The sequence below is a fragment of the Medicago truncatula genome, chromosome 6 (genome assembly GCF_003473485.1).
Source record: "Medicago truncatula cultivar Jemalong A17 chromosome 6, MtrunA17r5.0-ANR, whole genome shotgun sequence".
NCBI lineage: Eukaryota > Viridiplantae > Streptophyta > Magnoliopsida > Fabales > Fabaceae > Medicago > Medicago truncatula.
The window spans coordinates 3,847,807-3,980,137 of NC_053047.1; the positions used below are offsets into that span (position 1 = coordinate 3,847,807).

General features: G+C 32.1%; 16 protein-coding genes and 1 non-coding gene across 20 annotated transcripts; 11 read left to right on the forward strand and 6 right to left on the reverse strand.

The window, feature by feature from the left end:
* The first annotated feature begins 1,710 nt into the window (after positions 1-1,710).
* On the forward strand, positions 1,711-4,373 carry LOC11412297 (transcription factor MYB16). The gene is made up of 3 exons (XM_003618482.4): positions 1,711-2,015; positions 2,249-2,378; positions 3,439-4,373. The coding sequence occupies exons 1-3, from the start codon at positions 1,883-1,885 to the stop codon at positions 4,247-4,249; spliced, it is 1,074 nt and encodes a 357-aa protein (XP_003618530.1). The 5' UTR covers positions 1,711-1,882; the 3' UTR covers positions 4,250-4,373.
* Positions 4,374-26,532: 22,159 nt separating this feature from the next.
* On the forward strand, positions 26,533-32,827 carry LOC11427680 (cystathionine gamma-synthase 1, chloroplastic). The gene is made up of 11 exons (XM_003618486.4): positions 26,533-26,875; positions 27,498-27,601; positions 28,356-28,429; positions 29,031-29,199; positions 30,036-30,095; positions 30,357-30,560; positions 31,286-31,372; positions 31,501-31,608; positions 31,714-31,809; positions 32,092-32,210; positions 32,308-32,827. Exons 1-11 carry the CDS (start codon positions 26,587-26,589, stop codon positions 32,429-32,431), a joined length of 1,434 nt encoding a protein of 477 aa, XP_003618534.1. The 5' UTR covers positions 26,533-26,586; the 3' UTR covers positions 32,432-32,827.
* Positions 32,828-34,472: 1,645 nt separating this feature from the next.
* On the forward strand, positions 34,473-35,039 carry LOC11427681 (uncharacterized). The gene has a single exon (XM_003618487.1). It carries the CDS (start codon positions 34,473-34,475, stop codon positions 35,037-35,039), a length of 567 nt encoding a protein of 188 aa, XP_003618535.1.
* A 12,948-nt stretch (positions 35,040-47,987) lies between these two features.
* Positions 47,988-52,143, reverse strand: LOC11412298 (uncharacterized). The gene is given in 6 exon segments (XM_003618489.4): positions 47,988-48,255; positions 48,257-48,277; positions 48,279-48,428; positions 48,708-48,923; positions 49,163-49,501; positions 52,001-52,143. Coding segments are annotated over 5 exon segments (714 nt in total). The 5' UTR covers positions 49,466-49,501; positions 52,001-52,143; the 3' UTR covers positions 47,988-48,231.
* On the forward strand, positions 49,648-50,480 carry LOC25495312 (RING-H2 finger protein ATL13). The gene is made up of 2 exons (XM_013595522.2): positions 49,648-49,658; positions 49,775-50,480. Exons 1-2 carry the CDS (start codon positions 49,648-49,650, stop codon positions 50,478-50,480), a joined length of 717 nt encoding a protein of 238 aa, XP_013450976.2.
* Positions 52,144-54,358: 2,215 nt separating the features above from the next.
* Positions 54,359-59,527, forward strand: LOC11415992 (transmembrane emp24 domain-containing protein p24delta9). Its single transcript, XM_003618490.4, has 4 exons — positions 54,359-54,725; positions 56,483-56,695; positions 57,887-57,963; positions 58,898-59,527. The coding sequence occupies exons 1-4, from the start codon at positions 54,522-54,524 to the stop codon at positions 59,040-59,042; spliced, it is 639 nt and encodes a 212-aa protein (XP_003618538.1). The 5' UTR covers positions 54,359-54,521; the 3' UTR covers positions 59,043-59,527.
* Positions 59,528-61,662: 2,135 nt separating this feature from the next.
* Positions 61,663-64,947, reverse strand: LOC11412299 (uncharacterized protein At5g39570). Of its 2 annotated transcripts, XM_039835119.1 has the most exons (3): positions 64,437-64,947; positions 63,744-64,295; positions 61,663-62,010 (listed from the first exon to the last, which is right to left on the reverse strand). In XM_039835119.1, the coding sequence occupies exons 1-3, from the start codon at positions 64,890-64,892 to the stop codon at positions 61,924-61,926; spliced, it is 1,095 nt and encodes a 364-aa protein (XP_039691053.1). In that variant the 5' UTR covers positions 64,893-64,947; the 3' UTR covers positions 61,663-61,923. The 2 variants fall into 2 exon arrangements, with proteins under 2 accessions (XP_039691053.1, XP_003618539.1); XM_003618491.4 differs by having other exon boundaries at positions 63,744-64,947.
* Positions 64,948-66,704: 1,757 nt separating this feature from the next.
* On the forward strand, positions 66,705-69,526 carry LOC11414917 (pectinesterase 31). Its single transcript, XM_003618492.4, has 6 exons — positions 66,705-67,002; positions 67,189-67,293; positions 67,606-67,683; positions 68,350-68,537; positions 68,881-69,054; positions 69,216-69,526. The coding sequence occupies exons 1-6, from the start codon at positions 66,760-66,762 to the stop codon at positions 69,376-69,378; spliced, it is 951 nt and encodes a 316-aa protein (XP_003618540.1). The 5' UTR covers positions 66,705-66,759; the 3' UTR covers positions 69,379-69,526.
* Positions 69,298-73,930, reverse strand: LOC11407683 (G-type lectin S-receptor-like serine/threonine-protein kinase At4g27290). 2 transcript variants are annotated; one of them, XM_039827172.1, is made up of 9 exons: positions 72,955-73,930; positions 71,691-72,479; positions 71,476-71,592; positions 71,219-71,376; positions 70,928-71,138; positions 70,580-70,817; positions 70,350-70,500; positions 69,840-70,147; positions 69,298-69,433 (listed from the first exon to the last, which is right to left on the reverse strand). In XM_039827172.1, exons 1-9 carry the CDS (start codon positions 73,433-73,435, stop codon positions 69,421-69,423), a joined length of 2,466 nt encoding a protein of 821 aa, XP_039683106.1. In that variant the 5' UTR covers positions 73,436-73,930; the 3' UTR covers positions 69,298-69,420. The 2 variants fall into 2 exon arrangements, with proteins under 2 accessions (XP_039683106.1, XP_024641405.1); XM_024785637.2 differs by having other exon boundaries at positions 69,404-69,537; positions 69,820-70,147; positions 72,955-73,928.
* Positions 73,931-77,320: 3,390 nt separating this feature from the next.
* On the forward strand, positions 77,321-79,756 carry LOC11414476 (uncharacterized). The gene is made up of 5 exons (XM_003618495.4): positions 77,321-77,556; positions 77,650-77,736; positions 78,246-78,395; positions 78,815-79,015; positions 79,476-79,756. Exons 1-5 carry the CDS (start codon positions 77,386-77,388, stop codon positions 79,578-79,580), a joined length of 714 nt encoding a protein of 237 aa, XP_003618543.1. The 5' UTR covers positions 77,321-77,385; the 3' UTR covers positions 79,581-79,756.
* Positions 79,757-84,401: 4,645 nt separating this feature from the next.
* On the reverse strand, positions 84,402-84,474 carry TRNAA-UGC (transfer RNA alanine (anticodon UGC)). The gene has a single exon. It is a non-coding gene; the product is annotated as a tRNA-Ala (tRNA).
* A 947-nt stretch (positions 84,475-85,421) lies between these two features.
* LOC11431711 (pentatricopeptide repeat-containing protein At5g15340, mitochondrial) lies at positions 85,422-87,807 on the reverse strand. Its single transcript, XM_003618498.4, has one exon. The coding sequence runs from the start codon at positions 87,471-87,473 to the stop codon at positions 85,560-85,562; it is 1,914 nt and encodes a 637-aa protein (XP_003618546.1). The 5' UTR covers positions 87,474-87,807; the 3' UTR covers positions 85,422-85,559.
* An 823-nt stretch (positions 87,808-88,630) lies between these two features.
* On the reverse strand, positions 88,631-93,100 carry LOC11412506 (vesicle transport v-SNARE 11). Its single transcript, XM_003618499.4, has 6 exons — positions 92,931-93,100; positions 92,632-92,748; positions 90,260-90,318; positions 89,984-90,172; positions 89,719-89,889; positions 88,631-89,140 (listed from the first exon to the last, which is right to left on the reverse strand). The coding sequence occupies exons 2-6, from the start codon at positions 92,723-92,725 to the stop codon at positions 88,988-88,990; spliced, it is 666 nt and encodes a 221-aa protein (XP_003618547.1). The 5' UTR covers positions 92,726-92,748; positions 92,931-93,100; the 3' UTR covers positions 88,631-88,987.
* A 1,782-nt stretch (positions 93,101-94,882) lies between these two features.
* On the forward strand, positions 94,883-101,741 carry LOC11414918 (CSC1-like protein HYP1). Its single transcript, XM_003618500.4, has 11 exons — positions 94,883-95,035; positions 95,927-96,306; positions 96,979-97,125; positions 97,358-97,421; positions 97,527-97,736; positions 97,917-98,105; positions 98,599-98,897; positions 98,982-99,258; positions 99,812-100,087; positions 100,564-100,797; positions 101,197-101,741. Exons 2-11 carry the CDS (start codon positions 96,026-96,028, stop codon positions 101,356-101,358), a joined length of 2,139 nt encoding a protein of 712 aa, XP_003618548.2. The 5' UTR covers positions 94,883-95,035; positions 95,927-96,025; the 3' UTR covers positions 101,359-101,741.
* A 1,326-nt stretch (positions 101,742-103,067) lies between these two features.
* On the forward strand, positions 103,068-106,952 carry LOC11422070 (ribosomal protein S1, mitochondrial). Of its 2 annotated transcripts, XM_024786661.2 has the most exons (3): positions 103,105-103,223; positions 105,001-105,115; positions 105,950-106,952. In XM_024786661.2, the coding sequence occupies exon 3, from the start codon at positions 106,019-106,021 to the stop codon at positions 106,631-106,633; it is 615 nt and encodes a 204-aa protein (XP_024642429.2). In that variant the 5' UTR covers positions 103,105-103,223; positions 105,001-105,115; positions 105,950-106,018; the 3' UTR covers positions 106,634-106,952. The 2 variants fall into 2 exon arrangements, with proteins under 2 accessions (XP_003618550.2, XP_024642429.2); XM_003618502.4 differs by lacking the exon at positions 105,001-105,115 and having other exon boundaries at positions 103,068-103,223.
* A 5,499-nt stretch (positions 106,953-112,451) lies between these two features.
* Positions 112,452-113,035, forward strand: LOC112422637 (uncharacterized). Its single transcript, XM_024785891.1, has one exon. It carries the CDS (start codon positions 112,452-112,454, stop codon positions 113,004-113,006), a length of 555 nt encoding a protein of 184 aa, XP_024641659.1. The 3' UTR covers positions 113,007-113,035.
* A 16,858-nt stretch (positions 113,036-129,893) lies between these two features.
* On the forward strand, positions 129,894-131,448 carry LOC11414919 (ethylene-responsive transcription factor ERN1). The gene has a single exon (XM_003618508.4). The coding sequence runs from the start codon at positions 130,157-130,159 to the stop codon at positions 131,390-131,392; it is 1,236 nt and encodes a 411-aa protein (XP_003618556.2). The 5' UTR covers positions 129,894-130,156; the 3' UTR covers positions 131,393-131,448.
* Positions 131,449-132,331: the final 883 nt, after the last annotated feature.

The window sequence follows — 132,331 nt, forward strand, 5'->3', positions numbered from 1 at the left end:
ACAGATTATTAAATATTTTTGTTTCAAAAAATATATTTATTATTACTATTATTATTATTATTATTATTATTTTTTTTTTTTTTTTTTTTGACAAAATTATTATTTTTTTTTGACAAAATTATTATTATTATTATTATTATTATTATACAGATTTTATGATTAAATATTGACATTAGTGAAATCCACTCATTTCATGATCCCTTAATAAACTATTTAAACTAAACAATGATTTTTCTTCAAAAAAAAAAAAAACTAAACAATGATTTCACTTTCTTATCAGGTTAATTAATTTTTGTCTAGTTTGAGTTAAATCCAACTCATTTGATTTAAATCACTTTTACCCGTCATTATTAAGTAATAATTTTTTTCCTTCCTTTCGACGATGGTGTATTAAAGAATAGCTATATTTTAGACCATATACTAATGATCATTTAAATGAACCCTAATTTGAAACCCTTTATTAAACTAGTTGTGTTCTTCTTCCGGGTCAAGAAAATAAATGGAAGGGTTAATATATACTTTTCCACATTATATATGATTATATTTTTCTTGATTGAGAAATTAAAGTTAAAGAGAGTGTGGAAAAATGTATTTTTCAATTAAAAGTAGTAGAAAAATAATTTAATATAAAATCATCAAAAAGTTAACACCAAAAAATTCATCAAAAAGTAAATAATATTCCTACTGTGATTGGTGGATAGACAAAAGAAAATATAAAGAAAAAAAAAACTTGGATTGATGGACCCATATGATGGAATAATTAAAAACCGGCTCTAACAATGCCATAAATACTTGGTGAGTGGTGACGTATCTCTTAAAACTATGGCTATCAACTTGGTAGCTCATTGCTGTAAATAGTTTTAAAATTCTACCCCATGTAATAATAATAATGATGACAATAACATAAAAAGACAATTATCACTTAATTTCCCCAATCTACCATTTTATCCTTCCATCAAAATTGTATTGCACATGTGATTAACAATTGGTAATATTGATATTGTTATATTTGACAACTTAACCTGAGTTCAAATTCAGAGTATCATAGTTGTTCGTGGGTTTTAGATGGTCTTTGTTACTCCATCTACATACCTAAAATGTTGTATTGCAAAATCAACAATGAGTTAGTCCAAATTAAAAATGATTTAGACCTCTTAATAAGTTGTTGGGGTTCAATCTCCGACTCTTATGGATGAAGAAAATTTGATCTCTAACTCATATTAGTCTCTATTAACAAAAGTGGAAAGTTCGTACATATAACATGATTTTGTGACTATTAAATCCGTCATAATTTTTAGCATTAGGAAAAAAAATGTGATTATACACTTATAGATATAAGAAAACTTATAGTCCTTAGATTATGGTCACATTTTTTTTCATTAAAAGATTTTTCATATTTACAGATCCGAACACATTAACAATCTCGATTATTAATTTGAGATCAAACCACTTATATAACATTTTTATCAAATCAATTTTAAACAATCTCTACTTATGATTTAAGATCAAACGATCAAGATCGGTGATAATTGCACAACAATGTTAGCGTAAAGTATTGATCTATTTCCCATATTATCCATGAAGCCTAAAAAAGTGGAATATACCATAGAAGATAATTTCACTTGAAAGTGAAGGGTACTTTTGTAACAATGATATGATCCCATAGACACGGTTAAATTAGTTTATTGTCCCATTTATGTCGCTGACCTTTCTTCTCTGCCCATCTCTTCATTTAAAATTCTTATGTCCTTCTCTCTTTTTTTTCTATCTTACCATAGGTTAAGTACTTCTTTAAATTTCTCTTTCTCTTCTCTTCTTCTTTGTGTTCTATATAAATAAGAGCAAAAACTACTATAGTCTTTAGTGTTAAACTCACTACAAAATGGGACGTTCACCATGTTGTGACAAAGTTGGTTTAAAGAAAGGTCCATGGACTCCAGAAGAAGATCAAAAACTCTTAGCTTATATTGATGAACATGGTCATGGAAGTTGGCGTGCTTTGCCCGCTAAAGCTGGTAATGATGCCTTTGCTTTTCTGTTGTTCGTAATATATCTCATTTTAACTTATTAAAAAAAAATGTTTAGTTTTTCTTGTTCACTTTGATATATTATATACATGTTATGAATATAAATAATACATATGATAGTATATATAACATGTTCATAGTGTTTAAGGTTTTTATTTTAATATGATAACATGTTTTTAATGTTGTTAATTAATGAAGGTTTTTGTGATATTGTAAATTAGGGCTTCAAAGATGTGGTAAGAGCTGCAGATTAAGATGGACTAACTATCTTAGGCCAGATATTAAGAGAGGAAAGTTTAGTTTGCAAGAAGAACAAACCATCATTCAACTTCATGCTCTCTTAGGGAACAGGTTTGGTATATTTCCTTATTGTGTTGTCATCTTAATTAATTTCTAGGTTTAAGTCTTTTAGTATTTTCCTTAACTCATTTTCTTCAATTGGTTTTATTCTCCCTATCATTTTCTTCAAACACATTGATTTGATTTTCTTTATTTCTTGACAACAATTGATTTGATTTCCCACCTCGAATTTTTTTTCCTTTTGTTGTTTTTCTTTTTTGAAAAAAAATATTGTAAAATAAAATTGAAATTAAAGATGCCTATATTTATATATGTGGCAACTCAACTTTTTATTTTTGTTCCCATTCTTACTCAGCACTTACTATAATCATTCATTTTCTGTTGGGGCTATAATTTCTTCTTTTTCTTCCAATTCCCTTGTTGTGAGGTATGTCTTAAATGCAATGTCCCCTCAAATTTTTCCATTCTACTATTCCTACCCATTCAATCAAATAAATAAAAAAAACAATTCCAACCCATCCCCAACAAATAATTCAAGTTATGCTCTCTGCCATTTTCTTAAATTTATTACTCTCTGACATCCAAGTTTGTTCAAGGTGTAAATCTTTAATTCCAAAATGATAAAATTATGTGGCTTCTGATGCTTCATATAAATTATCTTACATTTCTTTCCTAAAAAAATATATATGTTACATTTTGCATATTATTGAACTATTAACCAATGGGATATTAATGTTACTATAATAAAAAAAATATTTGTAACATTTCATTACTAGATAAACTAAAATTAGTGATCGAAAAAATAAATCTCTTTCTAATTATTTTGTCATAAAATTTAACGACAGAATAAGAGAGAGATTTTATATTTTTCCTCTCTAAATTTTTCTTGCAGATGCTAGTTTTTTTAGTAGTGTTTCTCCACTAAAATTGAGTATTAAAATTTGTTACATATATTAGTCTCATATCATATATACCATACAACACAACTTTAACTAAAAACAACAAAAAAAACAAAAAAATACTATGTTTAATTTAATATTGTGTGGATGTTAATTAATTAGCATTGACATTTTGTGTTATGTTTGTATTATGTTTTTCTTTGTAAAATTAGGTGGTCAGCTATAGCAACACATTTGGCAAAGAGAACAGATAATGAGATAAAGAATTATTGGAACACACATCTTAAGAAAAGGTTAACAAAAATGGGAATTGATCCAGTTACACACAAACCTAAAAATGATGCACTTCTTTCATCAAGTGATAATGCTCATTCCAAAACTGCTTCAAATCTTAGTCACATGGCTCAATGGGAAAGTGCTAGACTTGAAGCTGAAGCTAGACTTGTTAGAGAGTCCAAAATTCGTTCACATAATTCACTTCTTCATCATAATCACTTGAAAGCTTGGAATATTAATCTTGAGTCTCCTACTTCAACTTTATCTTTCAATGAGAATGTTGCACCAATTATGAATAGTGGAGAAATTGGAGGTGAAAATAGTAATACTATTAACAATGGTAATGAGAAAAATAATAATGATGATGACAACAATGTTGTGTCTATGATTGAATTTGTTGGGACTAATTCAAGTTCAATTGTGAAAGAAGAAGGTGGTGATGATCAAGATCAAGATCAATGGAAAGGTTATGAAAGTTCATTGACTTTTACATCAAATCTTCATCATGAGTTGACTATGTCAATGGATCAAAGTGTTGATGATGTCATTGCTGAAGAAGGGTTTACTAATCTTTTGCTTAAGACAAATTCTGAAGACTTGAGTTTGTCAGAGAGTGGAGGTGAATCTAACAATGGTGGTGATGGTGGAAGTGGAAGTGGAAGTGAATTCTATGAAGATAACAATAACTACTGGAATAATATTCTTAATTTAGTTAATTCTTCTCCCTCAGATTCTCCAATGTTTTGATATTAAGATGTGTAGACATTGTGCTTATAGTTATAATCAATTGAAAGTTTAAGATATATTAAAAGTACTAATTGAAAAATATTTTAACATTTGTCGATCTGGATTCTCTGCAGCCATGAAGTCAGTCTTGTCGTATTTTAGTTATTGGATACATCTAACGGCCGTGATTTTTTATTTTATCTTTTAAAGGTGTTAAATAATGAAGTATGACTTATTGCAGAAGTGTAGAGGTTCCAGATGGTATAAAAAAACTTAGTGTGAAGATTAATATAATATTCTCTTTTAAATGTTATTGGGTTAATTATGTTTAAGCTCCCTACAAATAAGCGGATTTTTAATATTGGTCCCTATTTAAATTTTATTAAATTTTTCATCCCAACGTTTTTATCCGTTTGTAAGTTTGGTCCTTGCGGTCAAACTGTGCTAACTAGGCTAACAGAATGCTGACCCAGACATGCCACATGGACATTTCAAGTGACATGGCTGTCATGTGGTAAATGACATCATATGTTTTTGGTCCCTATAAAATTGGGATCTTTTAAGTTTAGTCCTTACTTAATTTTAATAGTGTTTTTAGTCCATATAAAAAAATTATGCACTCAATTTTAGTCCATACTAAATCTAAATTTGTTTAATTATGCTTAAATTTTTAAGATTTTGAACAATTTTTTGCACAAATGTTAAGAAAATTCTAAATTTTAGTAAACAAACTTTTTTTTTTTGACAAAAATAAAACGATATTCATTCATTCAAATCGATAGAGTACATCAGATACAAACATCGCTAAAAACGTAAAGGGTGCATCTGCGAACAAACTCACAACACCCAAGTTAATAGCATACAATGGCAAAATGCCTACAAATAATATGATAAAACCTAAATCACCGAAATACCCATGCTTCTGGATCTGCAACGTTGACGTCTAAATCATTGCTTGAATTTGTAATTGATTGATGTAGATCTTTCAATAGGAACTGAACAAACACCGCGACAAGACGCGAAATCAAACGTTGCACAAGACGACGAACAACACAACGCCGCACTTAGACGACGAAATAACAAAAAACACAAAAGAAAAAACTTGATAGATGTGAAAACCACTTATTTAGATTGAAAGAGAATGGGAAAAAAGATGCGGAGGGGTGATTCTAGGTCAAAAAATGACCTAAAACCACCCTCCTCGATGAACAAAGGAGAAAGAAAGTTTAGAGAGAAGTTGGAGTTTCTCTCACTAGAAAACTAGGGCCGACTTTTTAGATTAATCATAGTAAACAAACTTTTTGTAATGTTCTAAACTTGTATAAAAAAAATCGTTGAAAAATTTAAGAGTTTAAGGATATTTACAAATTTTCCCATAATTTTTGTCAAAGCCTATCACTCTTCTTCACTCCTTTTTATTCTTCAAGATCCATAGAATATTTCACCCTACAAATATTTATGGTCATTCCCTAAATTTGTTGAAAAAACCCCCGGATCTGTGTTACTGTTTCTCTCTATTACTACTTCGCTCTCTTCAATATTCTTCGCTCCCACTTTTTGTTTCCCGATCCTAACCTTAAAAATCGGCTGGTTCTGCTTCTCTCTCGAAAAGGTTGTTGCTGGATTTTTTAATGGTGAAGATTGTTGAGTTTTCGTGTGTTGAAGTTGACATATGATTAAGTTGTTGAAATTGATGTCTTAGATGAATTTGCAAGCGAAGATTAGAAGAGCGTCGCCGACGTGAACGAGGTGGTGAAAAGAGTAGTAGGAGAGAGTTTGGATTTTTCACCACCTCGTTCACGCCGACGACGCTCTTCTAAAAACTCTTAAATTTTTCAATGATTTTTTTGACACAAGTTTAGAACATTACAAAAAGTTCGTTTACTAAAATTTAGAATTTTTTAACATGAAATAAATTAGATATGAAATTTTTTAAAAGACAAAAGTTCAAAATAAAACTAACAGAAATCTAGACGTAGAAATAAAATTTTGAGATAATTTTTTGCAGATGAACATTTTGTAATGTTCTTAACACTTGTGCAAAAATTATTCAAAATCTTAAAAGTTTAAACATAATTAAACAAATTTAGATTTAGTAGGGACTAAAACTGAGTGCATAATTTTTTATATGGACTAAAAGCACAATTAAAATTAAGTAAGGACTAAACTTAAAAAGTCCCAATTTTATAGGGACCAAAAACATATGGTGTCAATTACCATCTGACAGCCATGTCACTTGAAATGTCCATGTGGCATGTCTGGGTCAGCATTCCGTTAGCCTAGTCAGCACAGTTTGACAGTAAGGACCAATTTTTTTTTTTTTTTTTTGAGGGAGGCAATGACCAAACTTATAAACGGAAAAAATCGTTGGGGATGAAAAATTTAATAAAATTAAAATAGGGACTAATGATGGAAGCTTGTTTATTTGTAGGGACCTTAAACATAATTAACCCAATGTTATATAACTTATTGCAAAACTGTCGCGGATTCAAATGGTATAATTTTTTTTAAGTGTGGAGATTAATATAATATAATCTTGAACTTTTGATTGATTTTAACTAATAGATGATGTACTCATTTTTATAGAATTGTGATCATCTTCTTGGTTGAGAGTATTTTGTTGAAGATGTATGTATAATAAGCTTGCTCATAGAAACATGATAATTTCCACTTAGTGCATTGTTTATTGTTGGTGCTTTAATAGAGACTTTTCCTAGAAATGTGTATGTAATTGTAATTTGTGAAAGCAAATCAGGTACCCTTTAGAGGAAAAGAGCTCTATGGTAGCTTTTCACCATCAAATGTTAATATCATCAATTTGTTTGGATTTGTGAAATGGTTTCTATGTCTAAAGTGTAGTAGTTAATTATTATTTTTATATTCTTTTTTGAGCTGGGAATATATCTTCCTCTAATAATAGAAAGTGTGTGAAAGAGAATTGAATGAATTTTACTGTCTACACAAAAATCCAATATAGTAAGCATCTAGTATAGACTTTATTGTAGTTGGTTTTATGTCACATTGTTGTCACTATTCAAGTTTTGAATTCAAAGTTGATCTATCTATTTATTACTCACTTCCCACCATAAATAGATGAATTCTTATTTACCTATCAGCAAAAGTTGGATAGAAATGTCCATATTGAGTATACATCTATTAAAATCATTTATTTGTCTTTCAATAGTCATATTATATAGACAAGTATTACTCCCTAATAATAGATAAAGGAAATTGTTACCAAAAATAAAAATTATGTATTACAAATTGTGTTTTAACAATTTGTAGAAATCTTTAACAAGTGCCATTAGTATGAGTCATAAATAAATTGATCTTCAAAATAATAAACATAAATTAAAATAGTTTAAGACTTTTTTGAATCGCTTAAAACATCCTTGAAATTATAAAATGTCGGTCAAAATACTTCATATCGCGTCATTTCTCGGAGATCAAGACTATTTGATTAGCTTTTGACTCACTTTATTATTTCATGACCGAACATTTAATTTTTTTTAAGAAAAGGGGAAAAAAGTTCAAATTACCCCATTTTAAAAAGATTTAGGGTTCGGGGGTTAATTACATAAAAGGAAGGTATTAGCACCCTTTATGTCCGTAGTACTCTACGGGAACCTCTTGATTTTATTTAATTAATGTGCTATAACTTGCTTATTATTTTTGAAAAGAAGGAATTAAAGTGGAAAAATAAAGACCTAATTATCTACATTTTTATTGTTTGGAAGGACAAGTCCTTTGCCTACGTGCCCGTGAGGGATCAAAACCTCGTAGTTCGGGGTAGAAATTGACGTTCGATTGGTTTGGTGTTTTATTTGTTTTGAAAAAGGTTTTAAATTGAAAAGACAAGTGGCAAATGAGAATTTGTTTATATTTTTTAATATTGAAAAAAAGAGACTTGAAGTAAAGTTAAATTGATTGAAGTTTGATTAAGAAAATAAAATAAAAATGCGGTCACTTGATTTGGATCAAGGTTTATTATAAAAAATATTTTTGTGATTTTTGTTATTTGCATGTTTTTGTTGTTTTTAAATAATTGGACTAAAATTAAACTAACGGAGCATATAAAAATAAAAGCGCGTGCATTTTTGTAGTGACGTTGGATCACCACAAAATTGCTAATCTAATTTTTTTTTTGCATTTTTGGATATATATATATATATATATATATATATATAAGGCGGTAAAGAAATAAAAGGACACAGACACCCAAACACTTTTCTCATTTATATTTACATTGGACCTAAATACATTCTAATTGCTGGAAAATGAATAACAATAATTAAAATGCTAAATAGAAATAAAATAAAATGCAAAAATGCTAAAAAGAAATAAAATGCAAGAAAATAAAAGAAAGGGACAACCGAAGGGACAAAAATTACCGAAGGGACTTATTTCGAAGGGACAGAAAAAAGAGGGAGAAGAAAAGAAAAGCTCGTCAACACAAGCTAAATTGGGAGAAGAGAGAAAAGTTCTTTGACAACTCAAGAGAACTTTTGGTGTGTACGTGAAATTGTGTGGAATGAGGGCTCTATTTATAGATGAGGAGGTTGATGAAAAAAGGAAAAATGGTTTAATGGAAATGATGGACAATTATGATGAATTTTGAAAAAGGAATGTTAAAGTTGACACTTGACTTGAAATAAAAAAAAAAAATTTAGACCTTGGACATTTTATTTTTGGACCTATTGACACTTTTTTTTTTGGACACTAATTAATTAAAAAGATATAAAATAAAAATAAAATAAATCTAATACGAAATAAAATAAAAACAAATTAAACTAAATTATTAAAAGATGGAAAATAAAAGGTAAGATAAAAACTAAAAGACTAATAAAAAAATAAAAAAAAATAAAAAAGTGAGAAGAAGGGTCGGAATTGGTATAAAGATGAGGTATTTTAAAATACCTTTATGCCGAATTTTTCTCTGAAAAGCCAGAGAATATTATGGGTTAGAGGGTGTATGAATGTAGGTTCTTAGGTTAAAAATTGGGGTATGACACTTCATTTATAAACTTTTATTGTTACAGACTATGATGTGGCAAGTTAACTGTATACATACCCTCTGCATTGTTTAATCATCAACATTGTAATATAAAAACTAGTTTGTCAATGAGATTTAGTTCTATCACATACTAATATTTCAATAACGGGTTCATCAACAATTTTATTTCTAATATGATTTAAACTTTTTTGGCAAGTAAGTCTCTAATGAGTTGAAATTATTGCAATATCAATGTGTAATGTAACATGCGTAGTTAATGAGTCATGTCATAGATGGTAGAAGTTAGCAGAGAAACCATTTTGACTGGTATTTTATAATTTGAAAGATTTACTTGCTAATTGGCAAAAAGAAAAGACTCTTTGTAGTGTGACTTCTCGTATGAAGTGTGGTATAAGGTTTCCAACTGGTTCGGGTGGGAGCCGATTATGCCTCCTGACTAGTTCTATGCTTATGCATTGTTTAGCGTTGGTTTGTATTATGTGGTGTGGTTGATTTGAAAGTCGAAGAATGAAGCTATTTTGTATACGTATAAGGTTATGAATGTTGAACAATTAGTGGGTTGGCCCTTATATTTTTTCCTCCGCCTCTCTCTTCAACCTAGCTGCAAAACCCTAAATCACTTCTAGCCTCCTTATCCAACTGTGTCCTTTCCAATGTAGCTTCCACGCACGGTAGTGCGATAAGTGGTAGCTTCCCTCCGTGGTGCTCTCTCCCATATCTCGGAGTTTTCGACGCCGATGGTTTTGTTGGAGGTTGTTCTGTATCATGATGTCTCCCTCCCCCGTCGTTAACGGTGGTAGCAGTTGGATCTCGTGCTTTCCGATCTGCTCGACAGTGACAAGTCTTTGGTGGTTTAAAAAGTTGGGTCTCGTAGATTTGGATTGGTTCTTTGCTGGTAACGCTGTAGGACCCGACATGTGTTTCATGTTTTTCGCAATTCGACCACGGTGATGCTGGAGTTGCTGCAGATGGGTTTTCTGGTTCGTGGTTGTGGTGTCCGACTTTTGAGTCACTGATTATTCTCAGAGCTGTTAGCTCTGCAAATTTTTGTGCTCTCTCTCTCTCTCTCTCTCTCTCTCTCTCTCTCTCTCTCTGTTCTATCTTTTACTTAATTTATAACTGTCACTCACGTTGTTTTGGTTGCTTGATTAATTTGCTCCACAAATTAAGTATTTTATTGGTGTGATTTTTCAACGAATTCACAACTTTTTTTTAACCAAATGAAGTTATCTTGAAAGTGATTTTTGGATAAGTCTCATGCTTTCCGATCTGCTCGACTGTGACAAGTCTTTGGTGGTTTAAAAAGTTGGGTCTCATAGATTTGGATTGGTTCTGTGCTGGTAACACTCTAGGACCCGACATGTGTTTCATGTTTTTCGCAATTCGACCACGGTGATGTTGGAGTTGCTGCAGATGGGTTTTCTGGTTTGTGGTTGTGGTGTCTGACTTTTGATTCACTGATTATTCTCAGAGCTAACGTGCTCTCTCTCTCTGTTCTATCTTTTACTTAATTTATAACTGTCACTTACATTGTTTTGGTTGCTTGATTAATTTGCTCTACAAATTAAGTATTTTATTGGTGTGATTTTTCAAAGAATTTTGTTTTGACCAAATGAAGTTATCTTGAAAGTGATTTTTGGATAAGACTGTGTTTGAATCAACGTTGGAATGACCTCAACGTGCGTTTCATGCTTCAAACGTGAGTTTTTATTTTCTTAAAGTTGTTTGGATTGCACAATGTAAAGCAATTCTACTATCCAAAAAATTTAAAAATGAATATATAGTTTTTTTTTTTTAAGAAAATATATAGTTTTATAACCATGTCAATCAATTTATATGGTTAATTTATAGTCTGTATGAATTAATTTTCTAGCTAAATTTTCCTTTTTGCTAATAATTTTCTATCTAATTTTATACTAAACTTGATCATGTATATATTAAGAACATTTGTGCTACTAACTAGTATAGTTATATCACATAGAAAAATATGTGAATGAAACATCATGTACGTATCTCCCATGTGCCCTGTGTCCCCTTACTTTGATGACAATCTTATTGTTAAATCTGAACTCAATAGATAAAATACTGACAGAATAATTTACTATGGACGACCAATTAATGAAAGCGGCAATTTGCAGCAGAACTTCTGGAGATGTTTTCTATATTTTATTTCCATGGACAGAAATTTTGTCCATGTCAATAACAAGATAAGAACTCTTATTTTTATTTTATACATATATAGAGACACAAACCCACTCAACACATATACTTGAGCACATGACCGCATTGAGGCTGGGTAAAGAGGACGATCGTTCTAGACTCCAAAAAATAAATATGAAAGAGGACGACCGCATTGATTCAAATATTAAACCCTAAAAAAATTGATTAGTTTTTAAAAAGAGATGTGCTTGTTAGTAATGAGCTTTGTTTCCATTTATTGTTTATTATGATTGTAGGTTCGTTCTAAGCTATCAAAATTTCAAAAACGGTCTTGTTTGAGCACGAGCGGAAGAAACAACTATCCATAACACCGAAATTATTATTTTTACTTAGTACTTCGTCCGATTACTATTATCATTTTTTTTTTTTTAAGTTTATTGAAAAACTGATGTATTTGATCCATAATATAAACTAGATAATAAGTTTTGCAATAGACTTGAAAAGTTGTTTTATGTTTATAATAGTGATGAAATGAAAAAAGAGTAGTTAGTTTAAATAGATATATTTCTTTTTTAAGTCATTTTGATTGATTCTAATTTCTTTTTACGACTGAAAGAAGTAACTTAAAAGACGTGATGATGTATTTAACCTAGTAATTAATGACTTCAACTACAAAAACCATTACATGCTTAGTCTGATAAGTTTTTAAACAATCATCCGGGGATTTATGCAAATAAAAAACTTTACTTTGAAGTCAATGATCCACAAACCTAATTTGTAGGTATCTTTCCACCACAAAGAATATTGATAAAAGTGACTATATCAAACAAGATCTAAATTATAATTAGCATACACACATCACCTTCATTCTTTCAAAAAAAAAAAAAAAACACATCACCTTCACTACTTGAAAGTTATTGATGGTGCAAAATAATATGACCCACATACGTTTTGAACATTTCATGAGATTAACTCTCATGAACATCAATCTATATCTCTCACAACACTCAATCTAAAATCTTCAATCAAGAGACTTGGACAAACATCTATTCCATGTCCACATTAACTTGGTCCCGGAAACATAATTGATTACATCATATATTTGTGCTTGATACACAACCAATAAGATATGTTGTAAATTATCAAAAGAGATTAAACAATGACTATCACTTGTTACAAATACATATTCACTCCATTGGTAGAAAATTCAATCCTAAGGTTTCTTGCCTCATTGGAAAAATCTAGAAACAAAGAATTAACTTCCTTGAATCGCTCTTAGGGCATTTATTAGCAAGACTTGATAGCCGCTATAAACTTCTTATTCGAAAAATAGTACTTAAGAAACTAGCTTTTCCCAAGCAATTCAACAATATATGTGCAAACTTGAAGCAAAATAAGGAATACAAAGTACAAATATTAAAAATAACAAGGGAACCAATAAAAAACCAACGAAAGAATCAAAGCTCAAACTTGGTGTTGTTAGAGTAGTCCAGACACAATGTTGCCATAGTGGCTTTCGAGGGGGATGCTCATATGACTTTTCTGTTTCAACGGTTGAGATGGCAGCCATAGCAGTAAGATATGGAGGCGGTGGATGCGGTGGCGGACAAACCCTTCATATAAAACCTTGCATGAGACACCAAGAAATCCGAACCAAAGCAGGGGTTGAAAGATAAATCACTCACATAATGAGAGCACAGTCAAGGAAAACTCAATCAGCGGTCATAAAACATGTCAGGCGAAGCCAACTTGCACTTAACACACTGTTAAAGAGTCACACATCTGACAAAATATGGCCTCACAATGTGTTTTGTAGGGTCGTGTTAGGTTTAACCATGATTTCTAATATGGTATCAGAGCCTCTTCAAGATCCATTGGATCACCTGCTATCAAGTTTCCGCTATGGGCCGCCCATCATTTATGTCCACACAAAACAAGCTCAATAGTGCTGGTCGTGAGGGTGTGTGTTAAAAAGCCCCACATTAGAAAAAATATGGTCTAACAATGTGTTTATAAGTGGGGAAAATCCTCACGTCATAAGCTGATTCTGTAAGGATGAGTTAGACCCTAATTTGAACACAAAATTTAGGGGTGAAGGGAGTGATGGTGTTTGTGGCTGGAAGCGGTTTGGCGACGGAGATTTAAGGGTGATACGATTTTGGGCTGAAGGTACTTAGGGGTGAAATCAATATGAGGTTCAAAACACTGATGCATGGTGAAGTTGATGGCGTTGCTATGGGTACCACTGTGGAGAAACAAAGCTAGATTGAAAGAAGGAACAAAATTAGTATTAAAAGGACATGAAATTAGCGGAAGTGGAAGACGATAACAACAACCCGACGACAGAAAAGGGCACAAAATTTGGATTTGAGACTCTATACGCATGTTGTTGCTCGACTGCATGGTGATGATATGATATTTTAATATTGAAAAAGATTATTCTTAAAATTTCATCGATATATATTTATCTTTTCCCATCATCAAATATATACTATGTCATTTATAACATATTATATCACTAATTTTTGTATTAAAAAATATAATGAGAGAACAAAACTATCGAATTTTACGATATGAGGATTGAATTCATAAAATATTTGATAAATTGTCAAATGCAGTAGTTATGGTGGAACTGGCGAGTGTCCGAATGGTCAATATTTTAGGGGTGTTTAGCACTTGTGTATGAATAGATGACACGTAGAGATGATATTTATACAAATATTTATTCCCCTAAAAAAAAAAAGGCAAAATTACACAATTAGTCCCTTAACTTTATTTTAGGTAACACTTTCGTCCTTTATCTTTTTTTTGTCACGATTTAGTCCTTTATGTTATAAAATAACAACATAGTTATCCTTTTTTATGAAAAAATAATCAAAAACTCCAAAAAAAAATCATCAAACTCATAGGCAAACGTAAATCTTCATCATACACGCATATAAAATCAAATTTCTTTGAAAAACATCTCATAAAAAATGATAAGATATTGTCATTTTATAACATAAAGGACTAAATCGTGACAAAAAAAAGATAAAGGACGAAAGTGTTACCTAAAATAAAGTTAAGGGACTAATTGTGTAATTTTGCCAAAAAAAAATTATAATAATTTTTTTACTACTTTATGTCTCATACTTACATTATGTTCTTACTTTATATCTTCTTTTCTCTTTCTCTCTAATATTTTTTATCAATAAAAATAGAGAAAAAAAATTTTACAAAATGGTTCTATAAATATTATTATTGATAATAAAAAGGAAAATGTTTGGTGTACACTATACATCTTAAAATAAAGAGTAACAAAAAAGAGAAATAAAGTAGTGTGATAGATGTAATATTTTTTTTAGTGGTGGCCGGATTCGAACCCGAGATCATGCATATATAATGCATTGTTCATACCAACTGAATTAAGCTCACAAGAACGTGATAGATGTAATATGTTGATGATACGATAATGATGAGTCAATAACTAATGTTTTTAATATATTATTTGAGTCTATTTTATTTAGATTTTATATGTTTTTATTTCCTTTTTAGAACTATTTTACTTCAATTGCAAGTTATTTAATTTCAGGAACAAATATTCTAAAGATTGAGTCTTGGAGCAAAAGAAATGAGATTTGGAGCTGATTCGAACTAAAAATACGAAGATTTGGTGCAAAAATACGAATCCCCCAAGTCAGAAGCTTGGCACGGCCGTGCCACCCGCCCAGAGCCCCTTTTGCTACTTTTTGTTTCTTGGACAAGCTGCCTATTAGTTTATTTTTGACCTAAAGCCCGTGGTTTCTTGTGCAACACTTTAGTGATTTATTTCTTAGGCTTAAGTCAGACTATAAATAGAGCAGCCATATCAAGCTTGTATAATCATCTTTTGTTCTCTGAAATTAATAGTGACAATTGTTACTTTGAATAAAAGTTCTTCTTTTTATTATTTTATGTTCTTCTTCTTCTCTTCTATGTCTAAATGAACATGAGTGAGTAGACTCTTCTTGTCTTAGAATTGTTGGATGAGTCTAATGGCCTAATTCCTATCAAACCAAGCCTCGAACCCTAATTTTATATAAATCTATTTTCTAATCTAAATTCACCATTTTTATAATGAATTAACAAGTATCAAATTCATAAAGCAGCAGCGGAGGGTGAATACTTGTTAATTCATAATCACAAATATCAAAGTGAAGCATCGAAAGAAGAAGCTTTAATATTGGAACAAGTGAATTTAGACAAGGATTGCGAAACATGAGAATAGTCTAGCAAACCTTGAGACAATAAAGTTTCGTTCTTCAAGGATTCTAATAGCAATCAACCATGAGAATAGACGTGGTTGCTAGAGGAACACACTCACTGAAACCAAAAGGAGATGTGATAGGCTAAAGAGAAACTTGTCTTTAAAAGGTCCAACATAAAATTCTAAGTTTAGGGTTTGGTTTGTGAAGGATTTGTCACCATGAAAAACCAATAATTTCAAGGCGCTTTTTATTATTATTTTCAAAACCGTTAAAAATCTCAATTTACAATTTAATATCATTCATAATAATTAATTAAATTAACAACTCTCTGTCGAAACGATACTCTTTATTATTATATCAATAAACCGTACACTTGCAGATTTATTACCTCAGATTAAATATCATTGTTGAAATAAAATTTTCATAAGATTAAAACAAGGGTCAAGAATATCGCAAGAGGGAGGATATGCTATTTATTTTACCTGAAACAGAAGTGCGGTTCAATCTTTGGCTGTCCAACAAAATAAATGGCATTATATGGCCCCTCATTTATTGATTGATCCCTTTGTCTTCTTCTGGGTGTTGAGTGAGAATCAACATCCTCTCCATTTTCTAATCTTTTCACTTCTTCAATTTAAAGAGATAAAGACGTAAATTTTTTTAAAATAATTAATAATATTGTAACTCATTTAGTGATAGGATCAACTACATATTTTTTGTATCTATTTTTCATCAAATGACATTATCAATTTTTTTTTAACAAATAAAAAGATCTTAACTCGTTGAGTAACAATTTTACTTTTGAAAAAATATATATACTTCCTCTTTCTTTTTTATAGGATTATTTTACAAAAATCTTGAATATTATGAAAAGTTGTCCAAGTAATAAATTTACGACGAATATATAGGACTATTATTAAGTTGATCTTAGTGTATAGATATATTCAATGTGAACTTATTAAATATTAAGATAAATTGACAATATTAATTAGGGATATATTTAGAAAAAGAGTAATAAATACATTTAAAAATTTGTAGATGATGTTACATCAAGAGTGATATTTTTTTTTAAATGGTCTTATAAATAACGATGAAGTAAAAAAATTATTTAACTCTTTATTAGGGAAATAAATAAAATAATTTAAGTTTTACACATGCATTCAATCAAATTAATATCATATAGATATACGTATAGATATTTTAGAAACTAATATAAAAGTGACACTATGATTTGATTGGATATATGTATCAAACATTTTATATTGTCGACGTTAAAAGTTAATCTCATAAAATACAAGTCAAATGATAAAAGGTTTGAGAGAGATAATTGATACGTTGGAACGCTAGTTTGGATCACAATTATCAAATTTTCAAACATTTAGTGTATGTAAATTTTATAGAAAAAAAATCTCTTAAATAAATATATGTCATATCATCAAAAGAACCGAAAGACATGTGGTCAAGTAAAAAAGAGAGATGACATAAATATTCTATTTGCAGCATGTCAAAGTATTTTAACTTTGTACCATACTATAATTTTTTTTTGGTAAACTAAGTAGTAAGTAAGTATGCTTCATACGTAGCGGCATAGACTAGTTACTCGATAAGATTGAGGTTCATTTTAAAATATAAACTTCTTTAATATATGTTTGTTCATATGCACTATTTATGGATTAAACTTTTGACTTGATAATAAAGTAACTCAAATATTTTATTACTTGAACCCATTTAGGTTGAACTAGTGGTATTGGTTTGGAATCTGAGAGTGTGTTCCTTCTCAAAGTCTCAGATTCAATTCTCTCTGGTATCAATTTGAGGGGGTTAGTTTAGCTTCTTAAAAAAAAAAAAAAAATTACCACTTGCAAAGCATCACATTCCTAACCATACTATCATTTTGAGTAAAAATAAATTGCATCCCGAGGTAATGCTTTTAGATCGTCTCTACTCTTTACGAGTCAAAATAAATTTCATCCTAAGATAATGCTTTTAAATTGCATCTAAATTTTTAATTTTTGCTTTGTGTCTTTCTTGTATATGAAACTTTGTTCTAAATTTTTGGTAGACACAGCTTGTGCTTAGTTTGATTGGATTATTTTACAAAAATATTATAAGACAGATGAAGTAATTTAAATAAGTTTCATATTACAAACATTAATATGTTCGAACAAATTAATCATATACTTATAATTATAAAATCATGGCCTGCTTCCTCAAAAGTCTATATTTCACACTAATGGACACATTAGTGTCTCACTATAAATGTGATGGCAACAATGTGTGATTTGGCAGGAAAAATTTATAATATATCTTTATTAAAAAAAGAAAAAAAAAAAAAAAAAAAAAAAAAAAAGAGCTTGCATTACACGTTCCATCTCAAATCGGACATTATTTTCAAACCTAACTAAAGATTTCATTGCTTCACTCAATCAATGATTCAAAGCAATAACATGAATAACATGGCTGACATTTTAAACCAAAAATATATATTTTCATTTAAAATTATAAGGGCATATTCTCATTCATCAAATCTTTTAGTGGTCGATATTGAGAATAATTGTCCCTCTAGAGAATTGGTGACAAAACTCTCCTCTAGAAAAATAATATGACATGTTAGAAAAACCCTTAATAACCGTTAATAAAATAATTCATTTAAAAACTTAAACGTGTATATGGTGGTGCAAGTGGGTCTCGAGGTAGAAAAGTGGGGTTATTTTGAGTAATATCAAAAGTTGGGTTATTTTGCTGATGAGTTCTATATATAGCAAATTAAGTGAAGATGAAGTCAAACTTGCACAAGAAGAAGACAACAAACTAATAATTAATGGTTGCTCCATTCACATGACCGGTAACAATTAATTTGCTCCAATATCCACATGGACTTGGTTTGATTTATAGCGCAATAAAGTTAATTGTATACTTGGATGTAAAAATGTGATAAAATTTATATAAGGTCACACTTTAAGATTGTTCTTACGTCACATATTAACATGTGCTCTTATGACACGTATTATTAAAATTAAAAGTAGAACTTTTGCATTGAAGAAAATAACTTTTAAATATTTAAGAAATTAGATGCATAATTTTTAAGATTTTTTTCCCTATTACTCTAGACACACGTTAAAATTCCCCATTAATTAATCAGAGAACCAACACTATATTGCAATGACGAATGTCTTCATGAACATAAGTCAACTAATTTAAACAATATATTGTAATATATAAAGATCGAGGTTCAAACCCTAGATTCCCCACATATTTCCTTAACAATAAAATTCTAAAAAAATTGCAACGACGAATTAATGATTATAACGTGTAGTCTCTTTTTGTAGGATAAAAATCTCTCCAATTCTAGAGAAGACGTGTCACAAATTGTAGCAAAATTCAATTCCTTCCAAATGATATTTGAAGAAATTGATCATTTCATTACCACATGATCTTTGTTAGCATTTTTCCTTTTTGTGTGATGAATTTATTTCTCATATTTTCTTTTAGTAAAAGTGGTAAACATCACTGAAACGCACACATAACTTCGAGCATGGATAAAGATATCTAATCTTACAATTTCGACTTTACTAGTTGAGCTACGCTTTACAAATTCATCGTCATTTTGGCTGTGCTGTTTGGTTGAAGGTTTACTCACGTATATAAAAATCTTTTGTTATAACTGTTGATTCTTCATCAAATGACAATACCATGCATGATGGGGTCAAAAACTGTAGATGTGGTGAAATTTTGGCCACATGACATGAGAAACAGCTCATCTACTTTGCCACTTTTAATTTCTTTCAATCCATGAGGATTTGTCAATGTTCATTTATTTTAGGTTATTATGGAAGCACATGGGTATGGAATCACCATGACTACGACAAACCATGTATGCTTATTTATTGAATGGAACCATTAGATGAAATTTATTGTTTACACAACAAAAGGAAAAATGGTTTTCTCCTCTGAAAAAAAAAAAAATGTTTATGTGGTTCTTGATTATTTTTGTTGTAGGATTATCATGAAACAATGTGGTGCGGTGGTAACAAAATTCTTAGTAAAGAAAGATAATTGTTTTGGTCCCATGCAAAACAAAAACCATTTGAGGAATCAATATGAGGACCTATCGTTAGCACATAGATTGTTTAGTGATTGTGCATGCCACTTAAATTACTTCTTCTACCCAGTTATTAAAGTTTCATAATAATCCACTGTTTAGTTATTAAAGTTTGATTAAGAATTGTTTCATCTAAAAATCGAACTCAGTTTTTCCCGAACAATTAATTTTTTGGTGGATTTCATTAACAACTCGAGTCTAATCACTTGATTAATAAAATAATTTTTAATATTTCTTAATTTTTGTAAATTGATTAAATGAATTAATTTAGAACGGAAGGAAAATATTGTATCATGTGTATCAAGCATTGGTGGACAAAGCGACTTATTAATTTAATTTGACATGGTTCCCCTACATAGATATCTTTCCCAATGAATACAAGTCATAATCAACATTGGTTTGGAGTTGTTATAAACTAAAGCTAATGGTTAAGACTCTACGTACCTAGCTAATCTGACTTTACCAACTCTTTTAAGATAGTTTTCAGTTTTCATCTATTACTCAACTAGTTAAAAAACAAGTATTCCATTGCAAATTTTTGTTGTGTAAAACAATCTTTCTCCACAATTAGAAGAAGAGAGTCACAAGACATAGTAAATGCTTATGTGTGAATTTAACTTATGGTGTGATGGTCGACATAAATATTTTCGGTTTTAAAAGTGTAGCATTTAATTTATTTTTAGACTAATGAAAGTATTTTAATGAATGATCAGGACGCTAGGGTCATGTTGCATATGGTCAATGCCAAGGATGACCCATAAAACTTCAATATGGAGTGTAATAGATAACACTTTCTCTAACACATATTTTCTGATTGAGTTAAATTCATGTGAGTACCATATATTGAAAATTGATCTCACATAAAAGAATGAGACTCACATTAGTTTCATTAAATAGAAGAGCGAGTGTTAGAGAAAATGCTAAAAAAATAGTGTTTCTTGCATTTCTTAACTTCAATACTCCATCCTTTTACGATGACCGAATCGTTTAACTATTATATATATATATATATATATATATATATATATATATATATATATATATATATATATATATATTAAGAATAATGTAGAAATAAAAAAAAATGTAGAAATATAGAATAGTATCTGATCGTACCTGATCAGAAGATACTACCGGTGCAGTTGAATGTGGTGGTGGTAAGCCTATGCTGGTTGACTGGAACGACGGGGGCGTGTATCTGCAGACACTTATACGCTCAAGTCAGTATTGACATACAAAGGGGGTTGAGAGAGTTTAGAGATTCTAACCTTGATGATTGCTGGAAGTCCCATTTATTTAAAGGGGTGGAGGTTGCTGGACCGTTGTCTGGCACACGTAAGACTTGACGGTGACAGATTCGAAGGACTCGTAACCGCCAAGCGAGTTTCGCAAGAGACCTAAAGAGAGACGTACCGTTGTTTGAACGGGTCTCTGTTTACTTTGAGCATCCCCTTCACGAGGAGGAGGTGTGTTGCGAGTAATTTTTGTGATAATGTGACTCAGTTTGTGATAATTGTTTTTTACAAATATGTGTAGCAGTAGGAAGAAAAGGTATTTTCCAAAACTTATTGAACAACAATACTGAAGTCAGTTACTGAAGTCCGTACCATAAGTAATTATGAGACCTTCACATATGAATGCCATTTAAAGGAATTCAGCATCCTTCTTTAAACTTTTATGAAAATTTTTCTGTGTCCTATCCAATTAAATGTTTTCCGAGAAGAAAAATGTATTGTACAGCACTTGCATTCTGACAAGATGTAAATGATGAATCAAATAGTACAAGACTTTTTAAAATGATTTTTTTTTTTTTAGTTTCTTTTAGGTTCTCCTACTAAAAGTAATTTTTATTTATGTGTGTTGTTTATTAAATGTGGGTATTTCTCTCGAATCAAACTTTAATTTTGATTCAGTGTATTGTTAGAGTCTGGCCTCTTCTGCTAGAACTAATTGTTATGGATAAATATGATCTTCTTTATGGAAGACGTAGGTATTTTTTGAAATAATTTGGCATTCATGTTCGTAACGGTAAAAATTAACGTGTGCATGGAATTTAAATGCGCAACAAACTATTTATAATTTTTTAGGGTTTTTCATACAACAAAAGATTTGTCATAAGACTTTGTAGTTGATGCTTAAGGACTTGATCTTTTGTTGGGTTCAACTAAGACGACCATTGTTATCGAGAGGATTAACTTTGATTTATGTATGTTATTAGACAAATTGTTATGTTGCTATGTTGTCATTAGAACATTAGATGATGATGTTCATTTGTTTTGTTATTGTGACAAAACCAAATTTGTTCTTAGAATATTTAGTTGAAAGAACTAATATCATGTCGTCTTAAAAAAGACCCTTTAGGCACAATAAAATTTAAAAATAATTAATAGTGGCGGAACCTATTTAATGGTAGGATCCATTATTTACTTTTTTGTATCTATCTATCACTAAATGATTTTTTTTTTTTTAACAAGCCAAAATGAAATATATATAGATTACCTATGGTGATTCATCCCGTACAAGGTGTGCAAAAGAGAATCACCAGCCAAAGAAATACAAAGTCAGGTTACATATGTGTCACAGCAAGCACCAAAACAATAATGAAAAAACAAGAAAAGTAATCCTAAACAAATGTAGAGGATCCTTACTCAAAGTTATCTACCAAAATATTTGGGGGGCTAGAAAAGTAATCCTCATTATTACTACGCTTTTTGAGTCTGGCCCAATAAAGCTCGAATTCGTATTGGACTATCCCGGCCTGATTTTGCACTACCCACATTTAGGAGGTTATACCCTACACCCCTACTATTATACCTTGACCCCAACATTTTACACAAACTATGACGTTTTCGACCAAAAAAATTAATAAAAATACTACAATTTCTTGATATTTTAATAAATAAGATAATAATAAGTAATGATACATTAAATAGAAATAAAAAATTATTTAAAATAAAATGCATGGAAGATAAATTAATCATATTATTTTTGTTACCTCAAGGACATATATTATGGAAGAATTCATGGCGTGGAAATTTGTTTCCAAGGGATGGAAAAGAAGTGCTCATGAAGTAAGTGGTCCAAGAACTTTTAGTCTATGCAATGAGATTCTATCTTCTTCCCCCCAAGTTCTTTTGAAGATTTTACAAAGGATGCTATTAAAGCATAACATATCAAAGACTTATAAGAATCAAGAAGAAGAACACAAATAAAGAAGAAGAACACAATGTACCACAATTACTTGCAACACAATCTATCTCAAGTCTTAATGAAGGAAAACGGTTGTAACTAACTTCTGAGTTTGTTATGCAGCGAGATGCAATCCTATAGTCTAGTCTATTAATAGAAAGTCCATAAATACTTGTAATGACTTCATTCTCGAGTAACTAAATAAGAAAGCTATTTTATAGCTTCTGCATTTTCTCTCGTTTTCTCTAATTTTCTATCACTTTCCACGAGTTTCCTTGTTACTCAACGATGCTAAATTCATATTGTTGGGGACAAAATTGTAGTGTATTATAGAAGTGAAAGGAAGGAATTAGGGCATAATCCAAGTTATACATGAAGAAGCATATGAAGGTGTCAAGTTAGGGCATAATCCAAGTTGTACATGGAGAAGCATATGAATGTGTCAACCATAAATATGTGGAGTGACACATTGTTTAGAAGCCTTAACTCATAGAAGGTTACAAAATCATGAATGTTGCACTCTTGAGTTAAGGGAACTTCTACGATACACTCGTAAATTGAGGTGTACCGGTATTCTAATCGTATTTGTATTCCTTCTTGTATTGTGGGTAAAAAAAACTATATACTCTGTAGTTTACATATATTATTCAATCAAATACAGTGTTTGTGTGAACATCGAACAACATCACAGAATATTCTTTCTCATAACTAAACGATGAAAAAGTTCCCCAATCATTCCAATGTAGTGGCAGACATTTACAATGGTTGTTAACTGCGCAAAAGGAAAAAAAAATTGAAGAGAAGAAAAATAGTTCTCGAAAAATATCTAATAATATTTATTTTCCCCCATGAAAATAATAATTGTAGTCTCAATAAATTTTTTTTTAAAAAAAGTAGAAGTATATAGAAATATATTAAAGATAAAACAGAATAAATTGGCATGAATTTTATCATCTATCCTTCTAATTAATTAGTGTCAGTCATTCTCTCAAAAAAAATGGAATCACCTTTCAAAAACACTAAACACACATAATGATTAAAAAACACATTATATTTTCAAAATGATAACACTGTTTTACATATTATACACTATTTTGAGTGGGATGCTTGCTCATAAGATTGTGTATTTATAAAATGTTAACATACTTTTCTTTTGCGAATATTATAGATTATTTTCTTATGCCAATTCAATAAGTTTCTAATCAAATGGTGAAGACATGAAATAATTTCTATTTGTTTTGTTTTGTTGTGACAAAAGATTACATACAATTATTGTGTTTGAAAGACTTGTTAATATTTAAAGTCACTTCTTACTTTTGCAAAAGTGTTTATCCCAGTATTATTATACCCCATGCAAACGGCGAGGAAAGTAAGAGATTGAGGGGGAAAATATAATCGATAATATATGATGCGTTTGATTTGCTAAAAAATGAAGGACAGGACAGAACAATTCTAGTTGTTCAGTGTTTGATTTGTAAAACTGTTTCAGGTACAGGACAAACTGGAGGCAAGGGGCAGGACAAAAACTCATATTTTTGTCTCTCACCAAACCACATCACAACTTTTTGTCCCACGTACAAGTTGTCTAAAATACCAAAATAACATTTTGTCCCTCAAAAATCGTATAAAACAAAAAATTATTCAATGCCATAAAAAATTTGTCCTGTGCTGTTTTGTCTTGTGTTGTACTGTTCTATCTTATACTGTTTTATCCAATACTTGTTATTTTGCAAACCAAACACACCTATAATGAAGAGACAAACCAATAAAATTGTACATAGCTTTAGATATGATAGCTCTATGTCATACTAGTTTTCATATTTTTATTCGAATTTTGTCATGTTTCTCTATTTTATTTTAAATGAAATTATATTCAAGTTTTCTTCATAAAAATAAAAATAAAAATTCCTGACAAAATTTGCTAAATTTAGTTTAGTTCCTAAAAACTATAAAAGAAAATTTTAGTCTAACAAAAAAAAACCCGAGACAGCCATTAGAAAAATAGACAATCAGATCCATAATAATAACTAAAAAGTAATTTTTTTTTGTTCTTGACAATAATATTTAAAAAGGGATAATTTTACTTGACAATAAAAAGAGATAATTTTGTTCTTGACAAGCTCTAGAGAACCATGTTTTCATAGAGTCCGCGGAAAGAAGGTTCATGATGTTAGCCGGATGAGAGTGGTGGACCAAGAGAAGTCGAATGAGAGCGGTGGATCAAGAGATCAATATTAGAAGAAACTCATATAACTTATCTACAATTGTTTCCTTTTTGAAATATGTGAGCAATACGAACATGTCAATCTTAATGAAGAATATCTTTGATGTCTTGTATCATAGTAGCATATTTGTGAAACCTTCGAGTTGAAATTGAAAAATATTAATTAATAGAATATTGAAAATCTCTTATAGAAGTTATATCTTGGTAATTTGGCTGCTTAACTAACTTTAGCCTCTGATGAATAACATGAAGTTTGGGATGGACGATATTAGAGGATCCTAAAAGAAGTCTCGAGAAATCAGAAATCCATGTCCCAGAATGATGACGAAGAAGACCATCGAACCCGAAAATCTCACTTCTCCACATTTAAAATGCGTGTGTTCTAACTATTAGGGTACTTGAAAAAAAAAAAAAATAAAGCATGCTTGTGAAGTCTGTGATTATGCATACTTGTCCTGGAAATGGAAATAAATATTATCATCTTCTTTTTCTGGTTCTATAGACATTATCATTTTATAACACTAATAAGGCATTATTATCCGTAAAAACACAATAATTAAATGTTGCGTTGCAATTTGTTAATCTGCAAGAATGACATGAATATGAATCAGGTGATTTAATTACCTAAAATATTTAAACAAATCTCCTGATAATAATGCATCGGGCCTAATCAATTTTGTAGAGAAGTAAAGGATCCTCTCACATAGGAAAAAGACCACACCTGGAATAGTGATATTCCATCAATGATTTATATATTAAACAATATAAGGATGAGTGGCTAAACAAAAATTAGTTATGATTATATTATTTATTTTACAAGAATGAAAGTGATATTTACTTAACCATATGACTAATTTAACAACATAAAAAAAGTTGAACTGTGGCATCTATTGAAAACAAGAGGATATTTACTGTTTGTAATATTTTTTAGATAGACGAAATAACAAATCATTTGAAATTTACACACAAATGGAGGAATTGAAGTTTGAATCCAGGCGTCCAACTTAATAATTTCGACATTTTTATCAATTAAGCTAGGATATCTACACGTAAATGATATATTTGGCATCAAGATACATGGTGCATTTGGACAAACTGAAATGGAATAATGTTTAGGGTGATTACGCTAGAAATTAAGAAGGTAATAGATGAAATCAAAATGTTATCCTGATGATGGTGTGTTTAGGCTAAAACACAGGTTTTTCTGATTATAATTTTTCAGATTGGCACTGCAATCATATATTTAGTATCCAACGCGCCTCAAATTACATAAAATACCTAATGGATAGAAATTTTAAGAAAGTGACCAGACATGATTGGATTACCAAATAGGAAAATCTTTGTCATTTCTCTACCATTTGTTATTTATATAACAACATAGTGGCATCACCAACTGCCAAATTCATCAAACACACCTACAAAGAAAAACAGAGACAAACCATAATGAATGCTTTTGATATTTCAGCTAGAAGCAGCTGCCACAACATTGCATTGGCCACGACGCCGTTTCGCCACCTTTCTTCGTCTTATCATTTAATGACGTTGAAGTTACAACACCATGTCAGCATTGGAGAGAGACGGAGCATTCGAGTGGTTAGAATTACGGCATCATTGTGGCCAAATACCGACTCAACTGTTTCTCAGCCATCGCCGGCGGAATCAAATGGTGCTTTGGAGATTGATAGTCCTTACTCGTTTTTGAAATGTGATGGATCAAAAACCGTTCACGCTGGTACTATAATTTGTCTCTCTTTTATTTTTCTATCCAAAAAAATATTTGTGATCACGTTGAATTCATGTGGAAGGTTTATGAATATTTTAAATTACGCATTATAATTAGTTCCTTATAACATTTTATGATTTTCAAATAAATTATTCAAAGAAAGTTTTTTATTTTATTACGTTAAATAGAAGTTAAAGTGGATGAAATCAAACTCAGCCTTACAATTAAAGTGCTAACAATAGATCTCAGACGGGTGCGCATGAAAAAACATTCATTAATAAATGTCAATTGTTAAAAGAATCTTAATCAACTCAAATAGATTAATCTCTATAGTTGCATGCAGAAGATATGTTTGATTTAAAAAAAAATGCTAACAATACACTATGTAATACACTTTTTTACTGATTAAACTAGAATTTTTTAGAATCACATTAAATTTATGTGGAATTCACATGATTTGTTGGACCAATTTGGTTTTCAACCAATTAAGTGTGTTAGAAACAGTTGTAATGCTCTTTGGTCCTTGTTATTTCCTATAGACGCAATTGATTTTTGGTAGAAAAAGTAAGTAACATAAATGTTTCATTGATATTGTAAAGCGATTTATAATATTGGTTTTGAGTTAATGCAGCTGAAAGATTAGGTCGAGGCATAGTCACAGATGCAATCACCACCCCTGTGGTCAACACTTCAGTCTACTTTTTTAAGAAAACTGCTGATCTCATTGATTGGAAGGTATTCTTCTCTCAATCATTAGTTATCAACATCAACATAATTCTCGCAGTAGTCTTATGAACACTATCTTTTCAACATTCTCTGTAACACTTGTTCTTTTATCGGATAAAACTCACTCTTTTGTTGGATAAAAATCACGTGAGTCTCAAACTTTGAAAATGATTTCATATAAATCGGTGAGATTTCCATGAGTTTTATCAAATAGAAAAAATGAATGTTAGAGATAGTGTTAAAAAATTATTGCTTGTAGCCTATCTCTAAACCTCCAATCAGGGGGTACCATTATCCAATGAGCCTGTTTCAAAATAATATTGTGTGGGCCCATTATGAACAACTAAAGTTTTGAGTAGGACCCTTAAAAAAATTGAGTGGGAGTTACTTTCCCCACCTCCAAATTCACATAGGGAGTAGAATTCTAAAAAAACACATTAATTTTGGGTCTCAAGATGTATACTTTCTAACAAAAGAATCTCTTTTGAGTTGGTTTAGGTGCTAAATTTAGTTCAACCCAACAATTTTCATAAAGGGTGAATGTTAGTATTGTTTGTTTTGTTGAGGTTGATGAGGATCGAACAATTGACCTTCTTATCATTGCATTCTCTAACTCCCACAATCAAGTCATTATTATATCCGGTCTAAAACTAACACGTTAGAAAAGTGAGGTGCTAATAGTTTTGCAGTTTCTTACTCATTTCATTTGGCTATTCCAAATGAATTTGTATATCAATTTGTGGTTCTTTTAACTTTTTACCAGGAGAAAAGACAATTTAGTTATGAATATGGGCGATATGGAAATCCAACAACAGCAGTTTTAGAAGAGAAGATGAGGTTTGTTTTTGATTTCGGCCTCCATAGATATTTAGATGTTCTTTATGTAAAAGAAAGAACTTCGTTTCTCATATTGAACCTAGGAATTTATCATTCAAAATAAACGTTTAACAACTATATATGGACGACCTTCATAAATTTTTAATAGACATCTATACATTTTATCATCTTATCATAGTATGAACTAATTTTATAGTAAACAATACTAAGAAGTGACGTCTATTCACGGAGTTTTAAAAAGAGGATATTGTAGGTTCTAATTTGTGTCTCAACATATCAGATGTATTTGGAGTCTTTTGACCATCCAAGCTTTACATGACACAATTATTATTGCTAATATAACCATTTTAACTTGGGTAAAAAAAATTCAACTTTGATTTTTACACATCTTCTTGTGATCGGATAATATGTAAAATAGTTCTGATAGAAATATTATTTTGCAATGATATTGTAAATAGGTTAGCCCAAATATGATTTTCCAAAAAAAAAAAATAAAATTAGCACAAATTTATAATTGATTATATTTTCACCAATGTGATTTTATATATTATAAATATATTCATGTTACAAATCTTTTTTTTTTTTTTTAATCTAAAATCAGTGCATTGGAGGGTGCTGAATCAACTCTATTCCTTGCATCTGGGATGTGTACTAGCTCTGTCATGTTCTTGGCACTAGTTCCAGCTGGGGGACATATTGTTACCACTACTGATTGCTATAGAAGGACTAGAATATTCATTGCCAATATGCTTCCAAAAATGGGAATCACGGTATAATTATATCATATATTTTATAGTTTGATACTTGAATTGATTGTATTTATATTTATATTTTGGAAAAGTTTAGGGTGCTCCCCCATGAACTATATAATATATCTAAGTATATTAATCAATTTCATGTAGAAAATGGTAATTTACTATTGATGAACAACACTATCATGAGAAACATAAATAAAACTAGACTTCAAACTAACATGTTTATAAAACATGGTAGTATAGTTTATAAATAAAGAGAATTTTGTATAACAAATGCAAAGTAGAAATGATGATGAATTTTCAAAGAGATTAACTATATTTAGTTCAAAATTTACTTAAGAAGAATTTATTTTAGAGTAAATCATCAAATTAGTCCATGACTTTGTATGATACTCTCAAAAAGATCTTTTAGATTATGAACATTTCAAAAAGGTCCTTGATTATATTAAATTGTCAAGTTAGTCATTATATTTAATAACTTACTATCAATATAACCTCTAATATACTCGCATGCAAACTAATATGAGTAAAATTTGATAGAGTCGGAGACCATTTTGAAATTTTCATAATCACAAAAACCTATTTGAAAGTTTCCTATAAAGTTATTTGGTGGTTTACTCGTTTATTTTATTTAAATTCAAAATAGAATCACTTTTAGAACAGGATTATAATAAATTAAGCAAGTCCTACACTCAATTTTTTTTTTTTAATTTTCACTCTTTATAAACAACATAGTATAACAAATATAGAGTATAAAAAAGTTTATTAGAGATGAAATTCAATATTATGCTCCTTGTAGTTGCAATTTGTCTAGTTAAAGTCACATTAAAAAATTTCACTTCATTGAGCAGGCCACCATAATTGATCCTGCTGATGTTGATGCATTGGAAGCTGCATTGGAAAATAACAAAGTGAGAATTATATAGTAGAGTTGTTAAAACGTGCTATCCGGTCTATTTAGGACCGACCTTAACGGGCTTTGGGCTTTATTGGGTCGGGCCAACAAACTCGGTTGAAATCGAGCTTGAAATATACTACCCGAATCCGGCCCTACATGGACCACGGGTTAAACGGGACGGCCCGTATTAAAGTAATTTGTTTTTTTGTAAAGTTTTCCTTTTGTTTCTTTATAACTAATGCAAAATATTAATTCATATAATAAACATATATAGGTTTCACTCTTCTTTACTGAAACTCCAACCAATCCATTCCAAAGATGTGTTGATATTAAGCTAGTTTCAGAGCTTTGTCATAGAAAAGGAGCTTTGGTTTGCATTGATGGTACATTTTCTACACCTATTAACCAAAAAGCACTTTCCCTTGGAGCTGATCTTGTAGTGAACTCTGCAACAAAATACATTGCTGGACATCATGATGTAAGTCATTTGCATATTTTTGGAAAACAATATTATGAAGTGGTAATATGATGAAGTAAGATTTGTACAATTTTTCTTCTTAAGCATAAACTAGTTTATATTATCAATTGATAGGCATAGCATTCAATGGAATGGTAAAAACTACAATTTTTAATCAAAATCATTCTAGTTTTAATTATTTAAAAGAGCCTCAAGGAAACAACCTCTTGGTCTTTCTCCAAAATAATAGTTTTAATTTTATTTTACTCTTGTTCAATTTTAAGAAATCCCACGTAGGAACAAAGAAAACCAAGGGTTTTATAATTGATGGGGAGTTTAAGCGCATTGACTTCAACTTATGGACCATAAGCCTCCACACTGGTGGTCCAATCGGTTGAAGTTTTTTTGGAGGAGAGGAGAGATTGACTATTATAAATTTAAATACAATGACAAAATTGACCTTATTGATTGTTAAAATTTCAATCTGTTATTATAAATTTAAATACAATGACAAAATTGCCCTCATTGATTTTTAAAATTTCAATCGATATGCCACACTCCAATTGGATCTGTGTTGTAATCCAACTGGAGTGGCATCAAGGTGCAAAAATGAATAGTAACTGAAATGTGTTTTTTTTTCTTGTTGAAAGAAATAAAATGTGTTTTATTAGTAGCATATATTTCTCTTTTATTTATCCATAATATTTATGATAAATAACATTTTTTTTCTTCTAATATTGTTTTAGGTCCTTGCTGGTTGCATAAGTGGTTCAGAGAAGTTGATTTCACAAGTTCGTAGTTTCCATTTCATTTTGGGTGGCACTCTTAGCCCGGTACACATTTCTACATGATTGTTCCCTTCACCTTTGAATTAAACATGTTTTGACTTAATTTTTTTATGAGAAATTATACATATTTTTAGTTACTATGTTGACATGTTGCTACATGTTTATGATAACAGAATTCTGCATACCTAGTCATTAGAGGTATGAAAACCTTGCATCTTCGTGTACAACATCAAAATTCAACAGCAATGAAGATGGCCCAACTTTTAGAGACACATCCTAAGGTATCTTGGCATTGATATAGACAATGTCTAGTTTATATCTTCAACAATGATGTTCAAGATATAATGCAATTCATCGACGATGACTATTTTCGATGTTATTGATAGGTGACACGAGTCTACTATCCCGGCTTGCCAAGTCATCCCGAATATGCCCTCGCCAAGAGGCAAATGACTGGTTTTGGAGGTGTTGTCTGTTTTGATGTATGGTTTGTTCTTTTACCTTGATTTGCATTTTTTTTTTCTTTCTAAAGTGAGTAATAGTTCATCCGTTGAATGACTATACACTGACAATTTAAAACATTCTTTCACACGATCATCGAATTTGACGATTGTGTAAAAAAAAGGTTTTAAATTGTCAGTGTATAGTCATTAAACCGATAAACTACTTTTATATTTGAAGTAAATTATGTTTTTCATTTAAATTATGTTTTTGGTGTTATTATTATTTAGTAAATTTGGATTATGATGTTTCTAATCATGCAGATTGATGGAGATATAATGAGGACGATAAAGTTTGTTGATTCATTGAAAATCCCATACATTGCTCCATCCTTTGGTGGTGTTGAGAGTGTTGTGAATCAGCCAGCAATCATGTCTTATTGGTATTTGATTGAATCTTTTTCAAATGTATGATTTAACTTTATCCATTATAGAGGAAATATGTATATTTTAATATTTTCTTTTTTTATTTTGCTATAGGGATCTTCCAAGGAAAGAAAGGGAAAAATATAGAATTTATGATAACACCGTCCGTTTCTGCTTTGGAGTTGAAGGCTATGAAGATTTAAAGGATGATGTCCTACAAGCCCTAGATGCCATATAAGACCTTAATCACCTTCCCTTTTAGTGTTTTCTTTGTTCTTTTTGTAAACATATCCGGTGAATCAATATGTAGCGCAACACTGTTGATTGAAGATATGTCTAATATCTAAAATGTGTCAGGATTAAATTCCAGTATGACACCGACATATATAGTTACTTTGAATCACTTTCATTGTTATTTATGATGTCGATATACGTACCAGAGTTGTATATGGTGTGGTGTCATTGTTTGTTTAAGTTCTTCACAACCAAGTGAACTTTCATGATTGAATGTAATTTTTGGATTTGAGTGTGAGGGAGAGTGTATAATATGTATGTTTAGATGATTGTGAAACCTTTTATATTTGATGTTTTGAGTTGTTTCCTCCAATAATGGAACATAAATAAACTGAGGAAATCTCTCTCTTTTTCATTCCTAATGTTAGCAACCTAGTTTAGGAATTTCCAGTGGATAATCTTGAGATATCAAAAAGACTTGCATTGGATTCAAGCCTCGATATGTATTGAACCGGCCAAGATGAAAACAACAGTCTCAATTCAAACATTACGTCATTGAGCTGCTTGCTTGTTGATTTCTCTGGAAAAAAAAATAGCTTGGATTACTCCTCCCTTATCCTCTATTTATTGATCAAGAGAATCCTAAAAAAATAATAAACGAATTTAAGATTAATTAATCACATAGACATATAAAAAAAAATATTGATGCTTATATATTCAGTTTATGTACTACCCAAGGCAACTCATTAAGGGGAACGTTGACACTATTTTTTTTAAATAAAGGAGGAAATTATCCTATTCTCAATTTTTTTAACTAGATGCTGTTTTTGCACAACAATAATATTGATGAAAATGCAACTTGTGTTTTTTCAATGAGTTACTTTCTCTTAAGGAATAGGGGTGACATTGAAAGGAAATGAAGTCATAGTCGATCTCCTCCCTCATCTAGTGATCCTTATTTCTCTGTAAAACTTGTGTTTTTTTTTACTTAGGAAATTAAATAAAACTGCAAGATCAATTGTTGTTATTATCTTTGAGAAAATAATAAAATAGGAGTCATATGGAAGTTGTGTTTGAAGAATACTATTTATATAATGTTAAAAGGTTCACTCAAATAACACATGCCTTGGAATTCGTTGCCTTGTAAGATAACATGTATTTTGAATTGAATCACACATGTAACAATAAAATTAGGGAATGCCAAATAGACCCAGTTTATCTAAAGGGTCATTTTAGCAGGTTTGATCCACTTAGATGGTTGATCAGGTGGTTTTGACTGGAGGCCCTGAAGTGTGGCCTTTTCAAAGTTTGATTTGTCAATTTCATTGGACTAGTTTAACTTTTTAAAAAATGAAATTGATAACACACTCTTTTTAAAACTGAGTTGGTGCACGTTTGTAAATTTCTACTACCAACTGCTAATGTGCACCCCACCTATTTTAGAATTTGTAGTTAGAAGGAGTGCATTAACCAATTATAAATAAATAATGGCTAAAAATACTCAAATCCACAGCTTTGCTATAAAACTCATTCAAAAAAAAAAAACTAGTGGTTCTATATTAACAATCCCTCAAGACTGACAATGAACTGGACTTGAGTTTAAAATTACGTTCGTCAAATAAATATGTTGAACTTGAGCTACGAATAGTTTAACCGTTTGATTGATGAACTAACTATGTAAGTTTGTCAAAATGTGGCGACGTGGAAAGAGTGTTACATGACAAACTCTTGTGTTGTCACCATATTTCTATCGCAAAATTTGGACACACTCAAAATAAAAAATGTTGAAAGAGAAGAAAACTAAATAAAATGTATTTTTTAAATAATCAAATAATGTGTATTTTTATATGTTTGTCTAAATTTAGTTCTCAAAATTTACTGGCCACTCAAGTATGTTACATAGTGACTTGAGGCTTTATGGGTAAGTCGATATGTTAGGCAGACCAAGTCCATGTTCCCTATTTCCAAATCGCAAAATCTGAAATCTTAACTCATTTCGTTGTTCTCCTTCCACACCGTGAATCATTCCGTCGTTATTTTCGAAGATGAAAGTTTCAAGTGAAATGAAAGTAGAAGTTTCTGAAGAAATGAAAGTATTCAAGGAAGGGATTCAATTGGTTATAAATTCTTGGTGGGAGATTCAAAGTTTCATCAAGAAAGAGCGTGGTGGCATTCACTCCTCGCGCAAAGTTGATGAACTTTGTCATAGTATATTTTCTTGGTTCATTGAATCCAAAGAAGAATCACTTAGGCTTGCTTCTGCAAAAATTACACTTCCACAAAGAATGTTTCGTTTCGTTGGAATTATCGGTTCTCTTGATGATAGTGTTAAGCGGCTCTGTGAACTAGTATGGGCTATGTATGAAGAATGTAACACCGGTGATTTCACCTCTGTTGAATTAATAAAAGAAGTCAGTCTTACCCTAGCTCGTCGACTAATACAAAAACAAGTATGTACATCTTATGATATCAACGATTCTGGAGGTCGTTTGCAAGGACAATCTCTAAACGAGTTTAGAGAAGGGGTTGATTTGGTTATGGAGAAGTTGTGGGTTGATTGCGGACCAAACCCCCACGATATGCTTGAAGATATCACCGAAGTTGATTTCTGAACCTTATGTAGAATGGATACTTAGAAACATATTATATCCCCTGCCTATTCATGTCGAATATGCATTAAATGGCATCACAAAAGAAATTGTGGCAGATTTGATGACTATTTTTAATGAATGTTCGAGAGGTGAATTTAAATGTGTAGAAAAACTCAAGGAAGAAAAAGATGGGCGAAGTAATATCGATTCAAAGATTGAAATTGGTTATCGACCTCTGAGTTTACTGATGTTAAACTCAAGGGCCAATAACTAACTAACTTCAATTTTTTTTGAAGGAAAGGGCCGATAACTAACTTCAATATTTCTTTAGTATCTTATAATTGTAATATTTCAATTATTTATGTGTACTTGATTATGGAGTGCCCTAGTTTTGCACTTGAATATTTGAAGTAGATTACAATTTAGGTTGTTTCAACCGAATGTTGATACAGGTTACACGTCCAAAAGAAAATGTTAGACAAGGACTATATGTTTTCTTTTACTAGTTAGATAAAGATTATGTTGTATTTCTGTTTTGTGTTTCAATGTTATATATCTGTTTGAAAACACCATTTTTATTATTGAATAAAAACATTTCCAATATATTACAACTTTTTAATAATTTTTTGGGTGTATATTTTTAACTGAAACCAATTTTTCCTAGCTAGAATTTGCAGGGTGTGTATTTAGGTTTAGCCACCTAAGGTTTAGAGAGGTGGATGGGATTAGGGTTTTGTATTGAAACTTCTACGGCCTCATAGATAATGTATATATATAGTCATGGTTAGATCCAAGTTGGGCTTAGCTTAATGGACCGGGTTACTCGGATATGAGCTTCAACGTCTATATGGATTAGGGGTCGAGTCATAGTTAAAAATCCACCCGGCACCGAGTCTTCCAAGCATGAGACCTGAAAGGATGAAGTGGTTCAAGTATTCTCGGTGTTCAGTAAGTAGGCTACACACTTGCTTGAAAATCCACACCGATACATATACCCCAAGCATGAGGCCCGAAAACATGAAGTATTTGATTAGAGACATGTGGGTTTGTCGATCATTGCTTTTATGCCTTTTTTTAGTGTTTGCCTTAAAGTTTAAGGAGGGTGAACCCCCTCTTTCTTTGTGTTATAATAAAAACCGTAATAATTTCAACATGTGTGCACTCTTGCGCGTAGTAATAAGCTAATGACATCTTTGTACTCGAACTTATGTGTTGTTGAATTCGATAAATCTTAAGCGATCTTAATTGTCATTCGTCGAACATACGGTCCTGAGTGTATGTTTGTGGGCTGTAGAAAAATACAATGACAATATCTTTTTCTTTTGGTGATATACCATGACAGTACAAACAAATTGTAAACGTATAAGAAAAATTCACTATCTTCAAATGAAGGCAGTAGATAATGAATTCTATCACCATTATTTTTTTTTTCTTGTTTATGTTTATCTATCTGCAAATAGTACTCTCCATTTCTATTAACTTGAGATAGTGAATTATTTTTGATAGATTCTATATATGATAGTGAATTAAAAAATTGTATGTTTGTTATTGGTACTTTATTAGTAAGTTTGCAACACTTCATACATGATTAGTCAAATCTTTACATCAATTTTCAAATGGACTCAACTTAGATATAATACTATGAATATCAAGATTGGTGGAATATTTATGGACATTGAAAATTATACTATAAATAATTATAAATTCTTATTTGCCCTAATTTGTGTTGTTATGAATTACAATAGAGATGTGACTTTTGGACACCTTTTCTTTCTCTTCTGAAGGAAACTGAGAAGAGATCGCTTTATGGAAAATCCTTGTGAAGCATGCATTAATAATACTTGAGGTTGCAATGAAAGAGACAATGTTGGAGTTGATCTCTTGCTACCATTTTTTTCTTCCATTTCTTGACTTGCCAACAATATTATCACTCTAATTAATCTGCAATTAGTTTCAACGGTTACTTCTTCTAATACAAAAAGTAGAAACGCATTTGTGTGGATTTTTTTTTGTTCCACAAGCAATTATCCAAAGCATATAGCCAAATAATAAGGAAAATTAATTATTAAATTCAAAGCTTTCTAAAACACAGAAATGAAGAATTGTCATAAGTAGATATTACGAATATTAATATTACCTGAAATTCACTTGCATCAAACATGTGTTGTCTATTATTAGGAGTAGCAACAAGTTGCTTGTTTGCATTCAACACCTCATTCCTACAAAGTTTGCACACATAAATTAAAGGACTAAAAATTAATGCAAGAAAAACAACTCAAATATTATTATTTGAATAAAAAATAATTAATGACAAAATTAAGGTAATTAATGGTTTTCATATTTAGCTCTTGTAAAAAAATTTTTTTTAGCTTTTTTCGTTATTTAATTCAATTTTTAACAGTATCATAAATGCAACAAATGTTAAATTGAAATCCCTTACCTTGAAGGATGAAAGTGATCCAAATAGCAATTTCGCTTCATAGTGATGATACCAATAATGAACTCAACCAATAAAGCCCTCTTTCTTATGAGAAAATGTTAGCTACACAAATGTAATTAGAAACAATGAGAAATAGATACATATACATATTGGACAACACAATATTTAAATTATATATGCACAAGAAATTGGTTAGTGCATAACTCTCTAGGGTTATATATGTAGGTGTGGGGAGAAAGAATATTTATCGAAAGGTGAATTGAATTGAATGAATTTGAACGTGGGAAATGAGTAACACATGTCCAAAACTTTTGTTACATATTGAAAATCAATTAACACTACACACATGTATAGTATGAGTTAAGAAAGAGAAAAAAAACTACACATATATATTAACTCAATATGCATTACTTTTTTCACATTACTTTTATTTGTTTGACATCTTTTTTTTGCTTTCCCTTTTGTAGTGGAAATTACTCAAAATGGGAAATTTGCTTTTCTATGTGTAACCCTAGTTAATGCATTATGTCGTATGTGTTTTTCCAATACGGTTAAAGGACAAATAATTAATTGTCTGCCTATGTTGTTGATCATCGCTTGTATCTCATCCAGAGTAATAATAATAATAATGTAGCTCATTACTATGTTGTTGATCAGTAATAATAATAATGTAGCTCATTACTATTGGTTTTATCCTTTTCAAACCCTGATCATCTCTCTCTTTAGTACTCGATCTCGGTTAAGGAAAATAGTTGATAATCTCAAAATTTGGTTTTTGATTAGGGTTTTGAAAAGGGAATATCCTCTTCTCCCTATTTCAAACCCAAATTGTCCTCTTCTCCATTCATCAATTCAAGTTCCATGTCCACCTCATATGGGTACCCAACTAATATTTTGTTGGTGATGATGAGTACCAAAGATATTTTCTCTTTTTTTTCTTATTATTTTATTTTCGATGAAAGATAATTCTTTTGGAATATTTAGTTTTAGTGAATAAAAATTATAAACTAATTTCAACTATGACAAACGTGGTCTCTTAAAAGTAGAAGCTAATTTTTTCAACAATTTTTATTAGTTTTTCTATATATATATATATATATATATTATTAGTTTATAATTTTTTTAATAAATGTAAAACACAATTGTGTTTGATTCAATAGCTTTTGGTTTTGAACACAAAATTATTTCTATTGGTCCTTGAATAAAATGGGACCAACTCACTCGAAAATAAATATTTGAAATTTGTATACAATAGCTTGTTATTGTGTGCTTTATTAGTTGTGTATCTTTGTCCATATTATTCTGTGTTTTTTGTCTTGAACACCTGTTTTCTTAAAAATGGTACATATCACAACAACTTAGAAAATAGATAAGTTCTATAGTGCATTAAAGAAAAATGTCATCATGTACAAATTAAATGGGTTATGATGTGACTTTTTATTTCTACGGTAGAAATGATACTTGTGTATAGTGGAAGACTATTTTTTTTATTTCGTATTAATCAAGGTTGTCAGACTCACAAGTTTACATAAACTCGAAAAAGTATGTAGACCTCGTATCAGTCTATGAAAAATTTAAATTGACTTTAACAAATATGTAAGTGACACATAAATGACATATATATTTATAATAGAACACCGATTAACATAAAAATTCTAACTCCATAACAAACTTTTTAACAAAAAAAAAAAACTCAATATTAAAGCAAGCAAAGTAAAAAAAAGTAAGTAGATACGATTGTTATTCCTTCCTAATTGGATACTATATATACCAAAAAAAATCATAAAACATATATGCTAATAGCTCAGTTCATATCATATTCATGATTTTTCCAACTCATCAATATTTTATGTATAATTAATTGTTGTTAATTTTTTCTACTAATGTTATTTTTTTTCCTCGTTAGATAGCCTACTAATCTAAGACAAAAATACAATGATTTTCCTAAATCCATAATTTTACTCGCTACAAAAATGTAGTTTTGAAATTTGTACATTATTACTTAAAGTTTTGATTTTTGAAAGAAATTACCGTAAATTTCCATTCATTTTATAGCTCTGTGGGGATCTTATGGTTGATAATTAATTAACTATACCTCTGGCATGGTTCTTTTTTTTTTTTTAACTAAATTCCAATGGAACACATGTAGTTGAAAATAATGCTTGCTTGACATAGCAACAAAACCTGTGATTTTACCTCTCTCAATAATGATCACACTTTTCTTATTTCTCTTTCACACTCTATCTACGTAGTAGTTGTACAATTTTGTTATTGCTCCCACATTCTTTTGTTACTTTTGCTCACTTTCATAGGAAGGCACAGTTATGTCATGCATCTCTTGTTTTCTTTTTCTACTTTTATTGATATAACATATATAGCATCAGTACTCTGTTATATATTTACATCTCACCCTCATAAGGCAATAAGTTACGTTACTTGAGGAACCTGGTTGCTTTACTTTCATCCCCTATTATTTTGCTGATTTTTCCTTAAATGTTTGGTTGTTTGCTTGTACTCTTAAAATGAGATGCTTTTTGAAATGCACAATGTGTTTGATCGAAGTGTATGAATTGTTGTTTATGACTCTGATCAAACACATTGTGCAGTCAAAAAGCAACTAATATAATAAGAAAATTGTGTAACGTCGCGAAAGATTATAGAATTTGGGTTCATGTTGATGCTTCTTGAAGGCATCGGCCTTGGAAGCTGCCTAAACACAGGTACTTTATTTGTTTGTATAATATATCATAAATATTAAATAAATAAAATAGTATATTCCATTAAAAAAAAATTTACTGCTGTATCATTTGTGAAAAGCATGTTTGCTATCAGCTACAATTTTCTTTGATTGGAGAATTTTTCTAACTTCTAATTTTTTGTGAGAGATGAAAACAAAAAGAAAATGAATATAATGAGAACTGGAAATCAAAATGAGATAGAAAAGGAACAAATATAGATGTGAAAATAGAGGACATATACAACTTACAAATGAGAGCACGTTGTGAAAATAAGAGAAAGTTGAAAGAGGTTGCTACAAAGAAGAAATGAAGTCAGAGGGAAATTTAATTAAGGTCAATACTTGGTAATAGTGGGATTGGACCATGATAATAATAATAATGATAATGATGATAATAATAATAATAATAAAATATATATAGTTTGCACCAAGCCAATATGATTTTAATACGACACTGCTTAGAGCAATATAAATTAGTATATATCATGTTTCAATGATGTAAAATTGAAAGAATAGTAAACAAAACTTAACTATTCATGTTGGTGTGTAAATTAGAAAAAAAATCCTACTTTTTTTATTGGTTGTTGATATTTGAAAAATGCAATTTTTGCAGGCGAACTTCAGAAATATATCAGTTGCAGTCATGGGGGTTTTCTTTTCTCTAACTACTCCAATTGGCATTTGAATAGGAATAGCGAAAACTAATAGTTATGATGATAATAGTCCAACTAAGGCAGAGGGAAAGAAGAAGAAACAGGTGAATAAAGTGAAGCTTTTTAGTTTTAACTGAGCCAGAATGAGGACTCGTGTTCAGAAGGGTACCTCCAAAGCCGCCTTGACAGATGCAGAATAGTTGATTCAATTGCAACAGAATATCTGAGAATACCAATACTTTTGTTCAAATTTTCTTAGAGGGAGTAGTCTTTCAGTCGTTATTTGGCCAAGAATGGTCATACTTTTGACTAGCTTTTCTGTTTATTAGTTGTCTTTGACACCTCGTTCCTTAGGTCATTCCCTTTCTTAGGATAGATCCGGTTTCTCTTTTCATAGGTTTTACACTATGTGTCTCTGTTGTATTGGTTCAGACCTCTCATGCTTTTATATTTTATTGCTTTGATAAAAAAATAAAAAAAAGGGGATATTTAATACAGCATCAGCAGGAATATTAATATATATGGCTCTTGTGGATCTCTTGGCTGCAACTAGGGTGCAATTTATCTCTTCTGGCAGGGCTGGCTCTATGTCCTTAATTGCCAAATGAGCATAGGGTCAAATTAATTTTTTTGCAAGATTATGTTAAGGGAAAGATTGATGGTTTGTAATTATGCTGGTATTTGTTGCACTAAATTGCATAGATTTTTAACTTTATACTTATCAAACTTAGCTTTAAGCTAGTTCGTTTTTATATCAATTTTTGGTGCTGTTTGTTCATGTAATAATAACAAACTATTTCTATGTTTGAAGACCAATAAATCAAACAACAAATACTTGACCCAACAAAAAAAAAATCAAACAACAAATAAATATATTATTAAAAAAATATGTCAAAAATGTTTACCAATTTTCGCAGAGAAATATTGGAATGCTCAACTGGTGGTCTTGGTGAGATCACACGACTTAGCACATCTAATCTTTTATCTATTATGAATTTGCATTTTTAACTATCATTACTGCCTTAAGTAAAAAAAAATGTTATAATTGATCAGCAGAGGTGTCTATTAGTTCGAAAATGCTATAATTTTATAGAATTAATTCATTCAAAATTAAATTTTCTTAGGTAGAACTTTATTTGAAGTTTGAAATTGCTGACCAATTCAAATGTATATCATCATAGTAACTGTTAGATGATAAAATATCGGGTCTGTTAGTTTAGAGTCGGGATGTGTTATTGGGTCTGTTAGTTTAGAGTCCACTAGGTTTTATACATATTTTGTAGTAACCTTTTGTAATGTCAAGTTATTGTTAATCATATGAAACACCAGCCGATTTATAATATTCTCTCTTCCTCTCTGATTATCTATATTGTTAACATGGTATCGAAAGCATGGTTTGATCCGCCTTGAACCACTTGTCACTTCTGCTATCGAATCTCAAAAGTTTGAGAATATATTTGGTTTGGTATTTGATGATCGATTCAGTTTGCACGTTACAATTCCGGTTTGTTTCTTCTTCCTAGGTTACGCTAATTTTATTAGTTGGTAAACTTTTGATTCAGTCGGTTGGTCTTAATTTGAATTTTGAGTTGCTATTGGTGTAGAGTTATTCGACACCATTTTTTGTTTGTTTCGGTGATATGTTGAACTCTAATGGCATTTGTTTGTTTTCTATCAAAGAGGTTATTGTTGTTTCAAAGCCACTAATTTGGATATTATTGAACGGGTTTACATTTTGTTTGATAATGGTACCTATAAGCCATTATTTTGGAATCCGTGAGTCTTGGTTATTTTCTTTTGGTTTGACTTATTTGGAATATGTGAGTCTGGTGGCTTCTCTGTTTGCAAAGAGTTGTAAAGCAACTTTGAGATTTGATTTGGTACCTCACAAGTTTGTTGTAACTTGTAAGATCATCAGACGAAAAAATATATATTTATGAGAAGTGTCTTTTTGTTGTTCGTCTCTCCTCTTTTTGTTTGAGTTTTGTATTCAAATCAGTCTCATTTATTTGGTTTATTTGTTTGAGTCTAGTTCTCTGCTTGTGGGTAGTCAAAGTCTTGAAATGTTTTTATGGCTTTTGTTGTGATTATCTGAATGCACGGTCTGACCTTAAGCTTGGGATTATCTGAATGCAAAACAATGGTTATATCAGAATGCACTTGTAGTGGAAGAAAATTAAAATATAGAGAAAGCTATACAAAGTTTGTTGTTACTAGGTGACTATTAATTCTTAAATAAAAACCGAGTATGATGAAAAGAGACAAGAAGGGAGAGGCTCCAAGGAAGATAGTAGAGAGAGAGAGGAAAAATATTTTGTGAATTGTGAAGTGAAGGGGTGAAAGTGAAATGTATAAGGGGTAAAGTGACTTTTTCTTTTTACTGGAGATAAAGATATATTTTCTAGACTTTGTCTAATTTTTATAAATAAGATAGTCTTGCATCATGCACAAGTATCTTTTTTACCATTAGATCAATAAGTCGCATCATAAAAATAAAATGTGAACTGCTACTTCATTTGTGTTGTGGCTCTCATTAAACCCATGTTAGCTACCGGCTACATAGTTTGGCTTCGTTGGAGCATTCTTCTAACTTATCAATCTTTGAAGTAACTCATAAGTATGAAATAACATAAAAAAGTGTGCATTGAATTTATTTATTTTTTCAATTAAGATTGGAGGGGTAAAATGGGGATAAAGAGTGATGAGTTATAAGATACTTGAATCATCTTATAAAATGGAGATAAAGAAATAGTTCAGAAAGTCATGAAAGGACAAAAGAAGGGAAAAAACCTCGAAGCCAATGAAATCCACCCAAACCAGACAACTTTGTAATTTTGCTATGTTTTTTACAAGTTTATCACCGATGATGTTTGGGGTATAATCGTTATGGACGTTCTGATGAGAAGAAATGGAGCAAGATGTGAAGAAGCCAAGGAGTCTATTACTGTCAATTTTGCATTGCGAGCTATGAGACCCGCATCGCGAGATACTATTCAAAAACAAGGTGTTTGCTATTGTCTATCTCGCATCGAGGGCTATAAGCCCCGCATCGCGCGAATGGAACAACAAGCCAAAGGGAAGCTCACTGCCTAATCTCAGACTGCGAGCCAGCTTCCCCTAAAATTTAGGTAATCGTTAGCCTATAAATTTGAGGCACCTAGGTCAATGAAAGAACACATCTTGATGAGAGTAAACAACGAAAGTGCAATTTAGGCGGTTGTGGAGAGATTGGAGCACTTCTGGACCGTTGGACTCATCCACCAGTGATATATATATATTTTTTTATGTTTGTTTATTCACATGTGTTAATATGTGTTTAGACATCATGAGCTACACCTCTCTAGGTTAGGTCATTAAAGAGGAACTTCTCTGTAATTGTTCAATTATGTAACTTTAAATTAGTCTATGAATTTATGTTGATTACTTTGTTATTTTATTCAGTTAATAACCCTAACTTTGTTGACTGAGCTTATGTTAATTGTTCTACTATTGATTAGATTAGACATAAACTGATGATAGTTGTTACTTACTTTGAGGTTCTTAAACTTTTGAGTGTTAAGGGCTTCAATGAGGCATTAGAGGACAATAATCATTGTAGAGAGTTCACGACCCGACCAAAACATTGGCGTAGCTATTTGTTTAAAGGTATTAAAATCAAGTAATCAATTAATATTGTATCATAGTTTGTAGTTACCTAAAACAATTCAAAGGTAAACTGAAATGACCTACTCTCTCTCTCTCCCTTTCTGCCTCCCTCTCCCTCCCTCCGTCATACCAACCAATTTGTCAAGTGCATCCCATTTTTACTACAAATGCCATAATAGTAATTGATCATCAGGTGACACCGATGACTAACCAAACATGTAAACAAGAGGACTTAAGTTGACCGAGATAGCTACATGGACTATGAAAACACATTTTTAGATATTGTTTTAGGGATCAATGTCGAATATTATCGTAACATATATTTAATCTAAAAAAAATGTTTAGCTAATCATGCATAGAAGTATCTTTCAATATGTAATATTATAGAGAAAAATTCAATGAAAAGTGCAGTTCTTCACAGTTGAAATAAAGAAGAAAAAGAATTAATATTGTCTTTGTGTGTCAAGGGCGTTGAAAGTTGTCTTGGTGCAATTCTTCACATGACAAAATTTTTATAATTTTCTATCAACTTTATCAATGAATGTCAAATAAAGGATAATAAGAAGAAAATGAGATGTCTAAATTATTGTGTAGGTAGAAAGTTTGATATGCATGAGAGAAAAATGTTAACGGTATGTGGTTCGAAAACTTTATCGTGGTGATGTATGATTTTGTTCAATTGATCTTGATGTAGAGGAAAAACAAATATTGAAATTTGATTTATGAATTTTGGGTGATGTCAATGTCTAGTACTACTAGTACTGATTCATCAATTCTGCTACCCAAAGATATATATATTCTTTTGGAGAATTTAGTTATAGTGAATATAAAAATTATTCTTTTGAAAGATAATATTTCGTTGAATATATTTTTTCAACAATTTTTATTAGTTTATAATTTTTTTTAATAAATGTAAAAGACAATTGTTTTTGATTCAATAGCTTTTGGTCTTGAACACAAAATTATTTCCATTGGTCTTGGAATAAAATGGGACCAACTTCCTCGAAAATGAATATTTGAAATTTGTATACAAAATTATTTCTAGGGAACTTCTACTACATAAATTTATAAATTAACAATTATTTTATAAAATAAGTAGTTATTTGTCAATGTTTATATTTTAGAAAACACTATCTCATGAGAAAAAAAATATAATTTCATTGTTTATAAGAATTATATTAAATTTTTAACATTTTTCTCATAAAAAATAATCAATATTCTTCGTTATGAGCGCAATAAAAATTCAAAAACGTAAATTTTATTTCATTAACGCTTTTGGTAAATAAGATTTAATTATTATAATTGTCAATGATAGAAAATAATTCTTTTTTCTTCAAAAAAAACAACTAATTTAATTATTAATTTAATGCTTTGGTGTACTGGTACACTCAAAATGTTAGATGTACCATAGAATTTGCCTTCTTATTATGGATCAAATATTTAGACATCTCATGTAAAGCTAAAAGTTCTCACAAAGAGTAACAAACTACTCTAACTAACTTCCAATTGTAAAAACAGAATTATGAAGTTCTATCAATATGTTACTTGCGCTGCAAGCAATCTCATAAACTCTAATTTTACATTACTTATGTAAGGGGCAATCATGTTACTTTGACTAAGCTAAGTTGAATTAACTCCCAACAGAGACAAGTTTCTATGTTACAAACCATTGAAGAAACTTCTCAAACATCACTTACTAACAACAGCAACAATAACATCAACTAGAATAACTAGAATAATGAAAAATCACTTACTTTCACTTTCTTCAACAACCCTTTTCTCCTAACATCTTGTAAACTTGGTTTCTTAGGTTTCTTAGGATTCAATCAAAAAATCACTATTTGGTCACTTGAAAAAATACACTTATGAGAGTTGACGATGTGGCAAAACAATGGATTCTCATTAGATGTCGGTGTATAACTGATTTACGGTGCATGTACTTTAAAATCAATCAATTTGTTACTTTTCAAACTAAATAAATTGAGTTCAAATGGTCCGGAAGAACCTAACTTTGAATTCTGGCTATAACAATCTTGGTTATACTTTACTCATCTTGCGACTGAACTTCAAATTATCTTCCTTTGCGTACTATTTTAATATACCGCAGAAGAAAATGGATTGCATTAATTGAGTCACACAATCACACCGTTGCGGATTATTAGTCTATGAGACAGTCCACAATCTTACTTTGTATAGTGGAATCACTTATAAAACAATACATAGGTCTCGTTTGGATAAACAGCTTATATAGATGCTTATAGCATTAGTGCTTATAACATTAGAGCTTATATCATAAGCTCTCATACTTGATAAGCTATTTATGTTTGGATATGTACACTAAAAAGTACTTACATAAATTGAAGTGTTTGGATGTGACATTACATAAGCAATTATCGAAATTTTAAATATTTTTAATTTAACAAAAAAATCAAAGGATTGAACCACAATTATCAAGATTTTTTTTGATAAAATTAATCAAGGCGTAAAAAAACAATATTATAACATATTGATTATACTATATATGTATAGTATAATCAATATTTGTCCTTAAAAAAAATATCAATATTCATATAAGACAAAATTAACATTAGAGCTGTAAATAAACATATCATATATATTGATATTGGTGTGCAGTTTGTTACCCAAAAAAGACAAGTTAAATTTATTTTTTTATTCAGTTTTATTTTGTTACGTAACAAAAAAAATAATAAAAATCTTCTTAAAAAAAATAATCTTAGTTACGTTTGTTACTTTAGTAAGATAAGTATATAGCAATTTTGTTACTGATGCACCGATGAAGATAACTAACATTATAATTAAAATATTCCTTCAAAAAAAATTATAATTAAAATATATGTTTTGAAAAAGTGGATCCAGAGAGAATCGAAGGTTACATAAATTCATAAGCTCCTTGTTAAGCCAGAGGGTAAGCTGAAAATTTAGGCTTATTAAAATATAGCATAAGCAGTTTATGAAACTATGATAAGCTATTTTTATTTATTTACCCAAACACCTTTAAAAAGGCTTATGGGAGTAGATAAACCCACATAAGCTCAAAATAAGCCAATCCAAACGGGGTCATAGTTATCCCTACTGCTGGGAAACTAGGTCCTTAAAGTCATCCTTTGTTCTGTCCTCTTTATATAACAAAAGTTACCAATATGTTGGTGGTGGCACTAACATCTTCTGTTTAGTATTCATCAAAACATGTCGGATTGATCAAGTTTAGAACGATAGATACAATGTAAAAACACAAGTTTTTACCTCTTATTTGGCCTCTGATTTGTATATGCAAGAGAAACGGTATTAAATCCATACATGAAGTTGCAAGGACATCTTATGTCTTGAACAATACGTTACGATACTTGGAAGAAAAAAGTAAGTAAAGAATGTCATTGTAATTTTTTAAATAACAAATATTTAGTGTAATTAACACTGACCTCGATAAAAATCGATGTAATTGCCACCAATTACATCAAACAAAGGCTTCTAACTTTTAAGCTCAATGTGTACTGGATATAAGTTTGTATTGAAAACTTTGTAACCACATAAAAAGAAATTTTCGTAACCATCTTAAAAGAAAATTTGATTAAATTAATGTAAATTTTCCTGAAATAAGCAACAAATTACAAATGCACCTATTCATCAGGTTCAGAAATGTGAGCATCTAGAGCTGCTACTAGTCTTTACTCGTTTGAATTTGGTTTCATGTAATTCCTAAGGACATCTCGGTAAAAATCAGCGATGTTCCATCGTAATGGACCTGTTTCCAACCCATCCTCATCAACTTCATTTTGCCCAGTAATCTTCTTATAAAATCGTGAACATTTGTAGGATGCCCGCTTTAATCGAACACTCTGAGTTCCACCAAGCAGATACTTGATGAAGTCCCTAGCTAGCTTTGTAAGTTCCACACCATTGATGACGTAAATGTACTGCAAAACATGTATGATGCGATCATATTAGACATGGCACATACATCATTCAACCTTGATAATAATTTCTAAAGTGATCCTATATAACCAAGCGTTGGAATATGAATGTTTATTGTAAATGCATAAGTGAGTAAGTAGATATGTGATCAATTTTTATAAGTAGAAGACATAATCAATTTTTCCTTATTTTTTGACGAGGATAAATTATGACTAATGAGTAGATTAAGTGAGTAAGGAAGCAATTAGGTACTACATGAAACACAGTTCAAGAGAGCGTACCACAAACATAAAGCCAATTGTTGCGAAAACTATTTGAGCGGTCTCATCTGACATCCCACCAGTGCTTCCTTCCTCTGATCCATCAGAGTTGCCACCACCGCCACCACGACCTCGTCCGCCTGGTGGCTTGGACCCACTTCCCCCACTGTATTCTCCCTTTTGAATTTTTTCTTGTAAACTTTTCATGGCTTCCTCAAGAGATTTCCGTTGGGAGTCCTAATTATCAATGTTAAACCAAAATATCAATCAACAAATATAGTTTAACGACGTCCATGCTATTCCAGAACGAGGCAGCACAAATTTGGCTAAAAGCCAACAGGTAGCTTTAATGAAGAAATCTTAACATGCTTTCTAAAAGAGCGTGTAAAGAAAAATTAAGCATTTATAACAATAATATATAGCAATTGATAAAGGCAAAATACAATCATAGTTTAACTCAAACGGAAGTGTATTACCTCACTGTTGTCCATCATTCCTTTTCCACCAGCTAAACAAACATGTCGAGGTTTTTGAGATTTCAAAACAGGCACAGATTGTGTTAGGTTACTTGGATAAACCTTTAATACTGGGGCAGTGGTCGCGCTCTGCCTAACACAATATAAGCCAGATGAAAGTTTTGCTCTTGGGATTAGGAAGGTCCTAGAGAGAGGGTTGGCATTCATTGACAATCCCTTTGGTGTAGAAAGAAAATGGTGTGGCTGATAGTTTTTCCTGACATAAATTGCAGGATTACTTGCAGCAACTTGGATGGCGTTCATCTTTATTAGATAAAACGGGCACCACAAACTTCACTCCTACACATCATCAAAGTATGCTTTAAATCAAATAATTTGGACAGAAATATAAACTGAAAGAGGTGGAAACTTTGTAACGTAAATCAGAGCTTAAATTAAGGTTTTGCAAATCAATCAAAGCAACTGAGCGGCTCAAATAACGGAAAATGTTAATATTGTTAGTAATTAACAACAAAAGCCAACATATTAAATCAGAAAACTAAGAAGTTTTGACCACCACATCAGCTAAACCAGTAAAAGGCATGTAATTTTTCTACACCAAGTTCCAGAAAGAGAGGCTGCAATTTCTACAGGTAGTGTTGTTGGTAGGACTAGTTCAGTTAGGACAGCAAATTCTCATCTTGGTTGTTGCGGATACGGTGAATTCGGAGGTGATTTGGCTTTGGTTGAAAACATTCCTGATCCAAAAGTAGAAGTTGGAGGAGATGGTGTGGAGAAAGTTATTATTGTTAAGCTTGGAAAGTATAGGAATGTTGCTGGTGGAGGGGAAGGAAGTAGCAGCAACAATGTGGATAACAGAAGGTGTTTTTCAATGGGATCATTTGCTTATATTATGGATGAAACTTCATCATTGCAGGTACCAATTAGAACTCCAATGAAGCAGCAGTTGAGTAAGAAGAAGAAGAATGTTTTGCCTTTGATTCCAGGTCACAGGATTGCAATGTCAGAATGTGATTGTGAATCTAGAAGAGATTTCAAATTTGCAAGCTTTTATTCAGCTAGAGCTGAGGATGTTGTTAAAGGTATTACTAGTGAGGGTGCTGGTATTGGAAGGAGAAGAAAGGAGAGTTTTTCTATATCAAAGATTAGGCTCAGAGGGAAAAAAGATAAGAAAAATGGTGATGTGGCTGATTCATCTAGAAGGGCTGTTTCATTCAGGTTTCCATTACAAAGCAATGTTGGTAGTGGTAATGATGATTTGAAGGGTAAGAATGGCATGTTTCATACAAGGAGTACTGTTTCTGAAACAAAAAAGTAGGGTCATCCATGGTTTGGTTTTAATGAAAAATCAAACAATATCCATACTGAAACCTATTCTATAGACTGGATTTTAAAACTGGTCCTGATTTTCCCCTCGAAACCGGGGTGTTTGGCATTAGTCACATGCTTTGAAACTGCTTTCATTCACAACTAGTCTTAAACCTATTTTCAAACTTCATTATGTAAAATGTACATATCTGCTGATGGATAAATAAAGAATAAACTGATAGAAACTGCTACCAATAGTATATAACTGAATAACAATTGAATAATTGTTGAATACTCTAGAGAATTACTCTCAAACAGAGGCAGAATGCACACAAACACACTTGCACATTGAACAGAAATAAAAGAACAAGGCAATTCTACAAAAAGTTTCAAAAGCTTGGTTCTGTCACGCCAAAACAACCACTCAATAACTCCTTTGTAATCCTTTCTGCCTTCCTATTCCTATTTATTCTGAATACAACACACACATGACTAACAACATGATTAATTAACAAAATAATTACATACTATGCACAGAACTGCAGTAACCGACCAAAGTCAGTTTTGACCCTGCAGTAACTAACCAAAGTCGGTTTTGACAGTTTCGACCCCTCTTGTATGGTTCCTTAATGAGAAGTCTAACATAAACTAATTTACTTGTTTGCGCTACACAAATTCTTAAAATCATAATATTCCAACACGTTTGCGCTACACAATTGACATAGTTTGAGCTTAAGAAAATAGAATCATCTCAGGATAAAAACACACCAATAATTTCAACATAAAACTATCTCAGTTGCATCATCAATTGTGATCAGTGAGGAGACTACTAATTATTCTCTTAAATTCATTGAAGTATAGGTCTTCCTCTACATATAATGATGTGACTACCCTCCATCAAATCTACTCTCAAAGCAAATCAAATTTATTATCCCAACCAAAATAAAATTATCTACATACACACGAAATCCACTAAAAGCTCATAGTAACTTGCACGCAGTGAAGCAAAACGTTTCAAGATTGTTGAATTTTTTTCTGAGATGTAAAGGTGGAAAACAGCAGTAGCAGTAATATTGTTGGAAAACGTTTCAAAATGAATTTTTTTCAGAAGCAAAAGAGATGAAGAATCAGAGATACACTTACAATTTTTTAACAGTTTTAGGGTTTGTGGAGAGATTGAGACAAAATGAGTGGGTTACAAAATGAACATCCAACATAACCAAAAAAAAAGAAAAAAACAATAAACCTAACAAATACCAACAACTAGAAAATTCCAGTAACATGAACATGCATATTGTCAAATTATCCCAACCAATAGCATATGATGTTGCCGTAAAAATCAAATAAATAACTAGAAAATTTCAGAGACATGAACATGGATAAAACCGTAGTAAATTTCTGGTCTCAATATTACAAGATGAATGAATAATTAAGATTAAGATGATTATAGATTGAATTGAAATTAAAGAAAAATATTCAATGATCACAAAACCCTAAGAACAGAAGAAGGTAGAGAGAAAAAGAACTTACGTAAACGAAGAAGAAGCGCGGAGAATGAAGAGAAGAGGAACAGAACACAAAGAAAGGGTTCTTTTGCTGAGAGAATTTGTGTTATTGATCACGAAGAAGAAGATAAAAGGAAAGTGCAATGTGAACATTGTTGTTAACGTTAATTACTTTTTAGTCCCTATTCATACCCATTTTTTCTTTTTCTTTTTTACCCTTTTTTTGTCTAAAATTCAAAAATAAATATATATATATATATATATATATATATATATATATATATATATATATATCGATAGACGAAATGATAATAATCGAGTAATCCATCATATTAGTCACTGTCTTTGTAAGTCATCATCAACTTAGTCTCCAACTCTATTAACATTTCAAATCAGTTATTGTCTTTGTCAAAACTTTCTCCATTAGATCCCTCATCATGTGACAAAAACATGAAGACAGAAACCTAATCGAGAAACTTTTGACAAACACAAGGACTAATTTAAAATATTAATAGAGTCATAGACTAGTTTGATAATAACTTACAAAGACAAGGACAACTTTGGTGGTTTACTCAATAATAATCGATGGAAACTCACACGTATAAGTGGAAGAATTGGGGTTTGAAGGGATGGATATATTTCGACAATTTTACAAATTGATGTATAACTTGTGGACATATTTTTTTATGGTTAGTAGTTGAAATTTGAAATAAAAAAACTAAAATACATAAGAAGGGATAAGATAAAACCTGCTTTAAATTTAAATCAATCTTGATTAGACGGTAAATTTATCCTGATTGCATCAATTTTGTTTAAATAAAAGTTATTGTCTTACTCCATCAATATCATTATCATTTCAAGTAAAACAAAGAAAAAAGAGAAACAACCATAGAACTCCATCAATATAATTGTCATTTCAAGAAAAAGAAGTTGTTTTCAAACTTCATCAATATCTTAATCATTTTAATCAATGCAAATTCGAAAACGGAGAAGGAAACAAAAAAGCAATCATAATTAAGCTCAAGCAAAACAAAGAAAACAATGTTCCTCATTCACACATTTTATCAAACACAACAAAGACATTGTCATTAAAACTAAGTTAATTGACAAAAGTTAAGTGTTCGAGCTTACCTTGGGTATCAAACGCAACAAATATTTGATACTTTATGAAATTGCCTTCAATATCAATATCATATTCAATCTGATGTGTTCAAAAAAGAAGAGGGTGAGAGATAGACCAACATATATATAAAAAGATTGTAATAATTATGTAAAATTAATGTGTTCAATGTTTAGCAAAATAAGGAATGAAAATATGTATTTCTTCCGTCTATACCTTCCTAACATTGAAATGAAAAGTAAAAGTTATTGACGAAGTAAGTTCTCGGTTAGACGAACGAATCTGACAAAAAATGAAAAGTTAGGTGAAAAGAGTTATTGATGCAATTCAATTATAGGGCAAACAAGATAGTTTTGATGGGATGTATACCTGCGGTAGGGAGAGCAATTTCCAGAAGTTAGGGATTACAACTTCTGAGAGAATTAATTGTGAAAAGGAAACATATGATCACGACATAGTGTTGAAGGAGTCCTAAACACGTTGAAATCGCTTTTGAGAAGCTAGTACACGCTACGAGTATTCAAATTAAAACATAACGAAAATAAAATCGTCGCATACAAATTCAAAATAGTAGAATACCAAAAATCATACAGATTGAATACTATTGGATGCATTAGAATGTCATTTTGTGAAAACAACTCGGATCGAATTTTAAACCACTTTTTCAAAACCAAACCAAGCCTGGTAAGTAAATATAATACTTATTGTTTTTTATTAGTAGGATATATTACATTAATCTATTAATTTTGTTTTTTAATGTTTTTTTGGTAGATAGCTCTAACAATTTCAACATTTTCGAGTTAGGACTTATGAGACGATTTTTAATGTTTTTACTATGCCATTTTTTTTTTTTGTGTACAATACTACTCCATATTGGATTCTTACTAATTAATTAATTTTTAATTAATAAATATAATCCTCATTTTCCTTTATTTATAAAATTCTTTTTCTTTCCCTCAAAAAAAATTCTTTTTCTTTTTTAATTAGAAAAAATTTTTTTTTTTTTGAGTTTTTGAACTATTAATATAATAAATTATGAGAAATGCTAAGGACAAACTCTCAAACACACTCTTTCAACACACTCCAATAATAGGAAGCCACCTCACCCCAATTTTTAATACATTTCAATTTCATATTAGGTTGTCGGTTAATTAAACAAAGGATGGAGATGATGTGTCAACATGTTATTGGAGTGTGTTGAAAGAGTGTGTTTGAGAGTTTGTCCTTAGCATTTCTCATAAATTATTACACCAGTTTTTCAAAATCCCTTCACCTGTTACCACCATAACAAACTAACAGAACCAAAATTTTCAGTTTTTTCGTTTTGAGTTCTTTCCCAATGTCGTTTTGATTCCTTTTCTCCGATTCAATCCAAACCCTAATTTCCCTCTCCGATCCCAAATTGAGGAATATCAAAATCGCCGCAATGTCAAATTCGATTCTTCTTCTAGCAATTCTCACCCTCGCATTGACGAGTTTCGTCAATTCGATGAGGTTTGATCTTCAAATGGGTAGCACTAAGTGCATTTCTGAGGATATTAAGATCAATGCGATGACCGTTGGAAAGTATAGTGTCGTTAATCCTAATGAAGGGTATCCTCTTCCTGATAGCCACAAGATCACTGTCAAGGTAAAAAATATATATTTTTTGATTCAATTACCAAATCTTAGTTTTGATTTGTGTGGAATTTGGGTTAATCTTTTGTTTTTCATCTTTTTTGAGTATGAATTACCGTTAAGAAATTGAAAAATGCAATATTTAATGTATTGGATAGGTGAATATATGAGAATCCCCTTAAAAAAATTGATTTTTTTTATCCAAATGGGATAGCTTTAGAATGTTTGTTGGTAGTTTGTGATTTATTTTGAGCTATAATACTGTTTAAGGTTTCTTAATTTGGAGTGTTTCACACATATTGAGATGATGGAGCTTTGCAGCAATGAGGCTTCATATCGAAGGTGTGTCTGGTGTCTGACACATGTTGTTGTAGGACACCGATATATGATGTTATATCTGATCACTTTCATTTTCTTAAATTATTATTGGTGTCTACGTGTGAGTGTCTATACCTAGAAATCCTTCCCCTTCAAAATTTTGAATCTTTAAAATGGTTGTTGGTAGTTTGTGATTTTATTCAGTTATAACTTATATCGTTATTTATGGTTTTTCTGAATTGAGTTTTTCACATGTGTTGGAATGATGGAACTGTGTTGCATTGACACTTTAGATTGAAGGCATGTTCAATGTCTAACATATGTTGATGCCCGACACTGACACTTATGGTTACATTCAATCACTTTTATTTTCTTAAACTGTTATTAGTGACTAGGCTTAGGTGGTTTGGGGATATAGAGAGAATGCCTGTGGATTCTGATTCTGTTGTAAAGAGAGTGGATCAGAAGGAGGGGAGTCAAATCACCAGAGGTAGAGGAAGACCTAGAAAAACTATAAGGAAAAAAATCTATAGATTAATGAGTTTGATAGAGATACGATATATGATAGAACATTACGGCGTTGTTTGATCTATGCAGTTGATCTATGATAGAACATTTACGATATATAATAGGGATAAGACTTGGTTGTTGTTGTTGTATCCAATGGGGGAGGAAGATTTATTCTCATATGAGACAGTTTACAATGTTTGTTGGTAGTTTGTGATTTTATTGAATTATAACTTATAACATTATTTTTGGTTTCTGAATTTGGAGAGTTTCACACTTGTTTGGATGATGGAACTATGTTGCACTAACACATTGGATTGAAGCCGTGTTGGTGTCTTACACGTCACTAGCACATGTGGTTATGTTCAATCATTTTCATTTCCTTAAATTATTATTGGTGTCTACGCGATTCAATTAGCAAGGTAACAAAAAGGAAAAAAAAGTTCATGATTCAATTAACAAACCCTAGTTTTGATGCATGTCAAATTTGGGTTAATTTGTTATTTTTCTTTGTTTGACTATGAATCAACCTTAAGAAAACGAAAAAGGAACTATTTAAAGTATTGGGTAGTGAATACACGAGAATCCTCTTCAAAATTTGAAATTTTATCCGGAGGGGGAGAGGGATTTATTCTCACATGAAACAGCTTTAAATTGTTGGTAGTTTATGGGTTTATTGAGTTATAACTTATAACATTATTTAAGGTTTCTGAAATGAGTATTTCACACTTGTTGGGATAATGGAACTATGTAGCACTGACACATTGGATTGAAGCCGTGTCCGATGTCTGACACGACACCAACACGTGTGGTTATGTTCAATCATTTTCATTTTTTAAATAATTATTTGTCTATATGTCAGTGTTTCGAGTGATGGAATCCTTTTGAGCGTGAATTGTGTGTGGAGGCTTGACTTTGTTGTTTGTGTGTTTTTGCAAATGCAAGGTGAGTTCTCCTCATTCAAACACTAATCATTACGCTGAGCATGTGGAATCGGGTAATTTTGCATTTACTGCACCTGAGGGTGGTGACTACACAGCTTGCTTTTGGATACCGAGTAGTAGGATGGCCCCGTCAACTGTGACTATTGAATTTGAATGGAGAAGTGGAGTTACTGCCAAAGACTGGTCTAAGGTTGCCAAGAAAGGGCAGCTTGAAGTAAGTAGTGTTGTTCTTTTGTTCCTTGGTGTTGCCTTCAGACATGTATTATTGGTATTTTGTTATAGTTATTGCATTTTACCTTTGTCTGTGATGTGCTTTATTGCAAATAGCTACGTAGCTAGTCCCGAGACTGGATATTGATGATGTTGTATCTATAATGGGAAGCATGCTGCCAATGGAAAACATTTTTAATCTAAATTACATTAATCAATGAATGGTAAATTTTTGTTAAGCTTTATGTGAAACTATTACAAAGAATTACTCTCTAAATTAATTTATTGAAAATTTAGGCTTTTGATAGAGCCTATCGCATAATCGCTCTCCGAATGGATTATTGAAAATTTAGGCTTTTGATAGAGCCCAATGGCTTTGTTTGAAGCATGTAGCCAACACCGCCGAACGGATCCAGTTGCAACTCCTCTAGACATATTGCCTGACTGGTGTTTCTTTCCCATAAACCATATATAATACTTTGTGCCCAGATAAATTTTCACACGCTATTTAAATGATGTTGGACACCTGACGGATTATTAAGTGATGCTACACTGCTTTACTCTCATTCTATCTTAAATGTACTAATACAGAGTAGTACTGTCATGGTTTAATTATTTAGTGGTTGAAACTGTTGATAATTTAATTGATGGATAATATCACAATGTTCTTCATTTCCCATATTGGCTCTGTTGACTTTTTTTAAATCTTAGCTTAGCTATTTCATTCAGCCATTTTTTTTGTGATGTAATGCGTAAGACGTTCGTATGAAAGTGGCTAGTCAATGGAGCTTCCTGAAAATGTAGCTCAGGACGTGTTCATAGGGAAAACAAGGAACGACATAACCTTTTATGACAAATAATGTTACAGCAGCCTAAATTGTGTGTTATATCTCGGTTTTGAATTTACTTTTATCTTAGCTATCTCATTCTTTACTTTTGGCTGTGTATTTTTCGTGTTTCAATTTTCAAAATTGACAAGTGAGAACTTTTGTTGTATTATTGTTTATTTGTGTCTGTTGTTATAATGCCTTGTGTGGTACCTATAAAATTTAATTTGAATCGGCACAAACCAGTAAGCTGATTCTAAGTGACTCCTTATTTTGTTTCGCCTTTGGAAGTTGTAGGTATTTTTTTATTTATAAATTTAAGTATTTTGTTCTTGTATGTTTGTTAATAATGTTCTCACATTGCCTAGATAATGGAATTTGAATTGAAGAAGCTGTATGATGCTGTTTCATCCATCCATGACGAGATGTTTTATCTTCGTGAAAGGTATAATATCATGAATTCTTCTGCTAACAAATCTGTCGATATTACTACATCATTCAGCTACTATATAATGCTTGTCAATGTGATCTTTTAATTGAAATGATGTTGTGTTGAGTTCATTCAAAATTTCTTTCAATCTATTGCATTCCATTTACATTCTAAATACATTGCATTAACTATTTCCTTTGCTATGCTATGCCAACCAAAAGTAGTCTTTTGTTCATCTAATTTTGTCTCTCTGCCTGTGATCCATTCAGTGTTTGCATAGCAAACCCCTTAGACATAACCAGTAAGATAGAAAGAAAAAAAAAGAAGATTTTTGAGAAGTCTGCGGCATTGATATTTTCTCCTCCCTAGGTTTAACAGATATAATTCTCGTCATTTATTGTATCTCCTTTTCTAATCATTTAATGGATTGGAGTGGATCAGAAGAAAATGTTTGATATGTCAGCAGCATGTTTCCTTTGCTCATCCACCCTTGTGAATGAGAGCCTGATTGTTACGTAATATAAAGAAAGTGATTCCTGCATTCATTAATTTAGAGATTATTAAAAAAAGCTGAAGCTATTTTGGGTTTGTTTATCATAAAGAAAATCATTTTTTTAAAAAAAATATCTATGAAAAATGATTTTTAAGAGAAGCTGTTCATTTAAAGCTGATTTTAGATTACGCTCAGACTATCATTTCTTTTAAAACATGTAATAAACAGATGAAAACTCCTAATAGTCATAACTTTGTCTTTAAAAAAGTGATTTTTCTTTAAAAAAGTTGTAACAAACAAGCTCTAAAACTCATTTGCTTACATGTTATCTTGTATGGTTCTTGTGGGAGTGGCCGAGTGTAACGATGGAAATAAAATAGTTGTATATCACAGATGGCATGCTTCTATTTCATTCTAAATTTCTAATTATGTTTTTTATCCATTTGTCTGACATAGGGAGGAAGAGATGCAAGATCTTAACAAAGCAACCAACTCCAGGATGTTCACTTTCGGTTTCCTTTCAATCTTGGTTTGCTTGTCTGTGGCTGGTATGCAACTATGGCATTTGAAGACATTCTTTGAGAGGAAGAAGCTCCTCTAAGATCCTTAACACAAATTTTGCTCTATTTATTTTTTATTCCATATTTTCTAATTCCCGTGGCCTGGCCGTTTCCTCACACGAATTTTTGTCATCTTCATCTTTCACAATTTGTAGATGTTTAGAAACACTGGTTACCTTCTCAATCTGAGAACTGGTTCATGTCTTGATGATTCAATAGTTTATTGAAAAGTCCATGAGAACCCTCTTCAAAATATAAATGATGAAAGCAACTATATTTAATCTGGTCTGTTGCTTGTTTTGGATTGAAACATGTAACTACATGTCTACACTCTACATTAACATTTGAAAGAGGATGAAAGCAGATAGAGGAGACAAAATGCTAAATTCAATTGATTCTTTTTATGCATGAAATGCAACATGCTCTTCTGTTGTTTTGGTAAGTTTCCATGAAGAACCTAATTACAGGTATTGGTAACTAGTCCATATAGCTGAAGGAGTAGGGATTTAGAGCTGCTTACAGCTTATTCTTTTTGTCCAATTCCATTTCTGTTAATTTTTTTAAGGTATTATGTATGTTGCTATGTGCAACTATAGAGACTAATTTCTTTGATAATTTGAAGTACGTGGAGAGGTGCAATAACCAATTTAGTGACCCATCGAATTCAAAGATCCGATCAAGCCAATTAGATTGGTTTTTTTCATTTTCATGTCTGGGTTCAAACCAAACCAATCAAACACAATCTTTGTTGGCTCCGGTTGGTTCGGGTATCAAATTCACATCATTCAAATTGAACCTGAAATCTTTTGGAGGAGCACACTCTAAAGTCTCAAGTCAATACCAATAGACCAACCCAAATTCATGTATATGTTATTTAAAAGATGTTAAAAAATCTTGATAAAATATTGCATAAACAAAACTTTTATTTTTTAGTGGTTCAATTCAAATTTTGTGTTGTTTTCAAAACTGAATCAAAGATTGTATTCCAAATATCTTTATAGTTCTCTTTCAAATAGTGATTTTTCATATGGATGAGTAAGTGATGATCAAACTTATATACCATAGGACTCACACTGCTTACCCTTTAAACCATGCCAGTTTAAACAAGTGAGGGCACACCAAAAATTCCAGTTTGGTACTTTATGCAAAGGCAATGTATAAGTTCTATGCATTTGTCACCGGAAAATTCAGGCATTGCATCTTACAGTAAAAAGGCATTCTAATTAATATATTAAGAAGGCTAAAATATGGTTTTGGTCCCTGCAAATATGTCTCGTTTTGGTTTTAGTCCCTGCAAATTTTTTTTGTTGTTTTTGGTCCCTGCAAATATGTCTCATTTTGGTTTTGGTCCCTGGCTCCACTTTTGTGATAATTTGCACACGTGGCACATGATGACTGAACCATTTATTAGAGAAATAGTCCCTGCAAAATCTTTTGATTTTGTAAAAGGTCCCTGCAAAATATTTTGTTTTTGGAAATAGTCCCTGCAGGGACGATTTCCAAAAAAATAATATTTTGCAGGGACCAAAAACAACAATTTTTTTTTACAGGGACTAAAACCAAAACGAGGCATATTTGCAGGGACCAAAACCATATTTTAGCCTATTAAGAACATATTTTTCCTACAACTTTCAAAAGTAAAAATAATTGACTTTATTCCCTCGTTAATATTTCAAATCTCCCAGACTTTGGCTCTCAATTGTTAACTCTCTATTTCCACCTTCTGTTACCTTGCTCTTCTTCAAAATGCATTGTCAAATCACAAGATAGAATGAAAACATTGTATAACCCTATAACTCAGACTGTAAAGTATTGTTTAACTGTGTTGCCCTCAGAGTGCATCTAATACAGGGGGATGCTAGGGTGGATGAGTGAAGTAGGTCATCCACGGTGGGCGAGTAATGTGAACCGTCGGATAAGTGATGTTACGATACACTATCAGTAGAATATACATCTCTCTATCCATCATCTGTCTATGTTTCTGCTCCCTTTCTCCCAATTTATTTTAGTTACCAACTTTGGAATTTGAATCTTCCCTTTCTAAGATCTTATGTTACTATCATTATAGAAATATAAAAAGTTTTGATTTTTCATACCCCCAAATTGTCCATTAAAAAATATATTGGAATTCCTACCATGAATCCTTGTTGTAGAATCCCAACTAAAACCTATTGACTTCTGTGTTTTCTTCAATTAAGTTCAGTGATTCAACAATGATGAGTATCTTGTCCGGATCAAGTTATTCTAGATCAATCAATAGTCATGGATAATATGATCAAGTATTTATCTGTGATGGGAAGAGAGGGAATGTAAAGAGGATTTGGTTATGGTGTAGAAGGAAGAAAGGAACGGGTAAAGCATGGAAAGATGACAGAGATGGTGGAAAGAGAGAGAAAAGAAATGTATAACCTACTGATGGTGCATCATAACATCACTCATCCAACAGTTCACATCACTCATCCACCGTGGATGACCTACTTCACTCATCCACCCTAGCATCCGCCTCTAATACAACCTTAATAGGTTAATGTTGCTCTTAAGCTTTATGTTTTACATGACCTAAAATCACCACACTCATATTTATTCTTTGGAATGTCTTCATATATCAAATTAAATATTTAAAAAGCATAGTGCATCAGTGGGATGCATTAAGAGGCAAAATCAGACAAAGTGTTTAATCAAATTCAAACTTTTCCAAACAGAGATAAATAGTGTAACACAACAACTCAAACATTAGGGATATTATAACAGCTGAGAAGCCAAACAGCAATACATTTAGTTTAGACAACTAGTTCTGAAAGCTCAAGACTTTTCATAGTATGGTCCAAACAAGAAGGAAGATATCACACTACAAGTCAACCCTTTATTTAGTAGGTAATTATGGGAAGACTTCCATTCAAACAGCAACGACGGTCATATTGTTTACTCGTCATCATAACTCTTGTGATGGTGACTCTTGTGGTGATGCTTCTTCCTCCCCTCATCATCATCGGAGCCATCATTTCCTCCCTGCGTGGTACGAAAACATCATTCAATGAATACCAACTCAAATATTTACAATTCCCGAGTAAAACATTTTACATTGCTTGCAAAATCCATAAAATGCACATTGTTGGAATGTTAGGAAATAGAAGCACTGCATACTACAGATAGAAATATTTGTCACATTAAATGTATAAACCTTGCACAATTAAATGTAGTGACTCACTAACAAAAACACTAAACATTAAAGCCATATATTGCTTTGAAAACTAATACATGTACTTAGAACTTTCATGTATGAGGAAGCCATTGAAAGGATATAATTTTGTAATAGAAATTCAAAAGTTTCATCGAACAGAGAAATATTTACTAAGAGACCGCGAGCCTAAAAGCCATGTTTGTATCGGCAGAAAGTGATAGAATGGAAGGGAATGGTAATAGGTTTCATACCATCCATTTCACCTATCAAGTTCAGATTAGTTTCATTAATGGAATGATTTGTTAAATGATATTTGATAAAATGAATATGTTTCAGTTCAGCCTATCACCCTTGATAATTTCACAGATTTATCAGAGTAAGATGGAAAAGTTTCATTATCTTTTTAAACAGATGTGCATCAAAGTAATCCACTCAAACTCAATTATATCTACTTAAAGAAATAATGCAGCTAGCGGGTAAAGTTTTCTAACTGTCAGTGTAAACAATAAAGTTGACTGAGCTTTAAGCATCTCAAATCTATGACACTAACATGCTATGTATTATATATTATGGCAGAAATCATATGATATTCAGCAGGCATTTAAGCTGCGTGGTAAATGGCAGATAACGGAGTGTAGCGTCTGACAAGAGCTCAAAATAGGGAAACAATACAAGAAGATTATACCATAGTATCATACACATAAAAGCTCAAAATAGAAGAATAATCAAATTAAAGTCATATTCAGAACTAATAATCGAAGTTCATTGTTATCGATTGAGGGCATACTCATCAAACTTTAACAAGAGCTTCACTATATACAGTTGCTATGAAAAAACAGGGTTCGTTTAGTACCTAGGAGCCACTACGAATGTAACTATTGTCTGCATAGCATTTAAGAATTATGCACTAGGATCATCTGTTTAGACAAATGTTTACTCAATAAGCACATAAAAAAATGTAACTATATAAGAAAAATGAATGTTCCTACAATTGAAGAGAGTGTGGAAAAACTCTACAAAAATTGTTACTACAACCAAAGAGGGAACAAGGAAAACTCCACATATTTCCATCAACAATTGTTTGAAACTTATGAAAATAAAAATAACTTTATGTCATGAGACAAATGTAAAAGAACACTACACTATAACAAATTACCAATTAGTTCACGCAATTACACTATAATAATGATTTATAAAATGAATCATCATCATCATCATACATATAATATCAGAGTGGGGCACACTATTAGTCTATTAGTCAAGTGGGGAAATGCCATTTTTCTCAAGCATTCAAAGTATACCAATTTTGTGATTATTAATTCAAAGCAATGTAGTCAAACTCTATATCCTACCTAGGATTGGAAGGGGTTGTAACTTCTAACACAAGGATCATAACACAGATGATAAGATGCTAGCGAAGGGCAAAACTAAATGTGTACACACTCACACAAACACACACATGAAAACAACATCATTATATAAGAAGAAAATAATCTCTAAATTAGAACAATAAACTATGTCAATTAAAAATTCATAACCATAGATACATAAGAGTACTCACATATTTCTTACGACCATATCCCTCATCATCATCACCACGCCTCTCAGAACCATAGCTCGGTTTCTCCTCATCATCACTCCTTCCATAGCTAGTTTTCCTCCCATAGCTTGGCTTCTCCTCGTCATCACTCCTTCCATAGCTAGGTTTCCTCTCATACTCAGTCCTCCCATAGCTCGGCTTCTCCTCATCATCACTCCTTCCATAGCTAGGTTTCCTCTCATATTCACTCCTCCCATAGCTTGGCTTCTCCTCCTCATCACTCCTCCCATAGCTTGGCTTCTCCTCCTCATCACTCCGTCCATAGCTAGTTTTCCTGCCATAGCTCGGCTTCTCCTCCTCATCACTCCTTCCATAGCTAGGCTTCCTCTCATACTCACTCCTTCCTCCTCCATACCCTTCTTCCTCCCCATAACCACTCTTCTTCCTCCCCGATCCATACTCCGATTCACCACTCTCATACTCATTCTTCCGCCCATAACCCTCACTCTCCTCCTCATTCTTTCTCCCACCATAACCAGACCCATATCCAGATTCTTGCTTCCTTCCACCATAACCAGACCCATAACCACTTTCCTCATTCTTTCTACCATATTCAGACTCCTGGGCCCCACCATATCCTGACCCATATCCAGATTCTTGCTTCCTCCCACCATAACCAGACCCATATTCACTTTCCTCATTCTTTCTCCCATACCCAGATCCATATTCACCCTCCTGGGCCCCACCACCACCATACCCAGATCCATATTCACCCTCTTGCTTCCTCCCACCATACCCAGATCCAATTTCAGATTCTTGACCACCATACCCAGATCCTTGTTTCCTCCCATACCCACCACCACCATCACCAGATTCAGGGTGAAAACTAGAAGGTGCAGGTCTAGGTTTCGGTCTCACATAGCTACTATACTCAGTAGCAAGAGCTTCATCACCATAAGCAGAAGGTTGAGCATAAGATTCAAATTGAGGACGATCATAATCAAAATCATTGTTTGATGAACCTGATGGGTAACATGTTTCATCGGAAGGTGGAATTGGTCTACCGTAGGTAAGGTGAATGTCGTATCCACCACCGTATGGTGTTGGATCGTATTCGTCGAAATCATCGACACTTTCGTCGCCGTTTCCGCCACGAGTGAAGTATGACATTGTTTCTTGATCGGTTTTTTTGGTTCAGCGAATTGAATAAGGATGATGAATTTCAGGATCTAAAGTGTTATTTATACTTGTCTGAGAAAAATCAGTGGTTGAAAGTTGAAACTATCTCTATTGGACAAGTGGCGAGGATCCGTCGTTTTCGTGAGTTTAACTCAGTTGAAGTTGATAGATACACTGCGTGGATGATATGAGGTTCAAACCCCGACCACCACAAAAAAATAATGGCGAGGATCCATAGTAGTTTGGATCCCAGAACGTTTAAAGAGTTACAAATAGTCCATAAATTTACGAAATTTTAAAATAATATTCGATTGTGCACTTTGATCAAAATAGTACCAGGTTAGTGGAGTATAGGTTGTTGTTACTAACTGTTGCATTGCAGGTTAATATTGATGATGTCTAGTCTTGGGTTTCGAATGCAGTACCAGGTTATAAGGTCCGTGGTGCTTACCACTCTCTGTTGGCCGACTTTGCATCCATGCCTTTTGCTCCTTTAGTTGATGCGCCTAACATTTGGAGGAAAAATGTACCGCTTAAAGTTTCAGTTTTTGTTTGGCGGCTTCTCCGTGATAGATTGCCTACGAAGGATAATCTATATCGGAGAAGGATCATTCAGGAAGATGCTCAGTTGTGTGTCTCTGGTTGCGGGATGATTGAATCGAAGGATCACATTTTCTTGCATTGTGATGTTTTTGGTCAGATTTGCCAGTTGGTTCATCTTTGGTTAACCCTTTAACCATCTCAGATCATTATCTCCAGATCGGTATTTCTTTAGGTATCGCTAAATCCCGGTGCTCCTTTATGTCTTTAATCTGGTTTGCAAGCACTTATGTAATTGGGAAGGAAAGGAACGCTATAATCTTTTGTGCAAAAGAAAGCACTCCATCTCAAGAAATTTCACGAAGATGGTTTTACGTTATAAAATAATAGAAAATCAGTTGTGTGGCTTTAATCCGGAATTAGTGGAAAAAAGGAGCATGATGTGGTGTTCGGTCGGGATGGATTCGCGAGACATTTTCTCGTGATATTTAACATTATTCAATTTGGATACTCTATTTCTTCTCATTCTCTCTCTCTCTTTTTTTTTTTTTTCATTCATTAAGTTGTGTATAAAATATAGAGATAGATGTCCCCATGAGCTTAACTCATTTGGTATGGGTAATGCAGAATATGTGCAGGGGTCGGGGTTCGAACTTCGGACTCCCCACTTATTCATCTTTAAGGTGAATTTCTCTAACTACTAGGCTATTTGACCAAAAAAAAATATAAAGATATCAGATATGTACAACTCGGTAAAAGATAGAGAATGAGAGCAATGAGAGGATCCAAATCCTAAGTTATGATATGATAAAACTCTTCTTTCAATTAAAATGTGATTGAAGGTTAAATTTTAAGGCAGAGATGTGAATCTTCTAATGAAATTATTAGAAGTACATCTTAATTATTTTCTTGAATAACTCAAATGTTGATTTAGAATCAGATCCACAGACCTTGTGTGTCTGTCATTCTTTCAAAGCTAAATCTGAACGATAGCAAGTGATTTTGAATTTAGAATAAAGGTTAGAAACAAATCCTTAAAAGCTAAAAAGAAATTCCAACATAAGATTTTGTTAAAACCACCACAAGGAACATAAAATTTATTAAAAGAAGAAAAATAATCGGAACATTATTTTTATTTTTTTAAGGAAATCGAACATTTTTTTAGAAGAGCATAACATAACATTTAAGAATCTGTCCTTAGTCCTAGATTCTTTCTCTCTCTGCGTTTTGTGTCCGCTACGAATCTTATTCAACACTCATAACAATTCACAAACACAACATACAAACAATAATATTCACACAACAAATATTACAAATAATGGCACCTTTTGTATTGACAGTGTCACAAAATGGAACAGGAAACTACAGAACTGTACAAGAAGCTATTGATGCAGTGCCGCTCAGAAACACACGCCGGACGATCATAAGGATATCGCCGGGAATCTACCGGCAACCACTTTATGTGGCAAAGACTAAGAATTTCATCACTTTCGTTGGTTTGTGTCCTGAAGATACCGTTCTCACATGGAATAACACTGCCAATAAAATTGATCACCACCAAGTAGGTTCATGCATTTTCTTAATGTTATGTAGCGTCGACACTTCAAACTATTAAATCGTGTACGGTGTCCCCCATGTGGTCGTGCGTGACACTGACACCACACCAACAGCGTCGTGTTTTGAGCTTCGTAGGTTTTCCTCGTTTGAGGAAGTGGGTATGTGATTATTGTGTTTTTTGTTGCTGCAGGGTTCAAAGGTGATAGGGAATGGGACTTTTGGTTGTGGAAGCACCATTGTGGAAGGGGAAGATTTTATTGCTGAGAATATTACTTTTGAGAATTTTTCTCCTGAGGTATATGTTAGTGTTTTCTGAATTCTGATGGTTTTATCTAACATTTATATCGTGAGAAAATACGGCTGATGCGGTCGAAATTACATTTGCAATGACCTCAAAATTTGACATCGACGGTGCAATTGTGGATGTGTTGCAATTTAAAACTATGGTGTTTTTTAATTAGCATGTTTCTTTCTTTCTCATTGCTTTGTTGGGTATCAAAGATTTGCCAATTTTGGGAGAATTTCCAATTTTCAAGGACAGAGATCAATTGGCAATTGGAATTTATTCTATTATTACTAGTCATAGATCATTTTTTTTTCATGGCAGGGTTCAGGGCAAGCAGTGGCAGTTAGAGTATCAGGAGATAGATGTGCATTTTACAATTGCAGGTTCCTTGGGTGGCAGGTAACTTTACTCTCTTGAGAAACTTCTTAAATTGTTTTATATTGTGATGTATGCATGTTGAATTGTTAAGAAGAATTTGCTAACTTTCAATGAATTCATCTTTGCTTTGGAGACCCTTAAATATGCATTTGATTAAATGAATTCTGTGTTGGATGATATATCCTTGTGTAAGTTATAGACGAGATGTGATTACAGAGTTCGAGCAATTGTGCCTACGTCTCTGACTGCAGAGTGGTTTTAGTACCTTTCGATTATTCAAGCTTGGGATTTACATAGTACAAATTGTGCTTAAATACTACAGTCTTTACAAGATTATTCCATGCGACGACATGTCCACTTATCATTAAACTATGAATCATACATACCCAAAAAATCATACTTGGAAAACTAGACGGTCTAATGTGTAATAGCAACGTCCTTTTGTTTCATTTTCGGACAGTATAAAAGTGAGTTTGAATGAAGAAATTTTATGAGGTAATGTAATTTTAGAGGGTAATTAAAATTCTTGAATCTAAATTGCATTGTTTAGATATTAAATTTGGATAATTTTGTAAATGAATGGATTTCATGAAATATTTTGCTAAATCTAAATTTATGGAATTTCAAATATCATCTCAAAACTAAGAATTTGCAAGGGAATAAACTTATTCGTTGTTTATGATGCAGGACACACTTTATTTACATTCTGGCAAACAATATTTGAGAGATTGTTATATTGAAGGAAGTGTGGACTTCATTTTTGGTAATAGCACTGCCCTCTTGGAGCATTGTCATATCCACTGCAAGTCTGCAGGGTTCATAACTGCACAGAGCAGAAAATCTCCACATGAAAAGACTGGTTATGTATTTTTGAGGTATGTGACCATGTCTAGAGTCGTCTGGTTACAATCTATGAAGCACCGACACAAACACAAATAACATATGCGACATTCGCATACCATTTAACCCTAAAGTGTAAATGGTATGTTACCATGTGTCCATGTCTAGTGTCATGTAGACACCGGTAATAGTTTGCGAAAATGGAACTAATTGAATATAACCACATACATATATGTCATGTTAGAGTCAGACAGTGATACATATCTGATATCAGACACGCCTTCAATTTAAAGTATTAATGCTACTACATAGAAATCTACTTATATGTTCCAGGCCTTTTGGTTCATTACATCATAGGTATTTTTCATATAATTGCAGATGTGCTATCACAGGCAATGGAGGAAGTTCATATGCATATCTTGGAAGGCCATGGGGACCTTTTGGAAGAGTGGTCTTTGCATTTACTTACATGGATAATTGTATAAAGCCTGCAGGTTGGAATAATTGGGGAAAAGTTGAGAATGAAAAAAGTGCTTGCTTCTATGAACACAGGTACATCATTTCTGCCTCTATCTTTGTATTACATATCTCTAAATATAATCCCTATTTATAAAAATGTTATAAATATAATTTTAAATAACAAATATATTTTAAAAAAAAATATACCCCTAGTTAATATTACTGAATGCAATAATTTTGTTTAAAAATTACAGGTGTTTTGGACCGGGTTTTTGTCCCTCAAAACGAGTGAAATGGGCTAGAGTATTGAAGGATAAAGAAGCTGAGGAGTTTCTCATGCATAGTTTCATTGATCCAGAACCACAAAAACCTTGGCTTGCTCAAAGAATGGCCTTAAGGATTCCATATTCTGCTTAGAAATTGTGTTAAGGATACTTGACACATGGATATGAATGTGATTCAAAGTGTAAACCTAAAATAAAACCCAAATTTTAAAAAGCTTTAATATTTTCATATCGGTACATAAATTTTTTATTCCACATATATAAATACGTAGTAAAATCTACCACGAGTGTTGTGTAAATATTTAATTGTGTTTTCAAACTTGTATCATATGGACTTTGGCATACCCGGTACATAAGCTATACTTAGTACGTAATCCTAGTCAAAAATATTTCCAAAATGTTACCTTAAAGAAAAAAAAAATGTTTATGTAATCTCGTAGATATGTTTGGATACATGAAACAAAGACAAAACAAGAGATTATAACAGCAAATACACTCTAACAAGGGATAAAACCTTCATTGAAAAATTAAGCACAACCTAATAACATATATACATTTCAAGTTGGAAAATGATGTCTTGCCTCCATATCCTACCTTGCAACTATCTCTGTGATGGATAATTCATTAGTCGAAAATAGTTCATGATTCGCAAGCGAAGAATCTAACTCAGGTGTAACATCTTTTTCGGTGTAAAATCCAGGAACCTTTGGCTTTGGCAATAATTTTTCACCATTGATCAGCATTAGAACCACAGATGAAATTTCTGGCCTATCTTCTGGTCTTTGTTGAACACATAATAACGCAATTTGTATGCATCGAACGACTTCTGAGGGTGTACATTGTTGCCCTAAACTTTCATCCAATAGTTCCAATGCCCTCTCTTCTGTCCATAATCTCCATGCCTATAATGGTAAGAATCATATTAGTGAGTAAGCAACGATTCGAGTATTGTGTTTGATTTTGCAGTGTCGAAAGTTGATTTTGAATAAAACTTTTTTGTGAAGTTTATTTCGGTTAATAGTTGGATGTAAAATGATTTATGGATGACAAAAGTAAAACCGAACATTGACTAAATAAGCAAGTTTGTGAATTCAATATGCTTACATATCCAAGAAGATAGTTGGAATATTCTGAGTCTGAAAAATCTCTATTCTTCTTTCCGGACACAATCTCCAGTACTATCACACCATAACTAAAGACATCTGATTTCGTTGAGAAATGTCCACTCCTAGCGTACTCTGGAGGCATGTAACCGCTGAATATATAATTTTCAAAGTACGTATTACTCGACGGTGCAATAATCAAGAGCCATAATCGAGTAGAAACTAACTTACTATGTTCCGGCCACCCTATTTGTGTTTTCCTCAACTTGCTCTCCGAAAAATGTTCGAGCCAAACCAAAGTCTGATATTTTTGGATCCAAATTTGCATCCAGTAATATATTGCTAGCTTTTAGATCTCTATGGACTATCCTCAGCCTAGAGTCACGGTGAAGATAAAGAAGTCCCCGAGCAATACCATTGATAATGTCGAAACGCTTGATCCAATCTAGTGACTTCCTTTTAATTTCATCTAGTCAATTAAACACATTTATAGTAACACTTGCGGTCGCCATGATTTTCGTAAAATATAAATTAAAAAAGTTATCGCGAATGTTTAGAATAAATTGTAAAAGCTCTAACCAAAAACAAAGTAGTCCAAGCTTTTGTTGGGCATGTATTCATAGATCAGCATTGTTTCTCCTCCTTCAATGCAGCATCCAAGAAGTTTGACAAGATTACGGTGTTGAAGTTTGGCAATCAACGCCGCTTCATTTTTGAATTCCTGCAACCCTTGTCCAGACTTCTTTGAAAGCCTTTTCACAGCTATCTCTTGCCCATCTATCATTGTGCCCTGAAAAAAAAAAAAAGTGATATTGTTAGAAAGTATTTAACCAAAGTAGAAGAAGTAACTGATTTGTTTATTTAGGTCACCTTGTATACCGGTCCAAAACCACCTTCTCCAAGTTTGTTATTGCTCGAAAAGTTTTCGGTGGCTTTAACCAAGACGGACAAATCGAACGTTGTTAAATCAAGGTCTTCCTTTCTTTGTTTAGTATTGAAAATTTTGCTGCAAACCTTTCTTGCAACACCTATTTGATTGGTTGGATATATGAAAACATTATGACACATATTTTGTTTGATATATTTTGGTATCTACATTAGATTGTAAGTTATGTAAGTGTATATACCTGGATTTTTCATAATCCATATGGATAAAAATGTAATTAATCCAAAAATAATCACACCAAGTGTGATTCCTACTATCTTATTCTTGTTGGTTCTGTGGCCATCTTCTGCAAGTTGATCTGAAAGATAAACAACATGATTAGTTACCAACTTCTTAATAACATTTGTATCATTATGCATTAGTAACTTCCTTTGCATTAAAATAAAAATTGAGTACCTAATTCTGAAGGAGGGATTCTAACATAAAGATCTTGTCCCCATTGAGAGAATTTCCTCACATCTATCAGATTATTAAACCATATCAGACATCCACTTCCTCCGTTACGTATATCAATATTTGCATACGCTACACACGAACTATTTCTCAGACACCACTTCCGGCATTCCTCAAGATTCAACGTCTTACTAAACCATGACGAAGACGTGTCTGGCACTTTCATGAGTGTGTATTTCAAGAAACCATCTATGTAACTTGAATTCTTCTTTTGTATACAACCATTCGACCAAAATGCTAGATTCCATTCTTCAGGAAACTTAGGAGCATATCCTTTCATGCATTCACAATTTGAATGGTTATTACCATCAATAGTACATACAGAATTTGCACCACAAAATGCATATATTTGACATTCATCTAAGCTTGTTGACAAAACTTGTCTTATGCTTGATTGACTTGTCCAAAACAAATTCTGAGGTCCATAAGGCATTAATTTAAGTACACTGAATATTGATCTGTCAAGAAGTTGGTATTCATAGTACACTTGTTTTTCATTGAACACAAAAAATTGTGACAATACAGAATTTGGACCTGGTGATCCAGCCAAAGAATGACCATTCCATGGCCCTGATCTAAATATTATATCAGATCCATTGAACATAATTACTTGTGGATATCCTCTAAGATCAACTCTTGTAGTAAATTCTCCCTTAGCAGGATCATCAACACTTTTCCAAGATGTTATAAATCTTTCTAGACCAGTTTCTAAGTCCCATCCAAGCTTCATTCCTAGCATCGATGTATCACAAAAATAATCAAAACTCTCACTGTCATTTTAGGATGGATTCATGCTTTTGACGCTATGTTATGATTAGAAATGAAAATAGGTCAGACCGACAGACAAAGGTCTATGGTCTAGAGAACAATAGGCTTAGGCCAGACTTTGTTTTATATAGACAAGACCAATGGTTTTTTAGAAACCTATTTAGCTTAGGATGCAAGCAAGCCATCGGAAAAGTCTATTAAGTCTACTTAAGTAAATATAAATATTATCATTATTATTATTATAAAATTTGTACTTTGAGTTTAATCTTGCTAACATTTTATAGAATTTAAACATATGACCTACACCACTCACCACTCGAATGGTGTAAACTTTGTTAAGAAGATAGTGTGATAGGCTTTCAAATCTGCACACATGCCAGTTCTTTTTAGGTTGAGTTAGGCTTAACTCAAATTTTACGAGAAATAAAAACAAGAATACCTGGCATCAACGTATCACCGGGATAATCAAAACTCTGCCACAAAAACACATCTTTCTCAGTTTCATGTCTATTTTTCACTACAAGATTTCCAGTATCCAAGAGCTGAGCAATTGGAGTAGTACTATTCCATGCTATGCTTGATGCATTAGAAGACCAAATAGTGCTATTTACATCATTGAGAAGCATTAGAATTCCCTTTTCATTGAGTGTCAAAACTCCTGAGCTATGTTGTAGAGGTTTTTCTTTGTTGGCTACCCATACAACTGTTAAAGGGGACACATTCCTATACCATATACCTAAGTATCTTAATCTTCTTGTTGAATTTTGAGGGCTAAAGAAACCCACTTCAATAATTCCATTTGATGAAACTAAAGTCTTACCATCTTGGATAGATTCACCCACTGCTAAAGTGTCTAGTGAAGTGGAAGCTCTTATAGTATAGGAAAATATTAAGAACCAAATAAATAATAACATTTTCATGTTATGCACCAAATAACTTGATTTTGTAGAACTTTTGATGAGTTGTGTGGCTTTAGATTATATGTATAAGATGTGTCAAGGACCTTAGAATTGAAGTCATGTGTATCAACATCAGTTCAATGATTTGAGGAGAAATTTTCAACTCTAGGAAATGTATTATGGTTAAATAAAGAGTCTTATGAAAGAAGTGATTAGACTCAAATAGTTAACGAGTTTCATCAAAGGAAAATCGTTAGAAAAAAGTTCGATTTTTGGATGGAGTCATTCTTGGTCAGACTTAACATACCTCATGAACGAATAAACGAACTTCAAATACCTCTTTTACTAGGAACCCGAAGGTTAACACACCAAAATAAAAACAAAGGGTCCTACAAATAAATGTATGTACATCACTTTAGTTATGATTTTTTCTCATTGTTGTTGTTGGCAATTAAAGACTTGGATTTGGTTGTCTCTTAAATAGATCTGCTGAATACTAGGTCTACTAGCAAGTAGTAACGACTTCATCAACGACTTTAGGTCCTTGAGCGTGGTTTGGGGAAGACTTAACCATTGTAATTAATGATGATAAGAAATTTGGGAGTTCTATCTTCATGCACAACATCATGTTGAATAATTATTTTTTGTTAATTCACATAATCAATTACTATTAAAAATTTAGGTTACGTTGATAAGGGTCTTTAGGACATCCGTTAAAGAAACAAAAAAAAAAATCGTATTGAAATGTATATTTTTATACTTTTAAGAGATTGACTACACACATTCTAATATAATTTTATTATATTTGTCTCAGTGCATTTATAAGGGATTTCTTAAAAATTAATATTAATATATTTTTTACAAAGTCATTATTGTTACTTTAACTTCCAATATAATTATAGGTCGATATTACTAATTATTCCCTCCGTTCTAAATTACAATCATTTTAGAGAAACATTTGTCCTAAATTATAAGCATTTTACAATACTGATAAAATATTAAATGCTAAGTTTTTTAATATACTGTCTACTATTTATTACTCGTTTATCTTTCAATTATTTAATTTATCTTTTCTATATTATCAATGAAGAATAATTGTATAAAATAACTTATAATTTCTCTTTCTCTTACAATATTAATTATACATAATTTCTGAAAAATGATCAAAACTTCGTATAATTTGAAAGAGATGGAGTAGCTCGTAATTTTTTCGATCAAAGAAAGGAAGAAAAAAAAAATGAAGACGGACGGTCTCATGAAGGTGTCTCTTAAAGCATCGGCCAACAAGAGATGGGACACAGCCAAAGGAATAACGTCAACAATGATGTCAAGAATCAGATTCATGAATAACATTTTGGCACTTTTATACCTTTTTTTTACAAGATAAAATCAACTCAAAGTTAGATACTTACCACAAGTTTTTCTTTTATAAAATATAAAATTTAAAAAAGTTTTTTCTATTTTAAAGGAGAGGAGCATGTTAGGTGTCTCACCTGAAAAAACGGGAACTCATTCTTTTCTTTTACTCTAGACACTGTTATCTCTATCTCTATATATATGTATGTACTCTAAGGTACACTTTGTTGTTACATTCATAATACTTGCATATCCAAGAAGATTGTTGTTACATGAAGGGTCTGAAAATTCTCTATTCTTCTTTACGGACATAATCTATGGTACCATCACACCATAACCAAAGACATCTGATTTCGTAGAGAAACGTCCACTCCTAGCATACTCTGGAGGCATGTAACCGCTGAATATATAATTTTCAAACTAAGTATTATTAGACAATACAATAAGGATCCATAATAAGGTAGAAACTAACTTACTATGTTTCGGCAACCCTATTTGTGTTTGCTCAACTTGCTCTCCTAAAAACGTTCGAGCCAAATTAAAGTTTGACATTTTTTGATCCAAATTTACATCTAGTAATATATTGATTGCTTTTAAATCGCTGTGAATTATCCTCAGCCTAGAGAAGCAATGAAGATAAAGAAGACCCCGAACAATGTCATTGATAATGTTGAAACGTTTGATCCAATCTAGTGACTTCATTTTGATGTCATCTAGTCAATTAAACATGTATGAGATTTAAAAAGGAAATATTTGTTTATTTTAAAAGATAAGTAAAAAATATTTTAAACATTTAAAACATATAATATATTTACTTTAGTTAAATTCGCTATGTGAATAAAACATGTGAATAAGATATAATGTGTTTAAATTATATTTAGCTCATTTGGTATGAACATTGCATAATATATGCAGATATTGGATTTTGAACCATGGACATCCTCCTATTTCTCCTTAAAAGGAGAATATATAGTCACTAGACTACTTGATCAAACAAAAAAGAATATAATTAAAAAAATTAAAATATGTTTAGAACTTTATCTTCTCTTATTATTTTAAAAGACGAAGGATATGAACACTCTCTTTTTAACACTTTTTCTAACATTCACTTTCTTATTTGATCAAACTCATGTGAATCACACACTTTAAAAATAAATCTCTTATAAATGGTGAAACTCACATAAATTTCATCCAATAAAAAAGTAAATGTTACAAAGAAATTGTTCTTAATATTTCTGATTTTAATAAAAATTGATTGATATATGTGATTAAAAAGCTCAGATCCCGTTGTATCTAGAGAAAGCATTGTATTTAATTCCATATCTCCAATATCAACAGCTACCAGTAATAAGAATCTACCTTATTTCCAACAAAATATCATCATAATGTTTCTAGTAATCAAATTGATATATGTGATGTGATCCAAAGCTATGCCACACCATGGTTAGGCACCGTTCTATTTCCAAAAATTATCTACACATGGTGAGTTTATATCACATATATCAAAAGAAGTATATCTGTTACTAACATTTAAATTAGCATGCCAATCTTCCTTACCACAATACTCCTTAAACAATGCATTACTACTCTTCTTAATCAATGATTTTATATTGTTAACCTTCCGCAAGAAAGAGTTTAATATTTTGAAGTTTGGTCGAAAGGTAAATAAAGTCCGATCATAAATTGAATTATCCAGTAATTAAGTTCGTCAGAATACTCCGTTATTTAGTAGAAATTATTAACTATTTAAGCACAATGATTTCTTTATATTATTAAGAGTTTAACTAAGAATAATTAAGGAAATTTGGTGGTGATTAGTAGATGTGGTCCAATATGTAACTCTTCTCTAAGGCAAGCCAACTATGATATACCAAACTTGCAAGCATTTGTGGAAGTAATGTCACGATACCGCCAACCTTTTTTTTTTTCTTTTATAAAATACCAAACTCATAATTAATTCTTTAAAGTTATAAATATCACGTCATCACCAGGAATAAATATTACGTCATCACCCTTAAAAAAAATTCATGTTATCAAAATACAAAACTCTAAAATTATACATAACAAGGATTAAAAAATATTATGGTGAATTGAACTTGCTCTAGTAAATTAATAAAAGACCCAAAATTTTCCCCAATACTTATGATATATAATACTTTATGATAATTACAAACTTGGCAGTCAAAATAAAATTGCAAACTTATCCAACGGAGGTTGCATAATAATGCACGTTTGTCAACTGATTTGTCATCCTTTTCAATCAGAAAAAGTGACAAGTGGCCAATGAAATATAAATATCTTGTTACATTCTAGTTTATTGTTCTACTAAATAAAATCACCATTATTTTAGAGAACATCCTAAATTAAAAAACTCAACCTAATATATCCATGAAATGTCAATTCAATGACAAGAGTTTAATCTTGAAACTTTAAGAAACAAATTTGAAATTTCCCAAAAAGCATTATAAGATAAACATAAATGATAAACATAAATTTCACATGTATATAAATTAATTTATTGTCTTTTTTTTTTTTTTTTTTTTGCATAAGTACCTTGTCCTATTGAGAAGGAAAACTTTATAAAGCTAAATATTTCATATTTCATCAATCATATTATGGCAAGCATTAGTGTGGTTCCTTGGCAACCCTTATTAGTACAAAAGAAGCATATACTTAATAGTCATTTTCATACAAAGAAAACATCATGTTCAGTGATTAGGAATGAAAAAACATCCTCATTCAGCTATAGAAGCATTGCAAATGTTCCTTTCTATGAGTTACCAGGGGTATATTATCAAAGTTTTCATCCTTAATTACCATCTTCATCTTCCAATCCAAACCAATGATTCTAACATAAGTTTTTGTGATTTTCTTTGCAGGCTTCATTTGATCAATATATGGATGATAGACTAAGAGTACTCAAAGCAGTGTTTCCTGAGAAAGGAAACTCTAAACAGCTCAATGAGGTACTTTTTAGGGAACTATGTGTGTGATTGATTATGTTAAATTTGTTAAAGTAATATGGTTTTCAATTTCGATCGTGTTTACGCTGCAAACCTTTATATGGCCGTAAAATGCAACCGATGAGTCCACAATTGCAGCTATGATGACGTTGTGGAGACATCTAAAACCTTTATATTGAAGCCGCAATTACGCAATTTAGAATCATATTATGACACTTTTAGAACTATATGTATGGTGATCTATAATTTGTTAAAGTTATAGAACTATGTGTATGGTGAACTATGTTAAAGTTTGTTTTAAATTATGGTTACATTGCGAACTTTTATATTACTGTAAAATGCAAGAAAAAAATGTGGTCGATGTTGTAGCAATTGCCGTTATGATGCGAAAACCTCTAAAATTGTTATATTGCGGTTGCAATTGTGGTTCCGGACGGATATTTAGAACCATATTGTGTCCCTTAATTAAGGCTAATGAGTACTATAAGAAACTATTATTTGTATGTATGCAGGAAGAATGGAGAGTTGAAATGCCTTCTATACAATGCTTCATCTTGAAGGTTCAACCAAAAGTAGATGTAAGGTTAAGAATTAAGTCTAATGGAGAAGACTATCCATCTCACGTTCCTCATCACATTAGCAAAATTCTTGAGCTTCATTTTGTAAGCACTTTCATTGGAATATATCTAAAAAATTTAACTTCTTTTTGTTAATTTCTTTATGTGATCATTCTTATTTCATTTTAAGATAGAGTTTAATTTAAATAGGAAAAAGATAGGTAGACATCATTTTTCATACATTTATTATGTATACCCCATGTATTAAGGGTATTTGAGTAATTTTACATCATATTATCATCCCTTTTCATCTCTTCTTTCAATGTTTTTGCCACGTGTCACAAATGTGTGTGGGTGTAAAAGGGTGTATGCCACCTAAGGTGGTTCATGTATAAGAGCTCTTTAAATACACCGTTAGGGTAAACTCGCAAGCGATCAAAACTTTTTATTATCATTTCACGAATATAATTGATTGACGACGTAAAAAAAGTTACTGATGATGGATATCAATTAAATTCTGTCAGACGAGGTGGGAGCTCCAAGGACTCAATAGCTTATACAATGATCCTTACGACTTCAACTTAGATGTAAGAGGTATTATATATCCAGAAAGGAAAGGAAAGAGTAGTTGGCTCAAGAATCAAATGGAGATGAAGATAAACTTTACTGTTTCACCAACAATGACTTTTGTTCCTGAACATATCTTAAAAGATGCATTAGAGTTGGTATGATTTCTTTTCATTTCTCACTATATTAGAGTTTGTTGAACATAAAAAATATGAATACAATCAACCATATTTGCTTAAACTAATCTTAGACTTGGTTGGATTGACTTATAATTTTTTAGCTTAACTTTTGTTGAACAAACAAAAATGAATTATATTAATACTGCTATAGCAGTCCCCTCATAACAATTTTTGAGTTTAACTGATTTGACTTAATGGATAAGGAGTTGGAGGTCTGGTTTCAAACCCAAACAAAGAATTAAAATATTAATCAAACAATTAACTACTAAATTTTTTACAAACAATTTTCTAAACTATTAATCATTTTTTTATAATTGGTAACAAACATGTCATCTTTTCATATTATAATGGCTTATATTTAAGCACTTATATTATATACATTTAATAAAACTGTATATCCAAATAGTGGCTAAAGGTTATATGTTGATTAAATTAACAGGTATTCAAAACGATGTGGAATCAAATGAAGCAAGAATTTCATGGTAATTTATTGGCAGATTATAATAGTTTCAAGAGATACAAATCCAAGAAAAGTCCAGTCTAAACATGTTGTCCATTCCATTTGTTTACAACTTTGACAGCAATTGCTGAGGATGAATTTTCAGCCAATTGAATCAATGATGGATCATAATATTGTAATTCATTTTTCAATTGTAAATTAGTCCTGATTAACTGCAATGAATTCTTTGAAAAGAAAAATATGATTTTTTACTAGTGTAATTTTTTTTTTCAATTGCAAATGTCATTCATCTCAATTTGTTTGAAACTAGTGTAATTTTTTCGTTTGGTTTGCACAATATATGTTCTTAGAAGGAATTATTCTATGTTACTTCCAAATCACTTTAGAAATAATTCCAAAAGGACATTATTGGTTCTACAAATAGTGTGACTTCAAAAGGACATTTCAAATCACTTTAGAAATAGTTAGTGAAATGATTATTAATGTTACTTTTTTTAATGCGAATGTTTTTTGAAAATTTGATATCAGGTCTAAGGATCGACTAATTCGAGTGGTTCAATTCTACCATCCATTTATAAGAAACCCATTTAAAGTTAGAGTTAGAGCTATGGACTTAGATCATCGAAATTGACATTATGAATAATCGAATTTGATACTTTGAGATGAGCAAACTCCAAGATCGCAAACCAAATCACTATGCTAATTCAAACGAGTATTTTTAATGTGACGGTTAATGTCACTTTTTTATTAAATAATACTCCCTCTGTTTTAAAATGAATGTCGTTTAAGATTTTTACACACATATTGAGAAATGCATAATTAAAAGAAAGAGAGATGTTATTTTACCAAATTATCATAATCAACTATTTGTTTGTTTTTCATTAAAGAAAAAATAATACTTTTGAAATAGTATATATAGTATTAATTGAAGGGTATAATTGAAAAGAAAAAATTATTATTGCATTGGAAACTGAAAGTGATTTATTTTGAAACAATTTTTTTTTGCTAGAACGACATTCATTTTGAAACGGATGGAGTAATAACTTTCTCCATTTAAAACAAGGTTCTTGCTAATAAGTGCCCCAAGGGCATTGCTTAAGCAACTCAAAAATAGAAATTTAATCTTGAAAATACAAGTCAAACACATATAATAATATCATAAATACACAATTTTAAATGTAAAAGTGACTACTTTTAGATGCTTAAACAATACCCCAAAAATACTTGTTAGTATTTTCCTTAAAACAAATACTCGAGACTTTTTAATTTTAATTACAACATAGAACTTGCAAAGTATTGTAAGCAAGGAAAGGAAAATGTACTCAACCGATAAAATGAAATCAAGTACTCCCTCTCCTGATTATTACTCCATCTGTTTCAAAATACATGTCCAAATCAATCACTTCATATATGTCAATAACAATTTTGATCGTTAATATCTTTAATTATCTACAGTAAAAAATATAAAAATTTAATATTTTAAAAATATTTGTCGAGACAAATCAAACAACATCTTACATGCTAATAGTTGTATTTAACATTAGTTAAAAAGTATGGTCAAAGTAAGTCAAGTGAATAGTGCACATTGCAAAAATTGGACATGTATTTTGTAACGGAAGGAATATAAGCAAAACTTCACTTTTTAAATACATAAAATAATCAATGTTTCTAGTCTTTATTATAGACTAGATACATCAATTATTCAATGTATCTTAATAGTTAAGTTTTGATTATAATAGTGGCCGGAGCGAGTATTTCATGACCGTATTTCAAAAAAATATATATACTTAATCGTGGATGATGAATATTTGAGTTAGTATCCTCTCTATTTTTAGGTGTATCTTCATATCTTCAATTTGAAAAGATAAATATACATAGATTTTTTTTTTAGGGGAAGTATACAAAAACTTTACGTGTGGACAAGGTTGGCATGTTTGGCAAGCAATGTACTTTGATTAAGTGCTTTTGTCTGACTTTTTTTATATAACTATCAAGAGTATAAATATCGACACAGGTATTAAGTAAGTACAACTATCGAACAAGACATGTCAATAAATGTGTAGCGTGAGGTTTTAGTACGATAAAGACATTTGTTTTTGCAAAATTTTAGTGGTGTTGGATGTTACGACGATTGAATCAATGTCTTAGTTGTAATAGCTAATAAGGATATAAAGTGAACAGTGAGCTCCCACTTATGGATTGACATTTTTTTTTGGTAGTGATATGGATTGACATTTAAAGTTTTGAACTAGTTTTTAACATGATCAATCTCGATATAATTATTGGTTAGGTTATACATATTTCATGGTCGAACTTTGAATTATCAAATTTTATATGGTTAACATTAAAACAAATAAAAATAATATTAATTAGTAAAACATGGTTTCATTAGTTATATAGCTTGCTTGGTCTTGCTATGCACAATTATTGGATGTAGGTGAAGTTTGTTCATCCAAACATTGAAATTTGAAAATTTAATGTTATAATCGGAGTAGAACATAATTAACAAAAAGTCAAAAACCCTTTCAAAAATATCAATTTTAAACATTTTATGTTTAATTTGATGCAACTCCTATTACTCAAAGTTTTTGTTTTTTATCGAAGAAAACATAAAATTTTAAATAAAAAGGTGGAAAATGAGGAGAGGGAGGAAAGAAAGAAAAAGAAGTTGATAGAGAACGGAAACAAGTGGTGTTCTAAGAGACTTTTTTAAGAGGTTAAACAATGAAGAAGAGAGGATAAGTGGGAGAAAATGTGTGTATTAGAGACTTGAAATTTTTCGTTCATGGGTATAGGAGTATACTGAAAGTTTGATTCTAATGCAATTAGTGTAGGTCCATTGGTGTACTCAACATATAATTATAATATTGATTGAATATAGCGAGATAAAGCATTGATAAGCATCGAACTCTCAAAATTTCATTTTGAAGGATGGCATTGAGCTCTCAATTGAAAGTCATAAGAATGAAAGGATAAAATTGAAATGAAATGAAAACAATGGAGGACAATATTGAAAGGGCATGATAAAATATAAAAATTAGGGTTGCACGACTATATATATATCAAAACCGTGAATTTAATTTGGTCTCTAAATATGCGAGAAATTATCAATACTTGATATTTGCTTTGAATGAATTGTAATTAAAAACACGTCTTTAAATATTACACATTTTCAATATTATAATATTAATTTATACATAGGATCAATCACTTTCTTTTTTCTAAAGAAGGATCAATCACTTAGAATGTGGGAAGTGGGGGTCATATTTAAAGTATACCACGGTTAGGCCAACAAGGCTTGTGCGAGCACTTGCCCCAATTATGTTTGAGATTGTTTGAAATTTAATTTAATATACCAACATATTATCAGATATTTAATTTATATGCATGTTTACAGGTTGACTTAATTATAATTTTGATCCTTTATTTTTATTCATTCTCATAATTGATCCATCTATTTTAAAATTATCTGGTTTTGATTATTCTTTCAGATTTTAAACTTAAAAATGGTGATATATCATATTTCAATTGAAATTTTTAGGGAATTTTCTATTAATTTCATGATTTATTATCATGCCAGTTCATCAGGTTGTATGGTTCATCGTTAAAATATGTCACATTATCATTTAAAATATAAGAGGGCAAATTTCGCAAGTGAGTGAAAATAGATTACTAAAACTCTATTTAAAGAACAAAATGAAGAGATATTATGTATACGTATGTATATCTCAGAAAATAAAGGATTGTATTGAAAATATAGGAGAAGGTTTATATGATGGTGTATTTTTATTTGACAAAAAATGATATATTATAAGAGAAGGCTTATCTGATGGTATATCCTTAGTTCTATAAATATATTATATGAGTTCACGGTCCTTCTCGCTCTCAAAACTGAAGCTATGACTAGTTCAATGTTGATTCAATAAAATAAAATAAAACACAAGAAAACAAGAGTAAGTATCTAAAAATTCAACCCATGTTCATATTTCTTATTTTTTTTCAAACTAGCACTGATAAAATCAGAGTCTCACACATAGGGACGAGAAGAATCGAAAACTTATATTTTCAAAAGACAATGTAAATCTTTGTTGAGTATTTAAGTGATTGGATGTGCCAGTCCATTGAATTGACCATTTATCAAAGTTGTCCATCTTAAAATGTGTTTATATATTGCATCCAATAAGGTTAAACTATATTTCGTATCCCTAAAAAAATTATTGAATTTAGCTTTTGATATTCTAAAAAAAGTGGTTTTTGTTCTTAAAACAGAAAAGTACCCTTATTATTTTGATGGTGATCATTCTAATATGCGTTCATGTTGGTTCTAGTCCCTATAATACGAAAACAACATTAATTTTTTTTAGTCCATTTCCTAAAAAGACATTAACTTTAGTCCTTGTATAAAAAAACATTAATTTAGTCCATAACATATACATTATAGGATTAATTCAGTTATTAATCCTTATAAATATTCACAGTTTTATTTTTAGTCCCTTCAAAATAAAATCATGTTTTTTAGTCTCTATAAAATTTTCCATCAGCATTTTTAGTTTCTATAAAATTTTCCATCAGCACTTTTAGTCTCTGTCAAAAATTCCCATCAACAATTTTGGTCCTTAAAATGCTTAAGAAAAATGTCACAGGACCTAAAAAATGTGATTTTATTTTGTAGGAACAAAAGCAAAACTGTGAATATTTATAGGAACTAAAAACTTAATTAACTCTAAATTATATATGGAATAATTTTAGTATAAAAATGTTGTTTACCAAAAAAAAAATAGAGTAATAAAGACTACTTTATCCATAATAATTAATGTAAGAAGAAAATATCTCTTTTTTATGATAGAAGAAGGAATTTTAGAATATATACATTAATGGACCTTTATAAATGAAAATTCAAAAAAATGGAGATGCGGGGGATCGAACCCCGTGCCTCTCGCATGCAAAGCGAGCGCTCTACCATTTGAGCTACATCCCCATTCTGATGTTGTTTCTCCGATTCATTATATGTACATATTATAAAGTCGATGTTAATTTATGTAGAACATTACACGGACAATCATATTTTTTCTGATTTCATTCATTTTGAAATGAAAAAAAAAAAAAAAAAAAAATCTGGAAAAGTTGATGTCATTAAAATGGTAATATAACACTAATTAAAATACATAAGCAATTATATATTTTAGATGATCAAGTTCTTTCGTTTGATTTTAATATTTGTAGTCTTATGTTTTTTTTTTAACAGCATTCGTAGTCTTATGTATTGTTTTACCGTAGACATAATCTGTATTATAACTTGTGAAATTTGTCATGTTTCTCCATTCTTGTCCTATTTGTATCTTATATATATACAGTACATTAGGTGAGATATTCAATTAATTTAAATCAGCTTTTTTGCAAAATAAATGGAGAAAATGTTTAAATGGTTTTATAGAAGCTATAATAATTTCTTTGCCAAGTTGAAATTATTTTATGCACCTTAAGAGGTTTGTTATATAACCTCTCTATGAACAACTTAGAACAATATATATTTCTCAGTAAGAAATGTAATTCTCTTTTGTAGAAAATGATTTCAACTGAAAAGCTTCCTAAACTATAAGGATTAAGGTATCCAAACTTGGCAATTGACCATAGTTCAGGGTTTGCAACACATAACAGTGAAGAAGTACAAACTGCAAACAACACAAGTCTTGAAACATAGTTCACCGTTTGCAAAATATAACAGCGAGGAAAGTGCAAACTGCAGACAACACAAGTTTTGAAACTTGGTTACTCAAAGATCAGTTTAATAATGGAATCGGAGTGAGTGACTGATCGTAATGAATTGCAGTTGTCGTTTGATCGCGTCTCAAAATAACAAGATGATCCTCACACTAAAATTTTCATTATTTTGTGTTTTGTATCAACCACAAACAACATATAAAATAAGAAATTGTATTGTTCTATTCTATTTGTATTGTATGTCGGCGTACATTAAACATCATTAATTTTCTTCATATTAAGAGTAGCTTTTACTTCACAACTTTGCACAATGAATGAAACTTTGACCACCCAAAGGGTCCTTCACCAATAATCAGAGCAAGAACAAGAGCCATGCTTGAAACTATGAAAACGATAACGATCTCGGACAACAATTTCGCGTTTGTATACTTTAGAGGCAATCTTAATAGCAGAATGACAGTCTTGACATATCCTCAAGTTCTTGAAAATATGCAAAGGGGAACCAGATGGTGTGCTCATTAGTCCAAAACACAGTGCCAGCTTCTCACTATGAGTGAACAACACTTGTTCTACCTCCTCCAATGATTCACTGCAATCATCCCTATTTGAACAACCAAACAAAACTTGACAACTTGTATTAGGAACATAACCCGCCGACCTCAATCTACAAATCATCTCATCTAGCTTCATGTAAATCTCCGAAGTTCTTGTGTGTGATTTATCCCCTGCAATAAACTGATGAAGTTTTCCATCAACATATATTGAACTCATTCCTGGCACTTTTTTGATACCCCTTTTCTTAAGAACCTGCCTAAGCGAATTCGCCTTTTCTACTTTTCCAGACAATGCATACATGTTCGAAAGCACGATATGATACTCGGTGTTAAGTGGATCCATCTCAAGCAAATCTCTCATAATCTTTTCACCTAACTGCAACCTACCATGTGCATAACAAGAACCAATAAGTGACCCCAAAACAACTTCATTTGGAGGAATACGCATATTCTTTACCATAATCTCAGCTTCTTCCAATCGTCCGGCTCGACCGAGAAGACCCACCATGCAAGCATAATGCTCTATTTCTGGCTTAATCCTATAAACAGGCTCGAGATCATGAAAATAATCCCAACCCTTTTCAACTAGACCCGAATGGCTGCAAGCACTTAACAAAGCCATAAAAGTAACACCATCGGGTTTCACTTCTTCCACCATAGAAGGAAACATATCCACCGCAATTTTCCCCATCCCATGCATTGCTAATCCACCAAGCATAGCATTCCAAGCCACCACATTCCTCTTTAGCATGCTCCTAAACACCGACAATGCAGCATTTATCCTACCACATTTTGCATACATATCAACCAAACTAGTCCCAACCATAACACCAAAATCCAACCCCATTTCCTTAACAGCATAACAATGAACCCATCTACCTACACAAACATCACCAGATTGAGAACAAGCCGACAAAACAGAACACAACGTAACAAAACTCAACCTAAACCCACACCCAAAAACCATTTCTTTCAAAAGCAAAAACGCTTCCTTTGTAAACCCATTCCCAACATAACCAACAATCATAACAGTCCAAGCAACCTCGTTCCTCTCCGGCATTTCATCAAACAACACTCTCCCACTCTCCACACTCTCCCATTTCACCAAACCTTCCAAAAAACAACTCCAAGACACAACACTACGAACTTCAATCCCTTCAAACATTTTTCTAGCCTCACCCACAAGCCCAAATTTAACATACACATTCATCAAAGCATTACAAACTTTATCAAACTTCACAAATCCAAATTTCACAACACCCACATGCATTTGAGACCCAACTTTAGTGTCTCCTCCACCAAGTCTTGCACAAGCATTGAGTGCACAAACCATGACAACCCCATCAAGAGGAAGATCAAATTGTCGCATTTGGATGAACAATTTGAGGGATTCAAATGGTGGACAATGACGAATGAGGGCGGTGTAATCTACAGAGTCTTTGTGTGACTGAGGAATTTCATCGAACAGTTTACGTGCGTGGGAAGGAAGGGAGCATGAACCGTAGAGATGGAGAAGGGCGTTACGGAGGAAGTGGTTTGGGGAAGAGATGAGGCCAGTGACGATTGCGGTGGCGTGGAGTTGTTGTCCGGGGCGGAGAGCGGTGGCGCGTGAGCATTGTCGGAGGAGAGAGCGGAAATGAAGAGCGAGTGATGATAAGGTAGTGGTTTGTGAAAGTGTTGTCTTTGAATGTGACCATGTCATTTGGGTTTCGTAGGTTCGACTTTTGTTTTGATAGTTGGTTTTTTCATGTCATACATGCATGTTCATTCTTTTTTCTCCTAATGGTTTAGATGAGTCAGACTCCAAGAGCTTACGAGTCGGAACAAACATAGTAGTTGAAAGAACGTTTACAGAGGTTCTTATAAATCACCATTAAAGAGATCCTCACATTGATAGTGAGAGTTGAACCTACGATCTTGCGACTGAATCAACTCCTTATCAACTGAACTAACTTTCATTTGTTGTATGATGTATTTTATGTGGATGTATGTAAAGAATCATTTTCTTGTTGACATAGTTCTTCTTATTTGTGTCTCACATATCATAATGGCTCTGATTTGTTAAAAAATAGTGGGTGATTGTTAAGTTAGTTGATAGAGTGTGGATTTATAGTAGATAACGGATCCGTTAACATATTAAATGTGTAACTTTAACATATTAAATGTGTAACTTTAAGTATAATTAGTGGTTGAAGTAACTGATTAATATAAAATGATAAATTCCAACACTATTTAATATACGACAGGATGAAGTAAGATGAAAAAGAATATTCCATTACCATACAACTCTTCTATTAAGTGAAATAGATCAAATAGAAATAGAATGAGAGAATAAGGATCAGCTTCATTTCTTTTTTATTCATTTAGTATAATTTTAGATCTAAGATCAAAAGTATACATTTTAAGGACTTGTGATAAAATTAGATTTTTATATGCTCAAAATTAGAATAATGAAATAATATTTTAGTAGAGAAACAAAACAAATCACATTTCACCGACTGTTTTTTAATTTCGTATAGGTTCCTTCTTTTAGGTAATCATAATCATATTAAATATTGTTAGACCCTACTGTTGATGGTCGTTTTATTTTTACTAATTAATTTATATAGAATTAAAATACATTTATATTTAACCCTCCATTAATTTTCAACGCCCTGTCAACATAACCAAATTTAATTTTATATTGAGCAAAGCAAGCAAGATTCACAACTCCTTGGTTGGAATATCTATGTTCCCAACAGTTCCTTTAGAGATGAGCCCTACAGAGTACAGACTCCTACTCAGGGAACCAGATTAAAGATCTATCAGCATTCCTTGCAAATTCAAACATTATTACTTGGATGGATTAGACACCATAGAAATAGAAGAATGCAGGTTAGTTACATTCAATAACAACATTAATTACTCATATAGAGGAACATACAAATATCGTTTGAACTCAAACAACATAACCACAAAGAATCTGGGTGTTTAACTAGAATCTTGCAACAGCCGGTCAAAAAGAATACAAATTTCATACATTGCAAACCCGACATAAGACACATGCCATTGGTGTCCCTTCAAAGAAGCCAACATTGTCAAGTTAACTTGCAGCACTGCACAATGCAACATCTTTTTCTGCTCACTCGCAAATCAGAATAAGAAAAAGAAAACCCAAAAAAATCATTGTATCTTATGATATTTATGAACCAATACGAGGACAAGTAGGCCTTTTGACTATTTAACAAGTTTGAAGTATAGGATTGCAATGATAGCAACAACCAGGACGAGCACAATGCAGCCAATGATCCACTTGTTCTTGTTCATCCTTCTAGACATGTTTGTCATAATTTTCTTGCTCTTGCCTATGTTATCATCCACGCCATGAAGCTGCATGTGGGCATATAACCATCAGTAAATCAAAGAGAAACTTTCGCCACTATAATTTGGAGAAAAAAACAGTTAACATTGTTGTTCAAAGATTTAAAACAGCGCTGAGTTGATATCATGATCCAACTGTACAAAAAGTAAGCAATAAAGAATCAACCAAAAAACCTTTTGGACCTAAGACATGGACGACATATCGGCCCACCTTTACTTGAGCTGAAATTCAACATTTTTATTTATTTAGAAGAATATAAGCAACAAGAACAAAACTTTCATAAACCATGTTAGGAATTAACAAATCCAAAAGCTTAAGTTGTTGAGTGAAGCCACAAGAATGGTTTTTAATTTCCAACTATAATATTAAAGGAAACCCAGATGTCGAAAATTGAGAGATATAAGAAATAGAACCAAAAACTGCTACTAGGTAGTTGCATGTAAACAAAAAAAATTAGAACGATGAAGTTCCCAAGAAATTTCCAGCATAATTATGCATATAGATTAAAAATTACTATAGAGCAAATCAAACATGTTCTAGAAGAACCAGAAACTCATAGTCATGAACAAGAAATAGAAAAGATTACCGTGTTATGAGCATGCAATAGAGATTGTCGCTGTGAATGCAAATCTTGGAGAATAGAAACACCTAGCTCTTCGGTTTCCAACATTGTTCTCCTGCTATCTTTAACTCGTTCACCAGTCTTGTTCAACCTCTCAGTTGATGTCATTAATCTTGTTCTCTGATCAGCTGATGCCTGATGCAATCACAAAGGGGTCATCAGATCGTTTCCTCATAGTATTTTCACAGCAAAATAAATCATGTACAAGAGCATAAGAAATGAATCATACCGTCATAGTATCTGCCATGCCTGATTCCAACAACTCATCCCGTGCAGAAGGATTCAAGTTTCCAGATACAATTTTCTTAACTTCACTTTTAAGGTTGTTTAGATCTGATTTATACTCCCGCAACTTAGCAAGAAGTACACCCTTGATATTTGGCTGCATACTTCTTGCCTCAAGGTCCATTTTTCGAATCTACAAATTCATTAAAATAACTATATTGAAATCCCAGTCTGCAGAAAAAATAAAGCCATCTTTCAAAAAGGAAGAAAAATAAAGTACCAAAGCCTCTGCTTCATCAATTCCAGACTTTACTTCCGAAACTTTTTGCTTCTTTTGCTCTGCAGATCAAACAGAAAACAACAAAATTATAATTAAATACATAATTCTAAGAAAAAATCATAAGATTTAATTGTTCTTATAGCTAATGCTTCAAAACTTAAGACATTTTTTCATGAATATGTTAAACTCAGGGATTTTTAGTGAGTCACCCTTGTCATGTAAAATGAGTACTAGAACTCACATTACAATGCTTCCACCAATCAATTGACCAAAAAGAACAAAAACAAGAGCATCAACCATGATTGGGCAGGGAATGATTTTTGGGGGGAAGGGGGGAGTCGACAGTTTCAACTTCCAAATAAATAATAGAGATTCCAAGGTCTGACACAATAGCAAGGACTAAGAACCAAGAGAACAAGGTCTGACACAATAGCAAGGACTAAGAACCAAGAGAAATTAGATAAATTTGGGAGAGGTGATGTCTTATAATCCTAAAATCGAGAGAGTCTGGGAGTCTATTAGAATGATTTGGTCCAACACTAAAAGACATCACCTCTCCCAAATTTATACTTTTATTTAGATAGGCACATACTTTCTAATAGAGAAATTCGATAAAAGTTTCACATACTGAAAAGTCATGACAGATGAGAGACTAATCACCCAACATCAGCAATTGGTTATGTTTGAAAACTAGAGTAGAAAATAAATAGAAATAATCAAATAATCAAGTTAACAAAGAAACATGGAGGGTTTCGGGAAATCTGACAAAACGCTGACAACGTGCTAACATGTTGAATGATATTACTAATGGGTTATGACAGTAGTCATAGAGATATTAGGAAAATCAAGGGGTATTAGGCAAGAGAATAAAAGTTTGGTTGTTGTTGCTTGATAGCTATCAAAATCCTGATTTAAATCCCAAAATCGTCGAATTTACGATTTCACTGAGCTTCGCCGATCCAGATCGCGTATAGAATCCCAATTTAATGTAATGGGCTTGGGCGTTTGGCCCAAAACACATGTAAATGACACTTAAAAATTATTTTTTTTTTTAAATCAAATTAACCTTTTCCTAACCACACACTGTTTTTCTCCAAAAAATACCCCATTTTTCGAACCACGTCCACTCTTTTCCTCGAAAAATACCATTGTTCTAGTATTACTATGTATATATAAACTAGTATTATTATTTTTTGGTAAGATCCCTCTATCTTGGTTGCAATTTTAAGTTTTACGATCTCGTTACCCCCTTTCGATTCTACAAAATTAATTGGGATCTTGGTTGCGATCTTATGTTTTACGATCTTGCTAACCCCTTTTGATCTTATGCAAGATCTTGATCCTGACAACCTTTGCTTCCGTTTAAAAGCATTCGCCAGGTGTTTTTATAGCATTTATATGGGAAATGCAAATAAATAATCATGTCTCCAATCCTGACCAAAATAAAAAAAATAGAAGCTAGAGAGATTCGGAAATAACACGACAAAAATTTGTTGGAGGTGATTTTGATAACCAGGAGCTACACATCAATACTTTTTCAGAAGGAGATACATGCTAACAACTGAAAGGGTCCTAGTTCATGCTATATGCCATTATCCAACTACCTAAAGTATGTCAAAGAAAGGTCTAATTGATAATTCAATTTTTAAAAACGAAAACTCAAGCAAACATCTAATCTACAATATACTATACAGAGGGTTCTGCGGTGAACAACTGGTTACAAAAAAGGGATGGGTTGGTTTTAAAATCCAACCAAAACAAGCGGTTTTGATATGGATATGGATTTGTTTTATGAATAACCCAGCCATGAGCAACCCTATGAACCCTTATAAAAGAATTTCGCTATTCTCTTTTTGGGTCTTAACCCTCCGGTTTCTAGAGAATGGGACACTAGTAATCCAGAGTTCGGTCAGGAGATAAGTAAAGTCTAGCGAATGATTGTTTCATCCAGGATTCAAATTTGGCTTTCATGAACGAACTCATTAACCAATTGAGTCCGGTCACTGGTTGTAGAATTTCCCTATTTTATACTCAATTTTAAACATTTCGCATATTTTTATCGAACCCATACTACGTATCCGGACTTCATAGGTATTAACCCTCTGTTTCTAAGAAATTGGACAATAGTAATCCAAAGTTCGGTCAGGAGGAAAGTAAAGTCTAGTCAATGATCGTTATATCCATTATTCAAACTCGGGTTTTTCCAAACAATTTGTCTTTCAATCAGTCAGTTTTAGAATTTGCATATTCTATACTTATAACAAATTGAATAAAATTACACAATCAAACACAAAAAATCATCATGATCATAATCAGAAACTAATAGTCATCAATCACAGAACAAAACACACTGAAAAATCAAAACAAAGTACCTCCATTAAGAGCTGTAGCTGCAGTACATTTTTTTGACAAATTAGCAGAAAGCTCACAGTACTGACGTTCGTATCCCTCAAACACGTTACTCATTCTTCACAATTTTTCTACTCCTTCTGTTCAATTCACAATCAACAAATTAATTTTTTTTTGCAAAAATATTGGAACGTGGCGATCTAGAATCAGAAACCGAAACACTAATTCGATCATTGTAAAATTGAAGCATAAAAGTTGATAAATGATATCGATAACGATGTAAAAAATCGAAAAGTGAGAGAGGGAGAGAGAGAGATCGTACGTGCGGTGGTCGGAGAATCGGAGGTGATGGCGGAGGTTGAAGAAACGGCGGGAATTTGACCGGAGAATGGTTGCGGAAGTTCCGAAAGGAGAAATTTGGTGTTGGTGCGTTTTGTTTGTATGAGTTATCAAAACGACAACGTGAGTTGAATTGAATCAGTGAACGACGAAACAAAATAATGATAAGTAAGGAGTAAAAAGTAGATAATTTATTATTATTAATTAATTAATTACTTTTAAACTCTTTTTAGTCTTTTTGTGAAGGAAGACAATTTTGTAGTTTAGTGAGTGGAATCGTGGAGTATGGACTAGGAGAAGGGTGTCATGACTTTTTTTAATTTTGGATAAATTTATGACATATGAGCATAAAACATAACAAAATGAAATTACACCAACTCAGGTTGAATGAACATACAGATAGAAAATGTAAACATGTGATCGATAAGATAATGAAGACTTTTGTATTTTTAGACCCGAAACAAAGACATATTTATAAGCATTATTGACATATTGATCACAAAAATGTCAGTGCACTATAAACCATAAAAAATTGTTGACGAACTATGAGTCGATGGGGTTATTCTTAGTTAAGTTTTTGTATGGAATTCTTGCCAAAAGTGTAGAGGTGGATGAGGCTTTACCAGTTGAGGTTGTGGGGACGTTGTCAAAGGTGTTGAAGTCTAGGGGTCCTTTCAAAGATGCATGTGTTCTCTTAACAACTTATTCAAAATAATCTACTTTGGCATAGGGTGGTCACCTCCGAGGGTTTCTATGATGATACAGTGGAATCGGTGTTCCACCTGCTTCTGTGGTGTGATATCTCTTTTTCCGTGTGATACGAGATTTTTTGGTGGATGATAATTTTTCTTATATTTCTCAGGGTTGGGTTTTAGTAAGAGGGTAAAGTTAGTGTTGACTCTTGTTTGACACGCTATTTTGTGCACTATTTGAAGCGTTGCAATGATCTAATATTTTCTACGGATGTTATTTTGTCGAACATTTGGTGGATATGTTTAAGCTTTCTTTGTGGGGTAAAAAAAACCTTGATAGCCTTACTTCTTTTATGAGTGGAAGGCCCAACCTGCCATTGTTGGCTCCAATTGAGCTTTGTGGTGTTGTTGCTTTGACCCTGTGGGGTTTGTGTTTGTGTTGTTTGGTGTCTGGTCCTTGACCGCCCTTCTCGTGTCATTCCTCGTTTTGATATGTTAGGATAGGGTCGTCTTATGTTTAAGAAGGTGGCTTGAAGTTCAAGGAGTTTACGTGGTTGGTTTAGTGGTGAAATGTGATATTTTTGGTTTCTTTTGTGTTTTCTTGGTGTTTTTGGATTTTCTGTAGCAGTTTTTTTTGTTTGTTTATGTTCTTATTGAGTTTGTGTTCGACATCTCTTTGTCCCCCTTCTTGTTAGTGTTTTGGCAAGACTCTTTGCACATTTTGATTTTTCATATTTATATATTGCTTAAATGCACTTTTGGATCCCTAACTTCTAAAAACTTGAGATTTTGGCCCCTAACAATAAAAAAATAGCAATGTTTTACCCATAATTTTGCAAAACGTTGCAAACTAACTGAAAAAATAGCAATTTTGATCATCTATGTTAAAAAATATGCACTTTTGGCCTCTCATCTTTTAAGGTAATAGAGAATCCAGCTCTTGTTTTTAGACATATGATGTCTTATCAACAGTTTTGCAAAGTTAGAAATCAAAATTACTATTATTTTTTGTTGTGGAACCAAAATCGTAAGTTAAGTTGGAGGACTAAAAGTGCATTTACACATTTATCTAATTATTAATTTTGCTTTTAAAAAAAATGATTATGATTATCCACATGGAAGCATTAAATTTCTTTCTTGGTCAAACTAGATAATAAAATTGAAAAATAGATAGAGGAAAAATAAAAGATTAATAAAAGATACCGACTAAAAAAGGAAAGCCACCACGTGGGGCTTGCTTTTCAGTTCATCATTGCCACCAAACAAGACACGTTGTTTATTTGTTCAACTTCAACTCAATCCTCCTCGTCCCTTGTCTTCTGTTTTGTCTTGTCTTTACCACTTCACCACTACACTCACTTTCAGTTCTCTCTCTCTTTTGCTTCTTCATAATCAGGCAAGTTCTCTTTTTAAATTCTACCTTGTCTATAACTAACTATATACTATTGTTTAATTTGCTCTTGATATGAACTATCATATTTCTTTAATTAGTATTGTTATTATGAACACAAGAGTGGTGATTCAGTTTTTATTTAATAATATTTTGAATTCGTATATATAATATATGGGAATATGATTGCATTATTTAGAACTGATGCAGTGCAGTGTAATGTAATGAATGATATTCTAAATTTTCAAAGTCAATTTTATTTGATTCTATAGTTATAGAAATAGCTTATACATAAGCACTTATAGCATAAAAACTTATGCTATAAGCACTTAATTAAGTTGTTTATCCATATAAGGCATAAATTTATAGTTATAACTTTATTTCAATATCTAACAAAAACTACCTGCTAATCTCTAATTAATGAGTTTAGATGTAAGTGTCTAAACCAAGCAATTGGGCTCAAGTGGCTGACGAGGTTCACCAAACGATAAACTGTTTAGGAGAAGGTGAGTACGATTTTTGGGTTGAACAATTATTGGCCAGACCTTACTTACCTCCTGGCCGAACTCCGGATTACTAGGCCCTTTTCCCTGGGAGCCGGAGGCTTAACACAAAAATAAAGAGGTACCCGTCTAAACAATCACTGATTGTACTGTCTGGACTTCCACACAACTTATTACGTCTGGAAGTACAATTATGAAAATATGTGAGATTTTCTCGAAGCTGAGGGGTTGGAGTGTAGTGACAGAATCACAGATATAAGGACTCTCTCATGATTGTTGGTTGGTAGTTGGATGATAAAATTGGCAAAACTTCGCATATCATACATATTTAATACTAGGATCTTTATATTGATTCTGTTCCAGGTCAAGTATTAATGGTATACTATTTCTGCAGGTTCATCGATTAAGGGATTCCTTTTATTCGATCTCAGGCCTACATTTGTATTATTGGGTGGAAACAGTCAATCTGTTGGTTTGGAATTAAATTTGAACAATGATTCTTTCTGCTCTTTTAACTTCTGTTGCAATTAATCTTGGTCTCTGTCTTCTATTTTTCACACTATACTCTATATTGAGAAAACAGCCTGGTAATATAAATGTATATGTACCACGCTTCGTTGCTGAAGGAAAGGTTAAAGAAGGTGGTCAATTTAACTTGGAACGCCTGTTACCTACTGCTGGTTGGGTGAGAAAGGCATGGGAGCCAACAGAAGACGAATTTTTATCGACTTCAGGCTTAGATGCCTTTGTTTTCATGCGCATGTTTGTCTTTAGGTAACGTGAAATTTTTTATTAACTCCATGCTCAAATATACACCATGTTTGTTTGTATATTACTCCATGGTTTCATTCATTGTGATGGATGTTCCTGCATTATGTCAAGGACTAAGGTTAGACCAAAATTTATATATTTTTACATATACATTAACTTGCATAGACGATTTCTGCATCATAAGAGGACTTTTTATATTATACTATTATCAATTCTATATTCAATTTAATTAAATTTTTTCATTTTTTCTAACTTGATTGATATCTAGTTTTTACTGCTTAATTAAATGTCTAACTTGAAGTGGATTTGAACATTTTCAACATGATATAGCCTATTCATATGTAGAATCTAGCCACCAACTCCTTAAAGTGACACTTCAACTTATATGTGATCTATGAAGCACCAACACAAACACGACACTGATAAAATTTAATAAAATAGAAGTGATTGAATGTAATTACATGTGTCAGTGTCGTACACTAAACTCTACTTCATCTAAAGTGTTGGTGCTACATAGTATCCGATTGATGAGACAGTTATTTGTTTGTGAGAATTTCTATCCACGTTACTTTAAAACATGTATCTGTCTTTCTATTTTCTGTGACCTGTATTTTGCTTGAAAGGCTCTTATTTGATTAAGCTGACCCCTTTCCTTGTTTTTGCGGGATCTTACAGCTTGAAAGTATTTACTTTTGGTGCAATTATCGGAATCGTTCTTATTCCAATTAATTATATGGGGAGTCAGCTCACTGACGACTCCGATTTTCAACACAAGTCTTTGGACTCGTTCAGTATTTCTAATGTTAACAACGGTTCAAACAGGTGAATATTATTTCTAGTGTTAATTTTTTGGTATTATTCATTCATGATGAAGTACAATACTTACATATCGGAAATATTGACATGTAGATACAATTTTGATTTCAAATTCTTAATGTTTATTTTTCTGAAATTTATGAACTGGTTTCATATGTGAAAATATATTCGTATAATAGTTGGGATTGTCTAAGTTATAACATGAAAATTCTGATACCTAGATTTGGCCTTTATCAAGGTTATGGATCCATTTTTCTGCTGCATATGTTTTCACTGGAGTTGTTTGCTATCTTCTTTATTATGTAAGTTTTACCATTCACGTTTGACTTGTAAACGCCTTCATATTTTTCCTCTTATTTATAAAAGTAGCGATTTAACTTTTTCTTTAATTTTAATCTCTTTTGTAGGAGTATCGATACATTTCGTCCAAACGAATAGCTTGCTTTTATTCTTCTGAGCCACAACCTCATCACTTTACCGTGTTGGTCCGTGGTATTCCTATTCCACCTGGAAGCACATGTACCGATGCTGTCCAGCGTTTTTTCTCTGAGTATCACCCTTCCACGTATCTTTCACATTCAGTCGTTCGTCGAAGCAGCAAACTTCACAATCTTATTGTAAGCAGTTTTCTGCAGCTCCAATTTACAAGTCTTTTTCCTTGACAGTTGTTTTATTTTGCTTTGTATCATCATGAATAGGAACAGCTGAGAAATTTATACTTTACCTAAATTCCATTTTTTTTCATCTCTAATATAACTTATGTCATAATTTTTACTATTGAAGTTTATTCTTTGAAGACTGATGCAGATAAATTGTACAAAAAGCTTACCAATCTTAAACAAAAAAATGATGCTCCTAAAAGGCAGACGCGTGAAGGTTGTTGTGGACTCTTTGGGCCTAAAGTTGATACTGTAGATCACTATGAAAGGAGACTTGGGAATATAGAAGATAATGTGAGAATGGAACAGTCCTCATTGGCATCAAAGGTAACTGAAATGTCTAAACATTATTAACCTACAATACTTAAATTATATAGCAGGTTTTACGAGGATTGATTTTGTTTAGAACAACACTAATTTTCCCTGTTTGGATAAGCAACTTAATTAATCCCTTATAGCATAAGTGCTTATGCATAAGATATTTCTATAACAAATGATAAAATAAAGTCAAATTGTTTTTATATAAGCTATAAGTTGTTTTCATAAGCTATCCCTGAGAGGTTATGAAAATAAGCTGAAAATAACTTATGGACATATCGTAAGTTGTTTTCACAAGCTCTTCCAAAGAGTTTCACGTCCGTATGCCAGTAGATGTGCTAATTTTAACTGGATGTCCTTAAATTATACGATGGTTACTAGATTTGGCTTCTGAAAAGCTGTCGACACAGTACTCTTTCCTACAATAGATGTACTTTTGTATAGTTAGGTTACAATGATGTATAATTCATCCACTTGTTGTGTACTGAATATAAACATATAGGAAGTTCCTGCTGCATTCGTTTCATTTAAAACTCGATTTGGTGCTGCAATAGCTTTACACATTCAAGAAGGTGTCAATCCAACAGAATGGATTACCGAGGAAGCTCCCGAACCTCATGATGTTTATTGGCCTTTCTTTACCGTTTCATTCCTTAAAAGATGGATCAGCAAGCTGGTAGTTTATGTTGCATATACTACTCTCACAGTTCTGTTTTTAATCCCGGTTGCAATAGTACAAGGTCTTACTCATCTTGAACAGTTGGAAACGTTCTTCCCGTTTTTGAAAGGCGTACTGAGACTGTAAGTTGTAAATCTTACCCTAATTTCATCTGTGTTAGTAACGCCTTCATGATATCAATTCATGATTTCTGTCCTTGTTTGCAGGTCAGTTGTGAGCCAAGTTATAACAGGATACCTTCCAAGTTTGATTCTTCAGTTGTTTCTATCATATGTTCCACCTACTATGATTATGCTTTCATCTTTGCAAGGATACATTTCATGGAGTCAGATACAAAAAAGTGCATGCACTAAAGTGTTACTGTTTACCATATGGAACATTTTCTTTGCAAATGTACTATCAGGGTCTGCTCTTTATCGAGTGAACATCTTTCTTGAGCCGAAAAACATCCCAAGAGTATTAGCCGAAGCTGTACCCTCACAGGTGAGAATGAAGTTTCTGAGTCACAATGCTCTCCAATATTTTGTAAAAGTACATGAGCCATCATTGGTTTTGTTTCTTAGCTTTACGTCATATTCCACTTTTTATGTGTCTACAAATTTTATCTACTAATTGTATAGGATTGGGGAGGATCTTTGTAAGGGATGAAGCATTTTATGCTTAATTTGTGAGTTTGAAGGTTGAGAGCGTCCATTTTGAATAGGAGATGCAAATCTATATAGTTTATATCCACTTCGCGGGAAGCATCGTTCCTTCAGGTTTTCGGACTTGAGTCTTGTGAATAGAAAAAGTAAGCATTGGGAGAGTTATACCCTTTCGCTTAAATGGTGCACCAACTCGACTTGCATTTGTTGAAATCCAACATCAGAACGGAAAAACTATTGTTTTTAGTGTGTTTGTTTAATTCTTTTTAGGATATCTTGTGTCCTTCTAGTTTAACCTTTACACTTTTACACCCTCCTCTTAAAACTGATTTACACTGACCGTGCATATATTTTAAATCCTTTTTTTAATGTATTTTACGTATTTGTTGCAGGCATCGTTCTTCATTGCATATGTTGTGACATCTGGATGGACCACAATAGCATCAGAGCTCTTTCGATTATCTACACTTATTTCCAATTTTTTAAGTAGAACTTTTTGTAAAAACGGCGATGATGATTTTGAGCCCCCGTCAATTCCTTACCACAGCGAAATTCCCAGGATTCGTCTCTTCGGTCTTCTTGGTGTGACATACTTCTTTCTTGCTCCACTCATACTTCCATTTCTCTTGATTTACTTTTGTTTGGGATACATCATTTTCCGCAACCAGGTTCGCAAATTGTTCTTTGTTTAGCCTTTTCACCTCCATTTGAATTCCTTTTTCTGTTGTATAATATGCATTACACGATGAAAAATGGTAGGACTGTTGAGTATGGCTCATACTCACTGATAAGTACGTAGCATCTTCCCATTCAACTTATCTCATTCGTATGTTCGATTATGAGTAGGAGGATTAGAGGTGTGAGGGACAAAACCCTCGTGGTATGGTTCAACCAAGAGCTTGTAATATGAGCTGTCGTTTTTAACACAGCTTTGTACTATGTAATCCTAAGTGTTACATAACAGAAAACTACAACAACCACCCTACTGTCGGAGACGTAGACACAATTAGCCAAACTTTGTGATCAATCATTGTGTTTTTCTGTGCATTTATTTTTCTGTTTTCTTTAGAGTCAGGTTTGCATTTATTTGTTTATATACCTCAATCATATTGTATTGTATCTTAATTATCTTTTTTGGTGACAGTTTTTGAAAGTTTATGTGCCAAAGTTTGAGACTGGAGGAGAGTTTTGGCCTACAGTGCATAACTCCACGATATTTTCATTGATACTAATGCATGTAATAGCCATTGGGATTTTTGGTTTGAAGAAACTTCCTCTAGCATCAGCATTGACTCTTCCTCTTCCAATTCTCACACTTCTTTTCAACGAGTATTGCCAGAAACGGTTCCGACCTATATTCAAGAATTTTCCAGCTGAGGTACCTTAATTAGTGGTTCATGACTAATGATGAATTACATTCTCATAATAGCTCTTGTTACTGCTTACTTCCCTGATCTCGCCAATAAGCAAATTTTTTAACTTCATGCTAGTTAACAACTTTAGTTAAATTCCACTAATATTCTTACTTTTTAGTATAATAAAAAAAAGAGTAATTGTGTTATTCAAATAGTCCTTCATGGGAACTTGTTTGGTAAAATTAAATGATTATTAGAAAATAAAATTTATATTAACTAAGCACGGTTGGCCCAAGGGTGAGGCCACTAATGCCCTTACATTATACTTTACCCTAAGGGCCCGTTACTGAGTAATTATTTAATTGTTTTCTATCTTGTTTTTCAATTAGGTTATTTAATGAATATCTTACTACCTTATGCAGTGTTTGATTAAGAAGGACAGAGCAGACGAAATCGAGCATAATATGTCTGAATTTTATGATAAAATGGAAAATGCATATAATGATCCAGCTCTAATGCCAGTCCAATATTCAGAAAGGTTTGATAGTCAAAGATCACCACTTCTTCATAGTTCTCAATTTTAATTCATATTATGAGGCTGGTTGCTACTATGAAAATCAGCATACCCTCAGTTTGATTTCCCGATTTCCTGTAAAATTTATTTGATTGTTCGTGGCAATGTGTTGTAAATTGTTTGGCCGAGAATTTATGCTTTAATGAGTATGGAATGGAAGCTTAGCAAAGGTATAACCTTCTCTTTTGCTATTCATAGTGAAAAGAAAGATAAGAACAGATTAAGTCCCAAGTAGATAGTTTGGTTAGCGAAATAAGGGACACCGAAGGAATTTTTTGTAAGAGGTCTAGGGTTTGAACCCTAAAAAATATAACCATTATTTACTAATAACATTTGTTTATTGAAAAGTGATTGATAACATTTGTAATGAGAAGATATAGTAGAGTACATACAGAGGCAAAGTTTTGTTTCATGGCAGAACTTGCTAGCATTTTCTAGTACACATTAACAACTTTGACATTATAGGTAGCTAACAACTTCAATAGCTCAATCAAATTGCCCCTATTTTGAGTTAAAACATTTATCATTTTCTCTAAACGTACATGTTTCGAAAGCTAACCAACAAATGCTATCGATTGTAGCCCTACGTGGCAACCGACTATTTTTTTTTTTTTTTGACAAAAACAAAACGACATTCATTCAAGCTGAGAATACATTTCATACAATAACATGATAAATGCCTATAAATAATATGATAAATTCTAAGTCACCGAAATACTCATGCTTCCGGATCTGCAACGTCAACACCCAAATCATTGATTGAATATGTAATTGATTGATATGATCTTTCAATAGGAATCAAACAAACATCGCAACATGACGCAAAATCAAATGATGCACAAGACGACGAACAACATAACATGACACTTTGATGACGAAATCACAAAATGAAAAACTTGATTAGTGTGAAAACCATTTATTTAAATTGAAAGAAATGAAAAAAAGACACAGAGGGGTGATTCTAGGTCAAAAAATGATCTAAAGTCACTCCTCCTCAATAAATAAAGGAGAAAGAAAACTTAGAGAGAAGATGAAGTTTCTCTCACTAAAAAGCTTATTTTTCACTTCTTCTATTGCTTCTTTTTCAAATAACATTCGAATATGTTGAGATTGATTATTGAGAGTTTGAGATATATACACTTAACATCCACTTTATGTGAAGAATTAGGATTTTTTGCTCCCCACATATTCCACTGAAGGGCAATTTACTCATTATCGACTTTATTCCATTTGCTAAATCCACCAACTATCAATTCAACTATAAATATATTTGTAATCCGTGATATTAACCAACTAGAACGACACAAATGTATATAAAATCTTTGTGAGAGAGAAAAGAAAGCCACTTTTTTTTTTTGAAGGAGAAAAGAAGCTTGTGATATTATGGTTCACCAGTGTCACATGATATTGACACCCCCAATGTCGCGCAAATGTTACCCATATTATTTATAGGAAAATGCTAAGCGCGCATGTTAAGGTACTCTTAATAGAAATTATGTATTGGAAATTGTGCAAATTTATTTCTTAATCTTTTGATAATTTTTTTTTCTATAAAATAAATTAAATTATTAAAGATATAATTTCTTTTTTGATAAAAAAAAAAAATGAATTTTGACCATATGATTCGAATAAATGAACTAAACTCAATTTAATTTTGAACTCAATTTTATCCGAACTCATGTCTAAGAATCCATACTATACTACGATGTGGGGTAAATGATGTATTGGACAGTTTTGCCCTGAATTTTTTTTCATAATTCCATTTTCAGACATAACCCTATTTCACCCTCATTTTCATTCACTTCGTGCACACTCTCTCTGGTACGGCGATTTCCGTCTCCCTCCGGCGAACGACGGCGGCGATTCTTTCTGCAGGTATCGATCTTGATTTCTCTTTCACTCTTTATGATCTACCGTGATTTCTACTTCTTCTTCGATTTTGTTTTACTATTTCATTTCTGCTACTCAATTCAATGCTTGTTGTTTCACAATCCTATTCGTTCATTATTATCAGTGTCTTTGAATTTTCGCTATTCAATATCAATTATGTTTCGCTGTTTAAAAATATGAATGAATGTATCATATTGATGAAGAATTTCTTCATTTAGATTCAAATCATATTTGTACTTTTATTTTACTACCGTATGAATTATAAAAGTTAAAATACCAAAATTGAAGTTATATGATATGATGTACCTTCAGAGTGTGTTGATATTAGAGTGATTGGCATTGAGATACTTTGAATTTCTTCAACTTTTTTCCCAAATGCATTGGTGTGACTGTGAATGAATTGGGTTTTTTTTTTGTATAGATTGTTATGCTATGACTGACATTGAGAAATGTTTTAGTAAGTATGTTTAGTTGTAATCTCTGTGGCACCGATACTTCTGATAAGATAAGAATGGTGTCCGATACGTGTTAGTGTTTGCAACGACACCATAGCAGCACTCATTATTATATTCTCAGCTATGCCATTTTTTAAAATTATTACCGGTGTCAACATGTCAATATGGTGTCCTGTGTCCATATAAGCGCCTGACACCAACATGATACTGATACATGATTACATTCAATTTTGCCATTTTGAAAAATTATTATTGGTGTTGACGTGTCAGTGTGGTGTTCGGCCTCCTTATTTGTGTCGGTGCTTCATAGGTTGTAATTTCTTTAATAGGTCAATATTGTACAGTATTTTCTCTTTGTATTAAGCCTTTTAATATTGATTTCAAAGTCACTGTGTCATTTCTTACTGGGTAATAAGGACAAGATTCATGCTTTTGATTTTGCTGACTGGTTGTTCGTTTTGTACTTTCCTTGAACTCAATTAGCTAGCAAAAAAATTTGTGCGCTTCTGTGTTGGATTCAATGTTTTGTGGATCTGATATACATGCCTCTAGTTAGTTGATCAGCAGGATGCATTGTATCTTATACCAATAGTTCTATATTAGAATCCTAAATATTCATTTTGGATCCTAAAATTTGAAAAAATGAATTAATTGAATATAATCACATGTGTTTGTGTCGTTTCATGTGTTGGACACCAGACACGTCTTTCATCGGAAGTGTCGGTGCTAGTAAGATTTCAATTTCAATCATATTGAGTTTTTTTTACTACCTTATGGATTATGAAAGCAAAAATACCAAAATGGAAGTTATATGATGATGTCTGTGTACCGTGTCTCTGCAGCAGTGACACTTCTAGTCGAAGGTGTGTTCGGCACATGTCAGTGTCCAACACAACACTGATAGGTGATTACATTCAGTTTTATCATTTCTTAAATTATTACCATATAGATGTGTCAGTGTCCGACACAACACCGATAGGTGATTACAGTCATTTTTGTCATTCCTTAAATTATTACCGGTGTAGACGTGTCAGTGTCGTGTCTAGTACCCGTGTATGTGTCAATGCTTCATAGGTGTGAATGAATTGGGCCCATTTTGTTCTGGATGGTATGTTATGATTGACATTGAGAAATGATTTTATGACCTATGTTCAATTGTAATTTCATTACCGGGTCTATGTTGCATCATATTTTATCTTCATGGCAGTAGCCTATTAAGTCTTTTAGTATTGATTTCAAAGTCTCTGTGTTATTGTCATTTCTTATACTAGGTGATAAGGACAAGATTCATGGTTTTGATTTTGCAGATTGGTTGTTCATTCTGCACTTTCCTTGTACTCAAGTAGCCAGCCAAGAAATTTGTGCGTTTCTGTGGTGGATTCATTGAGTTGTGAATTTGATATGCATGCCTCTAGTTAGTTGGTATGCATGATGTATTGTATCGTGTACCTATAGTTCTATATAAGAATCCCAAATATTCAGGATCTTAATCAAACTGGTATAACGATTGTGAAAAGTGATAATTGTAGGATTGTGAATCTGATAGCATTTTCACACCCAAAGGCTTGAACAGAAACATGTTTTTTTTTAGGCTAAACTACATTTTTCGCCCCGAGTTTCAAAATGTTGCAATTTTGACCCCTATTAAAAAGAAATGGCAATTTTGGCCCCCTTTTGTCCCAAAATTGCTAAGGGGCCATAATCGCAACATTTTGAGAAGATAAGGGGTCAAAAGATCATATTTCCCTTATATTAGGGGGTCAAAAGAGCATATTTCCCTAAACATGGGGGTCACTTTTGACATTTTTTTAATAGGGGGCCAAAATCGCAACATTTTGAAACTTAGGGGACGAAAAGTGCAGTTTAGCTTTTTTTTTTTTTACTGATTATTGATTCCTTAGAGCTGGTGGGGTGATTGAGATAAAAGCAATCAGTAGTTTTGAAGTGAATGTTGGTAATTGATATGCTTAGGAAAATTGAAGAGCCACTAGATCCATGGCTCTCAAGGACATGCCCGCAGTCATGAATCATTGCTCCCTTTAGTTTTTTGGACGGAATTTGGATTTAGTCCACTCCACAGAGTTAAGATTTTAAAATTTCATACTTTCTCTGGCAATGTGTTTTAGGTTATGTGTGTATTCTTGTTCTTCATTTTATGGCTTTCTATATAAAAGAAGGGTGACCGCCCCTGGCGTATTTTTATTCATTTTGTCATATTATTCCTTTTTTAATTGATAGTATTATTACATTGATTAGGTCCATTCTGTGACGCTGCGGGGTGCTTCTGATCAATAGAACAGGAAGCAGAGGGAAAAGAAGTTTAAGATGAGCATCTACTTGAGTCGACTGTTTCCTAGATGTAATTCAAGTTCATTCTTATGTAGTGGAAAGGCCTTGCAATCTGAAGTTTTGCGCTTAGGGAAAGAAACGTTCTTGGTGGATGCAGGACCTGGGACCCCCAAAAATTGTTTGCGAGATGAGCTTACAGGAGTGCCAATCAACCGAGCCACCAGGTTTGAGAATAAGGTGGGATTCTTGGATCGAGCAGCCGGTGAAACACACATCAGAAAGAAGAATTTAGAGAGATTATTCATTGATCTAGTGGCCGGTGAACCACTGATCAAAGAACGAGCAGCTGCCAGGTTTAATGATATGGCAGGATCCACAGATGTAGTGGCTGGTGAACCGCTTCTTCTTCTTCCACGAAGATTCAGGCAAGACCGAGCTTGGATGAAACTGAACAAGATTTGGCGAACAAATACAAAGGTAAAAGGCTTTATTATTGATAAAGTCAGAGGAGGTTATTCAGTAGCCATCGCGGGTTTCATTGCTTATCTTCCATTCCGTTCTCACAGCAAAAGGCAAAGACGGAGGATATCAAATGATCAATTCACCATTGAGAGCATTAACCCCAAAAATAAGAGTATTATGGTGTTCTAAAGGAGGTGGATCAAACAATAACTTGGCGTTCTAATGATTTATAGGTTAATAATTTGTTAGACTTGATTGCAGTTATCGTTCCTTTCAGTTTCTTGTTTTTTGTTGATACTGTCATTGTTTTTGGATTGTTGTTATTATTTGGTGTAGTTGTTTAGCAATGAAAGTCCCTGATTTGTGGAACTCTACTTTCAAAAGAGACGGAAAAAGAGGATACTATGTCTGAATTTTATGATAAGATGACAAATGCATATAATGATTCAGCTCAATGGCAATCAAATAATCAGAAAGATCTGATAGTCACAGATCTTCACCTGCTTCATAGTTCCCAAGTTATAACTATGCAAGGCAATGTGCCTTCAGTTTGATTTCATGTCAGATTTATTTTATTGTTCCTTGCAATGTGTTGTTGTAAATTGTTTGATTGGGAATTTATGCGTTACTGATTATGGAATTGAACCATAGTAAATGCATAGCCTTCTCTTTGTGCCTTCATAGTGAAAAGAAGAGATCAAGTCTCAAGGTAGGTAGCTCAGTTGGCGAGATAAAGAACACCAAATGAATTTGAAGTAGGAGATCTTAGGTCTGAATGATGGAAAACAAACAAATGATGTGTCAAATTAAATTAGGATAACGCTGGCCAAATTCGTACTACCTGGCCATAAACATCAGCAACGATGATGATCCCAAATTGAAAATGATGAATACATTTCAGTGATGATGACATCTTAGTTTTGAAGGAGTGAAAATAACAACTTCGTGATCGTTGAATTGAATACTATGCCGACCTCTTGTGTGGTCACAGTCAATCCATGTCGCTGGAGTATGCTCCGTCACCGCCAGAGTTGAAAACTGATGCGGGAAAATTGGCTCACCAGTACCCAGTAATTTTTTCACTCGCCACCAATGCAAAATCTGTTTCGATTTTAGACTCGCCATTATATGATGTTTACTTCAAAAAATTAACCTTTTAGTATCTAGTGAACTTGGAAACATGTGAGAGATTGTTATGTTTTCTAATTTCTTTTTTTTAATATTTCAAAAGTTAAGAAGTCCCACATAGTATAATTTAGAGAATCTTTGAGCCTTTATATACAAATAGATAACAATCTATCATATTCAAATAACAAATATCAAAGGGTAAACTTAAACTTATTATAGGATCATCGGAAGATTGCATTAAAAATATTCAATCATTCATTAACCCTATTTTAGGTTTGTTCTTTGTTTTTTATTTTGCACAACTCATTAGATTTTTTCTTGTATAAATACAAAATTTTAAAGACTACTAGTTAAGTAACATAATTAAGCTAATTTTGATTGAAAAACTCGTAACAAATCCATTATAAACTCAAATCAAGTTTCGAAGAGATTCAATTACATTAAACAAGGTTGAGGTCATTGTATAGACCTTACAATATATTCGATCTTTTAGAGAGAAAAAATATGTCCAACTCTCGGGAAAATAGACTTACTATATATTCAATCTGTTAGAGAACATGTCAAACTCTAAGAAAAATAGAAAAATAAATGCATAAAAGAACTCATGATTGCTTACAAAAGTTTGATCAATTGTGTCTACGACAACATAAAAACTGCTATAATTTTTATATTATGCATTATTTAGAATTACATCGAATAAAAACTCTGAATATATACCACTATACACATTACAAATTTACCCCTCCACTATGTCACTTGATGTATTCTCTTCAATTTTTGTTTTTCGACTATAATTGGTGCTGTTGAGATTCTATTTATGTTATTTTTAGAGCAGAGGTGTTTTTTTTTTTTTTTGGAGGGGGCTGGAAAAAAGTATCACATTTTCATGCAACCTGCAAATTGGATTCTTTTAGTAATGTGGTGGTGCTATCAAGTTGTGGTGTTTTTAAGTCATTCAAAGGAAGATTTTGTTGGTTGCAGGGGAGATTGGCTTCATAACCATGGGGTAGCATTGGCTACCCCCAAAAGGAAAAAAATCTCGAATAATTAACATGCTGCTTTTATATGTAGCTACCCCATTCAAATATTATTTAACAACTTCAAACAATTTTGTTAGTTCAAGGAGAGATGATATTAAAAATACATTTGTAATCTATTTAGTTTAGTGTTAATTATGAATAAATTTGACTTCTGAAAACTCGATAGAACTCAACTTTTATAAATAATTTTTTTTAGATTTTTTTTTTTTGTTGCAGTTTCATTAAATATAAGTAAAAATTGTGATAGCTTCGCCGTTGGTTGGTTGAGAGGTTAATTTTTTGTTGATTTGTGTCACTATATATAAGTCATTGAATCGAGGCTTTGATATCATGTAAATAACGAAGTAAATTAGAAATCATTCAACAAAAAAAAAATGTTGATATTGGATTCAACCTATATTGTTCTTCTTGCCTTTGAAACCCTTATTCATCTTCTTTTTGCAATTAGCAGAGATCTTCAAAATGGAAATAATGATATCTCTTGCGAGTAAATAGTAAAAGAAGTAAAACCAATACATTAATCAGATAGATATTGCAAACTGTAATGATCATATTCATTTTATGCTGAGAAAAAACTAGTATTATACTTTCACATACATCGATCTATTTGTCAATAAAAATGTATAGATGTGGCTGTGACCCATCGCCATATTGAAGCATATTGCTATCATTATAATGATAAGAAAGGGGGTTGCAGGTTAGGTGGTTGAAGGAATCTAAATGGTTCTTTTAGGTAAGTGGTGTTGGAGGTTAAAAGAGAGAATGGCCTCATATTACGTGTAGAAGGGGAGGGTGGTTTAGTGTGGTGGCGTAATTTAATCAATATTAGTCAGGATTTTGGGGTGGGTGTGGGAAGATGGATTGATGATGATATTGTTTGTGAGGTTGGTGAGGGAGCTTCGATTTTATTTTGGTGTGATCCTTGATTGAAAGAAGGGGTTTTGAATGATAAGTTCAGTCGTCTTTTTTATCTTTCTGATAATAAAATGGCAATTGTGGCTGAGATGAAGCATTTAGGTTGGGATGAGCGTGGGGAGGCTTGGAAATGGCGTAGGAGGTTATGAGCTTGGGAGGAGGATTTGTTGAGGGAGTGTAGCACTTTCTTGAATCCTATTGTTTTGCAGGATGATTTTCCTAAGAGGTGGCTATATAATCTACATACCTAAAAAAAAAATATACGGTCAATAGTGCTTACATTTTTTTATTATCAGCAAATCAACAAAGCATTGAAGTTGATCATCATCTTTTTGACATCGAGATGTTCTTCTGAAAGTTAATCTTTTTGTATGGTGTCTTCTCTGTAACCGTCTTCCGATGAAAGACAATTTGACCAAGAGGGTGGTGATTCCAGCTACAACTTAGTCTTGTGTGGGATACTGTGATTAAATTGAGGATACGACTCATCATTTTTTTCATTGTGAATTCAATTGTTGACCGAATCAACGATTACACATTGGATTTGATTCCAGGTGAAGAGAAAACATATTTGAGCTACAATACACTATATTCACGAAACATAATGCAATGGATGATCTTCACACAAACTGAGATTAAATGTAGAAGTGTTAGTTATGCTATAAAGGAATATAGATAAAAAAAATTAGGATTGTGCAATGGAACAAGGCTGATTATAACAATGATGTGAAAAATATGCTCTTAGAGAAAATGTGATATTCGAAAGTAATATCGGCGGCAAAGTTTGTATACCTAGGTCATCTCTAACACCTTATGACGTAAGAATTCCTTTCAAATTTTAATGGAGTCAAATTCCTTTAGTTCTTTCATTGCAATGACTATATAGTAATAAGAATCAAGGTCAATCACTTGAAAATGTCGGAATATATTTGTCAACGTCTGTGTTCTTACATGATAAATTATATGTTGCAATTTCAAGAGTTACTTCAAGAGAAGGATTGAAGATATTGATAACTTATGAAGATGACGAAGATGCTATTGTAACTTCAAATGTGGCCTATAGAGAAGTATTTTGTAATTTATCATAACTAACGTTGTCTGCAACTCATTTCAAGTACTTATCATACTATGTTTAATGCTAAAACAATATTTTTCTATTACTTAATTGACATAGATGGAAATATATAATATAACTTATCGATAAGACCCTTGCGACACACGGGTTGAAAGTCTAGTGATAAGTGCTAGAAAGTTGTAATTTAAGTGATATATTTTAGGCACTTTTGTTACTTGTTTTGCAAGTTATTAAGGGAAAAGCCGAGAAATAAGTGATTATTGCCCTTTTACGCTTTATCTATCTTACTTCACCCATTTGTGCAGGATTCGAACTCAAGACATCAAGCAAAGAGAAGAAAATCGAGAAAAGTACAAAAAGGCAGAAAAAGGAGATCACTCGCCTCCAACTCGCCATGGCAAGCAGCAAAGGCGAGCAATTCCAGAATGCAACAAAGATCACACGCCACCAACTCGCAATGGCGAGTAGAAGGCGAGCTTACTCGCCATGGCGAATGGAAGGACTCGCGAGGCGAGTAAGGGCGGTTTAGCCTCTAAATGCTGACGTGGCACAAACCCAATGGGGAAGAAACTTCAACTCGCCATGGCGAATGAAGCAGCTCGCGAGGCGAGTGAAGGCAGACTCAGAATTCTATAAATAGCCCACTCAACCATTTCAGAAAAAGATAGTTTTTATATAGTTTTTTACTTAGTTTTTCTCTGAGTTTTTCACTTGTAATATTTCTAGAGAGAGAGATAGGGCTTGTTCTTCATAGAGTGAGAGTGATAGAGAGTGGATTCTTCATTCTTTGTTGAGAAATCACAAGTTGTAAATGAATCTTTCTCCTTCAATTCATTCTTGCAAGGCTTCCATGACAATGAGTAGCTAAATCTCCTTTGTTGGGATTAGAGGTACTTGATCTTAGCTTAACATGTAATCTTTTGATCTATAAATATATGGTTCTAGCATTTGATTTGATATTGATGTTATTCTTGCACTTTAATCTTTATCTTTGATTTAATTGTGATTGAGAAATACTTTTGAATCTAGGTTTAGAAAAACCATCTATCAAAACATAGGTTCTAGACATGGAATCGATGTTTTGATAATCACTTTGTGTATCCAAACCTAAAGCTTTCTTAGCATTCAATAGATCGAGAAATCATCGATTGGACGATAAGATCGACTCTTGAATCATTCAATAGTTTGAGACATCGACGATTGAATGATACAATTGATTTCACAATATTGTTTGGACACGAATAGTGTTGTCGAGGGATACGTGATAATATCAAAGAAAAGCTAGAATCCATGTATGATCATTAGGTTACGTGCGACGCTTGATCAAGGAACTCTAATCCTAACAAGTTTCACGCCCTATTAATCTCAATTTTATCGTTTGCAAATGAGTTACTAAAACAAACAACCAATTATCTTTTTAACTTGGAATGGTATTTGGTGTCGAACGGTCCGCGATATCGCACTAGTCCCTGAGGAGACGATATAAATACTTACAATTGTTTGATGCAAAAATACTACATCAAAATGGCGCCGCTGCCGGGGACTGGCGTTTAGATATCGTAGACATCGCGACTATTTTATCATTTTAAGCATCAGTATATACTCTGTAAATATATTTTCTTTTGGATAGTTATTGGTACTAACCCCTCTTTGCATACAAAGAAAAATTTCTTGTTAGTTATATCCGTTTCAGATTCTCTACATAAATGAAATCATGGCTGATCATGGTTATAACAACTTCTACACTCCACTGGAATATGAATCATATCAACAGTATCAACAATATCCCTCTGAAGATGAACGAATATCAAAGATGGAAAATACTTTGAATATCTTCATGCAGCAATCCATGATAAACATGCAGGATACCAATCAGAGATTGAAGAATCTATCCTTTCAGATGGAAATGATGCAAGAACAAATCATGGATATTCAAGCCAACATTCAATCCACTCACGGAAAACAAGAAAATAATTCAAATACATTTGAGGAAGTCGGAAAGATTGTTGAAGAAGGTGTTGATGATACCGAGGAAGACATAATACTAGAAGAATGTAGCACCATGAAAATGGTGGAAGAATTAGAGCCACTACATCCAGAAGAATTTCCTCAAGAACGGCCATATACTGAAGAGGCCGAAACTGTTGAAAATGAAGAAGTGATGGAGGTGACAGAGAAAGAGGATCGGATACTAATCAAGGAAGAATCAATGGAAGAAAAGGGGAAGAAAGTGAACAAGGTGGAGATTGATCGGATCATAGATGAGATTTGTGCCTTGTTCAATAAACCAAAGTTAGGGAGGATATGGACTCCACATCAATTATATTTCAAATTCATGGAATTCCTCCCAACACGCAGGATTGAAAAAGATGATGTGTTGTCCGTTTCATTTTGGCCACCCTAACGAAAAAGGCGTCGAGCTAACGACGTTAAACAAGCGCTTGTTGGGAGGCAACCCAACTTTGTAAGTTATTTATTGTTTTAATGCATACTAGGTGTAATAGTCATGTGCATACCAAAAACCATTCAAAAATCAGAAGCCAAAAGAAAGCAAAAACCTGAACTGTCATTACTCGCGAGGCGAGTAAAACAACTCGCCATGGCGAGTAAACTGGTCATTGACTGCGTTGACCAACCAAACCACTCGCCATTGCGAGTAAATTCGGTCGCGAGGCGAGTAACAGCAGTTCTGACAGTTTCAGTTTCCAAAACCACTAACTCCTTCATTTATTTCTCTTAACTACCCATTACCAACAATTTTCTTTTCATTTTCGGTTTTCATTTCTCTCTCATCAAAATCTCTCAAACATTTCTTCTCCCAAACAAACAACAAACCCTAAAATCTCAAAGTTTTCCACACAAATTCAAAATCAAGTCAAGCTTCACATCATACCTGCACTTGTATTTCTTTCAATTCAGGTTTGTTGTTGTTTTCCTCCTTAAGCTTTAATGCATGAATGTTCAAAACCCTAGGGTAGAAGATTTTGCTGTGTACTAAATCTGTAAAAATGGCACCCACATGACTGAGATGAAACAAAATCATGCATGAATTCGTAATGTCCTTCATTCATATTCACATTTTTTGATAACCCTTTTGTAAAAAGTTCCAATAAAATGGGTTTTTGTGGAACAAATTCGATTTTTCACCAAATGCATGATTTAGTTCATCTTACTGTCATCATCAGGGTCGCAATGGTCATAATTAGGGTTAGGAATCATAAAACTGGAACAACTTTTGAAAAAGGGTCGTTTTTGCCATTTTCTGGGCAACTCGCCATGGCGAGTATTCATCTGGAAACCCAGAATTTTTTCTCAACTCGCCATGGCGAGTTCAATTGCTCGCGAGGCGAGTTTCATCAGCACCTGAATTTTTTTTTCTGAAACAAGCCTCTGACACTCCAATTGCTCTTTATTGCTTCCATACTGATGTTTAATTATCTATTCTGTTGTGTATGGTATTTCCTGGTTGTGTTTGCAGGTATGGCTCCTAAGAAACCCGTGAATACCGGCAAAAGGAAGAAAGGTGAAACATCCACATCTCAACCCCCACCTAGAAACCAACCATTTGACCGAGAGAGATTTAAATCTCGTTACCACCAAGACAGATACCGGGAGTTGCTTAAACAGAGCATGTGGCCCGAGAAAGTGTTTAACATAAACCCTCAAGGACCCTACCAAGACCTCTTGAAGCTTTTAACTGACCAATGGTGGGGAAGACTGCTCCAACCTATCACCGCAATCAATGCTGAGCTCGTGCGTGAATTTTACGCCAATGCTCTTCCTGAAAACCTCACCGATCCATTTGTCTATGAAACCTTTGTGAGAGGTCGCACCATCCGCTTCGATCGCGAAGCTATTAACATCTATCTCGGTAACAGCTTCCCACTAAGTGATGAGGATGAGATGGATGAATTCCATGACAACCAAAATCGAGGCACCTTTAACATTGAGCCAATGAGAGAAACAATCAAAAGGGCTATCTTACTAGAGGGTGAAACCTATGACGTGAGTAATGCTGGAAGACATCACAGAGCACAATATAAACTCATGAACAAAACTTGCAAATTCATCTTGAAGTTTATCCTTCACAATGTCAGACCTAACAACCACTTGTCCGATTGCACTGTGGATGTATGCCCACTCATATACTACATTCTCAAGGGCTTCAAGGTTGACATAGCCCGCACATTAGCATGGGAGTTAAGGCTGGTCACCCTCCAAGGAAAAAGTGAGCCAAAAACCCGCCTAGCTTTTCCTGGACTCATCATGGGCTTGATTAAAGATTCACGAATGAAGTTGCCCATCGCTGTACATGAGGAACTCCGGAACCCCGTTGATGATGACTTCATCAGACGTTACATCATGAGTGACCCAAAGCCGGAAAAAGGAAAACAAGCCTCATCTTCTCAGGCACATCATCCACAATCAGGGTCCGAACCATTTCAGATGCCAACCACAACTGCCTTTGACTTTGCCAGCTACACTCAATGGCAATACCAGTGCCATACCCATACTTGGAATATGCTGGAAGCTACAAACCGTGCTAATACTTATCTTCAGCAGTCTCAGTATTTAGTGCAGCAGCAGGCAGATTACCCTCCGGAGGTGATGTCACAATTTATGACACCAGAGGCCTTTCAAGCTCATGTTTCTTGGCCTGAGGGCAGGCCAGATCCTTACGGAGGGGGTGGATCATCGTTCGGGACGCTTTCTGACGATATATTGATGGGAGATTCTGACAGAGACGATCCAGACAGAGTCCCAAGTGCAACTGGTGGTTCAGATGATGATGACATGCAGGGTTGAGGAGGAAGAGAAGAGACGTGAAAGTTCACCTTTATTGAGTGACATTTTATAAGCTTTCAGTCGATTCTTTCCCTTCTCTTTTATTTCCTTTATTTGCTTTCGATTCCAGCTATTTTAACAAATATTTGCTTCTGTTGTTTTATCTTGGCACTTATGACTCATAATTTTGTTCACTTATTTTAACTATTTTAACTATTACTTTGTTCACTTATTGTGGGATATTATGTTTAAACAATTGCTTTAATTAGTATTGTGATGTTCACATTGTTCAAAGTTGTATTGTGTTGTTTTATATTAGCACTTTTGGTTTATATCAAGTACTTTGTTTTTGAAAATTGTGGAAGTTTCTCTAGTTTATCACTCTTGCTTATTGAAAAGAAAATGCTCAAAGCTTCAAATTTCAAAGCGCTTGAAAGAGCCAAAACTTGAGCAAAATTCTCGGATGATTGATAATGATAGATAGTTTGTGATAAAGCGCAAAGCCAAGGTACAAGTTTCCAGTTTTTCTAGGTTTTTACTTGAATAGGAAACAAGTACTTTGCACAAATTTCAATTCATTTAGTTCTCCTCGATAATGTGTTTGTTTGTGAACCACTTAGTACTAGCCAAAAAGTGAGGAAACCTCAAATATTTGTACTATATGCAAGGAGACCAGCATTCATTGTTTTAACTCGGTCATTTTATGTTAAATCTAATATTTGTTTTGAATTGTGTAAAGACATGGAAAGGATCAAGGCATATTTTGTTTAATGAGAGAAACATACTTGACCACAAATAGCCTACCTTGTGAGAAGAGCGAGTATTTGTTAACCCACTTGAGCCAAATGAAGCAAGGTCCTCAATTATGAACTGTCAATTCATAAGCACAATGCTTGATGAATTCGCCCTATATTTTTAAAAATCCAGTTCATTTTTGTTGCACTATCGGACCTTGATATGTTTTAATTGTTGAACCCTAAACCTTCATCGTTATTTGTCCCTTTTTGCCATAGATTAAGGGAACATTCAAATAGGGTATGTTTTCATTCAAGTTGGGGAGAAAAAGGTAGATGTCATCATTTGTCAAGTAAATTGGTGTAATCAGAAATTTTGATCAAGACAACATTGTTTGTATATAAAAAAAAAAAAAAAAAAAAAAAAAATGTGTACATGATAAAAATGAGAAAAGAAGAAAAAGAAAAAGAAAGAAAAATCCAAAAATAGAATAAGTTGTCAAGATCAAGGAGTATCATGTTTTAACACCAAGGGTTTGTTAGGGAATTCTAGTAAATTTGTCTTTTGAATGTGAATAGAAGGAATGTTCCCTTATGCTTGGCCATTTGAATTCAATTGACCCACAAATGTCCTTTCTTTTGTAGCCAAGCCAAATTACAACCCTAAAAGACCTTTTGATGCATGTTTTTATGCTTTTTGAAATGATAATTGGATGGACATATAACTTGATTTGGATGTTAACTTGATTGCCGGATGTGTGTTCATAACCCTCACTCATTTGATTTCAATTGAATATCTACTTACAAAGAAGTGTGTTAGGTGTGGTTCGTGAATAAATATTTTATTGACTTGAACTATTTGACATGAACTTTGTGCATAGGACTCATTTCATATTTGTGGTAGAATTCCAGATTAGTTGGAAACTCAGACTTGCCCGCGCATTCTCTTTGAATCATTCATCTAAAAATGTTTTCAAACCTTTTGTACTTGTGTCTTGTCATATTAACTTGTTTGATTTTCAAGATTTTGTTTGAGGACAAACAAAGAGTTAAGTTGGGGAGAGTTTGATAAGTGCTAGAAAGTTGTAATTTAAGTGATATATTTTAGGCACTTTTGTTACTTGTTTTGCAAGTTATTAAGGGAAAAGCCGAGAAATAAGTGATTATTGCCCTTTTACGCTTTATCTATCTTACTTCACCCATTTGTGCAGGATTCGAACTCAAGACATCAAGCAAAGAGAAGAAAATCGAGAAAAGTACAAAAAGGCAGAAAAAGGAGATCACTCGCCTCCAACTCGCCATGGCAAGCAGCAAAGGCGAGCAATTCCAGAATGCAACAAAGATCACACGCCACCAACTCGCAATGGCGAGTAGAAGGCGAGCTTACTCGCCATGGCGAATGGAAGGACTCGCGAGGCGAGTAAGGGCGGTTTAGCCTCTAAATGCTGACGTGGCACAAACCCAATGGGGAAGAAACTTCAACTCGCCATGGCGAATGAAGCAGCTCGCGAGGCGAGTGAAGGCAGACTCAGAATTCTATAAATAGCCCACTCAACCATTTCAGAAAAAGATAGTTTTTATATAGTTTTTTACTTAGTTTTTCTCTGAGTTTTTCACTTGTAATATTTCTAGAGAGAGAGATAGGGCTTGTTCTTCATAGAGTGAGAGTGATAGAGAGTGGATTCTTCATTCTTTGTTGAGAAATCACAAGTTGTAAATGAATCTTTCTCCTTCAATTCATTCTTGCAAGGCTTCCATGACAATGAGTAGCTAAATCTCCTTTGTTGGGATTAGAGGTACTTGATCTTAGCTTAACATGTAATCTTTTGATCTATAAATATATGGTTCTAGCATTTGATTTGATATTGATGTTATTCTTGCACTTTAATCTTTATCTTTGATTTAATTGTGATTGAGAAATACTTTTGAATCTAGGTTTAGAAAAACCATCTATCAAAACATAGGTTCTAGACATGGAATCGATGTTTTGATAATCACTTTGTGTATCCAAACCTAAAGCTTTCTTAGCATTCAATAGATCGAGAAATCATCGATTGGACGATAAGATCGACTCTTGAATCATTCAATAGTTTGAGACATCGACGATTGAATGATACAATTGATTTCACAATATTGTTTGGACACGAATAGTGTTGTCGAGGGATACGTGATAATATCAAAGAAAAGCTAGAATCCATGTATGATCATTAGGTTACGTGCGACGCTTGATCAAGGAACTCTAATCCTAACAAGTTTCACGCCCTATTAATCTCAATTTTATCGTTTGCAAATGAGTTACTAAAACAAACAACCAATTATCTTTTTAACTTGGAATGGTATTTGGTGTCGAACGGTCCGCGATATCGCACTAGTCCCTGAGGAGACGATATAAATACTTACAATTGTTTGATGCAAAAATACTACATCATCTAGTAAGTTAAAATTAATCCATATTAACCTAATGCTAATCCAAACTCAATTTGAGTATCCTAAGTGTTTGAAAAATTCATATAAATCCTCAAAAACCCTCCTCGATATAATTTTTTAGTTCCCTAAATGAGTTTGTTTATGAATAGAAAATTAATCCCAATGCTCTCTTCTCTCAATGTCTTCTATTTCTTCCATTTCCTCATTCCTTTTTTTCCGAAATCCTCCCCTTCCGTCTAAACTCCTAAACAAAACCTAAACAAACCAAATAATAAACGCACATAATACGAGCCATAATATGTTCCCTCCTGTGTTTCAATACCATTGAGTTTATATATTATCTATTTCAGCTCCATTTGCTACGCTTGTACATATTATCTATTTAATATTTTTTTCGTTTTTAATAAATACGAGCCACAGTAAATATCATCCATGTAATTTTATTTTTTTTACTTTCTTTCTTTTCCCGAGAGTAAATCTATAAAGTTGCCAACAAGTTTAATGTAAGTGGTGTAGCTCCTGCTAATAGCCCATAGGTTTAGGCCATTTTTGTTGTTTTACCTTTTTTTTATTTACTAATTAACATCTACTTTGATGCCTTGGACAAAATGACAGACAAAAATAGAATAAGAGTAGTTCATAAAAAATTGTTCTCGATTAGCCAAAAGCCTAGCCCATCATGAATTAGGGTCCAATTATTAATCCTCTCCGCCTCAATGAAGACGCATAATGATTCGACGACTTATAATGGCTATCATTGAGGGTATTCATGGGTCCATTCACAACGGCTTCCCACCATGGCCACACAACGGTCTCCTATATGCTCTGTAAAGAACTCTTGACAAGCTCACGAGGTATGTATCTCTCTAGCTTCACTCCACTCTTGCTCATATGCTGACTTGGGTGTCAGAGCACGCACCAGTAAGTACAACATACCCCTTCTCCTCAACGGGGTGGTGACCACCACTTTCTCTGAGCACCGCCATCAACGGCCGGAGCATCTACTTCCGTCGCTCCACCACCACTGTAAGTATCTTTATCCTCTTTGGATAAATTCTTCTGTTTGTTCTGAACAAAAATCATATGCAAAAATTATACTAGCATAATTGCACCCAAACAAATAATTCTCCAATTTGGTATTTGATGAAATTTTAATCAAAATTTACCAAGTCGGAGACTAAAAATCAATAGAATCTTGTTGTAATTAGTAAAAACAGATTTAACCAAATAAAAATTAGATAAAGATCACAGATCACACTATCACATAAGAAATTTGAAAGAAGTGGCAAATCACACAGAAAGATATGTAATAGCTTGTGATGAGGCTGCACAAACGGTGATCTGCGCTTCTCTTCGGTGAACATTGGCGATGCTTTATCATGGTATCGATCTTAATCATTTTTTCTTTTTCTTTTGATCGGTTAAATTTTTTACAGACCTTAAATTTTTTCGATTGAGTATGAAATATGTGTTCTCTTTTTAAAAATTTAAATGAATGAATCATTTTGATTAAGAACTTGTCCATTTTGATTTTAATCATATTTGTGCTTCTTTTTACTACCTTAATAATTATGATAGTAAAAATACCAAAATTTAAGTTATACCATATGATGTCCCTGTAATGAATCTGCTCATAACTAGTTGATAATTTGTTCCTTCTTTATGCATGTGTTGTCTATGAAGCACGGACACAGACACATGAACACTTATACGACAACGATAATAATTTAAAAAACACAATTCAATGTAATCACATGTTTGGTGTCGTGTTGGTGACAAGCAATGACACATATCACAAATGACGGTGCTTTACAAAATGCATTGGTGTGAATGAATTAGGTTCATTTTGTTCTGAATGTTATATGTTATGATTAAAATTGAGAAATGATATTAATCAGTGTTATTAAATAACGGTTATAGTGGCGCTATTGCGCCATAGCATAGCGCAATTTGAACAAGATTATTTACTGGGTGATATGGACAAGATTCATGTTTCTTATTTTGCCTATTGGTCATTTTATACTGTCCTTGTACTCAAGTAGCTGGCAAAGAAATTTATGTGTTTCTGTCATGAACTCAAGTCACCGTATAATTTTTTTGACAGTAAAAGATGGAAGAGGTGCATTGGAATAATCACATTTCTTAACCTTCAACATCAATGACGAGCACAAAGATATAAATAGTTACATTTTTTGTGTGTTTGTGATTGATTATGGATTGTCTTAGGGTAAAGTGAATTATCTAACTGATAATATAAGTGTGAAGTTTGTTTTGTTGGCATGATGTTTATTAGTTCAGAAAATTAGTTTCTTTGTTTCTTTTGAACTTTTGAAATAGGTGAGAGATTGTTATGTTTTTTAGTGTTTTTCCCTTTTTCTTATATTTCAAAATTTAAGTAGTCCCATATAGAATAGTTTTGAATCTTTATTTATAAATGTGTAACATCAAATTGTATACATATATTAAAGAGTAAACTTAACCTGAGTGCCCAGGATGAATGCATTATGCAAATACAATCCTCGGTTTGGGGTTTAGGTTAGTCTTTATAGTTTGTTATATTTTTAATACTTATAATTACACTATATATATACTTTCTTAACTTATTAAAAAATAATAAACACACAATTTAACTTTATTTTATCTTTTGTTATAAAAATTAGTATGGATATCGTGTCAAACACGGGTTAGAATTTAGTCATATTTAAATGAGAGAATGTTATGATGTATCAAGTGTCGTTTACAGTCCAACATTGAAATGAAGAGTTATGGTCAAGAAACATATAAGTGAGAAAACTGTATACTTAACGCCTTAAAATATTGGGTGAAAATATGGTATCATTATGTTAGCCTGTAATTTCGACATACTCATTTAATGTAGTCAACGAGGGTTAAATTGTGTTCTTTCAAGAACTAAAAGGGTTATCTTCAACATGGAGAGTTCGACACGGTCAGAAGTCTAGCACATAGAAGAGTTTAAGAGCTTCAGAATTCGACAAGAGGCGACGCATAGAGGAGATTGATCGAAGCCAAGCAGTTTCTATCGAAGGAAAAGAATTTGAATTCAAAAAAGCAACAGTTTTCCCATTGAAGACGTGGTGGACAGACAATTTTCGATTGTAGGAGTGCAGATCGTGGCAGTTAGCTTTTTCAGTCATTTTTACTATGTATAAATAGTAGTTTTTTAGGCTTAATACATCGTTTGGTCCTTTAATTTAATTCCTTTTTTCAAAATGGTCCCATAACTTTAAAACGTCTCAATTTGGTCATTTATTTTTACCTCTGTTAATCAAGTTAGTCCTCTCCATTAAGTTTTTTGTTAAAACTGTTAACTCTTGCCACGTGTCACTTAAAATTGATAATCAATGGATGGATTTAAAAAGCACACACTAGTCTACAATGGACTTGCAACATTTGATAATTTCTATCATCCCTCCCTCTCTCTAACTAGGCCAGGTCTCTTTTCTTCTCTCTCACTCCCTCTGCTTCCATGACAATCAATATCTGCAAAAAGACACACCCAATCTGCTATTCCCTCACATATTTTCTCTTTAACATTCAACATGCATCATTATCTTACTATTTTTGGGTTTTTATTTTTGAATTTTTCAATTTTCAATTTTCGGGTTTTTATTGTTGAGATTGATGAATATGGAAGAGATAAACCATGATTGATGAAGATTCTAATGCTAAGGTTGTTGCTGTGAATTGTGATACGCCTGGGCCACTGTTAGTTGGACAGAAACGGGTTATCAAAGCTCCTGACATCATCAAAATTATACATGTTAAATAGTTTAAAAAGCAACCATTGAGTCCATTGTATATTTGTGAGTGCTTTTTAAATCCAACCATTCATAATCAATCTTAAGTGACATGTGGTAAGAGTTAACGGTTTTAACAAAAAAGTTAACGGAGAGGACTAATTTGATTAACAGAAGTATAAATAAGGGACCAAATTGAGACGTTTTAAAGTTATGAGACCATTTTGAAAAAAGAATTAAATTAAGGGACCAAACGATGTATCAAGCCTAGTTTTTTATATGAAAAATAGGCCGCAAATCACTTATAAAATTCTAACACTCGAAGTATCGACATTTAGAGAAAACAGTCATACAGAATGTAAGTAATCAGGTTTGTTGAACCACCTTTACATTAATGCAATGCAATTTACCTTTTCTTTAAGTTTATGTGTTTAAGCTTTTAGCCCTTTTTTTTCTTACTTGCATTCTCTTTACTTTTCCCTATCGAGAGACATTTATTTTCTTACAAAATTTTGTCTTGTTCATAAGTAACCTATGAATATGATGAACATTCGAGCACTTTCTAGAAAAAGATTGCACAACATGTTCTAGGATTTCTGGTTTGATCATGCTTGTAGTAATCAAAATTATTCTTCTTGTTTACCAAAAACACCGGTAAACACATTCTTACTTGGATTATTGCTTTCTATCCAACGGATCAATCCACAGAGTGTTGACTCTCCTAGATATCCCAACACTAGTGTAGTCCAGTTCCTCTTTATGGGGAAGCTCAAGTGGTTCTTGTTGGTTGATCACGGATGTGGAGAGTCTCATACTTAAGGAAGAGATGTTAATGTGTCAAGTGAGTTAAGGTTCCACATTAGATATAAGAGTGGATGTTGAGCAACATATAAGTGATATGACCCTTATAACTAGCATGAATGACTTCCCTCAAAAAAAAAAAAAAAAAACTAGCATGAATGACTTAGGTTAATTTTGTTCGGTATCTATGTCTATGTCAATTCTTCATAAGCATGAATGATTTAGGTTAGATTTGTTCTAAATGTTATTTTATGATTGGCATTGAGAAACAGTATTATCAAATATGTCCCGTTGTAATTTCATTTATAGGTCTCTGTTGAATGATTTTTTTCCTTCTTTCATCGTAACATACTCCCTCCGTCTTAAATTATAAGTAAAAAAAACTCATTTTCTTTATCTCAAATTATAAGCATAAAAGACCAACTTTAATCATATTTAATTATGTTTTTTCGAAAAATTATCTTTTCAAAGGGAAAATTAAATGCAAAGTGCATTCAATTTGCTCTCTTTTTCATTTTCTCTATAATCAACTACCAATGAAAATTGTTTTTACATCTTCCGATAAAACTTATTTCAAAGATAACACAAAAAACTATGTTACAAACTACTACTATGTTTTAGTTTTCTTAATAAGTGTGATTTTTATTTTTTTTTGCTTATAATATGGAACAGAAGGAGTATTAGCCTGTTTGAAATACTTTCCAAAAACTCTTTTTTAATTTTTTAAAACTTGAAAATTAAAAACTTTTTTGCTAAACTATTTTTTAAAATTACAGTTTTGAAAACTATTTTAAATTTTTTAATTTTGGGGACTAAAACTAAAACATATAAAAAGATAACTATTGTGAGAAGATGACTTTGAACATAAAGGCAAAGTTTTTATGTATTTGCAAATTGCACATCAACATGACTCATGTCTAAGATCCCCATTTTTTTAACAATATTTCAAATCTGAATATTCCGTAGGATGCCTAATTGAAATTATATTTATATATTGGCAAACTTTGAATATATATATATATATATATATATATATATATATATATATATATATATATAATGTTATATGTATGATCTAATTTCTACTTTATTTTTTATTCAATCAAAATTGTGACAATTGTTTTGCTAGAAAGCTTCCGCGTGGAAGAAGGAGAATAAACGTTGTTGCTAAATGCACATGACTTCTTCATTTTGAAACCATTCCACACAAATTTTGTCATATTTAGGGTTTAATTTTAATATCTATACCTTTTTATTTTAATCTTCACCCTCAAATTTCCAAAGGAAGAGGTGTCATCAGTAATTTGTTGTTTAATAGGTAAGTAAACAATAACTAAAATTGTTTTATGATTTCAGCTTCATTCATCCGAACAATTTCATTAACCAAAATATATTGCTTTTATTTTATGCTTATCTATTAAATTTGAACGAATATATTATGAGAAATGTTAGCAACACATATTTTAACATAAACATTTTTCAACACACTCTCTTTAATTGGTTGAAATTTATATGGAATCCATCAAATTTATATGGGACCCACATAATTTGGTGAGATGAGACTCGTGTGAATTTTAACCAATCAAAGATAGTGTATTGAAAAGTGTGTGTTAAAATGTGTGTTGTTAATATTTCTCATATATTATATAGTAAATGCGATAAATAATTTACTTATTTACAAGCATACTTTAGTTTAAACATGATTTTTCTCTACATGAAATATTGGGATAAAAACATGAACAATTTCAAAGTAGAAATATAAGAGAGAAGAAAGCACACTCTTTTGAGGGATTTGTTGGCAAGAATAGTTCTAATAGTATTTGAAAATTATTTGATTCCTTCAATTATTTTCCTACTTGTATCATAGACACCTTTTTGTGATTAAGACTTATGATCAAACATTGACAAAATAGATTGCTTATGTAGGAAGTGGTGTTAAATTAGTTAATATCAATGGGGTGATATCATAGAAAACTAAATAAACTAATAAAGGACATAAAGCTCAAATTTGTCCGTATTTGAATGACTTTGTCTCCTTCTTTGTTAGTTGATTGAAGTAGACTCCATAGATAGAATATACCTTAGTTTCTTTTTTATATATGTTAGTTTTTTCTTCTGGCATGAACAACTTCAGATTCTAGATAAGGGAAAATGAATTGAAAAATAAAAAATTATTTTTTATTTTCCAAGAAAAGAAACTCATGAATGAAGTTTTTTTTCTCCTATATTTTTTTAAGAAGTTAAATTAGTTCAACCAAATTGACATATGAGAGAGTCAAACTTAAGACCTTAAAGAGAAGCACACTCCAAAGTTTCAAGTCAATAGTATCAAACCAACCCAAGCGAGTTTTTATCACCTATATTGAGGCTGGCTTTCAAAATTTTGAAGATATTCTAATCCTTAAACGCATTTGCAAGTTTATGATTTGAGACGATTACAAATGGCGGAGCCATACATCCTTAGAGTTAATGTGATTGACATTTGTTTTGCTTTTAGTCATTCTCCACTTAACTTGTAACTTTGTGTTGTATATGAAGAAAAAATATATATGAATCTAAGTGTTTGAAAAGTCATTGCCATTGAAAAAGAGAGTTTCTTGTAAGTTAAAGAATTCAAAACACAATAAGAATCACATTGTGTTTCTCACTTGCCTCAATCATCTATGACATGACTAGGGATGAAACAAAATATATACATGTGACGCATGTATGCATGGATAAAACTCAGTAGATACAAAGACAAGGTAGCTTAACGAGTATCTACGGATAAAATAACTGAATTTTGTGCATATTTGAAGCAAACACAAATGCCGTTTTTATCCAACATATACCTATCAGTTGGTCATGACCCGCGACAGTGAATATATATTTACATTTCTTATTTACTTCTCTATTTATATCCATGGACAAAATCCCTTTCAAAAATAATATTTACTTAAATCACGATCTTGAAATTCTAAAGTTTAAACTAGGCACTTATTTGGGACAATAAATTAGGCAATAAGAATTTTGTGATGAAGCCTGTGGGAAAGAAGAAAAAAATAAGAGAGAGAGAAAAAAGTTTTGTAACAAACACCTTGTTAGACAAATCTTTTCACTCAAGATTTTACAACTTGAAAGTTTACCTTAATTTGTTTTACCTAGATAAATTTGATTTGCAAATTTATACGAGTTTATCTAAAATTAATATAATAAGATTATTTAAAGAAACACAAAAATTTGTTCCTTTGAAAGTTTCTTTCATTTGAGTTTAATATTATAGGATGCTTTTGGTGATGCATTGAGAGTTGAAAATATTATGAGACAATAATATTATTAGTTTTTTTTTTTGAAGGAAATAATATTATTAGTTGATATCAATGTTATAATAAAATGAATACTAGTAAACAGCAAAAAGGCCAAGTTTGTCTCATCTTAACCTCATTTCTAACATTCATTTTTTAATTGTTTTGCGTCTCATTTCAAGTAACAATGCAGTACGATTCATCTTTTCATAAGTCACCATCATCCATTTTTATTTATTCATTCCTATTCTATTATTATTTTTGTCATTGTTATTAAAAAAACAATAGTAATATTAAAAGACTACAATCATGCTTCTTCAGAGGTTTGCATTTGTTTTATTAAAGAAAATATTTGATTCCTTAAAGTCCAACCAAAAAATCAAATTGACACCAAATGGAGTAAATGTTATGTTTTAATGAAAATATCAAAGTTTGAAAATAAAAAAGGGATTATGGACTTAAATATGTTGAGAATTTGTAAATGAAATCAGAGATAAAAAATAATCAAATAATTTATCTCTTTCAAAAAAGAGAAATGTAACATTAGATGTGTAAAGAAAATTACAGTTAGATGTGTCAAATAGTTTAAGAGCATCAATTAACAATATTTCATATTTTAAAGTTTAATGATTGTTTGTACGAAAAAATATATATAATTAATGTTTGTTATGTTGGTCCAAGAATGTCACGATCAAGAACGAAAATCCCATAAAATGTTTGCACATTAAATTATTCTATAATCATGACTTATTCATCAATGAAAGCTTTGATGACGAAATTGCAAAAAGTTTTTGAAGAAAATGAGATTATTTTAAGTTTTTTAAGTAGGTTGAATTTGGAATGTTGTTTATGGTGGGACATGGTGGGGCATTGGAGTAACCGTGTTTCTTAGCATTCATCATCAATGACAAGCACAAAGATATAATATTAGTTACATTTATTTGTGTGTTTGTTTGTGGTTGATTGCAGATTGTTTTGAGATGAAAAGTGATTACACTAACAGTTAATGACTGTAAAAATCTTTAGTAAAAAAAAAATAAAATTGTGAAGATTTGTTTTGTTGGCATGATGTTAATTCATAAAAACTATTTTTCGATCACAAAATAAAAATATTCATTTTTTTTTTTTTTTTTTTTTTTTAAGTTTTGAAATATGTGAGTTTGTTATGTTTTTTAGTGTTTTTCTTATATTTAAGTTAAGAAGTCCCACGTAAAATAGTTTAAAGAGTTTTTGAGTCTTTAAGTACTAATGTATAATATGTGTATGTAACTTGATGTGCAGTCAAAGTTTAATTGCAAAGAATTGATGCAAGTAATCTTAGGTTTGCATGTCTTTTACTTTATCATGAATATCTACAATTTTTGATAAATAAACACGCGTAAGAATTCATAATCAATCACAAAGTTTGATCAATTGCAGAAAAGAAAGTCTCTAACCAGTTTATCTTTCTTTATAAATTAAAGCTAGCTTGTAACCTTGTACATCTCAACTTTTAAAACAACTCGTTTAACTTTATATGAATATCTACATGCTTCGGAGAACTTTTCTGTAAGTTAAGTATCAGAAACTTATTTTTAATTGAAAAGCACTCATTTCTTTTTTAATGCCAAAAAAAAAAGCACTCACAAGATAGAAGCTAATCCAAATTAACATAAAGTTAATCCAAACTCAATTTAAGAGCTTCAATTACATTAACCAAACTTGAAATCATTGCTTATTCCTTACTATATCTTCAATCTATCAGAAAACAAACCCAACTCTATAGTAAACAGATAAACAAACGTGTATAAAATTTCATAATGATCATGAAGTTTGATCAATTGTGTCTACAACTCTAAAAATAGAATGACTACTGTAACTTTTATATTATGCAATATTTATATAATTATCCAATATAAACTGAGATTAAATACCACAGTACATATTACAAATATACCTCTCCTCTCTGTTACACTTGATGTATTCTCTATTTTTATGAGCAGGGTCGGACCTTGGGGTGTGCAAAACGCTCAATGGAGTTGGGCCTCCCCAATGTATGAGCCTCAAAAAAAATTATAGCCCAGTAGTACTACTAAGTACTATCCCACTAATTGGGTCATCTTGCTTTTGGTGTTAGGTGAGTGTTTTTTTTGGAGGGTGGTTTGAAGTTCCTCATATATACGGTAGTGATCTTTACCTTTGGGTGTACCATATATATACGGCACCTTGTATTTATCTCTTAAAAATATTAAGGCTTAATTGCACTTTTGGCCCCCTATCTTTTCAAAAGTTGCGATTTTGGCCCCCTAACTAATTAAAATACAAAACAACCCCCTATGTATTGGATCTTTGGCAGTTTTGGCCCCCAAGACCAATTTTGACTCGATCAACGCACACATGCATTTTTTTTTTGAATTATTTAAAAATTAATTTTTTTATTTTTGTAATTAAAAAAATAATTTTTTTATTTTTTAATTATTAAAAAAAGTATATTTTTTAATTAAAAAATTTAATTTTTATTTTTTAATTATTTAGAAAATATTTTTTATTAAAAAAATAAAAAATATTTTTTTATGTGGGTGTCACGTCAGCGACGACCAAGTCAAAATTGGTCTTGAGGGCCAAAACTACCAAAGATCCAATACATAGGGGGCTGTTTTGTATTTTAATTAATTAGGGGGGCCAAAATCACAACTTTTGGAAAGACAGAGGACCAAAAGTGCAATTAAGCCAAATATTAAATAGAACATTATTCTTTAAAAAAAATACATTTTTATTTTATCATGGCCCTCTTATCACTTACGGAGCCTAGCCTCCAGATTTATAGGATTATGAGTATGAGCCATAGTAAATATCTTCCATGTACTTCTTGTTTTTTACTTTCTTTCTTTTCCCAAGAGTAAATCTACAAAGTGCCAACAAGTTTAATATAGGCAATCATATTTATACAAGGTAAAATCCAAATATCAACCGTTGCTAGTTAAGCAGTCTAGTTCCTGCCAATAGCCCATAGGTTTTAGGCCATTCTTGTTGTTTTACTTGTTGTCTTTACCAATAACAGATATATAGTATTGTGTCTTAACATCTCCTTTGGTACCTTTGACAAAATAACAAGCAATAATAGAATATGAGTAGATCATAAAAGATCATATGCATTAGTATTGGTACAATCGCGCCTAAATAAATAATTCTCCAATTTAGTATTATCATATGCATTAGTACTAGTATGATCGCACTTAAATAATTCTCCAATTTGATATTTTCATACGCATTTGTACCGGTATGATCCCACCTAAGTTAGAGACTAAACATTAATAGAATTTTGTTGTTATTACTAAAAAAAATTAAGCATGTTAAAATTAGATAAAGATCATAGATCACATAATTTAGTTTGTACCACATAAGAAATTTGGAAGAAGTGGCAAATGGTACTGACAAGTTCAGGATTACAACACTAATGACAGAGAATATGATGAAATTATTCTCTTCACACATAAAACCTCACATCAGAAATCCATGTAATACCAAGTCAAACAAGCTGCACCAATTACCAAGTCAAAGAAACTGCCAAATGTTTAGATATAGCAGCCTAAATTATAAACAAACAAGTGAATAAAACTAATTAGTATGACTTATTCAGCTTAAAAATTTAACTAGTTCTAAGGTTCACTCACTCTCCCTTCACATATAAATGCACAACAAAACCAACTCAAATCAAACATCAAAACCAAACTTCAACAATACAGAAAAAAAAAATCACAATAAGAGCTTAAAAGAGTTCATATAATGGCAAGGAAGAGAAAGGTTTCTGAAGCAGTTGAAGAAGGAAGCATGGTATGGGATGATATGATGAAAGAAGCTGCATCACTCGGAGGAGCAAGGCGAGTCCGAAAGAGATTTGTTGGCGTTCGACAAAGGCCATCGGGTAGATGGGTTGCTGAGATTAAAGATACCATTCAAAAGATAAGAGTTTGGTTAGGAACTTTTGATACAGCTGAAGAAGCTGCTAGAGCTTATGATGAGGCTGCTTGTTTGCTTCGAGGCGCAAACACTCGGACAAATTTCTGGCCTTGTTCTCAATCTTCAACTAGTCCTGCTCTTTCTTCAAAGATCACCAATCTCCTCCTTCAAAGACTTAAAGAAAGGAATATGAATAACTCTTGTTCTTCCTTTTCTTCGTCGAAATACACTTCCCTGTTGGGAAGTCCAGAGGAGCGTAGGGAGCAACAACGAGCCAATGATCACGATCGTCAGGAGATGCAACAACAAGTGGATGCATATGGAGAAGTATCAAAAGATTTCTCAATTGATCAATTCACTGATTTCCTCAATGATCATGAGGATTATAGCACAAGCAACAATGAATTGATCAATGACACTGCACAATTCGATTACATTTCGAGTAGTTTTGAATCGTGTTTAACCGAAAACAATGGCTGCAAGGAGGATGAAATGAATATGGAATCTAAATCAAACAATGTGACAGAAACTTCAAGTGGTGATAGCAATTCAGAAGATGGTGAAGAGGAAGTCAATAATGATGTAAGTGTTGATGTTCCTGATTTTCGGTTTCTCGACGATATTGCTCCAACTAGTTACTACTCACCTTTTGAGATTGCTGAGGAAATGGAAGAGCAAATGGTGGAGAATGAGAGCTTTTGTGATGAGCCTTCAATGATTAGAGCTGTTATGAAGAGAATGAAATATGAGAGAAAATTTTCAGCTTCTCTTTATGCATTCAATGGAATACCTGAATGCTTGAAATTGAAACTTGAATCTGGAAACAATAATGGAAGAGGAATTTCTGATCAATTGAACAATCTCAAAGAAGCATGTAACAAAAATAAACTTGAGAAGAAGAAGAAGATGGTGGATGAGAAAAATGAAGAAAATAATCAAACTTCAACTGAAATGGAGTCTTCTTGTTTGTCAAGTAATGATGGTGATCTTTTTCTTTGGAATTCACTTGATCTTCCTCCTATTTGTTTTGTTAACTTACTTGAAAATGGTTCATTCAATTAGTAATGTCATTTTCATTTGTGCTCAATTTATGCTTAATTGCCAAGCAATTATCTAATTTGTAACACTTGTTTTGTACTATCTAATTTCTAATGAAAGTATGTTATTTCATTCATTTTGAAAACTAAAAAGTATCATTGGATCAAGTAGATTACTCGATTGGTGACACCGAAAGAGATTCAAGCAGAAGGTCTAGGATTCGAATCATGGATTTGTAATATCTAATTTTTAATTAAAGTGTTTTAATTTCATTCATTTTAAAACTTAGAAGTATCAATGTATCATTGAGTCAAATAGGTAGTTCGATTTGTGAGTTAAAAGACACAGAAGGAGGTTCAAGTACCAAGTCTTGGATTAAACTCTAGAAACAAATATAACCACTAACTAACTAACTAACATTTCCATATTAAAAAATAAAAACTCTTAATGTTGAACTTACATTGAAAGAATTTTTATACATTTTAGTAATTTTCATAAAAAGTTATCTCATCATCATCATCGGCAATCTAACCAAAACTATTATCCAATATATATATGACAAAGTAATGTGCTTGTGTTTCAATTTGATGCTTACAGTTTAATCACTAAAGTTATCTGTTATGACCTATGAAGTACAGATATGTACACAAACATCAGATACGACACGGACACTTAAACACCGACACCACTAATAATTTAAGAAAATCGCATTATTCAGTATAATTATATATGTCGGCGTCGTCTCGATATCAGACACGACACGTATCCAACACCGAAACACACTTAATCTAAGAAGTGTCCATGTTTCATAGGATATGACTTTAGAAGTATAAGAGGGTCAGTTCATGTAAAGAATGAAACTATGAGGCAGGGCTTCAAATGGTTAGCATTATTTATTTATTTGTTTGTTTATATATTTCTATTTTTATATATCAAATTCTAATGAATTAAATATCATTTGAG

Excerpts from the sequence above, each read along its gene's own strand:
- LOC11412506 (XM_003618499.4), bottom strand. The coding sequence starts at position 92,725 with ATGAGTAACGTGTTTGAGGGATACGAACGTCAGTACTGTGAGCTTTCT. Across the intron at positions 90,319-92,631 it reads AGCTACAGCTCTTAATGGAG|AGCAAAAGAAGCAAAAAGTT; the intron begins GTACTTTGTTTT and ends TTTGATCTGCAG. Across the intron at positions 89,890-89,983 it reads GCATGGCAGATACTATGACG|GCATCAGCTGATCAGAGAAC; the intron begins GTATGATTCATT and ends TGATTGCATCAG.
- LOC11415992 (XM_003618490.4), top strand. The coding sequence starts at position 54,522 with ATGTCAAATTCGATTCTTCTTCTAGCAATTCTCACCCTCGCATTGACG. Across the intron at positions 56,696-57,886 it reads CCAAGAAAGGGCAGCTTGAA|ATAATGGAATTTGAATTGAA; the intron begins GTAAGTAGTGTT and ends CACATTGCCTAG. Across the intron at positions 57,964-58,897 it reads ATGTTTTATCTTCGTGAAAG|GGAGGAAGAGATGCAAGATC; the intron begins GTATAATATCAT and ends TGTCTGACATAG.
- LOC11422070 (XM_003618502.4), top strand. The coding sequence starts at position 106,019 with ATGAGCATCTACTTGAGTCGACTGTTTCCTAGATGTAATTCAAGTTCA.
- LOC11412297 (XM_003618482.4), top strand. The coding sequence starts at position 1,883 with ATGGGACGTTCACCATGTTGTGACAAAGTTGGTTTAAAGAAAGGTCCA. Across the intron at positions 2,016-2,248 it reads TGCTTTGCCCGCTAAAGCTG|GGCTTCAAAGATGTGGTAAG; the intron begins GTAATGATGCCT and ends ATTGTAAATTAG. Across the intron at positions 2,379-3,438 it reads CATGCTCTCTTAGGGAACAG|GTGGTCAGCTATAGCAACAC; the intron begins GTTTGGTATATT and ends TTGTAAAATTAG.
- LOC11414918 (XM_003618500.4), top strand. The coding sequence starts at position 96,026 with ATGATTCTTTCTGCTCTTTTAACTTCTGTTGCAATTAATCTTGGTCTC. Across the intron at positions 97,126-97,357 it reads GTTAACAACGGTTCAAACAG|GTTATGGATCCATTTTTCTG; the intron begins GTGAATATTATT and ends GCCTTTATCAAG. Across the intron at positions 100,088-100,563 it reads ACATCATTTTCCGCAACCAG|TTTTTGAAAGTTTATGTGCC; the intron begins GTTCGCAAATTG and ends TTTTGGTGACAG.
- LOC11427681 (XM_003618487.1), top strand. The coding sequence starts at position 34,473 with ATGAAAGTTTCAAGTGAAATGAAAGTAGAAGTTTCTGAAGAAATGAAA.
- LOC11414919 (XM_003618508.4), top strand. The coding sequence starts at position 130,157 with ATGGCAAGGAAGAGAAAGGTTTCTGAAGCAGTTGAAGAAGGAAGCATG.
- LOC11412299 (XM_003618491.4), bottom strand. The coding sequence starts at position 64,892 with ATGTCATACTTCACTCGTGGCGGAAACGGCGACGAAAGTGTCGATGAT. Across the intron at positions 62,011-63,743 it reads GATATGGTCGTAAGAAATAT|GGAGGAAATGATGGCTCCGA; the intron begins GTGAGTACTCTT and ends CGTACCACGCAG.
- LOC11407683 (XM_039827172.1), bottom strand. The coding sequence starts at position 73,435 with ATGAAAATGTTATTATTTATTTGGTTCTTAATATTTTCCTATACTATA. Across the intron at positions 71,377-71,475 it reads ATGGATTATGAAAAATCCAG|GTGTTGCAAGAAAGGTTTGC; the intron begins GTATATACACTT and ends CCAATCAAATAG. Across the intron at positions 70,501-70,579 it reads AATAGGGTGGCCGGAACATA|CGGTTACATGCCTCCAGAGT; the intron begins GTAAGTTAGTTT and ends TTATATATTCAG.
- LOC11427680 (XM_003618486.4), top strand. The coding sequence starts at position 26,587 with ATGAATGCTTTTGATATTTCAGCTAGAAGCAGCTGCCACAACATTGCA. Across the intron at positions 27,602-28,355 it reads CTGATCTCATTGATTGGAAG|GAGAAAAGACAATTTAGTTA; the intron begins GTATTCTTCTCT and ends ACTTTTTACCAG. Across the intron at positions 31,609-31,713 it reads TTTTAGAGACACATCCTAAG|GTGACACGAGTCTACTATCC; the intron begins GTATCTTGGCAT and ends TGTTATTGATAG.
- LOC11431711 (XM_003618498.4), bottom strand. The coding sequence starts at position 87,473 with ATGACATGGTCACATTCAAAGACAACACTTTCACAAACCACTACCTTA.
- LOC11414476 (XM_003618495.4), top strand. The coding sequence starts at position 77,386 with ATGGCAAGCATTAGTGTGGTTCCTTGGCAACCCTTATTAGTACAAAAG. Across the intron at positions 77,557-77,649 it reads CTTTCTATGAGTTACCAGGG|GCTTCATTTGATCAATATAT; the intron begins GTATATTATCAA and ends TTTTCTTTGCAG. Across the intron at positions 79,016-79,475 it reads TAAAAGATGCATTAGAGTTG|GTATTCAAAACGATGTGGAA; the intron begins GTATGATTTCTT and ends TTAAATTAACAG.
- LOC11414917 (XM_003618492.4), top strand. The coding sequence starts at position 66,760 with ATGGCACCTTTTGTATTGACAGTGTCACAAAATGGAACAGGAAACTAC. Across the intron at positions 67,003-67,188 it reads ATAAAATTGATCACCACCAA|GGTTCAAAGGTGATAGGGAA; the intron begins GTAGGTTCATGC and ends TTGTTGCTGCAG. Across the intron at positions 69,055-69,215 it reads GCTTGCTTCTATGAACACAG|GTGTTTTGGACCGGGTTTTT; the intron begins GTACATCATTTC and ends TAAAAATTACAG.
- LOC112422637 (XM_024785891.1), top strand. The coding sequence starts at position 112,452 with ATGATAAACATGCAGGATACCAATCAGAGATTGAAGAATCTATCCTTT.